Source organism: Triticum urartu, chromosome 7A (assembly GCF_056163025.1).
Source record: "Triticum urartu cultivar PI428250 chromosome 7A, HENAU_Tu73, whole genome shotgun sequence".
NCBI lineage: Eukaryota > Viridiplantae > Streptophyta > Magnoliopsida > Poales > Poaceae > Triticum > Triticum urartu.
This window is the reverse complement of record NC_141879.1, coordinates 91,762,886-91,884,663: the sequence shown is the minus strand read 5'-3', so window position 1 is coordinate 91,884,663 and position 121,778 is coordinate 91,762,886. Positions and strand designations below refer to the sequence as shown.

General features: G+C 45.0%; 7 protein-coding genes and 2 pseudogenes across 8 annotated transcripts; 8 read left to right on the top strand and 1 right to left on the bottom strand.

Annotated features, from left to right (window-relative positions):
* The first annotated feature begins 10,975 nt into the window (after positions 1 to 10,975).
* LOC125518388 (uncharacterized) lies at positions 10,976 to 12,566 on the top strand. Of its 2 annotated transcripts, none has more exons than XM_087535269.1 (3): positions 10,976 to 11,506; positions 11,683 to 11,977; positions 12,526 to 12,566. In XM_087535269.1, exons 1-3 carry the CDS (start codon positions 10,976 to 10,978, stop codon positions 12,564 to 12,566), a joined length of 867 nt encoding a protein of 288 aa, XP_087391395.1. The 2 variants fall into 2 exon arrangements, with proteins under 2 accessions (XP_087391395.1, XP_087391394.1); XM_087535268.1 differs by having other exon boundaries at positions 10,976 to 11,512.
* A 6,688-nt stretch (positions 12,567 to 19,254) lies between these two features.
* On the top strand, positions 19,255 to 22,507 carry LOC147958159 (uncharacterized). The gene is made up of 3 exons (XM_087531978.1): positions 19,255 to 20,708; positions 21,783 to 22,405; positions 22,504 to 22,507. Exons 1-3 carry the CDS (start codon positions 19,335 to 19,337, stop codon positions 22,505 to 22,507), a joined length of 2,001 nt encoding a protein of 666 aa, XP_087388104.1. The 5' UTR covers positions 19,255 to 19,334.
* A 1,442-nt stretch (positions 22,508 to 23,949) lies between these two features.
* Positions 23,950 to 25,162, bottom strand: LOC147958158 (uncharacterized). Its single transcript, XM_087533575.1, has 3 exons — positions 25,100 to 25,162; positions 24,833 to 24,979; positions 23,950 to 24,474 (listed from the first exon to the last, which is right to left on the bottom strand). The coding sequence occupies exons 1-3, from the start codon at positions 25,160 to 25,162 to the stop codon at positions 23,950 to 23,952; spliced, it is 735 nt and encodes a 244-aa protein (XP_087389701.1).
* Positions 25,163 to 29,652: 4,490 nt separating this feature from the next.
* On the top strand, positions 29,653 to 30,650 carry LOC147958157 (uncharacterized). Its single transcript, XM_087537576.1, has one exon. The coding sequence runs from the start codon at positions 29,957 to 29,959 to the stop codon at positions 30,533 to 30,535; it is 579 nt and encodes a 192-aa protein (XP_087393702.1). The 5' UTR covers positions 29,653 to 29,956; the 3' UTR covers positions 30,536 to 30,650.
* Positions 30,651 to 36,055: 5,405 nt separating this feature from the next.
* On the top strand, positions 36,056 to 38,710 carry LOC147958156 (uncharacterized). Its single transcript, XM_087531977.1, has 3 exons — positions 36,056 to 36,579; positions 36,747 to 36,883; positions 38,611 to 38,710. The coding sequence occupies exons 1-3, from the start codon at positions 36,112 to 36,114 to the stop codon at positions 38,708 to 38,710; spliced, it is 705 nt and encodes a 234-aa protein (XP_087388103.1). The 5' UTR covers positions 36,056 to 36,111.
* Positions 38,711 to 40,976: 2,266 nt separating this feature from the next.
* LOC125531647 (uncharacterized) lies at positions 40,977 to 42,916 on the top strand. Its single transcript, XM_048695973.2, has 3 exons — positions 40,977 to 41,540; positions 41,771 to 42,053; positions 42,669 to 42,916. Exons 1-3 carry the CDS (start codon positions 41,055 to 41,057, stop codon positions 42,704 to 42,706), a joined length of 807 nt encoding a protein of 268 aa, XP_048551930.2. The 5' UTR covers positions 40,977 to 41,054; the 3' UTR covers positions 42,707 to 42,916.
* Positions 42,917 to 52,585: 9,669 nt separating this feature from the next.
* Positions 52,586 to 53,091, top strand: LOC147958155 (uncharacterized; annotated as a pseudogene).
* A 178-nt stretch (positions 53,092 to 53,269) lies between these two features.
* Positions 53,270 to 54,689, top strand: LOC125518666 (uncharacterized). Its single transcript, XM_048683491.2, has 2 exons — positions 53,270 to 53,535; positions 54,649 to 54,689. Exons 1-2 carry the CDS (start codon positions 53,271 to 53,273, stop codon positions 54,687 to 54,689), a joined length of 306 nt encoding a protein of 101 aa, XP_048539448.2. The 5' UTR covers position 53,270.
* A 7,217-nt stretch (positions 54,690 to 61,906) lies between these two features.
* LOC147958154 (uncharacterized) lies at positions 61,907 to 63,346 on the top strand (annotated as a pseudogene).
* The last annotated feature ends 58,432 nt before the right edge of the window (positions 63,347 to 121,778 follow it).

The following is a 121,778-nucleotide window of genomic DNA, read 5'->3' as shown; positions in this document are numbered from 1 at the left end:
CTTGTCAAAGGACTTTAACCATTAATTATCAGAAGAACTAATGCACATTTAAACACCCTGAATCCGGAAGAAGTAATACAACACTACATAGTACCTCTGTAGTTTCCATGCCAAACTTTGGGTGATATCAAACCATTAGAAAGCATGATCATGAGAACAACATCAGTTTGAAAGATATTGTAACCCCTCCTGGTAACAAATATTCATCTACTCATTTGTAGATACCTAGGAGTAACAAGACTGCACTTGCCAATAATGTTTTATTTATGCTTCCCAAGGACCAACTCCTAAACTGAACACAAAAAACTATGTGCACATCTGCAAGTTGTAGAAGGAAAAGGTGCAACACTAAAAAAACTATCAAACTAACAGATCCATTAATCAATTATGGACTTCTTACATGTTACATCTATCATTAGTGGCCAGAAAGAATAGTAATTAATGTTTCATATTGTTGCATGAATCCAAACTCACTGGAAAATTCACTAATTGAGCCTAGCTACTTAAAGAAAGAATCTCTAGGCGGATGCTTAGTTGAGACTAGTATCCTCTAAAATGCATCTAAATGCAAGCTCAGAGATTTGAACATTTGGAAAACCCTAGCTACTTAATTCTCCAACCCCCTTTCCTTGTCCAAATTTCTCCAAGCCCCAACCCTAGAACACATCAGAAGGAAATAAAGATGGGGAAGAGGGGGAAGCGGCTCGGGTGCTCACTTGGGAGGTTGAGGGCGACTCGGGGCAGCCGGAGCTAGTCGAGGCGGCGCGAATTCGGCGTCGAGCGGTGGCGGTCCTCCTGGGCAGGCCGCGCGGTCGAGGGCGTCGAGCGATGGCGGTCCTCCTGGGCGTCCGAGCTCGTCCAGGTCCTCGTAGTCGAAGAGGAAGACGGCGGCGGTCCTCCTGGGCAGGCCGCGCGGTGTTGGACGGCGAGCACGTCGAGGGCGCAGGCGGGGCTGTGGGGGGAGGGGGCGCTTGGGCGGGAGGACGTCGAGGACACTCGGCTCGGGGACGGCGAGGGAGGCGGCGCTCGGCTCGGGGACGTCGAGGGAGGCCGCGAGGGAGGCGGCGCTCGGCTCGAGGACGGCGAAGGAGGCGAGGGGGACGGCGAGGGGGACGGCGAACACGGGGGGCAGCGGGTGAGATCGATGAGGCAGGGGGAGAGATTAGAGAGATTGGGGATTTAGTGTGGGGGGGAAGCTTTCTAATGGCGCACCACCCCCTCGTGTGCCATAAGTACGACTATTCTAATGGCGCACCACCCCTCGGTGCGCCATTAGAATTTTGTTTTAATCTAGCCCACTAGCCCTATCTACAACCTAACCCTATCTACAATAGAACCCACCCACTAGCCCGACTGGTCAGCACGCAGCACACACACCAGGAGGTCCTAGGTTTGATTCCCAGGCTCCCCAATATTTTTTTATGCATTTTAAATGCTGTTTTTTATATTTATTTGTGTTTAAATATGTTCAAACTTGTTTAAATCATAACAGTAATATTTTTTTATAAAAATAGTAATAATTTTTTTAAATATGTTCAAATTTGTTACTTGAAAATATCATCGGCGGCGGCGGTGGAGCGGGGGAGGGTGCGGGGGGTGCCCGTTGGCGGCGGTGGAGCGGGGGAGGGTGCGGGGGGCCGGGTGCTCGTCGGCGGCGGTGGAGCGGGGGAGGGTTGCGGTGGGTCGTCGGCGGCGGTGGAGCTAGCGGGGGAGGGTGCGGGTGGGATCGAGATGAAGGGGGATCGAGATCGAGATGGAGGGGGAATCGAGATCGAGATGGAGGGGGATCGAGATCAAGTGTCCTCATGAATTCAAAAAGTGCCCATGAAATTTAAAAATATTCATGATATCAAAAAGTGCCCATGAAATACAATCGAGAAATGAAGACTATGATTTAAATACAATCGATCTTAGCTAGCTATCTGTTCACAATCTTCTTGCCCTTCTTTTTCGCAAATGGAGTTCTTCTGTGGAACGGACGTCCTTTAGGTAGGGTGGTCCTGCTTCTTCTTGTGGTGTGTGCTGCTACTTCATCGTCGTCGTCATGTTCGATCTTCGAGTCGCCGTACTTGTCGAAGTCTGGCTCATTGGCTACTCCATCCATTCCGATGATCTTCCTTTTTCCTCTCCTCACGACAACACGACTGGGCTTTGACGGGTCGGTAATGAAGAAGCATTGGTCCACTTGGGAAGCCAGTACCCATGGCTCATTTTTCGCGGTGACGTTTGCGCCCGCGGTCTTGGATTTGGCTTCGGGTATAACCATGGTGGTGAAATACCGGTCTTCTTTTAGGACGCTCTTGGCCCATCTAACACGGAACATCGGGACCTTCTCTCCAGCGTAGCTCAACTCCCAGATCTCCTCGATCCTTCCGTAGTATCTGTCCTTGTCGTTGCCGATGTAGGATTCCATCGTTACCCCAGAGTTTTGATAACCATCGCTCTTCATGTCCTTGTTCTCGGTGTAGAATGTGTAGCCGTTGATATCGTACGCCTCATAGGTCATCAGGTTGTGCTCGGTGCCCTGTGACAAGGCGAATATGAGTTTTTCTTCCGTGGAAGAATCCTCATGTAAAGGGTACGACAGAAGCTTCTGCTTGAACCAACGCGTGAAACATGAGTTGTGCTCTTTGATTATATCTCCGTCCGTCCTCTGTTGGCCTTGGTCATTGTATGTCTTCTCAATAAAGGTTTTGTGCTCTACCACCCATGGATCGACCACGTCTATGTGTTGTAGCGCGACTAGGTTTGCTCTTTCAAAGTCGGCGAGTCGACCCTCGAAGTCGACATGCATTTCGCGGCGACCCTCACGGTGACCCCATCCAGCGAGCCTGCCGAGGTGCCTGTTGACGGGCAGACCAACGGGGTTCTCGATGCCTAGATAATTCGTGCAGTAGGAGATGCACTCTTCGGTCAGAAAGCCCCTGGCTATACTTCCCTCTGGACGTGACATTCATCCTTTGGAACGGCATCATGCTGTGCAGGAACGTTGGCCCGAGTTGGATGATATCCTCCACGATATGGACCAGCAGATGCACCATAACGTCGAAGAATGCGGGCGGGAAGTACATCTCAAGCTCGCATAGTATCACCACGATCTCTTCCTGTATCCTTCTGAGTTGCCTCACGCCAATCGACTTCCGAGAGATGACGTCGAAAAAGTTGCATAGGCCAAATAGCGTTTCACGGACATGCGCGTCCATGATCCCACGGATTGCAACTGGAAGTATCTGCGTCATCAGCACGTGACAGTCGTGAGACTTCATCCCGCTGAACTTCTGCTTCGCTGGGTCTAGGTATCTGCTTATCTTCCGCGTGTAACCGTAAGGAAGTTTTACTCCTAGGAGGCAGGTGAAAAACTGCTCAATCTCCTCCTGACTTAGAGTGAAGCATGCGGGAGGGTAGTCATTTCCGGTCTTCTTGGCCTTTTTGCCTTTGCGACGACTTTCTATGTCCTGCTTCGCCTCATCATCATCATCATCATCATTAGCGTGAAGCTCCTGCCTGATGCCCATTGATTTCAAGTCTGCCCTTGCTTTCGGCCCATCTTTGGTCCTCTCTGGCATGTTGAGCAGGGTACCAAGCAGACTCTCGCACACGTTCTTCGTGATATGCATGACATCAAGGCTGTGAGGCACACGGTGGATCTTCCAGTACGGCAAGTCGCAGAAAACAAACCTCGTTTTCCATACCTTCAACAGCGGCTCTGGTGCCTTTCGCTTCTTTCCCGGCTCTGGTGCCTTTTGCTTCTTTCCCGGCAGTGGGCAGTCTTTCCAATTTTTCAACAGCTCGTCTATTTCCTCGCCGCTCCTCGTACACGGGCGTTTTCGGGGTTCGGTTTCACCATCGAACAGATCCTTGCGTTTCCTCCACGGGTCATCGTCGCGAAGCCACCTTCGATGTCCCATGAACACGGTTTTCGAAGACCTGGGATCTCTATCTAGCTGGCGATACGTTGTGTCATCCATGCACCTTACGCATCGAGAAAATCCGTGGACTACCTGCCCCGCGAGATATCCGTAACCGAGATAGTCGTGCACCGTCGTGAGCAGTGCGGCTCTCATAGGGAAATATTCTTTCTCTGCGGCGTCCCACGTATTGGCTGGCGTTTTCCACAGCGTGTCTAGCTCCTCCTTCAGCAGCCCCAGATACAGATTGATGTCGTTCCCTGGTTGTTTCGGCCCTTCAATTAGCATACTCATGTGAATGTACTTCCTCTTCATGCACAACCAGGGGGAAGGTTGTACATCCACACAAACACAGGCCAGGTGCTATGTGTGCTTCTCTGGCTGCCAAACGGATTGACTCCATCGGTGCTCGCGCCCAGCACGATGTTCCTTGGATCCTTCCCAAATTCTGGGTATTCGAAGTTCAACGCTTGCCACTGGCTCGCATCCTTAGGGTGACTCAGCATCTTGTCTTTTTTATTTATCTCCGGATCATTTCCGTTATCTTCCCGCTTCTTCTCCTCCCTATCCGCGTGCCAACGCAGGAGCTTTGCTACCTTAGGGTCCGCAAAATACCGCTGCAGACGAGGAGTGATCGGAAAGTACCACACCGATTTTCGAGGAGCTTTCTTCCTCTTCTTGTATCGAGTGACGCCGCACACCGGACATATGGTAGACTCCGCGTGCTCGTCCCGATAAATGATACAATTGTTCATGCACACATGGTATTTTACATGCGGTAAATCCAGAGGACACACGATTTTCTTCGCCTCCTCGAAACTGGTTGGGCACTTGTTCCCCTTGGAAAGACGTTCGTGCCAGAATGACATGTTCTCGTCGAAGCATGCGTCGGTCATTTTGTGTTTTACCTTCATCTCCAGAGCCATGAGCGTTACTTTCAGGCGGGTATCCTCGGGCCTGCATCCTTCATACAATGGAGTAACCGCGTCTATCTCCAGTTGATCCAGCTTGGCTTTCTCTCGGGCGGCAACTCTTGCGTTATCCGTCTGCTTGAGAAGTAGCTCTTGAATATGAGGGTCCTGCACCCAGCCTCCATCGTCGTCTGCTCTGGCATCTTCATCTTCATGATCATGCCCTTCGTCTTGATCTTCCTCATCATCATGTATGACATCTTCTACATGATGACTATGTACAGCATCACCGTCCTGATCATGTCCTGGAGATTCTTCGTCTTCTCGCCCGCCCACGCCGCAGTGGTACTTGTCTTGTTACCCTTCCTCATTTCTTGCCCGGCCCCCATGGACGACTTCATAGTCATCTTCATCACCTTGCCACCGATAGCCATCCATGAAACCACGCAAGAGCAGGTGGTCCCGCACCTGCCCGGAATCCGGGTCCGCAATAAGGCTCTTCAGCTTGCATCTTCGACACGGACATCTTATCTCCGTCTCGTTCTTTTGAAGCATCTCGGCCTTCGCGGAGCTCAAAAACCTATTCACGGTGCGTTCAGTCATCGTGCGGACCATGGTCTCCTGCGGGGTAGAGCAAAACGATATTTTAGAACCAAGAAAAAAATTGGCATGACCTTCCCTAAAAATAGGACCAAAAAGAATGCATAGTGCCAAAATTCTCGCCGAAACGGAAATGAATCAAAACATTCCGGCAAAATATTGGCAACTATCGCATTTCAAATACCGGTACCTTCAAACACAAACATATATGCAACACCACAAACACATGCAACACCACAAACACATGCAACACCACAAACATACATAGATCTAGCTAGACCACAAAAAGTGCATGTGCACGTTGTTGGAGCGAGCTAGGGAGAAAAAAAGTAGATCTACATCATGAAGATAGCTTTCCCCTTACTTACCTATCAAAAAAAGGTAATTTCACCACTTAATTTTGATGAATCTATGGTGGAAATGAGGTGAGGAGGAGGAGATGGCCGAAAGCTTGGAGAAGGAGGTGGAGGGAATGAAGTGGGGAAAGTGAGTGGGTAGGTGTGGGGCTGTCCAAAATATCTTGTTGGGGTCCCAGGTTACTAATGGCGCACCTGCAGGTGGTGCGCCATTAGTAGTTTTGCAAAAAAGTAAAAATAAATAAATATATATACTAATGGCGCACCGGATAATAGTGCGCCATTACTAGTTTAAACTAGTAATGGCGCACTGTGAAACGATGCGCCATTAGTAGTTTTGCAAAAAAAAGAATAATTTTTTTTACAGTAATGGCGCACTGTCTGCTTGGTGCGCCATTACTACTTAGAACTAGTAATGGCGCACTTCGACCTGATGCGCCATTAGTATGTATGGAAAAATGGAAAAATAATAATTTAATACTAGTGGCGCATCCTGTTTCTGGTGCGCCATTAGTGTCTTCCACACTAATGGCGCATCACCAACGGGTGCGTCATTAGTATATAGTAGTGGCGCACTGCTTCCATGGTGCGCCATTAGTATCAATCCTATCTATAGCCCTTTTCTTAGTAGTGGGGTGAAGCACAACAAAACTACCTATCTAGGCAAGTTTAAATGAGGCCGGAAACAATGAACAACAATTCCAGAAACTCCTCGTGAGCATATATTAGGCTTTGTACTGTTCTGCCCTAAACCATATTTTAGAGTTGTTAAACATGCAAGATGAATGCACCATGTTAAACTAGGCATTTTTCTACCCCATTTATATATAAAGTTTATTAAGTTTGGAGCTACGGTTATTAAGTTATGAATTAAAGCATTTTAACATGACAATAAAGCAAATAAATGCAAACATCATTTTAAACATTTTAAACATGCGTGAAAGTTGGAGATTATGAATCTAGACACAATTCTAAGCATCTTTCATATATAATTTATTTTAAAAAGATGCACCATTTGTGAGTTATTAAATGCGTGAAACAGGAGGGTTTTTCTATAAAAACTGATGTCTCTGGAATATTGGCAAAATTCGCAGGACCAGGAAAAAACCTAGCGGGCCGAATCTGGCCGGCCCAAAAGTGCACAGGGAGCGGGGGCTGCTCACCAGGCCTCATGGGCCGGTCGGTGGAGGTGTAAGGTAGGCAGAGCCAGCTGGGCCGAGGCGAGGCCGGCCCAGGCGCGCGCGGATCTGGCGGTTGACTCGATTGAGTCAACGTGGTCGAGCGGGAGCTGGCGCTGGTCGGCGTTCTGAAGGAAAACGGTAGCGGCGGGTTCAGGGCGACGCAGGAACGGACAAGGGCGGTGCAGGGCCGGGTCGGCGCGGTGGCACAGGACTTGGGGGCGCCGGCGGCAGGGATGGAAGCAGGGGCGCGCCGCGGGCGGCTGGACGAAGCGTGCGAGGAGGCAGGCGCTCGTGCCCGACCTCGCGAAGCAGGACGACGGCGGCGGACTTGGCGCGGAGGCTGAAGATGGCGGGGTTGAGGAGGAGCCCGGGCGCCATGGACGCCATGTGAGGGAGCTCGGGGAAGCAGCTGCAACGGGAGGCGGTGACGAGGTCCTGGCGACGACGGAAGGGAGCTCCTGCAAACCACCCATGGCGAGTCAGGGACAAAGAGAAAGAGAAAAGGGAGTGAGAGAGGAACAGAATAAGAAGGGGAGAAGCGGCGGGGTCGAGCTTTTGCTGCGGGGGCGGCGGAGCTTGCTGTCGACGGCGGGAGGCAGCATGGATGCAAAATCAGCGGTGGCTGGTCTCGAAGAAGAGGGACGACGGCCATGGTCCTGTTGCTTCCGCTCGCGGGATGGTGAAGGCGAGGGAGATCTGGCGCGAGGGCCTTGCTCCTTTGGGCGATGGATGGCAGAGGAACGGAATCGAGAGGAGGCTTGGGGCTACGGGAGAGCAAGGAGGATCTCCTCCCTTGGATCGTGCGCGCGAGGCAGGGCGCTCTGGCTCGGCAGAGCGAAGGGATCGAGGGAAGGATTGGGTTGGTTGGTGGATGGATCGAACAGATCCCGAGGAAGAAGGTAGGTAGGTGGCGGCGGGCAGGGGATGGATAGGACATTGCTCCTAAATTTTAGGGTTAGGGTCTAGTTATATAGCAGGTAGATTAGTTTAGGGGCTACTCGGACCCTCCGATCATAATTAGACGGTCCGAGATGAATATGTTAGGTAGCCCAATAAACAAAACAGAGATGTTTTGCAGACGTTTAGAGATGATCCAGATCCAACGGTGCCAACTGCCCGGGTCAGGTACGGGAAGTTTCGGACACGCAGGCGAGGGGGTTTGTGCACTGAGCAAAGAGGGGTTTTCGGAGCCTCCGATCGCGACCAATGGATTCGATCAATAGGGGAATAGGTAGGCCTACGTGGGCTGGTTGTGACTGTGTAGAAGGCCGAGGGCTGCGGGACAGAAGAGAGAGAGAGACCCGGCAGCAGTTTCCGGAGACCAAAAACGTCCGACCATAGACCGACTATACTGCCGCTATAGTTAAACGTTGGGGCGTCAAACGGACTCCGAATGCGATGAAACTTGGCAGGCGGCCTACCTACAACATAACAACACCGCATGCCAACTTTCAACCCATTCCGAGAACATTTTCCGGCCACTTATAAAATAATATCTCGGACGTGCCGCGGACGCTTGCAAGTGTGTCTGGGCTCAAAACGGACAACAGACGGAACTGGGGGAACCCGGACAAATGCAAGTTTCGAAAACATACAGATGCAATGCGGATGATGACATGGCAAGATGCAACACGCAGGCGAATGACATGGCAACGACGGCGAATAACTGGAAGACACCTGACGCATCGGTCTCGGGGCGTTGCATTAGCCTCACGCCACGAGGACAACGTAGAAAGGATACTTAAACTTGACATTAAAAACACATAATCTACATGCAAAACAATCATCCGGAGTTCCTCGGCTCCATGTGTCAGAATAGTCATGGAGATGAGGGCACCAACGCGACACCAGGGCCGGCCCATAGGCCGGGGCAACGGGGCGACCGCCCTGGGCCTCTGGGAGGTAGGGGCCCCAACCCACGTAGTAGTATATTATACAGGAAGGCCCAAGCCCACCACGTAGCTAGCACTCACGGGCTGAAAGAATCGATAGCTAGTTTAGCTACGCTGCTGCAGCGCTCCATCGATCTCCTTCGGTCTCGTCTCCAGTTTCCTCGCCCCCTCGGCTCCTCCCCAAATTCTCCAATCCCAAAGAACAGTGCCGCCGCTCCGGTGCATTTCCAAATTCGAGGCGCCGCTCCGTGCATCCATTAATGGAGACCAACAATGCTATTCCTCTCCCCAATCATCTCTCTTTGCATCCTCAACGTTCCACATCTGATTGCAGACTCTTGAGGCATCACCGCATCAGAGATGGTACGTCTACCTCCTTCCCCTAATCAAGTACTCTTTTGATTCAGTGTTAAATAGCCTGGCACTCCGCCTCTGATTGCTCCATCTGACATCTCCAATTCTTCTCTTCCTAGTTCTTACTCTATTGGCCTGTTCTTCAAAGCTTCATTGGATCCATGCACAAAAACAAAACAAAAAAGCTTCATTGGATCCAGGGATTAGAAGGGGAGACGGGGAATGAGTGTTGTAGCCTTGCAGATCTGGGAAGCTACATCCACAATTCGACATCAAGTCATATGCCTATATTCAGGTGCTTTTCTCCTTGTATTGACTGTTTTTCTATAATTTTTTGGTGATATGTCTTCTGAAAAATGTTTATCAGTGAGAAAAGAAAGTGAAAGAAAAACAGTATATTATTGCTACTTTATGCATTGCGAAAGAAAATTTGGATGAAATAAATACTGATGTGGTTGTTGACGACTTTTCTTCCAGAAGTGCTAGGAGAAATAACAAGATCTGCATGTGTTTTTTTCACCTCCCTTGCGGTTTTAGTTCAAAGTCCAGCAATCTATGCTTGTATTTACTAAATTGCTTTGGACATACAATATATTCTGAATTTTTATTTGTACACAAGGGTCTCATTTTGTCGTCCCGCCCCAGGGCCCCGAATATGTATGGACCGGCCCTGCGCGACACATAGAACATGAAGTGGTGATCAATTTCCCTGTTTTTCTCTCTTTTCTCCAATGGTGGTTAAGGTCCCCCTCGCTATACAAGACAACTTGTATGCTTTGATGCGCATGAAACTAGCGTTTATTTTTATGAAACATGATATATATGAGAACATTGTTTTTAGTAAAGCATGAAAGGAGAGCTTTTTTATTGAGCATAGAAAAACATGACTTTTTTTTCTAGAAGCATAGCATTTTTTAGCTTTTTTAGACAAAGCATCTTTTTGCTTTTTTTTAGATAAGAAACTTTTTTTAGCTTATATAGTAGTATAAGATGAGAAATATAGCATTTTCTTTTTTAGAATCACATAGCAGTTTTTTTAAGGCTATCACATAGCAATTTGTTTTTTTTGAGACATCCTCGCCAGGCTTTATTTAAATTATCACAATATTTACAGGGATAAAATTCAAATCTCCGGGGAGACCTAACCAGACACGGCGGCCTAACCCGAACGAAAGTGCATGCCTAGCGAGATTGTGAGCCTCGAAATTTGAGCTCCTAAATTCATGGACAAAATTACAAGCAATAAAAGCATTCGATCTCTCTATGATTTCATGTACGATTGCCGCATGATAATCAGACGCCACTTGTATCTTATGCACATATAAATCCTTCGCGAGCGCCAGCGCCTCTTTTACCGCCAATGCTTCCAATGCAACAGGATCAAATATGTGTTGGAAAGTAAGAGAAGAGGCACCCAGGAAAGTGCCAGCCACATCCCTACATATTACTTCAACTGCACCAAATTTGCACTTGAAACAGCGGCATCAACATTAAAGTTCACGTGATCCAGTGACGGAGGTCTAGTTATATAGCAATTTGTTGTGGACATTAGACGTGCGGATCTAACTTACGCGGCCCAAGGAAGATAGTATACTTTTTCGGCCGCGGCCCGCAAGCCCACCTACGGCGACGGCTTGAAATACTCTGCCTTGGCGCCCGAACGTAACCGCCACAACCAACAGCTTTCGCTTCTCATCTTCTCCGCCTCGCCAGAGCCCCAAGAAACCAAGAACCCATCCTCCCCACCTCTCCACCGCGCAGCGCCCGCGGCAGATGGAGCATCTCCAGGACGGCCACTACGTGCGGCTGCGGAGCCGCGTGCACGGCACGTACCTGCACGCTGACGAGGACGGGCATGGCGTCTCCCTCCACCACCGCCGGGATTCCATGAACGCGGCTTGGGCGGTGCACTTGTACCACCAGGGCAATGCCGACGCCCTGGCCCAGCACATGCTTCTCTACAGCGCCGCCTACGGCCGCTACCTCGTCGCCACGAACGCGCCGGCGCCGCTGGGCCACCGCGGGCGCCGCGTCGAGCAGCGCAACTACGATGATCAAGAGGAGGAGGCCATCAGGTGGGAGGCCGTAGCCGTCGGGGCCGACTCCGGGAACGACGTCCTGCTCCGCAACGTCGCCGGCCGCCACCTCCGCAACGGCGCCTGGCGCTACCTCCGCGCCAACGGCAGGTACATCCGCACCGGCGCCAGCGTCGACGCCTTCGACAACTTCAGCACGAAGATGCACTGGGTGGTGGAGCCCATCCCCGCCAGGGCCGCCATGCCTCTCCTTCGACGTCCGAATAGGGTCAGGGTGAGTCCGCCAGGCCCGCTTCTTGATTCTTGTCGAATTTGCGCGACTTGGGTTCTTGTCAAATCGTGTTAATTCCATTCGCCTTGGAGCAATTCGTGGCAAATTTGCGCTTCGTGTTTGATTTGATCTCCTGGGTGGCATCATGATGTTTCTTTGCGACTCAACTGCAGCTTCCCTTCACCCGAAGAGTCATCACCGTGTTGCCGATGCCGTCGCGGGTGATCGTGTACGTGCGGGCGGGCGCCGACGGGAGCCGCATCGCCCGCGGCGCCTTCGTGTTCGAGGGGAGGTCTGTGTTCGACCTGAGGAAAACGCTGATCCGCCGCCTGGAGGCCACCATGGGCGTCTCCGACGTCGCCATGTGCGTCGAAGCGGGTACTTTCGGGCGCCCTACCCCACTCGTCGTCGACCTGCCCCGCAGCCGCCAGAACCTCCACATCCTCGTCTTCCCCGTCGGGACGCCAGGTGAACCCTCCGTCTCCCTACTGATCACCCTTTGCAAGATGTTGCCATGATCTTTTGGGTTCTACTATTTTAATGGAGTACTGTCTGCCTCGTGTTGGAAAACAGTGTACTGAATTTGTTACAGTCTGAAAAACAGTTCACTGAAACTTAGCTGGTCTTCTTCAGTTAGGACTTTGCAATTGCTTGAACTGTTGTATTTGCACTGTGTCTGTTGGATTAATCTGCTCCATGTGTAGTCTGAAGCTTAGCTGGTTGCTAGATGTTCACACTCTAGGAACTTGAAAGAAAATTGTAATTCAGAAAGAAAATTGTAATCAGTTCAGTCTTATGAGTTGAGCTTCACGTAGAAAATACTGATTTCTATATGATTTAGAAAATTGTAATTCAGAAAGAAAATTCAGGCTGTATCCCACAACACTGCATGGAAATTAGTTTCTACATTGCCTTCAGGTTTTGTACATTAACTGTCTTCTTGATCTTGTTATTGACTCTGTTTTAGCAATATGATGACCTTACCTCCTCACCGTTCCTTGTACATTCTATTTCAGCCCACGCAGGGGTGCGGTACCCGGATGTCGATGCAGTGTAGAGAAAGACCAGAGCAGGAGTCCTGACCGTCGCTTCACACTTCACTTGTTCAGAGTGTCGCCGTCATGAATCCAAAACTTTTTGCAGTGAGATAGGGGTTCGGCAAAACCCAGAAGTTGTTGTGTTTGTACTTGCTAAACTTGGTCCGTTCCCCGGACAATGTAGGAAACCTATTTGCTGTTCTCAAATTCAGAAATTAACTGCTGGAACAACGATGCGGTGACATTAGTCTGTAGTGGTTGCACTCTTATTCCGGCCACTTAAAGTTTCAGTTCTACCTATAGCAGAGCATGTTGGCACTTAAAGTTTCAGTCCAAACTATAGCAGAGAATGAATTTGTGTTTTCACATTCAGAGTGAGTTCAACCAAGGACGGCTTCCCTGTCTTGGTTATGTGCAAACTTTTTGCAGGCCGAAGCCTGAGAAGGTTTTTTTTTTTTACTTTAGGGGGGAACTGAGAATAGTTTTTTTTAGCAACTTCTGAATAGTTTGCAGTACAGTATGTGGCCTACTGCTACTTTTTTGAGATAAACAGCGTAGCTTTATTAGATATCAAGGTTCAGAAGAATACATAAATGATCTGGAGGCGCTAGGAGCCACAAATGATGCCATTTTAGCTAACCTGTGCAGCTCTCCATTACTGCTATGTTGTTCATGGCTAAAAGAGCAAGCCTGAAACGAATCTCTAAGAGATCTAATATCTCTAAAAATCATACAACAAACTCCATAATTCTTGGCCGACTCGATCTCCCTTATGACTCTCATACAGTCAGAAAATTTTTGAAGCTTTTCAAGTTGGAGATCTTGGCCCAGTGCTAATGCTTCTCTGCAGGCATAAGCTTCCAAGGTTTAAGGTTGGGTGATCCCTTCAAATACTACTGCAGAAGCACCACGGAAACACCCCTGATCATCTCGCACACCACCCCAACAGCCCCCTTGTTGGCAGATTTTGCAACAGCTGCATCAGCATTCAGTTTCATGTGAGACTATACCTGGCCATGGGTTACCCGGCCCGGTCGGCCCGAGCCGACCCGGCCAGACCCGGTGTTGCCCGTGGGCCGGGCCTGGGCCTGAGTTTTGAGATGGCTACCACCTGCTCCAGGCAGCCTCGTGAAGGTGATCACGAGATGGGCTGGCCCAGGCACACACGCGAGGCCTACAGCTGGGCTTTTCATTTTCATTTTTTCATTTTTCATTTTTCTCGCTCATTTTCTCTTTCTTTTTATCTTATTTTCTTTTACCTTTTTTTCGTTTTTATTTACTTTCTTCTTTTTTTCGTGAACATTTTTAAAAATCATGACCTTTTTTTGTTCATCAAACTGATTTTTAAAAAATCATCGATTTCAAAAAATGTTCATCATATATTAAAACTTGTTCATCCGATTCAAAATTTAAAACCACGAACATTGTTTTACACATTCTCAAATGTTTTTGGAAGTCATAAATACTTTTTGAATTCACAAATATTTTTTGAAATCATGAACAGTTTTCCAATTTGGGAACATTTTTACAAGTCATGAACATTTTTTGGAATCCTGAACATTCTTTTCAGAATTGCTAATTTTTTAAATTTACAAACATTTTTTCAAATTCACAAACAATTTTTCAAACCCACTATCATTATTTGCATTTACATACATGTTTTTTGAATTCACGAACTTTTTGAGTATGTGTACATTTTAAAATTTGAGAACATTTTCTCAAATACGTGAACGTTTTTATAGATCCGGCTACATTTTTTTCCCAATTCGCTTCTTGAAATTTGGAACTTTCTTTTATCCTTTTTAAAAAAAGATGAAGAAAAAAAAAGGAAAACAAGGGCGCCCTGCCTCGCAGTGGGCCGGCCCCAAAGTGCTAACGTGGGAGGCGAGGGTACGTGATTGCTCGCTATCTGCCGACCCACGCGGGAAATAGGAGCCCCCCTAGCTCTTGCACACTAAATTAAGTTCACTTTGCCTCAATAAATAAATAAATAAATAAATAAAGTTCACTTTATTTACTACCGTATTTACCATTCATCTTGTATTTGCATTCCTTAATAAATTATCAAGCACCTATGAGTGACGAAGAATACATGTTACACAGACAATGCATGCCGATAATAAGGAATGCACAACCTAAAGACCACCCATCACACCCTATTTTATTACATTTTTGTACTCCATACTGTATTCTCGACTTCTCATTATGTCAATCCTTCTACGAAGGATCAAATATTGCATGAAATGTATCAGAAATGCAAATTGTCAAGTTTAAACTCATTGACAAAGAATATATGATGAACACAAATATTTCAGCCACTCGTAAATGATTTAACAGACATTGAACTCAAGACGAATGAAACCGGCAGAACATTGCTTCATATTGCAAGTGTTTAGAGGTAAACTGCCATTCACAAATCGTCATATATGAAGAATATTATCTTCCTTTTCAAAAGATGAAGAATATTACCTTACAAATCATCATGTGAACTAAGCACAACTTATTTCCCATGCGGGACAAGGTATTTCTCCTCTAGACATATCAAATGAAGAAAATCAAGTATTTAGAAGATAGTTTACTTATCTGTTAGTGGTGCAACATAAATCAGGAAAACTCTCTAGTTATTAATGCGAATGTACATGTATTTAGCATTTTTACTAGCATACTCCATATGATTTTTTTCCGACAAAGATATACATCGAGTGAGTTAACAGAAATGTTATACGATATACGCATGCATGAGTTAACACATAATAACAACACAAGATTAGTGCACAATGCGTATCTCTTGGAAATTTGTGATCAATAGAGAAAGGGGAAATGTATCCAATAAGGCATGTCTATTATATATGGAAGGCACACGTGAATATTTGGTAAAGAAATGTTATCCAATAATATGGCATCATATTATATATGGAACTCTGGAAGCCAAGTCATATATAGAAGAAAGATAAACAACTTAATAAATTTCCCTTAAACATGTTGAAAAATGAAAAGAGAGGATAAGAATTCATTTAAATATTCCTTTTTATATAAACAAGGACAATGCATGTGCGTTGCAACGGGATATACATATCTGCCCATGATTTACCTTATATTTATCCTTTGTAAACAAATGTTTATCAAATCCTGCTCGTGATTTACCCTATATTTTGATGAGAAGTTTGATAAGTAAACTTTCTTTTTTGTGGTTGAGTCTGGTAAGTAAATTAGAGTCAAATTTGTTTGAAAATTAAGTAAATTAAGATGATCAATTATCATATGGGGGATGTTGGACGAAGGGCTGATGGCAAAGTGAAACATGAAACATTACATTATCCAGTGCGTTGCAACGGGATATAAATATTTTAGTACGTTAACTTATGATTTATCTGCCATATTAATGTGATTGTGGAAATAAAGATTTATCAAATCATGTTCATGATTTACCTTATATTTTGATAAGAAATTAGTAAATTAAAGCGGAATTGGTTCAAAAGTTAAGTAATTAATGTGATTGATTATCATACGTGGATGTTTTAAGAAAGGTGTGGTGGAGAAAAGTGAAACATGAAACCTTACGGTTTTTTTAAGTAAGAAAAAGAAGTAAGATAAGATAAGAGATAGAGAAAGAAGATGTAGATATGGGAGACAGGTTTTTCTACCATGCACAGGAGATACCGTGCATGGCATCATCATTAACTCAATTATGAGCACATGGACTCCACCCTATCCCCTAAATAAAGATTCTTTCTCTCTCCTCAATCCATCCATGGATTTTAAGCTGTCTCTTACATATTTGATTCATTATCTTTTTACATATTTGTGTTATAAGATCTTTTCAACAAGACTAACCATGTATATTATTTGAACATTTTTGAAACATGAATTTTAAAACTTCATAAAACTACAAAAACTATGATTGTTAGACCTTTTTTGTGAATTTGCACAATTATTTTCCGTTGTTATTAATAAACTTACTAATGTGTGCAAGAAGAGAACATTCTTATATATCCACACGAAAACCATCATCTAATATTCTGTACATGCATGTTCCATTGTGTTTCGTAAACTCAAAATTCAAAACATATTAAATATTGAACTTGTTTCAAAGATATCATCGAAAGAAAGACATGTGTTCATACAGACTATTTACCCTGTATTTATTTTAAAGTATATGGTTGTTTAAAGTTTAGATTTAAAATAAAATCCACGTCACATACTGGTGTCTAGGAGAGAGAACTAGTAGGTGCAGCCTTGCTCCATAAAGTTGTCAGATGGATTTTAATATGAGAATGAATACATGGCATGAGTGAATCTCGAACAAGATGGACGGTTTAGCCATGCACTGGACATCTCGTGAATGGTAGAATCACTTTTCTCGTAGATATAGAGCCCTCTGTGTTAATATGTAAGACCTTTTTTTGACACGGTTAAAATGCAAAAAAAGACATGTTATACAGGGAGGGGGGTGGATAAAAAAAAAAGTTTCCGAACATCTATAAACTTCCTCTTCCGTACGGAAAACAATTACGAGTAGGTAGGATGGATTAGAAGAGGAGGAAAAGCAAAACCCTAACCTACCCGACTGCCATTCGTCTTCGCGTTGCCGCCGTGAGGAGGACCATGCATGTTGCCTCGCCGGACGAGTGGAGGAACTGGGCGTCGTTGCCCGGCGACGTCCTATGCATCATCCTCAGCAAACTCCCGCAGACCGACATCCTCAGCGGCGCAGGGCTCGCGTGCTCGCCCTGGCGGCGGCTAGCCAAGGATGAGGCCCTGCTGTGACGGCACATTGACCTACGTCCCGATCCGCGGGACGAAGAGCACGAAGAGTACTGCGCGTGGGACGAACTGCCACTGCCGGCAGGATGGAAGGCCATGGCGTGCGCCGCGGTGGAGCGCAGCGCCGGCCGGTGCGAGTCATTCAGCGGCCACGTCGACGCCGATGTCCTACGTCCTAGTCTACCTCGCCAACAGGCACGTACATACTCCGGAGTCCTGACCAACTTTCATCTAGGATGTTGCATCGACTCTAATTACATTATAATTGACTATCTCTCTCCTAATCACCTGCAGGGCGCCGTTGCTGAGGAACCTCTGTCACAGGCGAGTTATTTACCCAAAACCACCACATTATGGGCTAGGGTAACAGATCAGTACCACATTTCAGGCAGGTCACACAAAACCACCAACAATGGGTCTAATTTGTAACGCGGAGCACTGACGCTGCGTTTTAGCCCCGAAAACAGCGAATCCGACAGGTTGGTCCCGCATGTCGGGCTAACGTGACGCGTGTTGACGGACGCCGTTAGACGGCGAGAGACGGCCGTTTCGGCGCGCCCGTCTACGAGGTCAAGCCGTTCCCTTCCCCCGCTCGATTCAATCCAGTCGATTCAGTCCTTCCTCGCTCCGCTCCGATGGCGACCAGCTCCGGCGGCGACGACGCACACGGAGTCGACGGAAGCGGCGACGCCGCACTCAGCGGCGAGGGCCTTGGTACTACTTCAGGGCAGAAGCTGTTGCGCTCGCAATGCGGGGTCATCGACCCCCACACCGATGGCGGCTGCGACCTAGATCCAGAGTCTGCCGCGGCGGCGGGCCTGTGCCGGAGCATGGTACCGAGGAAGCAGCTTCGCAGATTGGTCCCGCGGATGTGCTCCCATTCGTCCCATCTTCAGCTAGGTAATCTGAATCTTTCAAAATCTGTTCTTACTGCAGGATCATTTGGCCATGTTTATCGACTACAGGATCATCCCATCGTCACCGGGCTTCAATCTTTCCTCCTTACTGCAGCATCTGTTTTAAACATTGATTTGTTAGTCATTTAGAAGTGATTGTAGTCCTGAATTTTTGTCGACTATCACATCTTTAGTTAGGGTTCAGTTATCTTAGTAGTACTGTATGGTTCTGAATTTTTGGAGAAAATCACACTGTAGTTTTCATTTATGGTATTGCTACACTACACTGCATTGTAATGCTTTACACTGCATTGTAACCAGTCTGAGCTATATTAGGCTTGTAGATATTGTCTTATTAATATATGTCTATTTTAGGCCTGAATTGCTTACACTGCATTGTCATGTTACTGTAATTTAAAATTTTGCTTACACTGATAGTAATGTTAGTACTGATTTGCCAGTTACTATAATTTAAAATAGTTCATTATAATTGTCAGATATAATGGTCAGTTATGTTAATACAATTGACTTGTTAATATTCATTTGTATGTCTATTTTAGGCCTGAAGATTTATGGTCAATCTATTTCCAGTTTCCTGGAGAGAAGTATGCTCTTGTTAAGATGTCTGAAAGAGAAATCACTTATGGTAGTTTGGTCAATGTAATGGTCAGCAATGGATACTGTAAGGATGACAGTCTTTGCTACTTGAAAGATGAAAATATAGGGCTGCAAGGTGTTTGTGTGATTAAAGGCAACATTGAAGTAATTCACATGCTGAGACAATTTGAGAGCACCTAGACATTGTCACTGACAGTTAGAAAGGGAAAGGTAGTTATTAAACCAGCAGTTGGAGAAGATCAACATGCACAGCAAATAGAAGAAGAGGCACCTGTTGTTTTTGCTGTTGCTGAATCAGGTGTTGTGCACAAAACAGTTCCTCCTAACTGTCAGTTACATCTTGGGACACAGGAAAGTGTAAATTTTTTGCCACTCACATCAGTTCCTCCTAACTATCAGTTCCATTTTGGGACACAGCGTAACACTGAAGTAAGTGTCAATTATGCTGATTTTCAGTTTGATTCAGATGAGGAGGACAATGCAGTTAGTGAGGAAGCAATTCCTGTAGGCATGGACACTGATGAGGAGGACAATGCAGTTAGTGAGGAAGGTTCAAGCAGTGATGAAGATTTTGTAGTTGATGTTGACCACTTAGATGCAGGAGAAGAAGAAGATGACTCAGATTCAGTGCATTATGTAGAAGAACAAATTGCAAATAGGAGGACAGAGGAACCTGAGCTAGATGAAACTCTTTCTGAAATAAAGAGGAAGAGAGCTGAATATATGTCAAGTACACACTGTGAGGGGGACACAGATCCTGAAGATATATATGACATGGAGGAGGAAGAAGATGATGAGGAGGCCCAAGAGATTCCAGTTCCTGAGCCTGTTAAGAAGAAGGCAAAGAGGCCAGGTCCTACTAGTAGGTCCCACTCTAGTGCTGGTCCAAGCATTAATCCTGATTGGTTTCCATCTTCAGAAGAGGAAGATACAGACTTTGAAGCAGATGATGATGGAAATGAACCAATGTCCTTTGTTATCAGCTCTGGCAGAAGGAGTAGGGCTAAGAAAAGACCACCTAGGGTCTGGTATGATGAGGACAGGATGCATCCAGAACAGCAATTCCAGCTAAAGCTATGTTTCAAAGATGTTTACCAATTCAGAGAGGCCCTAGTCAATTTGCATGTGAAACAACTTAGAAGGTATAAATACCACAGAAACTGCAGCGATAGGGTAATTGTTTGCTGTGAAGGAGATGGTTGTCAGTTCTACATGGTAGCAGCACAGATAACAAATGAGCCCACTTTCTGCATTAAGAAGATGAGGTTGGAGCACACATGTCCCACCCAGTCTGAGAAAACTAGGATTAGTTCAAGGTGGCTTGGCAACAAAATGCTTGAGACCATCAGATCAGATCCCAACACTACTGTACCTGCTATTGTTGACAAGGCAAAGAGGCAATTTGGGCTTGAGATTCCTAGGATGATGGCATGGAGGGCTAAGAAGAAAGCAAAAGAGATTGTGCTTGGTGATCACAAGAAGCAATATAAGAGGCTGAGAGACTATTTGGAGACTGTGAAGCTTACAAATCCTGGATCTAGGTGCATTGTCACTACTGTTAGTGGAACCAGAGAAAATCCTACTGCTGGACCAAGGTTCCATGGTCTATTTTTCAGTTTGAATGCATGTTGTGAGGGCTTCTTGAATGGATGTAGGCCATTCATAGGTCTAGATGGCTGCTTCATCAAATTGACTAGTGGTGCACAGATACTAGCAGCTACTGGAAGGGATGCAAACAACAATATGTACCCCATTGCCTTTGGAGTGGTTGGAGTTGAAGATACAGTTAACTGGTCCTGGTTCTTGACACAGCTAAAGTATGCTCTAGGGGGAAGTGAAGAGGGCAAGTTTGGAAAGTACACATTCATGTCTGATAGACAGAAGGTTAGTTCATTTGCTTGTTCATTTAGTTGTTCATTTAGTTCATTTACTTGTTCATTTACATGTTCATTTAGTTCATTTACTTGTTCATGACTAGTTGGTAGGTGTCGAGTCGTAACCCTTCTTGTCGACACTTAGGCATAGATAGCCTAGGGTTACCCATGTGGTATCAAAGAACATATCCATCATCAAAGTGATGCCATCATGACTAGTTGGTAGGTGTCGAGTCGTAACCCTTCTTGTCGACACTTAGGCATAGATAGCCTAGGGTGACCCATGTGGTATCAAAGAACATATCCATCATCAAAGTGATGCCATCAGGACTAGTTGGTAGGTGTCGAGTCGTAACCCTTCTTGTCGACACTTAGGCATAGATAGCCTAGGGTGACCCATGTGGTATCATATAACATATCCATCATCAAAGTGATGCCATCATGACTAGTTGGTAGGTGTCGAGTCGTAACCCTTCTTGTCGACACTTAGGCATAGATAGCCTAGGGTGACCCATGTGGTATCATATAACATATGCATCATCAAAGTGATGCCATCATGACTAGTTGGTAGGTGTCGAGTCGTAACCCTTCTTGTCGACACTTAGGCATAGATAGCCTAGGGTGACCCATGTGGTATCATATAACATATCCATCATCAAAGTGATGCCATCATGGCTAGTTGGTAGGTGTCGAGTCGTAACCCTTCTTGTCGACACTTAGGCATAGATAGCCTAGGGTGACTAGGGTGACCCATATAAAATCATTTAAAATCTAATTAACTCATATAAAATCATTTAAAATCATATTAACTCATATAAAATCATATAAAATCATATAAAATCATATTAACTCATATAAAATCATTTAAAATCATATTAACTCATATAAAATCATATTAACCCATATCAAATCATATTAAATCATTTAAAATCATATTAACTCATATAAAATCATATTAACCCATATTAACTCATATAAAATCATTTTAAATCATATAAAATCATATTAACTCATATAAAATCATATAAAATCATATTAACTCATATAAAATCATATAAAATCATTTCAATTCACTTTCATGCAGGGTCTACTCAATGCAGTGACAGCAGTATTCCCAAACTGCCATCATAGGTACTGTTTGAGGCACATCTATGCAAACTTCCAGAGAGCAGGATTTGGAGGAGAGGATTTGAAGAGATGCATGGATGCAGCTGCCTATGCTTACACTGAACATGACTTCAATTTGGCCATGGAAAGCATGAAGGCTGAGTGCACTGCTGCTTGGGAGTGGATGTCAAGAATTCCTACTAAAGCTTGGTCTAGGCATGCAATGGACACTAATTGCAAAACTGATTTAGTGGTGAATAACTTAAGTGAAGTTTTTAATAAGTACATTCTAGATGTAAGGAGCAAGCCAATTGTCACAATGATCAATGGGATCAAGGACAAGTTGCTAGTGAGGTTCCACCAGAAGAGAGAGGGTGGAAAATGTGCTAGATGGGAGATTGCACCAACCTATGCAGAGAAGTTGGAGATGAACAAGAAGTATGCAAGGGATTGCAAAGCACTCATAGCTGGCCAAGGACTTTTCCAAGTCACTAGTGGAGACAAGACCTATGGTGTTGACACAAACATACAGACATGTGGGTGCAAGAAATGGGACATCACTGGAGTTCCTTGCAAACATGCTTGTTCTGCCATCTATAGGTCTAAACAGCTGCCAGAGGATCATATCAATGTGTTTTTCAAGAAATCTATGTACTTGGAGGCATATAAGCCAGTGATTTACCCTGTTCCTGGTCCAGATAGCTGGGTGAAAACTCCAACACCTAACATTGAACCACCACAGTTCAAAGATGACAAGAAGGGGCCAGCAGAAGAGAAAAGGAAAAAAAAGGAAAGTTTGAGCCACCTCAAGCAAAGCAGACATCTAGGATGGCTACTATAACATGTGGGAACTGCAAGCTGCAAGGACACAAGTACACAAGTTGTCCAAAGCCATTGAGGCCTGATCTGCAAATCAGGAAGAACAAGCACATGGTATTTTCATTTTTAAATCACTTGAATGTTCATTTCTATTGACTGATCATTATAAAGTTGTTTAATTTTTTGATTACAGGCAAACAGGACTGTACCAGAATGGCACCATGGTGCAGCTTCATCAGCTACTGGAAGTGCTAGGGGTGCACCATCATCATCTACTACAAACTCCTCTCCTGCTGCTACTGGAAGGGGAGCAAGGTATGCTACTACTCCTGCTGCTGCTGGAAGGGGAGCAAGGTCTGCTACTACTCCTGCTGCTGCTGGAAGGGGAGCAAGGTCTGCTACTACTCCTGCTGCTGGAAGGGGTGCTAGTTCTTCTCCTACTGCTGCTGGTAGAGGTGCAAGATCTTCCACTGCTGTTGGAAGGGGTGCAAAAAGGTTCAAGCCTCCAAGAAGTTCTGCAGAAGTTTCTACTAGCCAGCCTGCAGGTAGTAGGCCAAAGAGGACAAAGCACATGAGCAAGAGGATGGAGGGGTACTTCTATGCCAGTGGAAACTACTAAATGCTCAAATTTGAAGTCTGTGTGTGCTAAATCAGGCATTACATCACTTTATTTATGACATTATGAACCTATGTATGGCACTCAGAACCTATGTTTGTTAAAACCTATGTATGGAGTTGTGAACCTATGTATGGCACTTTGAAGTTATCTATGTTTATCTCCTGCTGTTAAAATTCTGTGCAAATAGATGTTCTGTGCAAATATATGTTGTGTGCAAAATAAATTTTGAGCAAAAAAGATCTGTGCAATATATGTTCTGTGCAAATATATGTTGTGTGCAAAATAAATTTTGAGCAAAAAAGATCTGTGCAATATATGTTCTGTGCAAATATATGTTGTGTGCAAAATAAATTTTGAGCAAAAAAGATCTGTGCAATATATGTTCTGTGCAAATATATGTTGTGTGCAAAATAAATTTTGAGCAAAAAAGATCTGTGCAATATATGTTCTGTGCAAATAGTATGGACAACTACAACCATTTCATTTGATACAAACAAAATACATTAATAAGTAGGCCATTGATCCAAGGATACATTGATAATAAGTAGAACATTAATTAGTTCTTGGGAGTACACAACACAAGTCTTCGGAGTATACAACACAAGTCTTGGACATAAAGATACATAAAGCATCACAGCTTTGGAAGTGCATAAGAGCACATTCATATCAACTACAGTGCTACCCTAAACCACACCACAATACATACTTAAAAATCATCACATATGTCCTTCAACTTCTTGATCTTGTCCTTGTACCCATGTTTCTGTTTGAGCAGATCTGCAATCATGTACTCCAGTTTTTTCTTCTCTTGTTTTAGTTGGTCCCTCTCTGTCACAACTTGGTCTCTCTCTGCCACTAGCTGGTCCCTCTCTTTCTCTGCCTTTGCCCTAAGTACCTGATGAAGATTGGTACAACCATGGTCTGCCAGCTTCTTCTTCTCCATCTCCTCTTTGAGATCACTTAGAGCCAACCTAACATTGCCCAGCTCTGTGATAGCATCCTCCTTGTCAGCAACCATTTTTGCAAAGTCCAGTTTGAAAAACCTCAGATCTTCCTCCATCTTCCTCTTTTCTCCAACTAGTTTGTAATTTCTTTCACCAAGCTCAACATTTTCTTTCAGCCTGTCATCGATTTCTTTGTTATACATGCTCCACAATTCAGTGAGGGTGAACTGCATAGCCACTGACCACTCTGGGTCTATCCACTCCAGATAATTGCACTTTAGTTCTGCCTACAATTAAATAAATATGTTCTCAATAAGAAATTGTATGAAATGTGCACAAATTCTATAATACTCTGTACACTCTCTACTTTGTTCTATCCATTGAATTGTAGTTCAGTTATATCCACTGAATTTTAGTTTAGTTCTATCCACTGAATTATATTCTATGCATCAATTGGTGCCTAAATCAAATATTACCTCACTCTTAATTAATAGATATATTGTCAAAATTGTATGCACAAATTATGGGCAGAACCAATTATAAAAGCATATATAATTTTTTCCATCTATAAGATTGTATATGCATAGATTATGGGCAACAACTATTACATCAACAGAAGCAACAGAAGCAACAGAAGCAACATACCTTCTCCTCAGCACACGCAAGAAAACGTCTGCCTGTGTCCACGGATTCAAATGCAACAAGCCTGACGCAAGGTGCTTGATGCAGACAACGAGACGACAGGTCGTGAGCAATGCCACTCCATTCATAGCAAGAGATAGTCCTAGGAAGCTAACCAGCACACAAATTGCACAAATCAGCGGCCTGGTAAAAAAATCCCCAAATGATGAACCCTAACCCTAGCGGGATGAACCCTAATCCGTGGGGGAGGCGAGAGGCGAACACGCATACCTGGCTAGTGACTTCTTCGCCGTCCGAAGAAGAGCTCGAGGACTGGTCGCTCCAAGAAACCATGGCGGAGCGGCGAAAGGCGGCGAGTCGACAGTGGCGGCGCCGGCGGTGGTCGGGGTCGAGAGAGAGGACAGAGAGAGTGAGGAAATGGCTGGTCTGGTTCGAACACCGACCGGTACGGGCCACTTGAACGGGCGCGCCGAAACGGCCGTCTCTCGCTGTCTAACGGCGTCCGTCAACAAGCGCCACGTCAGCCCGACAGGCGGGACCCACCTGTCGGATTCGCTGTTTTCTGGGCTAAAACGCAGCGTCAGTGCTCCGCGTTACAGATTAGCCCCATTGTTGATGGTTTTGTGTGCCCTGCCTCAATTGTGGTACTGATCTGTTACCCTAGCCCATAATGTGGTGGTTGCTGGTAAATAGCTCGTCACAGGCTGGCCTTACATCGATGACGGAAAACTTATCATGGGCGGGGGCTCGTGTTCTGGCGGCCGGCACGGCGCTTCTCCGCGCTTGCTGCGGGTGCTCGGCGGCGGCTTGGCGGGGGTGTTGGCTGCGGAGGTGGGCGGCCTGGAGGTGCGGGGCGTCTCAGATCGGTCGCGGCGCCGGCATGCTCTCCTCTGCCCCGGATCTGGACGGGGGGCCTGGCCCAAGGCGCGCGGCGGGCTGGTCACGGCTCCTTCGGTCTCTCGTGCGGCATGAGGTGTCGGCCGATGCAGGTTCTGCTGCCCGATGGCTGATGTCTCGGGGCTTCATGCCCAGTTCCGCCCAGATCTCGCTGTCTCTGGCGGCTCTGCTCGTTTGTGAAGGTCAGGACGAGGTGGCGGTGGCTGTTCAGGAACGAAGTGCTTGGCCGAGGTGGGTTGCAGTGGGTGGTGGTGGTGCTGGAGATGTACTGGCGGTGGGCTGTGGTGAGGATTGCCGCTCGGTTGCTGTTGGCTCTGGTGCTCTCTTCCGGTCGTGTCGAGGCGTCCTGGCCCAGGACCACCCATATCTTGCGTCCTTGCTGGCTCGGGTCGACCATGACGAGCAGTAAGGCGATGTGGTGGTTGCTGCCCGGCAGCGTGGTGGCGGCTCGCTGCCGGGAGCACGGCTGGGCATGGCAGGAGGGTGGAGGTTGGCGGATGGTGAATGTGGTGGACTGGCTGGTTTGGTCAGTGGTGTGGGAGACGATGCCGGGCGAAAGTCTGTCTCTGGCTACGGTCGGAGCCAGCAGCGACGGCGTCCGTGGGCGTCGCTGCCTTTTTGAAGGCGCTGCTGTGGTGATGCTCTCCTCTCCCTTACCGTCCCTAGCTCCATGGAAAACCTTAGATCCGTGCTCTTGCGGATCGGATGATGGCGGCGGCTTGCGTCATGTCCCTCTTGGGGGCATCATTTTGGAGCAGGGATCAGCCAGAGTGACTCGTGTGTGGTTGATGGTGGTGTTCTGTACGGGTTCGGCGGCGGTGCCTTTGTGTCGTCCCTGTTGCTGTGCAAGCTCAAGACCCTCCCATGGCTGCCGTTTTGTTGCGGTGAGCTTCGTGCTCTTGGTGTTGTCTCGGTTCTTCTTTGCTCAATGACGCGCAAGATGCCTCCCCAACCTGCTAATCGTCCCAAATTCACTGGCGGAGCTCCCAGTCAAGGTTCGTGTTTGGTACTCGTTGATTGTGGTGCTCCTGTGTTGCGCCGTGGGTTTGGTATGCACGCCGGTGCGGTGCGTTAGGTTGCTCGCAAGTCTTGGTATTGGGATCCCTCGATGAAACCCCACAACTACTTGTGTCTTTCGTGGTGATGGTCCTCTTAGTCTGCTAGGTATGTCCTGCCTTATGTTGAGTGTCTTGTTCTTCTCTTTTCTTGTAACCTTGTTACTTGTATGGTTTTCGGCCCGGTTTTCCTATAAACGAGTCAGCTTGTTTAGGTTTTCGATCCGGTTTCCCTTATAAATTGGATCACTCTCCTAGCATAATGGCCACTTTGAGTAATATATTCAGACGGAGGGACTCCTCCCCGATGATTCTCAAAAAAAAAAAGATACAGCTACTGAACGCCTTCCTCGACCATTGCCCACGCCTTGAGCTGCTGGATGTCACTAAATGTTGGCCCACGTTCAGGGACTGGGAAGAGCCTATCAACACGAGAATACAGAACTGCGCCATCAAAGACCTCCGGCTGCCAGACAAGTGATGCATTGCCTCCAGAAACACAGTAGTTTATTAGTACTGTCACCGCAAATATTACTTCAGTTTTATCATACAGGTCCTTCTGCACGCTTGTGTCAAACTGCAATTGTTTTGAGTATAGGTATACGTACTAAATACTGTGGGGGAAATGTCTCTGAACTGGACACCCAAACTTGGAGCTTGAAAACCCCAGTCAGGTTCAACCATCCCAGTTTCGTAGAGAAGATACTGATTTCTAATTGATTACCTATTCGAGCAATGTGCGTACACAATTCAGGATGTATCCCAGCGCTAAATGAAAGCTAATTTCCTCCCCCATCTGTCCTATAATATTACATGTTAATACATTAATTACATCGTTTTCGGATTTTGTACATCTGCTGTCTTCTTTATCTTGCTAGTTATTATTGGGTATGAGAATTTTTGAAGGTGAGTAAAGGGCAAGAAACCAAAGGCTCTAACTACTTTCTGAAGGTATGTCGAGTTTTATTTCAGTCGAGTACTGAACTGCTTGTGCAGTAGTTGTATAATGGAACCACTAGGTGTGCATAGTGGGGCGCGCTTCAAACCCTATCATCCGGTCGGACGACTCGGTCAATGTCAAAGAAACCCGACCTAGACGGACGTCTCAGACTGGTTTCAAACGCTCAGGTCGACCAAAATCCCTAATATCCAGCCCAAATATAGGGCCAATATGGAGAGGCACGGCCACACGGGTGCATCTGCCATGTCAAACCCGGCCCACGCCGGTTCATCCAACCCCAATATAATCGTCCTCATCCGCTCCCCACACCAGACCCTAGCCACTTCACTCCACTCCACTTTGTCCCCCAAGCTCCCGTCCGGCGATCTCCGGAATTCCCGTCATGGCGGGCAGCAGACCTGACTCCATCCAGTCCGGATCCGTTGACTGGTGTGCAGGGGCGGAACACGTTCAGCCCTGCAGGGCCGTGCCCCCCCCCCCCCCAGCCTTGGTAAAAGACATTTTAGAGCCTGCTTAGATTAGGGAAAATAGAGCCTTTGCCCCCCCCCCCCCAAACATGCATAATTTGTGTTTGCCCCCCTGAAGATTTGTTCTAGCTAGCTCTGCCACTGCTGGTGTGTTGTCCCGTGCGGGAGAGGAGGCACTGGTCGTCTGCATTGCACTCCGTCACTCTTGGGAGGACTGTGCTCGATCGACGGTGGGATTTGTTCGGCACGAGTCCATTGCCTCAGTGCATCGGGCGCTCGGATCCTCAGGGGTTGGATCATCGCGGTCCTCTTGAGACACTTCCAAACTCCCTTTCCACTGGCCCGCCGGAGTATGAGTGCTACCGGGACCAGTGTGCCTACCGTGAGAAGGAGAGGATGAGGGTGCGGTGGGCAGTGGTGGTGGTCCTGATGAAGCCGCCCCGACCTATAGATCGTCACCGATGGCCACAGACTAGGTGTTGTGCTAACTCTCCAAGGCCTACACGGCGGCCGTCGGCAGTCTTAGGATCGTGTCCCCACGGTTCACCGGGACTAGCTGGGGATGCAGGTGTTGATGCCTCCTACTGTGGAGGTGTGGACCCAGATCCAGAGACTGATGTCGGGCTATGAGTGGATGCATGCCTTCTACTCTCCCTGCTATGGTTGGTCTGTCGTGAGGTGGTCGGGTGGTGATGTCTTGGGGCAGGGATGCCGGGGTGGCGACCCCGGATGGTGGTCCCCATGGTTGGTTCTCCGGCGGGCCTCATGACAGCGGTGGTGGCTTACCCTTTTGGTCGTGTGGGCGGCAAGGGGTAGCGGTTGGTGGCTCGGTCACGTTTCATCTCATTGGCATAGGCGTCGCCAAGATCTAGATCTGAGAGTTGGAACTCGACACGCATGGTCTGGCTTCATCGTGATGGCACGGGTGAACTGCCGAGCGAAAGCTCCGCGCTTTGGCGCCGATGATGACTACGCCCACAGGCGCCGCTATATTCTTGAAGACGTCGTTGTGGTTCTCTTCTTCGTGCCGAGGCTCCGGGCGAAGACCCATGTCCGCCTCGGACTCGGCAACGGCGATGCTCGGCGCCGTTCACCCTCTTGAGGGCGTTGTCGTGGAGACTAGGTGTGACTCTGACTTCCTGTGTTCTCTTTCGGTAGTGTAATCACGCTCCCGTTATCCCAGGATCTGCTGTGTTAGAGGGCTACCTCTTCATTTTATATCATTCGGCCGTGTACTTTGTTTATTGCTTTATCTATAACGCGAGCCTGTTTCGAAAGGATGGTCGTTATTCAGCAGCGAGGATCGGATGCAACGTTGCTCATATTGAGTCCGACTCTAGTTTTGCGGTGCAGACTATGCAAAAACAGGAACATTATCTCGGCGGGAGGTTGCAACAATCATAGAATGCAATCAGTTGGTTTGTGATTTTGCGAAGGGTCTCGTTCTCTCATTCCTTTCGTGAAGCAAACTTAGTAGCTTGTCGCTTAGCTGGACACTTCCTATAGTACATCTTCTGATTTTTTTTTGAAAAAGTTCTATCCCGATTTTGTTTCTCAACCTCTTGTAAATGACATGTCTATCGTTCTAGAAATAAAGCCTTATATTGATCTTAAAAAAAACACTCCTGCCCTTGCCCTACTCGTCGTATAGCTCCAGTTGCATGCCTCCCGTGCGCGGCGCCGTCGTCCTTCGAAGATTTAGAACCCGCGCGCAGATCAACTCAGATCGAGCAATCACGTCCTAGTCATGACAGAGATCTCGCCCCTCCATAGGGTAATCGACGCCGGCCGGTGGGACGCCGAGCGCCTCCTCGGCCGCCTCATAACCGTCGTCCACGCCGCCTTCCTCGACACCGGCTTCGTGTCCCACCCACACGCCGTCCCCCCGACGTCCGGCCGGGTTCCGAGGCTGGTGGGCGCGACGGCCTCGACGCTCTCGCTCCGGTACGCCGCGCCGGGCCTGCGGGACGCGGTCGTGCTGAGGATGAGCGCGCACGGGATGCGAATCGTCTTCTACGTGCGCGTCAGATCCGACCAAGGCCGAGGGCCAGGCCTGCACTGGGCGTGCGTGGACGCGCGCGTCGCGGCGCCGCTCCTGTCCGGCGGCCTGGACGACACCGCGCGGGCGCTGGCCAACCATGGCGCCTGCGGCCGCGGGCTGGCCGCGCTCTGGAGGGAGGTCACCGGGAAGCTGTGCCGGGGTGCGCTCGTCGACCTGCGCCGTGCGAATGCCTTCGTGCTGCTCCCCGGCGACATCATGCTGGAAATCCTGGCGAGGCTCGTTGACGGTCTGGACCCCTTGAGGATGGCGAGCACCTGCGCCTAGCTGAGGCGCCTCGTCGCCGACCACGACCGCGAGCTCTGGAAGCACAGGCTGCCCTCGGCGTGTGGGGATGACTCGATGAGTTGGATGGAGAGGTGGTGCTGCTGCTGCAAACATACACGGTCTGCGAAAGGAATTGGTTTGTCCAGTATGAAAGATGATTATCGTAAATATTTGGAGGGGCTACATGAGTCAATAATGACTCAGTTGTACCTACGCAATTCTCAGCCCACCAACACTTCACGTTTGTAGCCCTCCCTTGTCTACGTGTGTTCTTTGCTTCTGCTTGTTTTTCTTTTTGAGATAGCTTACTGCTTGAGCCATGTGGCCATGGGTTTTCCTTTTGCTTGTGGTTACCCAACTCAATTTGGCTATTTTTTTAATAGCACATTTTTTATTAATTTTTAGAAATATTACGCCGATTTTTTTTTTCAAAAATAATACATAGTCAATCATCTGGTGGCTCACTGGATCCAATCGACCAAGAGTAGGCCGATTAGTACCCTATCGGCTAACAGCAGGCAGATTGGGCTCCTGCCCACTCCTGTCGGCTAACTGTTGGCCGACTGAAACTAATTGGTTTTGGCTTATAGTAGGCCGACTATAACTAATTGGCTTCAGGTGCATGCCCCATTTTCTCAGGCCTAAGTTTCTTGCTTGTGGGCACTAAGGTGAGTAAGCATTATAGTGTAGTCTCGTATTCTCGCTGAGATATGTTTAAATCCGGATATCCTACTCTTGATGAAGGAAACATACAACTTAAAAGGATATCAGAATTTGGACATATCTTGATGAGAATACGGGACTACACTGCAATGCTTATCCAGATATCCTTTTAATTAAGTTGCATGTTTCTTCTCGTAGTCTCGTACTTTTGACGAAGGAAACATACAACTTAAAAGGATATAAGAATTTGGATATATCTTGGCGAGAATACGAGACTACACTACAATGTCTACCCACCTTAGTGTGCCCAGAAGCGGGAAACTTAGACCTGAGAAAATGGGGCATGCATCTCCTGTAAGCCAATTAGTTCCAGTCAGCCTAATGTAAGCTAATTAGTTACAGTCGGCCAACAGGATACTGACCGGCCTACTGTAAGTCAACTAGTTCCAGTCGACCAATAGTTAGCCGATAGGATACTAATCGGCCTACTCTTGGCCGACTAGTTGGCAACCAGATGGCCGACTATGTATTATTTTTGAAAAAAAAATTGACGTAATATTTATAAAAATTAATTAAAAATGTATTATTTTTTTAAAAAAATAGCGTCAATTTGGGGTTGGAGATTCCAGAAATCGCCGCCAGCTATAGTCTAATTTTATGCAAGATCATAGTTGAAAAAGAAAATTCCCATAGCCACCAGTGCATTTCCTTGTGAATTGGCACACACTTGAATTTAGATTCTCTTATAAACCAAATCAGATTCAAACATTTTTTGAAGAATCCTGTGCTTTTTCTGATTCCTATGAATCAAGCATCCAAATCCATCAAATCAAAGAAGGCCTTAAATGGTGGGCGCACGAAGAGGAGCTCAAAACTTATCTGGGATCCCCTCCCATTTGGAGCAACTCTAGCCGATCCCCTAAAACCGGTTAGAGGAGTAAACATCTGATTTTAGTCCTCTGACCAGGACCTAGCCGAATCTGTATAAGCTATAGGGTGAGTATAAATTTTACTCCACCACTTATCCGACGAAAAGATACTCCACCCTTTGGTCTCGAAGTAAAACTCCCCACACCTCCTTTGGTTGGTCCGGTTACACAACGCCGATGCCCGCCCGAACTTTGCGTGACGTGAGATGTCTCTGGTCGATCCGCCGCCGCCCGCCGCCAGGGGTGGTGAGTGCGGCGGCGACAACGACTTGGGAGGACCGAGAGGCCACCAACGAGTCGTACATGGACGACCTCCGCTGCCAGTACCTGAGCTAGTGGAGGCGGAGCACAAGTTGTACGAGGAGCGAGCGGCTGGCGGGGCAAACAACATCGTCCCCTCAAGCAAAGAGGAGGACTATTGTGGTGGCAACGACGGTGGTAGAGGAGCCGGAAACGACGGTGGTAGAGGAGGCGACAACGACGACGGCTTCGACATCTAAGAGTGGCGAAGAACCTTCCCGGACTGCAATGACGATAGCACAGGGCTTGATCTCATGGGTGGTGGCATCTCCAGGGTGGATTGGCTGTCTCTCGCAAAGTCAGATAGATTTAAGTTTTAGTTTATGTATAAATTCAAGTTTTAGTATCGGTTTAAACTAGACTATGTTTCGGCGGATGGTAATGTAAATTACGTGTCGAATTTCGGTTTAGAAGTTTGTTTAAATCGAATCTATGTTTATCTGATCCAAATTTGATTTTTACACCACTAAATTTAAGGGATGCTAGAACCGACCAAAACTTAGTAGAGTAAATATACTCCATTAAGATTTACCCAGCTGGATACTCCTCTATTTTTAAGGAATTAGCTAGAGTTGCTCTTGCTTCACAAAAACAGCGGTGGGGAGAAGCAGGCTAGACCCTTCCCCAAGCTTCTCACGTTTGCACACGGGTGGCCGCAAGAACGGTTCGTGCAGATCACTTTTCGAAACGGAGACAAAAGCTTAGATCATCAATGTTGCAGGTGTAGCATGGATGAAGCTGATATTCATTTGTTCTTCTCTTGTCACTTCGTGCTTGCATGTGTGCTTTGCTTCTCCGTTTAGGACTACGTGTTCAAAGGCTCATTTAGCAAGGAATAGAGGAAATGGAAAGTGCAATTAATCATTTTTTTAGTGAAAGGAATCTCAATTAATCACATGATGAACATCTACAGAGCTGAGTACTCTGTAGCCATAACCTTCAATATTCTCTGCTCTATGTGGAAGGCATGAAATGGCCTTCTTTTCAACAGGAAACAATGTACTCCCTTGCAGGTTCTATATGCAATGGTTGTTCTTAATGCTGACAACGTACACAAACATCGGATAGAAGAATAAAGTTGAGATACAAGACAAATAAATGTAACTAAGACTGCTATGATCATCTCTTCTTTGGCAAATGAAGGATTACTAAAGGGCCTAATAATTTATACATCTGCTTTGTTCTGTTCTTTTTCAAGTTGAAAGAGTAAAGCGATCCTTGGAGTTTTCATGCAGTGCCACAACGGTGACACCAAGCTTGCCTTCTTAGTAGGAGTTAATTGTTCATTGGTATCACGATTGGGACAGTCTCAACGGATTGGTACCACATTTCAAAAAATTTACAAGGCAATATCAAGTCTGGGACGTGCAGCTACAAATCGAACTAAACTCCATATAAACACGTATTGACGGGGAAACTAACCGGTGGGGCCTGCCTGCCAGGGGCCGACTTGGCGTGTTCTTTCGCAAAAAAAAGTTACTTTATATGTAATCATGCAAATGCCCTTGTTTACGAAAAAAAAGGCTGACTTGTTTTTTCATTTGCAAGTTTCTGTAAAACAACCTGTGCCCCCGCCAGGATTTGAACCTGCGACGCACAGCATGAGGACGCGCGAGCTTATATGGCTTTATAATCTAAACTTTAGACACGTCTGGGCCTTTTTTGACTGTTTCACCTTTTCTGTATGTGTTCTTTTTTTCGGATTTCTTTTATTTATTTTCATATTTTGGGTTTTTCTTTTTAAATTTTTGCATTTATTTTTATACAGGTTTTGTAACAAACGGTGTATGTATTTTCAATACTATGGACATATTTTTAATTTACACTGAATTTTTATTATGCGATATTTTTTGTAAATGCACACTGACCATTATTGTATAATATATGTCAAACAATTTTGTTATATACATTGAACATTTTTTAACATACAATGATCTTTTTTAATTATGTGATGACCATTTTTTAAATACACGGTGAAGTTTTTTAATATACATGGAACTTTTTGTATATATTATGCGATATTTTTCAAAAATACACACTGAACATTATTGCATAAATCCACACTGAACATTATTGTATAATATACGATGAAATTCTTTGTTATATATGTTGTACATTTTTTACTTTACATTTTCTTTTTTAATTATATAATTAATTTAAAAAAATTATGTAGTTTTTTAATATTTATTGAACATTTCTTATATTATGTGATATTTTTTGAAAATACACACTGAATATTACTGTAGAAATACACACCAAACATTATTGTATAATATACGATGAACCATTTTCTTATATACATTGATCATTTTTTAATATACAATGATCTTTTTAATTGTATGATAAACATTTTTTAAATATACGATGAAGCTTATGAATATATATTGAAGTTATTTTATATTATGTGATATTTTTGGAAATACACACTGAACATTATTGTATAAATACACACTGAACATATATTGCATAAATGTGCACTGAACATTACTGTATAATATATGATGAACATTTTTTATATACATTGAACATTTTTTAATATACAATGATCTTTTTATTTATATGATAAACATTTTTTAGATATACGATGAAGTTTATGAATATATATTGAACTTATTTTATATTATGCGATATTTATGTAAGTACACACTGAACATTATTGTGTAAAAACACACTGAACATTATTGTATAAATGTACACTGAACATTACTGTATAGTATATGATGAACATTTTTGTTATGTACATTGAACATTTTTTAATATACAATGATCTGAAAAAATATCGCATAACAAAAATTTCATTGTAAATTAAAAATATGTTGACAGTATTGAAAAAACACACACCATTTATTACAAAACCTATATTAAAAAAGAAAAATGCAAAAATTAAAGAAAGGAAGACCCTAAGAATACCCAAGATCTGAAAAAATATAAAAGATATCCAAAACAAAGAAACACATACGAAGAAACAGAACAGTTGAAAAAGGCCACGGCGTGTCTAATGTGGGCTATAACAACACGAAAGCCTCTACTTGGAGACATGCATTTTTGTAGCATATTGGCCGTGCCCCAAACTTCATACTAACTTGTAAATTGTTTTTAAAGTGGTACCAATTCGTTGAAACTGTCCTAATTGTGGTACCGGCGTGCAATTAACTCACTTAATGGAGGCAACTTCTATGATGGCTACCAGCCCTCAGTATCCACAAGCAGGATCGACGCTCCATGGCCCAAAGCGAGAGGGCAGCTCGTCGACGTGCAATGCTATGATTTCCAGTGGTTTCCAAAGAAGATACGATTTCATGTTTAGTCAGCAATCTCAATTGCTTCTCAGTGAGGTATGACTACTCTTATACTCTTGTTATTTTTTTATCTTCTTTGCAAGAGAGTTTTCTCATCATTTTGTATCAAATTCGGCGAAGTTTGATTGACTACTCCTATACTCTTGTTGTGGGGGCGAAAGCCTGTTTTGGGAAGGAAACAAGTCATGTGCAGGAGGCTCAGGAGCGTGGGCTGTACCGAGAAAAATCGCCCACAGGCCCATGCCCATACGGCGAGGCGTATGGACCTTCCTTGAAATACTCCCCCGCCTTGGCTCCCGAACGTAACCGTCGCAACCAACAGCTTTCGCTTCTCGCCGGAGCTCCAAGAAACCGTCATCCCCACCTCCACCAGCGCCGTCGACAGATGGAGCAGTTCCAGGACAGCCACCACGTGCGGCTGCGGAGCCGCGAGCACGGCATGTACATGCACGCCGACAAGGACGGCCGTGGCGTCTCCCTCCGCCGGCCCCGGGCGTCGATGAACGCGGCGTGGGCGGTGCACCTGTACCAAGACGATGACGATGTCCAGTACGTGCTCCTCAACAGCGCCGCCTATGACGGCTACCTGGCGGCCATGGACGCACCGGCGCCGGTAGGCCACCGCGGGCGCCGCGTCGAGCAGCGCGACTACGAGGAATGGGAGGAGGAGGCCGTCAGGTGGCGGCCCGTCAGGCTCGTGCCCGGGGACTACATCCTGCTCCGCCACGCCAGCGGCCGCTTCCTCCGCGCCAACGGGAAGTACCTCCCCTGGAACAACAGCGCCAGCGTCGACGACTTCGACACCGTCAGCACGATGACGCACTGGGTCGTGGAGCCAATCCCCGCCAGGGAGGTGAGCCCGCTTCTTGATTCTTCCCGATTTTTCGCGAATTTGGGAGCAATTCATGGTTCTGTTCTTGGCATCTTGCAAAATTTGCGTTTCTTGGGAGCAGTTCTTGGGTTGCCATCTCTGTTTCTTGACGTCTTCCATCTCTGTTCGCAACTTCGCGTTTCTTGCAGCCTGACAACGAGACTCAACTGCAGCTCCCCCTCGCCGGAGGCCTCGACGTCCTGTTGCCGCGGCGGTGGATCGTGTACGCCTCGGCGGGCGCCGATGGGGGCCCCTTCTTCTGGGCTGCGTTGGGGTTCAAGGGGAGGTCTGTGTTCCGCCTGAGGAGCGAGCTGGCCCAGCGAGATAGGCATCGGCATGGGCGATCTCGTCATGTGCCGATGTGCGTCCAGGCGGGCACTAACGGGCGGCCTAGGATGGCAATGGGTACCCATTACCCATGTACCCTGCGGTAAAAACCCTATTAAGGCAAGGATATGGGTCAAAAAAATATTCATAAATACATAAATAGAAAAATTTCATATCCATCAGGTATAGTGGGTACGGGTATGGTTTAGTACAACCCATACCCATATACCCATGTACCCACATATATTCTAACAAATAGGCCTTATATATTATTTATTCAGAAATCAAACATATTTTATGTACATAAATCCCACAGCCCAAAAAAGACCTCATCATGGATTCATGTTAGGCCGCTGCACCACAATAGCTAGCCCATAAAGGAGTATGTGTTGCTGTCATGGCGTGTTGTTGTTTATAAATTATTATTATAAGTTGTTGTTCATGACTATGTAATGCTCAAATTGATGTGTTGCAAATCTGGGTAATTTTACCCGCGGGTACCCATTTACCCTGATGGGTGACGGGTATAAGAAAAAATTGTACCATCCACGAGTATGGATATGGGTGATGGCTAAGGTTTGGGATGACGGGTAAGGGTATGGGGTGGCTCCACCCGTACCCAAACCCTGCGGGTGCCATCCCTAGGGCGGCCTACCCCACTCGTGGTCAACCTACCCCGTGGCACGCGGACCCTTTACATCGTCGTCCTCATGGCCGGGGAGCCAGCCCCAGGTGAGAGGCCTACTCATCTCCATGTCCCAAAAACAGTTTACTGAAACTGCTGCTACTCCGGTTCAGTTAAGACTTGGGAGTTTGTCTGAACTGTTGTGTTTCATATAATTAGAAGTAGTTGAATGCTAGAAAGTGGCCTGAAGCTGATTAGTTGTTGGGAGAAAAAAATTATAAACACATATTCACACTCAGCCTTTATTTGGAAATTATTGGTTTAGATGAATCCAGTTCTTCAATTTAACCTACACGTCGTTAGTAGGAAACTTCAGAACTTGAAAACCCAAATCTGGTTCAGTCATCCTAGTTTAGCTTTACAGAGAAGACACTGATTTCAAATTGTTTTCAGTAAGGTGTGAACAAAATTCAGGATGTATCCCACGGCACTACTTGAAAGCTAGCTTCTTGCAATATATTGTTTTCAGGTTTTGTACATCAGCTGTACATATAGCAAAGTTCTGAGATTTTAGTCTTGAACTTGTTTTGCATGTTGGTGGATACTATTTTGTGGATGGCCATGCTTATGCTGTAAGTAGAAGTTAAATGGAAATAATGTTCAGATTTCTTCAGAGAAACACTAAATGTTTACAAAACGTGATCTGAAGCTAGTTGGTTATTGGTGAGAAAATCATTACATAAGGCAAATATTCACACTAAACCTTGATACAGAAATTATTGGTTTCATATGGTCCTTGATACATATAACTTAGTTTCCCATTTGGTACTATTTGCCGCTAGTAGAAACTTTGGAACTTATAAACCCTAATCGGTCAGATACGATTTCTGTTTGATTTAGCATATTGTAAATGTTTTGAACCAAATTCAGGTTGTATACTACAGTATTTCCTAAAAGCTAGTTTCTGCACATTATATTGTTGTTTTTCAGGTTTTGTGCATAAGCAGTCTTCTTCGTTAGCTCTGCAAAACAGTGATACTTAAGTTATTAATCTTTTCCAGTGGTTGTATTACCTGTGATACCCGGATGCCTGACTTCCTCACTTTCTGTTCTAATTCAGCCAACGTCGAGCTGCGGTACCCGGATGTTGGTGCAGAGTAGAAAAGGATAAGAGCAGGACTCCCTACCGTCGCCCTGTCACTGTCATTCCACCTCTTCAGAAGTGTCGCTGCCTCGGACATGATGACATGAGAACTCAGAACTGCATTTTGCATTGAGATATAGGTTTAGGAAAACCCCAGCAGCTCTGGTGATTCTGCTAGCTGAAATTGATTCATTCTCCTGACAGGAGGAACCTGTCTGCTTTCTTTTAGGTGTCAGCAATGACGGGTGTAGTGGTTCTTGCAGTTAATTGAGCGCTCGACTTTAGCTGTGCGTTTTCAGGTTTGAATTTTGACAGAGTTCTGAACATGCATTTTACATTTGGTTTAGGCTGTTGTAAAAAAAATTGAATAACATGTGAACAAAATTGTATCCCACGACACCGTACGAATACTAGTTTCTGAAAATTACATTGTTCTCACGCCCTTTAGAGTCTCTCGCTACTCTTCTTGTAATTGACGGAGAAAATTACACATTTGGTCCTCGAATTTGCTGGCACCTAACACAACCATATTCCAGCACCCCTTATAGGAGTAATCTGTACCACTACATAATGTATCCGTTTTGAATGGACCTAAATCATCAATCTTGATCGTTGGTATCCTCAATCTAACTGTTGAGAGCGGTGGGATTCGCATGAACAGTACTTATCAGCTAGCTGTCCTCGATGTGTTATGGAACCATCACGTCGTCTTTACCAGAAAAAGGTAAAGGTGCATGCCTCCGAGGCAAGCAGAAGATGTGTTGGGTGGCTTGTAGATTGTTCTAGAAAGAGAATGAGAGAGAAGAAAACCGGTTATCTTTCTTTTTTTTTAACTTTTGTCACCAATCAATAGGAAGTACACTTTTCTAAAGTACACTTTTCTAATATTTCTTTTTTTTACAACAATAATAATCCAATCCCGTCTACATTCAAATGTAGACCATATTGTTTTGCATTTCTTTTCGCGGTGTAGCCTAATGCTTTTCTCCTTATATATAGGAACAAACCTCACCAAAGGAACATTAACATCAAGGTAGACCCGAGCCCTCAAAATTTTCGAAGGATTGATTATTCCCTCGTTGATAATCACCGTTATGGGTGGCTCCCCTACCTTTCTCAAAACCTTCTATGCGAGTTCCTTCTTTCTCATGAGACCATCCAACACACCATGAATTCTTGCCAAGATCGGAATCTTATCCAGTTTATAATCCTCCACATTGCTAGAACCATCATACTCTTGCATCACTACAACTGCATCTCGAAACAACCATGGGCCTCCATCTATCACCCATTTCCAATCCGTCCGACAACTAAGCTGAAAAATGAATAAATTTGCTCCCATGCTCTTGAAGGTAATTTGTCGTGTAGACGCCTACACAGTGCACAACATGTTAAACATTGTAGCGCGACTAAACATTCTAGTTGTATGGACCATGAAGATTGTCGGCCACCTAACCTCATTGATCAGAGTCTCCAACTTTTCATAATCAAGGTCCATTTCTTCTTCACCATGCAGATTGAGTCCTTCAAAACGGCCTTCCAGAGAAGGTTCCAATCCCAAATTGCGTTCCTCCTTATCTAGTTCCGACTGACCCCATCCTCTTAGATCCATCTCCCTCCCTAGTCCACACTACTGACTGGTTGCACCCTGACAGGTACTTCGTTCTCTATTTCCTCTACCCTCTACGCCAGTTCTCCATCTATCTTCCCTCCAAGTCTTTCCCAACAACCGCGGGTGGATCCGTCATGCAACCTTGCGCCTTAAGGCCCCTACCTGACTAGACTCCTGTCCCCCCAATAGATCGCCGGTGGAACATGAGGAAATTTGTGGACTTCGGCATGATCGCTGAAGGATGGGTAAACCCTAGAAAACTAGCAAGAAACTATTTCGCTTTTTCTTACCTTAACTTTTTTTTTGAGGCAAACATTCTTTATTACTTAGCCGTCACAGTTACAAGGACGAAGTTAAGTTCCCCAGGTAGCCCTAGCCAAACATGGCGGCCGGCCCCTAGAGCTAATGCATGTTTTTTAGCTTAACCTTTTTTTAGGGGGGCTTTTTAGCTCTTTTTTGAAGGGGGGGGGGGGCTTTTTTTAGCTTAACTAAGAAACAGAGAAGTGTTCTCGGCCTCCCTTTTTTGGCACGGCCCACAAGCCCACGTAGTGCCGACACCTGAGCACGGCGACGGCGTCAGGCCAGCTTTGAAATACTCCGGCTTGGCGCCCAACGTAACCGTCTCAACCAACAGCTCCCGCTTCTTGGCTTCCCATCTTCTCTTCGTCGCCGGAGCGCCAAGAAACCAAGAACCCACCATCCCCACCTCTCCACCGCGCGCCTCTGCTCTCCAGCGTCACCGGCGACCGATGGAGCTGTTCCAGGACGGCCAGCGCGTGCGGCTGCGGAGCCGCGCGCGTGGGACGTACCTGCACGCCGACGATGATGGGCTTGGCGTCTCCCTCCGCCGGCTCCGCGCGTCGATGAACGTGGCTTGGACGGTGCACTTCTATCAGGGCCGGTACCTACTCTTCCAGAGCGCCGCCTACGGTGGCTACCTCGCCGCCACGGCCGCGCCGGCGCGGCGCGGCCACCGCGGGCGCCGCGTCGAGCAGCGCAACTACTTTCACTCGGAGGTGGATCTAATGCTTTGGCAGGCCGTCTACATGGAGAACCTCTTCCTCAACCACATGAACGGCGGCAACCTCCGCGCCAACGGGAGGTACCGCCGCTGGAACAACGGCGTCAGCGTCGACCACATCGACGACATCAACAACATCAGCACGATGATGCACTGGGTCGTGGAGGTCATCCCCGCCAGGGAGATCATGCCTCGCCTTCCACGTCCGTCTCCGGTGAGTCCGCCATGTCTGCTTCTTGATTCTTCCCGAATTTGAGCGAATTGGGTTCTTGAATATCGTTAACATGCATCGGAATATGACCACAGAGATAGCAAATCGTGTTAATCTGGCTCCGTTCTTGCCAAATTTGCGCTTTCTTTGGCTTCCTCATCTGAAGTTCGTATCTGTTCTTGGTTTCTTTGGCTTCTTTGATTTGATGATGGTTCTTTGCGACTCAACTGCAGCTTCCCAACCTCGTGATGCGGCCGCGGATGATCATGTACGTGTGGCCGAACATCCACGGGGGCCTCATCACCCACGGCACGTTCGTGTTCGGGGGGAGGTCCGTGTTCCGCCTGAGGAGCGAGCTGGCTAGGCGGCTGGGCGACCTCGCAATCATGGACTTGGAGGTCGCCGACCTCGTCATGTGCTTGCCCACGCATGATGGCCAGCTTATTCCACTGGTAGTCGATCTGCCCCGCAGCGGCGAGACCCTCCACATCGTCGTCGTCATCGTCGGGTCGCCTGGTGAGAGCCCCTCCATATCCTACTCTTCTTCACTTGTCCGGATATTATGGGTTTCATGTCAGTTGAGTGCTAATCTGAAAACAGTGTTCGAAACTAGTAGTCTGAAATACAGTTTGCTGAAACTTTTGCTGCTAATCTGTTTCAGTTAGTCTGAACTCTGAACTGCTGTAAGTTGCTCAATCAGATCAGTAGGTGTTCAACACGCACGACATTATGCTAGAAGGTTGTCTCAAGCTAGTTGTTTGTTGTCAAAAAATCATTATTTCATAAGTCAAAAAATCCACACTGAACTTTGATAAGCTGAAACTACTGGCTTTGATGTCACTGTTCTTTGATTCAGATGGTTTAGTTCTTCGATTGGAAAACTTCTGAACTTGAATCAGTTCGGCCTGCCTAGTTCAGCTTCACAGAAAAGATAATGATTTCTGTTTTTTTAGCCTATTGTAACTGTTTCGAGTAACGTGTGTACCAAATTCAGGTTCTATCCCACAACACATTACATTGTTTTGAGGTTTTGTACATCAGCTTTCTTTTCTAGTATCTTCTTATTTAAACTTGTTGTGGTACCTGTGACACCTGATGCCTAACTGCTTAACACCTTTTCTGCCAACTCAGCCTACATGGCGCTGCAGTACGCGGATGTCGATGCATAGCAGAGAGATACCAGAGCCAGGACACCTAGAAGTCTCCTTCATGTCCACCTCGCCGGAAGTGTCACCACGGCATTAGAACTCAGTTCCTTTAGTTGAAATATGGGTTCATGAAAACCCAGCTTGGTTCGTTGAAATATGGGTTCAGGAAACTTGTATGCGTTAGCATCACCATTCTGTACTTCCGAAACTGTTTGAACAATGATGCGGTGACACTAGTCTGTAATAATGTGTTGACAATGGCCACTATTTCAACGTTGCTAGCTGCATTCTCTTAGCTGCAGTGAGTTGGGCACTTGAGTTATTCTGCTGAAAGTTTCAGTCCATCAGCAGAAGATGAATTGTGTGCTTTCACTAAGACCAGAGTTCTGAACATGGTGAGGTTAATGTGTCCGGACACGAGTTGCTGCATTTTGATGCGCCCGTGGCTTATTTGATTCAGCCTATGGCAGTGTTCTTGGCAGGCCCTTAGGTGCCTCTCAATATTTTTTTTCTCTCTGTAAATTTCCATAGGGCAATTTTTGCCACTTCAGCAAGAAAGGCCAATCCACGCGGGTGTCGCCAAATGCATTTGCACATCTTATGGTAAATATCATAATTTCTCTCTCGCCCTACTCTACTCACAGATTACAACACGACACCCCTAGTTGGTAGTACTTGGTAGACAGTGACAGTTGCAATCGCTGTCGCCCATTGCGGCCTTGATTGTGTTGAGAAGGTGAGCTATGCTGGGATGGGCATTGTCGAAGATTACCCTGGCGTATGACATGCTTGTATGGTGAACCAAGCTGGAAGAATAAGCAAGAGGAAATGAACCATGCTGCTACACAGATCGACACATACGCATGAAAAAACATTTTGAGAACCAACAGAAGATGATACCCCTAACTGCGATGCAAACGCATACATCAAGCATCAACATAAAAGTACTAGTACAACCTGGAGCAACGTTAACTTAAGCTGGATTACGAGCATCTAACTAGTACCATCTGACACTTGACATTACCAAAAGATGCCACCGTTTTAGATAGTTCTATGCTCACACAAAGATCATCAACCTAATTGATGGATGGTGCTACTAGTCTTTGCACATGTTCATACAAAAGGACCAACCAACCTGCTTAACCCTTTTTTTTGATCGGTCTTGGACTGCAGCGACGCCTTGAGGATCTCCAGACCCTGCAAAATTCAGAGGAAATGCAACTTATGGCAGTGTTCTTGGCAGGCCCTTAGGTGCCTCTCAAATTCACCTAAATTTTACCCACAAAAAAATCGCCTAAATTTGCTATTTTTTCTGTTAAGTTCGGGTCTGATGGTCTGAACTTTTGGTCAACCCAACACTGGGACTGACAAGGGGGCCATGCCCTTAACCCTCGGCTGCTAACTCTCTTTTCTCCATGGTACCCCAGTCCCCAGTAGGCAATGGCGGAGCCAGGAATTAAAGATTAGAGGGGGGGGGGGGGGGGGGGGGCAAATGACACAAACTTTTAAACTACACTAATGCATGTATTATTCTCTAATTTCTGCACTGTTCATTGCTATATTAGTACCAAATCAGTGGCCCCTGCTGGTCACCCCCCTGTCTCCGCCACTGCCGGTAGGCCTCTTGAGCATTTTTTGAAAAGATGATTACCTGGGCACCCCTATATAGGGCTGGGCGTTCGGTTAATATGGTTATTAGGGTTCGGTTTATTCGGTTTTCTATAATTTCGGTTTTAGAGAAATGGCAACCGAAATAATGACATAGAAATTTGGAACCGAACCATATTAACCAAAATATATCGGTTCGGTTTATTTGGTTAACCGGAAAACCGAAATGTGTTCACCAATCAGAGCCACCATTTATATGAGCAGCTATTTGCATTACACAAAATACAAATAATAATAACAAGAGCTAGCAACCTTAACAGAAAATATGAATATATGATAGTCAAAATGTCACATCATTGGCTGCAATGAAAGACACAACTTTGATATATATGTATAAAATGGATAGTGAATAAATTCTCTCGTACGGAAATATATCAAATAGTCTCACTTATGTAGCAGCAAAAGCAAATAGCATAATTCTTATTTTCTCCAGCAGAGAATTTGGAATTAAGAGGCTGTTGGGCCGAAGGACAAATGGGCTGCTCTCAGCCGTTCACAGGTCACAACCACAATCACGTACGGGTACGGCCGTATGGGCGTACGACCATCATAAAAAACAACGGTTTCTTCGGTGATTTTGGTTTGTGGCCGCAGGAAACCAAAGTTGCGCCGAACACCGAATAGAAAACGAAATTGGCACCAAACCAAAAAAACATATACCGAATAAACACATAAATCGGTTAAATTGGTTTGGTTTGGTTTGGTTTTTCGGTTTTCGGTGTTAGTGTGCCCACCCCTATCCCTATATCTTGCCTTCAGCGAGTACAGCTTTCCAACTCGCTGAAGGGGCGAGTGAGCTGGGCATCCCACGAGCGCAGGAAACCACAGCCTCTTTTTCTGTCTTTTTTAACGTTTTCTGCTTTTATTTTTTGCTTTATTTTTGTACTTTGATTTATACTTTAAAATAAGACAATATATATAGGGTCGCGCTATTCGTCACCCTGGGTGAGGAATAGTTATTCTTCATCCCCTCTCTATTTTGACGTCAATGCACCGTATTTTTTGGTTTCATAAATTTTATCTTATTTCATACATAAAAAGAGAACATAAGAAAATATATACTCACCGTAAAAAATATTTTATGTTACATAAAGTTACAAACATAAAAACATACATAAAATACGATATTTTTGGTCTTATAATCTATTTTTTTTGTTTTCTTATACCAAATTTTATGTAGTAAATCAATATAAATGTAACTATTTGTATTCCAAACGTAATTTATTTATGAAGCGATCGTAAGATTACCTCGGGTGAAGAATAACTTATTCTGCAACCTGGATGATGAATAGTATTACTATAGTATAAAACACACTCTACACATTTTTTTTGAAAAATATTGAACAACTATTTAAAAATATTGAACAAATATTTAAAAAATGTTAATCAAGCATTTGGAAAATGTTAAATATGTATAGAAAAAATGTTGACCATAGATAAGAAAAATGATAAATTTTTTGACCATGTATATATTTTTTTAATCAGGCACTAGATAAAATATTGAACAAGTATTCGAAAAATGTTAATCAAGAATTTAAAAAATGTTAAATATGTGTAAAAATTGTTGAGTATGTATTCAAAATATGTTAACATTGTATTTGAATTTTTTTAATCAATGGTATGAAAAGTAAAATAAAAATGTGTATAGAAAAAAATGTTGGACATGTATTTAATGAATGTTATTTTGCATTAGAAAATGTTAAACATGTATTAGAAAAATGTTCTTGACATATACGAAAAATGTAGAATAAAAATCAAAAGAGATAAAGAAAAACCAAGAACGAACAAAAACTGATAAAAACAAAGAAAGACACAAAGAAAAAGCAAATGAAAAAAGCAAAAAATGAAAAATGAGAAGGAAAAAAAGAAAAGAAACAGAAAATGAAAAAAAAGGTATCTCCTCCCAAAACCGAGTTGTGCACCCATCTCCAATAATAAAGTTACCCCTATTAAAGAAGGCTACCTTAATTCTCATTAAACTTTTCCAAAGGGTGAATCATTTGGTTGTGCCGTTACCTGAGATAAGGTCTTGGAATGTAGGTACCTGTTTTGCAATAACTGTATCCATAACCCCTACTCCTTAGAGGAAAACCGATAGAGCCACTTCTAAGCAGGCACTTATTCTTAACCTCCAGGTTTTCATTACCCAATCCCCCTTTGTCTTTGGGCGTACACAAAATATCCCACTTAGCCAGCCTGTATTTTGCTCTATTCTCATCACTTTGCCAAAAGAACCACGATCTATAGAAGTCTAATTCTTTCAGTCCCCATGCTGGTATTTCAAACAATGAGAGCATAAACATAGGCATATTTGTAAGCACCGAGTTTATAAGAATCAACATAACCCCATAAGACATAGGCTTTCCCTTCCAATAGCTAGGCTTTTTTTTAATCAATCATCAATACATTTCCATTCTTTGTTCATTAATTTTCGGCAGTGAACTGGGATCCCTTGATAACTAAACGTGAGAGATCAATCTCACAACCAAATAATTTCCTGTAATTATTTTGTTCACCTTTGGCGCGTCCAAAAAAGAATAATTCACTTTTGTGGGAGTTTATTTTAAGATCGGACAGTTGTTCAAAAAGACACAAAAATAATGTCATATTTCTTGCCTTAGGCATATCATGTTTCATGAAAATTATAGTATCATCAGCATATTGTAGGATAGAGACACCCCCATCCATAAAATGTGGGATCACCCCTCCCCACCCTACCTGAATGTCCTCTTTGGATCCACAAATTAGGATTGGTAGCATGTTTCCAACAATGTTGAACGGGATATGGGACAATGGGATCTCCCTTGCAACAATCCCTTCTACGTCTAGTAATAATCACCAACATCATCATTTACCTTGACACCAACATAGCCTCCTTGTACATAGGTTTCAACCTAGTTCCTCCAAGCAGTATCGAAACCATTCATCCACAGAGCTTGCTACAGCAAGCCTTATCAATCAAAATACACTTTGAAGATGACTTTGTCAAGTTTCTTGAAATGACTTTCATGTAAAGTTTCATGCAAAACCATAACACTCTCTAGTATGTATCGTCCTGGCATGAAAGCACTCCGAGTCAACTTAACCACAGAGCGCAATCTGAGTTAGATGATTCGTACCCACCTTGATAAAAATCTTAAAACTAACATTCGACGGGCAAATGGGCCTGAACTGCTCAATTCTAACTGCCACTTCGTTCTTAACCAACAAAGTAATAGTCCCAAAGTTAAGCTTGAACAATTAAAGTAGGGCATTTAAAAGATCGTCGAAAATGGGCACCAAGTTTCCCTTAATAACCCCCCAACATCTCCGATAGAATTCCGCCAAGAATCCGTACGCACCAGGCACCTTATTATTCTTCATCTGCATAATCCTCGGAAACCTCCTTTTTCGTGAAAGGAGCATTGCACCTCATTCTCTTCCGCACATAATTGTGGGATATCCCCATTCGTGCCCTCATTTAGGGAAACAAGATTCTCTGTCGGAGCACCAGAGAGCTTTTTATAGAAGTTCAAAATGTACATTTTAAGATTTTTGTGACCTACTATTGTATCTTCATCCTATTCAAGTTGGATAATTCTATTTTTCTGTACTTTCCTTTCGCAATTAGATGGAAAAACGGAGTGTTATTATCTACTTGTATGACTTCTCAGACCTTTATGTCATACAACAATATCTATGCCATCGGGACACCGGCCCAAAATATATACGAAGTCTTTATTGTATAGGATGCACATCTACTTGACATTGAAACACAAAATCTACACGTCAATCGATCATCCGTGGAAATCCTGCCTGTGTCAGAAGCATTACAAGGACAAGGGCACAAATGAAAAAAATTAAGAAGAAATGGCATTCGATTTCTCATGGTGTCCGGCTTGTGATACAACTTGTACAACTTCGTTTATCTGTATATATAGCTTGTAACATTGATGCTTGTGAGACAACGTTTTTTGATAGAGCATGATTTAAGAGATTTGTTTTTTTAGTAAAGCATGACACGTGGACTTTTGGAATATGGCACCATGCGAGGACCATATCCTCTCCGTGTGTTCTTATTTGAGATCTGTATTAATATAGTGTTTTTCCTCCATATGTGACAAATACAAGCTATACTTCAGTGAATACGGGCGTCCTGACAAATACAAGCTATACTTCGTCACTAGACCATGATGGTGCGCGTTGCCGCACCCATCAATTTTGGCAGTAGAATGGCTGGAATTTGTATATACATATGAAGACATTAAACATATAAATGATATGATCACCCCTAAAAGTTTATGAACATATTCTAAATTGAAACTCTTGTTTTATAAATGATATAATTTCCCTCAAAGTTCAAGAATGTATTCTAAATTGAAAAATAAAACAACTCGGAGCAACAATCTCTGAAACTTTCAGGCAAGTACAACCATCAACTCGTAGCTAAAATTGCACAAGACCATACCTACTAAGAGGGTGTTTGTTTCCAGGGACTTATTGGTTTAGGGACTTAAAAAAGTCCCTGTAAGTCCCATCTAAACCAAACAGGAGGGACGGATTTAAAGTGGGCATTTGGGACTTATGAAATAAGATTCTCAAGGAGGGACTTATAGGGACTTATAGTTGTAATATGGTCTTTTAGTCCATGTTAAGTCTCAGGAACCAAACAGATAAGGACTTTTTAAGGACTTGAGACTTATAAGTTGGGACTAAAAAAAGTCCTAGGACTTATGAATCAAACAGGGTTTAAGAAGCCAAACGGGAGAGTAGAAACAAAGAAACTTCTGCGATTGTAACAAACAGTGGGTAGTTATTAGTTCACCTGCATATTTTGTTGCAAGGAAAATCATAGTAACCACCCGCGTAATGAAAGTTATTCTTCCTAGAGTATGAAATTTTGTGTATCTCTATCTTGTGTAAGTTACTGCATTTAAGACCTCATCAGCGGGAATGTGATGTATGACAATATTTCCTGCTCCCATCATCAACGCCTCATAGCAAATAGGGGTACAACAAATAGCAGTTTGGGAGAACATCCGCAAACAGTTCTATTTATAATCAATGCATGTATCACCCAAGTAGCAGTATAAATATATACACTGTGCTCAAGATTTTACGAAAAATGTAATAAGGAATAAATGAGTTGAACTGATTGCAATCCAATGAGGAATCATCAAAAATCTCTTAAATAACTTCTCCCAAGCAGAAGATTTTTGTACTCGCCTTTGGCTCACGTTGTAACAACTCCAATGCTATTTGCTTCTCTGCCAACAAAAAAAATTGTAATTATAACAACAAATTAGCAAGAGTACTTGGTACTGCTATCACTACAGAATTGATTACCTACATTGAGTATACAATTTTATGATACATACATAAGGAATGTGGAAAAGATTCAGTGTGATATTACAAAAATCCACGTCAGTAATATATCTTGTGACACAAACACGCATCATATATATTTTCTTTTGTAAAGTGCAAACTTTGGTATTCCCGTCGAGCATTATATCACAGGTCCTCAAAGCCTCATCTCGCTCACGTTGTTTCCCTTGTAGGCAACAACACCTGTGAAGAAGCAAGCTCTTCTTCTGCTTTAGGAATGAGAAGATACTTGTGGAAGGCCAAAAGTAAGATCTTATGTCTTCTAGCCGAACCAGTGTCTACATTCACGTTCAAGATCTTGTTGATTATTATATACATTTGGAACAAATGGGCATCAAATGCGAAAATTAAATTTACCTTCAAGGGATCTTTCAAAAAATATTTACCTTCAAGGACACCTTTGTACTCTTCATTTAGAAGGAAATGTGGCCAGATGCATCATGCAGTACTCTAGACCTGATCTTAATTTTCCCTGTTTCCTGTATCTAATGCGAGCCAATGATTTTCCTCAATGTGTTATACTGTGTATTTAGGAACGAAATTATCAGGGAACTTTATTGTTGTAAGTAATCTGTGGAATACATCAACACACAATATCATGGCATGAATGATACACATACATATCAATAATTCTCACTGTGGATTGCCAGAGAAAGAACACTTAGTTACATGGATAGTAAAGCATGAAGAGACAGGGCATGGCTGCCCGTGAAGAAATTACCAGGCATGCAATTGTCATATGAAGAACAATCCAAACAAGATATGAGAACGAACCATCCGAATTAGCCTGCAGAACTGATAGACCAGAAGCAAGATGTACACTGCTTGTACAAAATTAAGATTGAAAATAAATCAACAGAATTGTTAGGTTGAAGATGGAATTGTAGGGAAAATTCTACAGTAAGGTCGAAGATGGAGGGGCTACTTTAGTCAATAACCATAGGTGCTCAAGGTGTTACGGCCGGAGGAAGAAGGGGAACATGAGACATGAGAGCGTGAGGGATATATCCTATGGTTATGAGACATGAGAGCGTGAGGGTTATTGACTAAAGTTACCATAGGCGAATGAACTCAAGTACGTGTAGGTTTTTGAAATAGTAACTGCATCCATTAATCGGCACCGGCAAGTGGCGCGCATTACCTGCCATAAATGAGTAATAGGAACTGATGCTTTGGTGGCTTAATTACGGCGGATCGACTTCAATCGCCACTCAATGCCTGCAGCGCTACTTCTCCCTTCTGCACCTGCTGCCAATGCGTCCATCGCTTCTCTCCTGCATCGATTGGCAAGGTCCGCACCACGTCGTTCGCCTCGCTCCGCGTAGGTCGGTCGTACACCCTTACATTTTTTGAGTAAATCGTACACCCGTACATGTGCTGGATCGGATCGAGGCTCGATCGCGAGAAGAGGAAGGTGGAGGGAGGATTGTTCGGTGGGCTTCATACAAGAACGAGGGCCCAATTAACTGCAGGTCTTCAATTTTGTTGCGGGAGTAGCTTCCCAGTCCGGTAGCGAGAATTAGTGCACATGAGTTTGATTGGATGGCCGAAAATGCCTAAAACTGAAAGATCCGATGGCCAAGAGTGCTAATGGTCTGAGATGGCTGGAAAAGCGCTCAGTTTTAATATATCTAAATAGCTAACAAATGCTACCAATGTGTTTGTTGTATTGCGGACCTCTATGGCTATATCAATGTGTGGACACCACTCAATTTTATGGCACTTGTGATTAGGTGATGAGGCCTCCATTAATGTGCCGCTCATCAATATAGGCGGATGAATAAATGTAATACTAACACAAAAATATTAATGCATAATGACTGTTCTATTGTAAACTGGATGGTATACTGTAATACTCATATGCTAATTAGTCCTAATTATTACTCCCTCCATTCACAAATATAAAGATGTTTTAGATATTTCACTATAAACTACATATAGATTAAAATGAGTGAACAAACACACCAAAAGGTGTCTATATGCATCCGATTCTGAAAAAGTTGGAACATCTTATATTTGCAAAAGGAGGGAGTAGTTTAGCTAATAACTGACACATTGATTAAACACACCTTTCATGTGATTAGGGCAGCTGTACAGTACTCATACATAGAACATCAGCTAATTACACAAAAGTTAGTTGCAACCATGACAAACTTGCTCCCATATATTTTGGTAACTAAATGTAGCTTGTAGATATTTTCATATCGTAAAGTTCAGTTAGAAATATGTGGAGTTGATTTTGACGTCTCTAGTTTATTAAAAAATGGGAACAGTAATTCCTGGTTAACATCCAAAGGATGATTATGAAGCTGAGATCAAAACCAAAGCCATGAAAAACTCTGTATTCTTGATAAGCCGTGTACATTTATTTCTTATAATTTTTTTGCGCGAAACATAGAGCTCTTGAAGATCTGAGGTCCCCACACCTCTCAACGCCAAGATGACAGCCGGAGGCGAGGGACCTTAGTTTCTCAAACAGCGGCGGCGGCGGAGACCATAGTACGACACAATCGAGATATTGATGTAGGTATACATAGTCCTCCGCATTGTTGTTTTTCTTTTCAGGGATTGTGGACGATTAGATTTTTTTTTTGTGGTGATTGTGGACGATTAGATTGTTTATTTTAGGGGTTGTGGGCAGTTAGTTGGGCTGGATCAAACTTGCGCGGGCATCGGGACCTATGTCCAACGGCCCACCTAGTGCCGAAAGCTGAGCCTTGAAATAATCTGGTCTTGGCGCCCAACGCAACCGTCTCAACCAACAGCTCTCGCTTCTTCTCTTCTCCGCCTCGCCGCAGCGCCAAGAAACCAACGGAAGAACTCACCTCTCCTTCCCCCGCGCGCCTCTGCTCTCCATCTTCACCGGTGACAGATGGATCAGTTCCATCACGGACAGCACGTGCGGCTGCGCAGCCGCGTGCACGGCACGTACCTGCACGCCGACGAGGACGGACATGGCGTCAACCTCCGCGTCCGCCGGGAGTCTATGAACGCGGCTTGGGCGGTGCACCGGCACCCGGGAGAGGACGGACAGTTCCTGCTCCTCCACAGCGCTGCCTACGGCCACTACCTCGCCGCCACGGACGGACCGGCGCCGCCCGGCCACCACGGGCTCCGCGTCGAGCAGCGCGACTACGACCATCCTGAGGTGGAGCCACTCGTTTGGCAGGCCATCCTGTCAGAATCCTAGGAAGAGGTCTACCTCCGCAACGTCGACGGCGCCTGCCTCCGCGCCAACGGGAGGTTCCGGAACACCGGCGCCACCGTCGACTTCGTCCACGACCTTGACAACATCAGCAGGAAGATGCTCTGGGTCGTGGAGCAAATCCCCGCCAGGGAGGTCATGCCTCCCCTTCCACGTCCGATTGGGATGAGCCCGCCACGCCCGTTCCTTGATTCTTCCCCAATTTGATGAATTGGGTCTTGGATTTTCTTTCATTCGCATGCTCTGTTCTTGCCAAATTTGCGCTGCTTCTTGGTTGCGACCATGGTTTCTTTGGCTTCTTTGATTTGGCGATGGTTCTTTGCGACTCAACTGCAGTTTCGCCACCCCATGTTGCGGTCGCGGATGATCATGTACATGTGGCGGAACATCCTCGGGGGCCTCATCACCCGCGGCTCGTTCGTGTTCAGGGGGAGGTCCGTGTTCCGCCTGAGGAATCAGCTGGTCAGGCTGCTGCGCCCCATGGTAGACTTGGACGACTCCGAGCTCGTCATGGGCCTCCCCACACGTGATGGCCGGATGTTTCCACTCGTCGTCGACCTGCCCAGCAGCGGCCATACCCTCCACATCTTCGTCGTCATCGTCGGGACGCCTGGTGAGAAACCTTCCTACTCTTCTCCTTTGGCAAGAAACTCATATTCGCAGTAGTCTTGAACTACTAGTCTGAATTCTGAAAAAGCAGTTTACTGAAACCGGTGTAGTCTGAAACTTTTGATAATCTGTTTCAGCCTTTCGGTTAGTAGTTAAGACATGGAAATTGTCAGTACAAGTTGCTGAATTAAATCAGTAGGTGGTCAACAGGCATGACATTGTGCCGGCTGGGTTTATGGAAATAGTCTGTACTGCAGTACGATTATAGACATCAGTAAATTGTATTTATGGACAGATGCTAGAATGTTGCTGAATGAATGTGTGCCGGGGCGGGGGGGGGGGGGTAGTGTAAAAGTTTGGGTATTCGAAACTACTAGTCTGAAAAACAGTTTATGTGGTCTGAAACTTTTCCTAATGTGTTTCAGACTTTCAGTAAAAGTTGTTGAATCAAATCAGTTCTTTGAATGCTATTATGGACAGATTTAAAATCCACACTAAACCTTGATATGTGAACTATTCGTTTTGATGCTACTGTGCTTTAATACGATATATGCCGCTAGTGGAAGACTTTGGAATTTGAAAACCCAAATCAGTTCAGTCTGCCTAGTTCAGCTTCACATAGGTTCCTATTTTCTAGCCTACTGTACTTGTTCCGAACTTTTGATAATCTGTTTCAGACTTTCAGTTAGGAGTTAAGACATGGAAATAGTATGAACTGCTGTTGGATTAAATAAGTACGTGGTTAATAGGCACAACATTGTGCCTGTTGGGTTTATGGACAGATGCTAGAAGATTGTCTGAAGATAGTTGTTTGCTAGGGGTGGGGAATCATTTCATAAGTAAAAAGTCCATACTGAACCTTGATACGTAAACCAATGGTTTTGATGGTACTTTGGAACTTGAAAATCAAAATCAGTTCAGTCTGCCTAGTTCAGCTTCATATAGAAGATAATGATTCCTGTTTTTTAGTCTACTGTAATTGTTTTTTAGCCCACAGCACTTTACATTGTTTTGAGGTTTTGTACATCAGCTTTCTTTTTTATCTTCTTATTTAAAACTGTAGCAGTACCTGTGACACATAATGCCTAACAATTTAACTATTTTCCTGCTAATTCAGCCCACGCGGCGCTGCGGTACGCGGATGTCAATGCAGAGTAGAGAGATACCCCTAGAAGTCGCCTTCCTGTCCACCTCTTCAGAAGTGTCGCCGCCTCGGACACGACGACATTAGAACCCAGTTCCTTTCATAGAGATATGGGTTCAGGAAAACCCAGCAGTTCATGTGTTCCTGCTACTTAAACTTGGTTTGTTCTCCTGACAGTAGGAAACCTATTTGCTTTGCCATCACGGTTCTAAAATTCTGAAACTGTTTGTACAATGGTGCAGTGGCATTGGTCTGTATTGCGTTGACAATGGCTACTACTTAATTGTTGTTAGCCGCATTTCTCTTAAATGCAGTGAGTTGAGCACTTGAGTTTTGTTATTCCGCTTAAAGTTTTTTTATTCTCTTAAATGAATTTGTGTTTTCATGGAGACCGGAGTTCTGAACATGGTGAGGTTAATGCACCCATACACGACTTGCTGCATTTTGCTGCGTGCGTGGTGTATTTGATTGCATTTTACTTGCTTGCGTGTTAGCCTATGGTAGTTTTTTTGAACAAAAATTCAGGTTGTATCCCAGGTTACGTGCGTGTTAGAATGCTAGTTAGAATGCTAGTTTCTGCACAGTACATTGTTCATGAGCATGACAACAACTTCAGACATTTTATGCTTCCTTCTCGGTTTCTGTGTCTTTCCCTCTCTGTCTCTGTCTCTCTTGTTTCAGTATTGACTACTGAAACGTTTGAAGGTCAGTAAAAATGTATCTTTTGCTTCTTCTTTTTTCTTTATTGTGGGATTGCAGTATGTAGAGTACGAGGATGGTAGTCTGCGGCCAAGATACTCATGGCATGTAAAGTTGACCCAAATACTTCAACTCCATATTTTAGGTAGAGTAAAATAAGACTTGACTCTGCAATCTTATGGAGTACTAATAGACTCTTCATCCCTTTTTTTGCGGGTTTGACTCTTCACCTGTTAGATTCACATAATCTTCTATGCTGTCCATATACCCATCTGATTTTGCAGTTGATGTCAATTCACCCATCAATCTCATTAAACTACTCCAAGTCATCAACCTGCCACAAAGTGGTACTCACTTCTGTTCGTCAATTACCGATGATCAAGGAATGAGATACTCCCTCCGTCCGAAAAAGCTTGTCCCAAGCTTGTCCCTCAAATGGATCTATCTAGCACTAAGTTGGTGTTAGATATGTCCATTTGAGGGACAAGCTTTTTCGGACGGAGGGAGTACATTGGAAGGTCCGACACTATCTCAGAATGTGTGAAGCAGAGGAAAACAAAATCATTATCAAGCAGGAAAAATAAAGAAATGAAATGAATAAAAGAGCACTTCAGATATTTCACAACCACCTCTCTCTGTTCCGAATCTACAACTAACTTGTTAGCCAAATCTCTAACTAACTTGTTAGGTAGAGTAAAATTTTGGCCACGGACATTTTTTGAAAAAACACTGCGTAATTTGAAATTTCTACGAAAAATCAGAAAATATGAACAAAAATTTGAAACCAATTTATTTTGAATTTCCGCGAACATTTTTGGTAATTTGTGTAGAAAAAATTTGAATACAGGATAATTTTCTAAATTCCAAATAAATTGTGTAGCACGAACATTATTTGAAAATGCGGAATTGTCGAAATCACAAAAACATGGTATAGTGCCTTGGAATGGTGATACAATGCCCTAGAAACCATTTGGTCCATTTGAACGATATCGAAAAAGGTACTTTGAGACGGAACCTTTCGCCCAACCTGAACGCCATACGCGGACTTTTTTCCATTTAAATTCGTGACCATTTTATTATATTCGCAAACTTTGTTTTCAAATTAATGAACTTTTTTCCATATCCAGAAACTATTTTAAACTTTTATAAACGAGTTATAAAATCCTGTAATTTTTTCAAATATATAAACATACCTTTTCAAAATTAATGAACTTTTTTCAAACCAGCGAATATTTGGGCCGGCCCAACAAGCACCCGACGGAACCGATGTCGTCCCTAGTTGGGCAAGGCCTGAGCGTATTTTTTCTATTTTTTCGTTAATTTCATTTTTAAGCATTATTATTCATTTTAAAACCTGTTTTAAAATTTGAAATATTTTTGAATAATCAAAATGTTATTGTTTTCAAATATTTTTTTCAAACTATAAAAATGTTTTGGAATTGGAATTTCAAAACATGTTCCCATTTTTTATTCTTTTTCATAAATTTAATAGATGCTCAGAAATTTTGAAAGTGGCCGATTTTTTTATGTGGGCATGTTTCTATTAGTACGAACATTTTTTCTATTTAATAGATGTCCAAAAAATTAATTATAATGATGTGATTATTTTTCTATTTAAACGAACAATTTTCGACATATCTGTACAAATTTTCTAAAATTTGAATATTTGTCTTTATGAACAAAATATAAAAAGGAACAGTTTTTGAAATTTTAAACAAAATTTTATAAACGTGAGAATTTTACGAAAAAGAAAAAACAAATACTGAAAAAAGAAAAAAAAACGAATAGAAAAACAAAAAAGAATAGTGATAAAACGACCGGTTCAACAATGGACCGGCCCAGCCGTGAACTGAAGTAGAAGAAAACAAAAAAAAATAGTAAATATACACAAGCATTAGGATGTCTTAGTTTGTTAGTGTGGTCCTCCTTAGACCAAGAGGTCTTGAGTTTGATTCACGCCTGCACTATTTTTTGAAGTTTGATAAAAAAAAGTGGATACGATGCCTTGTCCGTCTCACATATACAGATGGGTATATGGGTTGATGAAATAACCATACTGCCCTTATACGATTTGTGTGTGTGTTGGGGGGAGGGGGGTGTACCGAAACAGGCCTCTAAGTATATTTGGTTTAGCGTATTGTAAATCTTCTCAATAAATGGTGAAAAAAAATTCAGGTTTTATCCCATAACATTATAAGAATACTAGATTCTGCTAATTACATTAATCTGACTTTTGCTTAACAAAATTATGAGATTTTTTATCTGCTGCAATAGTTGTGTAACAACTTTTGGTAAGAACTTGGGCCAGCATCTTTTGCTTGGTCTTGTTTTTCCCTCACATGTTTTGCTTTGCATGGAACAGATTAACTGCAATTGAGTAGAAGTTTAGGGCATGGACCATTAAACCGCCCGCAACCATCCAGACCGAGCGCCTGGACGCAATTGCCATCCAACGCGATACCCCATCGGTCCAAAGACCGGCCCGGTTGTCTGTTTCCCACAAACCAGATAAAAACTAGAGGGGGCTTTGCGGGTGTCCGTATCGCACCCACACAAATCTGACAACCCAGTCCCACCCGAAAACCTCCTCGTCCGAAAATCCCACGGCGCGAAATGGTCGCCGCGCATTCATGCCGGTCAACGTTGCTCCAGAGCGGACGCGACTCCACGACTTTAATGCCGGCCAAAGCGACACGGCTGGACGAGTGGTCACCGCCGCTTCAGTGCCGACGCGACGACCAATAAGCCTATTTTGGCTGTTGTGCCGCATTGAAACCGGCTTCCCGTTTGTTCGCCTGACCATGCCTATTCAAGCAGGCCTCCAGCGTCGTCCACACCGCACCATACCTCTCCTTTTTCCTCACCACTCCTAGACTCTCCGACCCTCTCCGCATGGGCGCCGTCCAGACCATCATGTCCACACCATGTCTCTCACGCCCGAAAGTCAATGGGGCTGACACGCTTGCCAAGCATAGATTACTAGTGGCGTCTAGCCATTGCAAGGACGCAATACTTTGATCATTAGTGGCGTGCGGTATATGGCAAGCACCACTAGTACTTTCCGGCTGGAGGGCTTCCTAGATGTGTCTTACTAGCGGTGTTAGCCAGGGCCGCACGTTGCTAATACGTTGTCATCAGCGTCATGCCCGTTTTTTCTGGATGATTTTGGTAGTTCGCCAGGTTACCGGCGGCGTTCGGATTTCATCACACGCTGTTAGTAAGAAAATCCTATAAGGAATTCATTCACTCTACAAGAGCAATGCTATGACGAATATTATCTGGCTTTCTCAAGATGATGTGTTTATGAGGAATAGCTTCAAAGTGTGTAGCTGATGACTCCATGCACAACAATGGCTAACGATCCAAGGAATTTGCCATGCTCATCTCGGCACACAACCGCACCGCTGATCCCCCAACACTTGGTCGGCTGGTCTGGCTACACCTGCATCAACGTGGATTTTTGGAAAACCAGTTGGTGGTGCAACCTAGCATGTAGTGGCCACTGTTCCTGAGAAAGTACTTCAATGACAATGATGGAGAAGAGCCACTGCTTGGGGCTGGGCTACAGTTTTTTTTAGAATCTACAGTGTTGTCTTTTGGACGACTCCGTGCGGATCTCACTTGCTGCGGCCCACAAGCCCACCTAGTGACGGAAACCGAGCACGGCGACGGTTTCTCACCTTGAACTTCGGCCACGCACCGTTCGTGTTCAGGGGGAGGTCCGTATTCCGCCTGAGGAACGAGCTGGCCAGGCGGCTGGCTGCCGTCGTGGACGTCCCCAACCTCGTCATGTGCTTCCGCACACGTGATGGTCGGCTTTTTCCACTCCTCGTCGACCTCCTGCCCACCAGCGGCCCGCTCTTCCACATCGTCGTCGTCATGCCCGGGACGCCAGGTAAGATCGAGGCCCTCAACTTCCTACTCTTCTCCTCATATTTGCAGTTGAGTCAGCGCTAATCGGCTTGTGCTTGGAAAACAGTGTTCGAGACTTGGAAAACAGTGCTAGTCTGAAGAGCAGTTTACTGAAATTTTTGCTAAATTATTTTCAGTTAGGACTTGGAAATAGTCTGAACTATTGTAGGATTATAGGCATCAGTAAGAGTTGCTGTATTTATCAGCCTGAACCTAGTTGTTTGTTGGGGGGAAATCATTTCATAAGTCAAAGATTCACACTGATCCTTGATATGGAAACTACTGGTTTTGATGCTACCGTTCTTTGATTCAGATCATTCAGTTCTTTAGTGTAATGCTATATGCCGCTAGTGGTAAAATCTGGAACCTCAAAACCGAAATCAGTTCAGCTTAACAGAGAATACACTGTTTTATGTTTCTTAGCCTACTGTAATTGTTTCAAATAAATAATTAGTGGACAAAATCCGGGCTGTATTATAGTGTTTCGAGGTTTTGTACATCAGCTTTCTTCTTGATCTGCTTAACTATTTTTCTGCTAATTCAGCCCATGCCGAGCTGCGGTACCTGGATGTCGATGCATAGCAGAGAGATACCAGAGCCATGACCCCTAGAAGTCGCCTTACTGCTCACATCTTTAGAAGTGTTGCTCCCTCAGACACGACGACATGAGAACCCACCCAGTTTATTTCGTTGAGATATGGGTTCAGGAAAACCCAGCAGTTGTTGTGTTTCTGCTAGCAAGGTTGTCAGAATCGCGATTCTATTATACGATTCTACGACTTTACGACCCAAACTAACCCCTCTGATTCTACGATTTTACTTCATAGAGTCTACGCTTCTACGATTCTGATAGTGAAGATTCTATGATTTGCGATCCTACCATCGGGGTTCCGATTCGATTCAAAATCGCGATTCTGACAACCTTGTCTGCTAGCTTAACTTGGTCCGTTCTCCTGGAAATATATGAACCTATTTGCGTTGGCATCACCGTTCTGAAATTCCGAAACTGTTTGAACAATGGTGCGGTGACATTAGTCTGTAAATGCCTTGACAATGTTGCTAGGTACATTTCTTGCAGTGAGTTTTGTTATTCTGTACTCTTCTTCATCAATGAAAATCAGCACCCTGCTGCTTTTTTGTCAAAAAATAAATGTATCCGGACACGAGTTGCTGCATTTTGCTGCGCACGTTGTAAAAGTATCCCACAATGCTGTAAGAAGCACATTACATTGTTCTTTTACGTCTGCATGACAACTTCAGACATTTCGCCTTTTCTTTTTAGGGTCAACCGGTCAAGAGTGCAATATATGGAAACCGGATTATCGGGGGGGAGGCCCGGGTTACAATCAGTATTACAAATGGTAGAAATAAGCGGAGGCACACTCGCTGGCAGGGAAAAAAAACTGCCAACGCAGCCAGCTAATGAGCTACACGGTTGCAGTCTCTACTTACTTTCCTTTTTTTTTAGAAAGCGAATATATTAATATCACGAAGATATCAATTACACCCTGCCTCTGTATCAACAAGATGTCCAACGACATCATGGATACACCGGGATTACAAGTGGTTCTTCAAAAGCAATGCCTCCAAGAAGAAAACAATGAACAACCGTTGTCGTTGCCCGATCGAAGATCTTGGGTTTTCATGCTGGAGAAAGTCCGAGTTCACCAAAAGCAATGCCTTCAACAAGGTGTTTCCAGGTACAACAAATAAAGGCCAGACGTTGGGTTTTCACCCTGAGAATCAAGACTTGGTACTCAAGATGTTGGGAAACATAGTAGAAAAAAAAACGCGTATACGCACACCCAAGATCAATATGAAGATGCATAATAGGTCGGGATCATGATCGTTACCGTCACCGAGTTGCAGCGGAACAAGATCGTGTTGGTGTAGATCGTACTTGGAGTCCTTCAAACCATCGATGAATGATCCCGCGAACCGCTCGCGAACAGTCCCTCGAACCAGTGGCGGATGTATAGGGTGGCCAGGGTGGGCTGCGGCCCACCCTGAGATTATGAGACAGGCCATATACATATACATTCTAAATGGGCCAGAAAAAAATAGCCCAATAAACAGACCGTCCATATCTAAATTGCGGCCAATTCCCCGACGCCCACTGCTCCCTCGCACCTGCTCGACCCCGATAGCCGCCTCCGCGCCTCGCCTCGCCGTTCCTCGCCGTCGTTCGCGCTCGGCGCCCCTGCCACCGCCTAGCCGTCGAGGAAGCCCCCAGCTCTCGCCTCTTCTCCAGCCCGCCCGCCCGGCCCTCGATCCAGGCGCATCTCCCTGCACGCGCGGCGAGCCCTGTCCCAGCACGCGGCTGCGCCTTGGCCCTGCCGGAGTCCGGTTGCCTGCGCCCCTGCTGCAGCTCGTCGGGCGGCTGCCTGGCGGCCCTACCCTCGCCCCCTCCAAATCCAGCTGCGGTGAGGTACTGAAAACACGTACCCCAAATTCATGATTTACCCCAAATTTATGATTTAGGGTTTGCTTTTTTGCACTATGTTCTGCCTCAATTAGCTTTATGGATAGGAAGCAGTACTGATAGAAAGTAGTATTCTTGCAGATTTGTTGAAGAATGAAGAGGGCAGCAGACATTGTTTCTCTTTTTCAAAGAGAAGCTATGAAGATAGGGAATAAGAAGAAGGCAGATAATATGTCGGATGTAGCTGAAGAGCAGACCCGCGAAGTTGTGTGTATGCCGGTTGTGATCGAAGAGCAAATTGAAGAACCAACATTGTCTATGTCAAATGTGACCATAGAGCAAACTGAGGACGTGTCACCGCCATCACCACCGGTTTATGATTTTAGTCATCTTAAACATGATCCCGGGGACAGGCTACCCATTGCAAGTTATCCTATTAATGATCAAGATGCAGTTCGAAGAGCATATATCCTTAAAAATCCATTCAAACTTTATGCACATGACTTTTAAAAAAAGAACAATTGGGATCAGAGAACGTTCATTCAATCCTTTGTGGCTTCATAATCATAGTTGGCTTGAATATAGTATCAAGAAGGAATCTGCATTTTGCTTTGTATGTTACTTGTTCAAAGAGAAAAAACTAGTGGTAAGGGAACTAATGCATTTACTGATGGTGGTTGGAGTAATTGGAATAGAGAGGATGCTCTTCTTAAGCATGTTGGTTGCGTATCAAGTGTGCATAATGCAGCTCAAGAGAGATATAACTTATTTGTGAATCCTCATGCAGCAATTGATGATCTTTTTGTCAAGGTGAACAGTGAGGATCTACATCTTTACAAGATGAGGTTGAAGTATTCACTTAGATTCTTGCAGTTTCTTCTTCATCAAGGATTGACATTTCATGGGCATGATGAAAGTGAACAGTCTAGCAATAGAGAAAACTTCCTTGAGCTATTGAAGTGGCTTGCAGCAAATAGTGAGGAGGCAAATAAGTATGTTTTGAAGAATGCACCAGGTAACTGCCAATTGACATCTCATCAGATACAACATCAGATTATTCAATGTTGTGCACAACTTACTAGAAAGAAAATTATTGATGAGCTTGGTGATGAGCACTATGCTATTCTAGCCGATGAGTCTAGTGATGTATCACATAAAGAACAACTAGCTTTATGCTTGTGTTTTGTTGATAAAGTAGGGAGGCCGTCTGAGCACTTTCTTGGAGTTGTTCATGTAAGTGACACTACTTCATTGTCACTTAAGGAAGCAATTGAAACTTTACTTATTGATCATGGTTTGACTATAACACAAATTCGTGGGCAAGGATATAATGGGGCTAGTAATATGAGAGGAGAAATTAAAGGATTGAAAACATTGATCATGAAAGAGCCACCTTCTGCCTATTATATTCATTGTTTTGCACATCAGCTCCAGCTAGTTCTTGTTGTTGTTGCCAAGGGAAATGATGATTGTGTGTGGTTTTTTGATTGTGTGTGGGGCCTTGGAAATCTTGTTAATCTCTCGGTTAAGCTTGTCCAAACAGGGAGACATATAGTTCATCATTTGGGTGTACTTGCTTTTAAAATTGGTATTGATTCTCCCGGTGGCAACGCCAAATGTTCAGAGAGCATTTTCTAAAGGAAATATGCCCTAGAGGCAATAATAAAGTTGTTATTTATATTTCCTTATATCATGATAAATGTGTATTATTCATGCTAGAATTTTATTAACCGGAAACTTAGTACATGTGTGAATACATAGACAAACAAAGTGTCACTAGTTTGCCTCTACTTAACTAGCTCGCTGAATCAATGATGGTTATGTTTCCTAACCATAGACATGAGTTTTCATTTGATTAACAGGATCACATCATTAGAGAATGATGTGATTGACGTGACCCATCTGTTAGCTTAGCACGATGATCGTTTAGTTTGTTGCTATTGCTTTCTCCATAACTATACATGTTCCTATGACTATGAGATCATGCAACTCCCGAATACTGGAGGAACACTTTGTGTGCTACCAAACGTCAGAACATAACTGGGTGATTATAAAGGTGCTCTACAGGTGTCTTTGATGGTGTTTGTTGAGTTGGCATGGATCAAGATTAGGATTTGTCACTCCGATTGCCAGAGAGGTATCTCTGGGCCCTCTCGGTAATGTACATCACTATAAGCCTTGCAAGAAATGTAGCTAATGAGTTAGTTACGGGATGTAGCATTACGAAACGAGTAAAGAGACTTGCCGGTAACGAGATTGAACTACGTATTGAGATACCGACGATCGAATCTCGGGCAAGTAACATACCGATGACAAAGGGAACAACGTATATCGTTATGCGGTTTGACCGATAAAGATCTTTGTAGAATATGTAGGAACCAATATGAGCATCCATTTTCCGCTATTGGTTATTGACCGGAGACATGTCTCGGTCATGTCTACATAGTTCTCGAACTCGTAGGGTCCGCACGCTTAACGTTCGGTGACGATCGGCATTATGAGTTTATGTGTTTTAATGTACCGAAGGTAGTTCCGAGTCCCGGATTTGATCACGGACATGACTAGGAGTCTCGGAATGGTCGAGACGTAAAGATCGATATATTGGAATCCTACGTTTGGACATCGGAATGGTTCCGAGTGGTTCGGGCATTTTTCCGGAGTACCGGGAGGTTATCAGAACCCCCCGGGGAGTATATGGGTCTTAGTGGAATAGAGGAGAGGGAAGGAAAAAGAGGGAGGCGCCCCCCAAGCCCAATACGAATTGGGAGGGGAGGGGGCCCTTTCCTTCCTCCCTCTCTCCTCCTTCTTTCCTCTCCTACTCCTACTTGGAAGGGGGGGGGGAATCCTACTCCCGGAGGGAGTAGGACTCCCCTAGGGCGCGCCATAGAGAGGGCCGGCCCTCCCCCTCCTCCACTCCTTTATATACGGGGGAGGGGGCATCCCATGGACATACAAGTTGATCATTGATCTTTTAGCCGTGTGCGGTGCCCCCTCCACCATAATCCACCTCGGTTATATCGTAGCGGTGCTTAGGCGAAGCCCTGTTCCGGTAGCAACATCATCACCGTCATCACGCCGTCGTGCTGACGAAACTCTCCTCAAAGCTCTACTGGATCGTGAGTTAGCGGGACATCACCGAGCCGAACGTGTGCAGATCGCGGAGGTGACGTACCTTCGGTGCTAGATCGGTCGATCATGAAGACGTATGACTACATCAACCGCGTTGTCATAACACTTCCGATTAAGGTCTATGAGGGTACGTAGACGATACTCTCCCCTCTCTTTGCTATGCATCACCTTTATCTTGCGTGTACGTAGGATTTTTTTTGAAATTACTGCGTTCCCCAACAGTGGCATCTGAGCCAGTTCTATGCATAGATGTTATATGCACGAGTAGACCACAAAGGAGTTGTGGGTGTAGGTATATACATATTGCTTGCCGTCACTAGTTGATTCCTGATTCAGTGGCATTGTTGGATGAAGCGGCCCAGACCGACATTACGCGTACGCTTACGCGAGACTGGTTCTACCGGCGTGCTTCTCACACAGGTGGCTACTAGGTGTCTGTTTCTCCAGCTTTAGTTGAATCGGATTCAATGAACAGGGTTCTTTCTGAAGATCAAAAAGCAATCACTATACCACGTTGTGGTTTTTGATGCGTAGGTAAGAACGGTTCTTGCTCAACGCGTAGCAGCCACGTAAAACTTGCAACAACAAAGTAGAGGACGTCTAACTTGTTTTTACAGGGCATGTTGTGATGTGATATGGTCAAGACATGATGCTAAATTGTATTGTATGAGATGATCATGTTTTGTAACACAGTTATCCACAACTGGCAGGAGCCATATGGTTGTCTCTTTTTTGTATGAAATGCAATCGCCATGCAATTGATTTACTTTATCACTAAGTGGTAGCGATAGTTGTAGAAGCAATAGTTGGCGAGACGACAATGATGCTTTAGTAGAGATCAAGGTGTCAAGCCGGTGACAATGGTGATCATGACAGTGCTTTGGAGATGGAGATCAAAGGCACAAGATGATGATGGCCATATCATATCAATTATATTGATTGCATGTGATGTTTATCCTTTATGCATCTTATTTTGCTTAGTTCGGTGGTAGCATTATAAGATGATCTCTCACTAAATTTCAAGGTATAACTGTTCTCCCTGAGTATGCACCATTGCTACAGTTCGTCGTGCCGAGACACCATGTGATGATCGGGTGTGATAAGCTCTACGTTCACATACAACGGGTGCAAGCTAGTTTTGCACACGCGGAATACTCGGGTTAAACTTGACGAGCCTAGCATATGCAGATATGGCCTCAGAACACTGGAGACCGAAAGGTCGAGCGTGAATCATATAGTAGATATGATCTACATAGTGATGTTCACCATTGAAAACTACTCCATCTCACGTGATGATCGGACATGGTTTAGTTGATATGGATCATGTGATCACTTAGATGATTAGAGAGATGTCTATCTAAGTGGAAGTTCTTAAGTAATTTGATTAACTGAACTTTAATTTATCATGAACTTAGTACCTGGTAGTATTTTGCATGTCTATGTTGTTGTAGATAGATGGCCTGTGCTGTTGTTCCGTTGAATTTTAATGCGTTCCTAGAGAAAGCTAAGTTGAAAGATGATGGTAGCAACTACACGGACTGGGTCCGTAACTTCAGGATTATCCTCATTGCTGCACAGAAGAATTACGTCCTGGAAGCACCGCTAGGTGACAAACCCGCTGCAGGAGCAATGCCAGATGTTATGAACACCTGACAGAGCAAAGCTGATGACTACTCGATAGTTCAGTGTGCCATGCTTTACAGCTTAGAACCGGGACCTCAACGACATTTTGAACGTCATGGAGCATATGAGATGTTCCAGGAGTTGAAGTTAATATTTCAAGCAAATGCCCCGATTGAGAGATATGAAGTCTCCGATAAGTTCTACAGCTGCAAGATGGAGGAGAATAGTTCTGTTAGTGAACATATACTCAGAATGTCTGGGTACCACAACCACTTGACTCAACTGGGGGTTAATCTTCCTGATGATAGTGTCATTGACAGAGTTCTTCAATCACTGCCACCAAGCTACAAGAGCTTCATGATGAACTATAATATGCAAGGGATGGATAAGACGATTCCTGAGCTCTTCGCAATGCTAAAGGCTGCGGAGGTAGAAATTAAGAAGGAGCATGATACGTCTCCAACGTATCTATAATTTTTGATTGCTCCATGCTATATTATCTACTGTTTTGGACATTATTGGGCTTTATTATCCACTTTTATATTATTTTTGGGACTAACCTATTAACCGGAGGCCCAGCCCAGAATTGCTGTTCTTTTGCCTATTTTAGGGTTTCGAAGAAAAGGAATATCAAATGGAGTCCAAACGGAATGAAACCTTCGGGAACGTGATTTTCTCACTGAACATGATCCACGAGGCTTGGACCCTACGTCAAGAAATAAAGGAGGATGCCACGAGGTAGGGGGGCACGCCTACCCCCCCAGGCGCGCCCTCCACCCTCGTGGGCCCCCTGTTGCTCCACCGACGTACTCCTTCCTCCTATATATACCTACGTACCCCCAAACAATCAGAGACGGAGCCAAAACCCTAATTCCACCGCCGTAACTTTCTGTATCCACGAGATCCCATCTTGGGGCCTGTTCCGGAGCTCCGCCGGAGGGGGCATCCATCACGGAGGGCTTCTACATCAACACCATCGCCTCTCCGATGAAGTGTGAGTAGTTCACCTCAGACCTTCGGGTCCATAGTTATTAGCTAGATGGCTTCTTCTCTCTTTTTGGATCTCAATACAATGTTCTCCCCTCTCTTGTGGAGATCTATTCGATGTAATCTTCTTTTTGTGGTGTGTTTGTTGAGACCGATGAATTGTGGGTTTATGATCAAGATTATCTATGAACAATATTTGAATCTTCTCTAAATTCTTTTATGTATGATTGGTTATCTTTGGAAGTCTCTTCGAATTATCAGTTTGGTTTGGCCTACTAGATTGATCTTTCTTGCAATGGGAGAAGTGCTTAGCTTTGGGTTCAATCTTGCGGTGTCCTTTCCCAATGATAGTAGGGGCAGCAAGGCACATATTGTATTGTTACCATTGAGGATAAAAATATGGGGTTTTTATCATATTATTATTGCATGAATTTATCCCTCTAAATCATGTCATCTTGCTTAAGGCGTTACTCTATTTTCATGAACTTAATACTCTAGATGCATGCTGGATAGCGGTCGACGAGTGGAGTAATAGTAGTAGATGCAGGCAGGAGTCGGTCTACTTGTCTCGGACGTGATGCCTATATACATGATCATACCTAGATATTCTCATAACTATGCTCAATTCTGTCAATTGCTCAACAATAATTCGTTCACCCACCGTAAACTGCTTATGCTCTTGAGAGAAGCCACTAGTGAAACCTATGGCCCCCGGGTCTCACTACAAAAAAATACACTTCCGTGATGATACGTGTTTGTCACAGTAGGTCGCGTTTTTTTGTCATGCATGTACATCCATGATAAATTTATGACAGAATCAAGATAGTCATACCTGTGCTGTCGTAGAAGTGTTCGATGACATTACCAAAATTATCATCACGGAAGTGTCCACTTCCATGACGATAAATCGCGCGTCACAGAAGTGCTTTTGTCAAGGGTGACCGACATGTGGCATCCACCGTAACGGAACGCCGTTAAGCTATTGGGTCGGGTTTTGGATCCGATAACCTGTTAACAGCCCCGACCAATGGGGATTTTCCACGTGTAAAATCATCGTTGGCTACAGGAGACATGTGTCAGGTCCGCGTTGGCACAGGTGTCACTCATCCAATGGGCGAGACGCGCCTATGATATGTTGACACATGGACCAGCCCATCAAGTTTAAATGGGCCGGCCCAACTGAAGGCCCACAAGATTTTGCGGACCATAATGGGCCGGCCCAGCTAAAGGCCCATGAGATTTTGCGAACCATAATGGGCTGGCCCAGCTAAAGGCCCACAAGATTTTGCGGGCCATAATGGGCCGGCCCAGGTAAAGGCCCACAAGATTTTTGTGTGCCATAATGGGCCGACCCAGTAAAGGCCCACAAGATTCTTGTGGATCATAATGGGCCGGCCCAGTTGTAGGCCCACAAGATTTTGAGGACCCTAGTAGGCCGGCCCATTAACTGGCTGCCATGTTTTGGGCCAAATGTCGGCCCATATTTGATTCAGTCTATTAATGGCCTGCCACGCTCCGGGCCTAATAGTGGCCCATATGAGATCCGGCCTGTTAAAAGCCTACCATGTTCTGGGCCAAATTACGGCCCAGATCAGGTCTGACCCTTTAAGAGGCTTTGGGCTCAATTATGGCCCATATCAGATTCGGCCCGTCAACTGGACACTATGCTTTTGGGCCCACTTGCTAAAGCCCCACTTAGTAATTCAGCCTGATATTAGTTTTGGCCTGTTAAGGGCCCGTTTAACATTTCGACCCTATATTAATTTCGGCCTGTTAAAAGCCCGTCATATAGTTGGGCCTAACTATGGCCCGGTTTGCATCCGGCCTGCTCGCAGCCGATATCTGATTGGGCCAAACAAGGACCGAGACAATTTTGGCCTGTTAAAAGCCCGTGATTTGATTCACACAATCATGGTCCGGGGTTCATTTCGGGCTGCTGCCGGCCTGTGAGCTATTCGGCATGTTTTAGGCCCAGCCTACATCGTGATTTCATGACGACCCGATTATGTACCGTAATTTTACGGTTTGGCCGGTTTACTGCGAAGACAAGATATATATATATATATACAGTAAAATAACTGCAGCATCGTGAATAAGAAAAAAACCTAGACTATACAATAAAGAAATTACGGCATATTACATCCACTGGGCATCAAAGTTCGCCACTATGATAATAAAGCACAAGCAGACAGCAGATTACATACACTGGGCATCAAAGATCGCAACCAGTGCAAATAAACACGCTGACAAAATAATATACAAAACCGACAACACTTCAATAGAGTTCAAGAAAGGTTAGCCCTGCTGGGGAGCTGCAGTGCAAGCAGCTGAGCAAGATGATGAGACTGCGCTTGTTCAACACTTATATCTTCCTCACTCTGAAAGATAAACAAGCAGACAAATGACATGTTTTGCACATAAAAGTATCAGTGCTGACAATTCATCACATTTTTTACTGACGAATAAAGTGACATAGTTTAAAATTGCATTAACACAATATGGTATTGTTCAGGTCAAGACATGACAGGAAATGACATTGTGAAGGAGTTGGCAGCTTCACGACATCACTGGTTTACAGAGCAAGAACTCATAAGTATCAATGGTTAGTGTGCTGTCAATTTATACCATTTCAGATTGGCAAATAAAGAGACGGTTTAAATAATAGTAGAATGACATGACATTGTTCATAGTTAAGACATTGCAGAATATGACATTGTGCTGTAGTGGGTAGGTTCACCACACCACTGGATTACGGATGAAGAACAGAAGCATACATGCAGTGCAAAAGAAGATCACTTGCTCTATATAGTTTAATTTACATGGTATGAAGAAGGAACTTGGTTGTACAACTGAAAACTTAAATTGAGAAAGGACAAACTTTTGTTTATGAACTACATAATAAACTTTAAACAAGCAATTTGATGCAAACACCAAAAATAAACAGCTGTTGCAGTCATGCCTAACGAAATATATACAACAAAGTTTGAAGGCTTGAGATGGACAAACTTACATTATTGGTGAAGACAGGCTCTATAAAGGCCTTGTCTATGCTGATGGGGGGGGGGGCAATTCAAAAAGTTTACCACAGAATCTTCTTCAAAAGCATTGCCTTTATTCTACATTTTGTTAAGAGTAAATATAGATGTGATAATATACGAAAAAATGGAGAATATTTAAGATAAGATGAAAAGTGATGCTACATAACCAAGTAGCTATAAATGTAAGTGCATCGATACAGGCAAAAGGTACAACCAAGAGCAACGCACAGCTAAACTTCTTCAGTACCAACCTTATGGTAAGAGTAAATATAGATCTGATGTGTAGAAAATGGAGGGCAAAGGAAAATAAGCTGCAGAGTGATGGTACATGAACAACTACCTGTCATTATAAGTACACTGATAAAGGACATCATGTACTTACAAGAACAATGCAGAGCTAAAAAACATTGGCATTGGATATATTCTATACTAATGTAACCATTCATACAGATCAGATAATTTGGAGCGAACAATTGATAAGAAAGCTATCATGCATACTGCTGTCACATAATGAACCAGGTATGTATGCAAGTACAGTGATACAGGACAACAGGTACTAACAAGAGCAAAGCAGCGGGCAGCATATTTGCGATATCCTGTCGTTCTTGTCAAACCGAAATTCTTCTTCGAGCAGATTTCCTGCAAAAAGATCCGTAAGGCACATGCGAAAAAGTAGAAGTTCAAATTGTCATGTGATTTCATAGACAATACCTCATCCTGGGAATGAGACCAGTGCATAACAAGGTTTTTCCATTCAATGTATTCTAAATTTAGCACAGGAGACTTCACCGGAAATTCGTTTATAGACTTGCCATCAAAATGTGATTTCCTCAGGTAACACCGATACTGCTGCAATGCTTCCTTGAAAAGCACAAGCAAGCTTTGCTCGTCATGACTATCCAGATTGACCCTCGCCTAGTTACAACAATGTAATGTAAATCATTGATGTGTTCAATCAGCAGAAAACAGGAAAATAATAACCATGAATAATAGCACTTACACGTAAGTTGGACAGGAAGATGTGAAAATGGTGTTTGTCTTCGCAATAATCTTCCCATGATGGGAATATATGCACGTAGTCCCTAACAACATTGAAAGAATTTTCTTTTAAACTGGGAATAAATGGAATGGGGTTCCAATCTGCAGGAATTGGCCGTCTCTGCAGTTGGGATAGGTCTTCGGCCGGTGGACTTGCTGTACTTTTTGCTAGAGTGGGATTTTTATGTGGTACAGCTGGTGCTATGGCAAATGAAATCGGTATACCTTTTGCTGGAGTGCAGGTCCTGTGTGGTCGGGCTAGTGGTGTGGCCAGTGAAGTATGGGTACAGTCTGCTGGAGTCGGTCCTATGTTTTGTGTCACTGGTTGTACAGCCAATATAAGTGGGGTGCTGTCTGATTTCTCCGGCACCACCATGTTTTTCAAGGACTTTGCTGATGCTCCTTCAGGTTCGGCAATCACCCTCTTCCTTTTTGATGTCTGATGCACAAGAACAACATTTGAGTGGAAAAACATGGTATGATGATAGATGGAATATGTATTGATAATGGATGGGCATGACATCTCGACATATATGATGAGTAAACTAAGCAGATGGCGGTGCAACAAAGTAGAAGAAATGCAAGACAACATATGCAAGATACCCACAATCAATAAAACATTGCCAAATTAGAACAGACACCTTGATGGGTGAACATGACAGGCCATCTGCCTTTGACTCCTCGAGGTTAGAATAGTCATTAGGATCATATTCTGAACAAGAATCAACAGGTGGGGAGCGTATGAGTTTCATTGCATCCAGAATGGCACTCAATGCCTTTGTGCCAATTTTGTAAGTCACTGCAGTGTTTAGCTTCAAGAGTGGACTGCTGCTAGTGCGACACAAAGCAACTACATAGATCATAGTGTGGATATAACGGGAAAATCTTAAGCATCAGAGTAAAATCAGCAAAGTGGAACTTGCTGGAATATATGTGCTAGTATTGCCGGTACGGCTAGAAAGGCTTCGGATACCAGCTCTCTTCAAGTGAAGGTGCGGTACTATTAATATCAGTGTAACTCTCAAAGGAGACACATCTCCCCGCATTTCCTTGCTATTCTTATAGGATTCAAGTGGGCAGACCACTACAAATCCTATTCCTATGTTTACAAGATCCTACGAATCAAAGAGGCTCAAAGTGTCCATCACAACCGACCGTATAGACCTCTATACTGCAAATGTCCCTGCTCATCTTCAGTACAAGGAACATACTGTACTACTATCATACTCCCTCCATTCCAAAATATAAGTCTTGGTAGAGATTTCCACTATGGATCACATACAGATGTATCCAGATACATTTTAGAGTGTAGATTCACTCATTTTGCTCCATATGTAGTCCATGGTGGAATCTATACAAAGACTTGTATTTAGGAACATAGAGAGTACATATTAAAGAAGAACGGAAGAGGAACATGGTAAAGAAGAGCAAGCAGATTTTGGATAATAAAATGTTGGTTGCGTAGTGCCCACACATGATGAACCAGAGCGCATTAAGAATGCAACTCCCAGCTGTCTCTCGACCATTTCAGGCGGTTGGATGAAGATCCTATGTCTCCTAACCCTTCTTCTTCATGGTCTCTGATTCTTCCCATACAGAACAACGCATGGGCCGCCAGCTGGACCACCGGCCCCCACCGCCTGTGTTCCTCCGCCACCCCACCCCCGCCCCAACCCCCACCTGCATCAAGTTTTCTTCGTTCGGCGAGGCCCCACAACCACCCGAGCCCCTTCGATCGCACCGGCGAACTCCGGCGAGCTCTGAAAAATCGACTGACCCAATTTTGAAATTTAGTCTACTGTGATTTAACTAGTGTGGAATATAAAAGGGGAAAACCATAAGCATTGGTAGTATAGTGTTGAGCGTGCCATGGCGGATCTGAAGGTGCAAACCGGATAAAGGAAACTTCGCAACCAAGACAAGAAATCAGAGTAAAGCAGTGGCGATCTATTTTCTTGCTGCGATAAATAAGTTGAGCAGATACGAAAGAGTATCGCCACTGGTGCGGCGCCGTGTACGCATCTGCTGAGAATTTGACGGTGCTACGGTAGCGATGGCTGTCGGTGGCGTGGAAGCAGATCTAGGAGGGTAGACGATGGCGGCGGGGCGCGGTGGACGAGACCGTCGTAGGAGCGGCGCCGGAAAGGTGGACGACGACGGGGATGAAGCGAGAGGACGGGATGCAAGGATCCCGGTCCGAAGCCGTGGATGAGAGAGGTTGATCTCTTGTAATGGACAGCAGCGTCGGGGTATCAGCTCCGGCATGGTGGAGGAGGACGGCGGTGGATGGGGTGGCGGATGGCGGCGGACAGAGGAGGGTGGGATGGAGAGGGTGTTTTGGCGCCCACGGAGTACGAATGGGGAAAAGGGAGGTAGAGAGGAAGGGGGGAACCATGTATTCAGGGTGCGCTTGTCTCAAATGCAAGGAAATTTACAAACTTAGCCCCCGTTTCAAATTTCTACTACATCACAGCAACATTAGTCGGTTGGGGATAGGACGATAATCTTGCATACACCGAATATTTGCCGACGAGAGTTTGTTTTTGGCGCCCACCGTGTATGAATATGAATTGGGGAGGGAGTCGATTTCGGCCGAGGACACACTGTGTTTTGGTGCCCACCGTGTATGAATCCGGGTGAGAGGCGGTTACGTCATGTTTGGGGTGTAATTACAAACCTACCCCTATCGAAACCTATAGAAATCCAGCAGATAGGCTTTGCGTGGCAGGGATAGGCAGTAGTGATTTCCATCTCGCAGATTTTGGTTTCGGGCGGTTACTGCGACTTTCCCTGCTTGGTTCAAATTTTGCAGAGTGCACGTTTACCGTGCCAACTCAATTCGAATCCCGTTTGTATTCTATTTTTTTCGGGCGGGATCCATTTTCAATTGGAATTACATTCTATATACATCATTTTTTATATATACTTTCAAAAGCACAACACCATTTATACATAAATATGGTTTACAAATGGCATGACCTCAGATTCATAAGGTTGTATCCGTTGTTGGAAATATGAGCAATTTACCAAATGATTTTATTAATAGAAATATTAGAGAAAGCATGACTAATATAACATGGATAAAAGTAGTCATGCGATCTGACAGAGAGAAGGTAAATAACATCTTCATATATGAACTGCAACCAGACATGTCTAAAGCAGATAGTAGAACAAGTTGCATAGATAGCGTAGAACCTAACACATGTAGGACAGACACTAGAGCAAAGAACTGCGAGAGAACTTCTAACAGAAAGAGCAAGAACACGTACGGGACAACAGCAGCAGTAGCACTGGACTTGGGGTCGGTGTCATCGCCAGCCATGTCGTCGAGAAGGTCGTCAATGTCAGGGATGAAGTCGTCGTCGGGGAAGTAGTCGTCGGAGTCCGGGGCGTCCGTGACGAAGAAGTCAGTAGTCACGCTGAGCGGTCCCCGAAAACCTTATCACCCTTCTCCCTTACAAGACTCAAAAGGTGCGGTTTCGGAGGCCTACTATCCCGACCCGCGGTGCACACCGCAAGCAGGGATGGGGGAACGTAGCAGCAGCGCAGTGCTCAGGAACTTGTGGCGAGAGGAAGAAGAGGTTCTGGTGCGTCTCTCTGGGAGGAGCGACCTCCCTTTTATAGGCGCAAGAGAAGGAGGCGAGAGGGCAGCGACGGGAGGTGAAACGAAGAGACGGAGATGAAGCGAACAGCCAGCAGCAGAAGGGCTGCACCGTTCGCATTCAAACTCCACTTTCGCAAAAATCTTTTCGGCTTCCGTGTGACCTTTCGTATACCCGTAGTGCGTGGCAAAAATTTAGACATCGGCTCGGCTCATTCCCGCAACCCGCAGCATGGCGCGGCGCGTCGTGACGAGGCGTGGCGTGGCGTGGCGTGGCGGGGCGGGCGGCGGAGGAGGAGCGGGCGTGGATGTCCTTCTTGTTCTCATGCTCATACTAGTGGGGAAAGAACCTCCCTTATAAAGAGGTCCAACTCCCTCTAAACTAGCAATGTGGGACTAAACTTTAGTTCCACCTCTTGCCTTGCACGAATGGGCTACGCGGGCCTCTAGGATTTATTAAGAATTTCTGAAACTGCTATTGGGCTAGGCCCAAAGTAGACAAAATTCCAGCAATCCCCCACCAGATCCTAGAGGCACACAAAAATTGCCTTTGGTTCCAAAACACTGTTTTATATACCGGTACTGCAGTGGAGACTGTTAAGTTGAAATTCCACCTAGAACTCTACGCTACACTAGTAAGCAACTTGAACAGTGGACTGGGCCTTGAACTGCAAGTTTTCTGCGAATCTAGCTTCACATAAAGCCTTGACCGATACGTGGCTACCGTGGGTCTTCCCCACAGGTGGAGCTTATGCGTCATACTCCGTGACCTTTCATGAGTTTACTAGAGAGAACCCTACTGTCATAGATTGCGACGTTTGACAATCAGACTCATATAGGTGTGTTCTTCAAAAGATGTTTTGCAGGACAACATCTCTGCTTAAATGAGCCACTTAGAACACATTAAGATATACATCAACCTGCCATGCAGATTAGGAGAGTATTGCATCTTCATAGGGTGGTATTGTGAATAGTAAGGATACTCTCCTCTCAGTTGACCAACAGCTTGTCTTCCACATCTAATTCACGGGATCTCCGAACACAAAGAATAGGTTACCACTGTGAACAACTCATATTGTGGGTCTCATACCCATCTCCCTCGATGCATTATCTATCACATTATGTGAAAGACCCTTAGTAAAAGGATCTGCCAGATTTTTAGACGTTTGGATATAATCCAATGCAATAACTCCGAAGTTTTTCATTTTTCTGACAGACTTTAACCTTCTCTGAACGTGTCTTGATGACTTCATGTTATCCTTTGAGCTGCACACTTTCGTGATCACAGGTTGATTGTCACAGTTCATAAGGATACCCGGTACAGGTTTCTCAACAACCGACAAGTCATTCAAGAGCCGACGAAGCCAATCTGCTTTGACTGTAGCTGTATCTAGTGCTATGAGTTCTGCTTCCATTGTTGACCTCGTTAAGATGGTCTTCTTGCAAGATTTCCAAGAAACAGCGCCACCTCCATGAGTGAATACATATCCGCTCGTGCCCTTTATCTCATCAGCATCTGAGATCCAGTTTGAGTCACTATACCCTTCAAGCACCTTTGGGTGCCTGGTGTAGTGAATTCCATAATTTGCAGTGCCTTTCAAATAACGCAAAACTCTATCTAGAGCTTTCCAATGCACATCTCCTGGTTTTGAGACAAACCGACTCAGTTTGCTAACAACAAAAGAGATGTCAGGTCTTGTAGCACTGGCTAAGTACATAAGCAAGCCAATAATCTGAGAATATTTCAATTGATCTCTAGCAATTCTTCGATTCTTTCGAAGTAACACACTTGCATCATAAGGTGTTGGAGAGGGCTTGTAGTCACTACAGCCAAAGCGACTCAAGATCTTTTCCACATAGTGAGATTGAAGCAATGTAATCCCACCATCATCGTCTCTCAACAACTTGATGTTCAGAATGAAATCAGCCACTCCTAAATCCTTCATCTCAAAACAGCGAGATAGGAAATTCTTGACCTCCTTAATAACATTCAGATTTGTTCCGAAAATCAGTATGTCATCAACATACAATCAAAGGATAACTCCCTCGCCCCCACCATGGCGATAGTACACACATTTGTCAGCTTCGTTCACAACAAAGCCTGCAGCTGTTAAAGTTCTTTCAAACTTCTCATGCCACTGTTTGGGTGCTTGCTTGAGTCCATACAAAGACTTCAGCAACTTGCACACTTTTCCTTCCTGACCATCTAGTACAAACCCATCTGGTTGTTCCATATAAATTTCCTCGTCCAACTCTCCATTTAGGAAAGCATTCTTAACATCCATTTGATTAATGAGAAGACCATGCGAGGCAGCTAGTGAAAGTAGAACTCGAATAGTGGTCAGTCGAGCCATAGGTGAGTAAGTATCAAAGAAGTCTTCACCTTCCTTTTGGGTATAACCCTTAGCCACGAGACGAGCCTTGTACTTTTCAATAGTACCATCAGGCCTAAGATTATTCTTGAATACCCATTTGCATCCTATAGGTTTGCACCCATAAGGACGATCAGTTATCTCCCAAGTTTCATTCGCCAAGATGGAATCCATCTCGCTACGAACTGCTTCCTTCCAATAGTCAGCATCTTCAGATGCATAGGCATCTGAAATAGAACTGGGAGTGTCATCTATGAGATACACAAGAAAATCATCACCAAAAGACTTTGCAGTCCTCTGTCTCTTGCTCCTAGTAGGAACTTCATTGTTCACCTCCACAGGACTTTCAAAGTGTTCCATCGAAATAGCAGGTTTGGTAATTATAACTGGTTCCTGATTCGATGAACCAGGCATCTCCTGATTAGATGAGGTAGCCATATCCTTCATGGGAAAGATATCTTCAAAGAAAGTTGCATCATTCGACTCCATGATCGTACCGACATGCATGTTAGGTACCTCAGATTTTACAACCAAGAATCTATATCCAATGCTATGAAAAGCATATCCCAAGAAAACACAATCCACAGTCTTTGGTCCAAGCTTCCGCTTCTTTGGAATTGGAACATTGACTTTCGCCAAACAACCCCATGTTCGCAGATAAGAGAGTTTTAACCTTTTCTTCTCCCATTCCTTGAATGGAGTTATCTCTTTGTTCTTTGTGGGAACTCGGTTTAGGACATGACATGCCGTCAATATCTGTTGGGTTTCGTAGTAATTTCAAAAATTTTCCTACGCACACTCAAGATCATGGTGATGCATAGCAATGAGAGGGGAGAGTGTTGTCTACGTACCCTCGTAGACCGAAATGGAAGCGTTGACACAACGTAGAGGAAGTAGTCGTACGTCTTCCCGATCCGACCGATCCAAGCACCATTACTCCGGCACCTCCGAGTTCTTAGCACACGTACAGCTCGATGACGCTCCCCGGGCTCCGATCCAGCAAAGCTTCGGGGATGACTTCCGTCAGCACAACGGCGTGGTGATGATGATGATGTTCTACCGACGCAGGGCTTCGCCTAAGCACTGCAACGATATGACCGAGGTGGAATATGGTGGAGGGGGGCACCGCACACGGCTAAGGAACGATCATGAAGATCAACTTGTGTGTCCTAGGGTGCCCCCTGCCCCCGTATATAAAGGAGCAAGGGGGGAGGCTGGCTGGCCCTATGGGGCACGCCAAAGGGAGGGGGAGTCCTCCTCCTAGTGGGAGTAGGACTCCCCTTTCCTAGTCCAACTAGGAAGGAAGAGGGGGAAGGAAAGAGAGGGAGAGGGAGAGGGAAAGAGGGGCCGCGCCCCCCCTCCCTAGTCCAATTCGGACTCCCCATGGGGGGGGCACCACCTCCTGGGCTGCTGCCCTCTCTCTCCCCTCAGGCCCAATAAGGCCCATTACTTCCCCGGGGGGTTCCGGTAACCCCTCCAGCACTCCGGTTTTATCCAAAATCACCCGGAACACTTCCGGTGTCCGAATATAGTCATCCAATATATCGATCGTTATGTCTCGATCATTTCGAGACTCCTCGTCATGTCCGTGATCACATCCGGGACTCCGAACTAACTTCGGTACATCAAAATGCATAAACTCATAATAACTGTCATCGTAACGTTTAGCGTGCGGACCCTACGGTTCGAGAACAATGTAGACATGACTGAGACAAATCTCCGGTCAATAACCAATAGCGGGACCTGGATGCCCATATTGGCTCCTACATATTCTACGAAGATCTTTTATCGGTCAGACCGCATAACAACATACGTTGTTCCCTTTGTCATCGGTATGTTACTTGCCCGAGATTCGATCGTCGGTATCCAATACCTAGTTCAATCTCGTTACCAGCAAGTCTCTTTACTCGTTCCGTAATACATCATCTCGCAACTAACTCATTAGTTGTAATGCTTGCAAGGTTTATGTGATGTGCATTACCGAGAGGGCCCAGAGATACCTCTCCGACGATCGGAGTGACAAATCCTAATCTCGAAATACATCAACCCAACATGTACCTTTGGAGACACCTGTAGAGAACCTTTATAATCACCCAGTTACGTTGTGACGTTTGGTAGCACACAAAGTGTTCCTCCGGCACACGGGGGTTACATAATCTCATAGTCATAGGAACATGTATAAGTTATGAAGAAAGCAATAACAACATACTAAACGATCGGGTGCTAAGCTAATGGAATGGGTCATGTCAATCAGATCATTCAAATAATGATGTGACCTCGTTAATCAAATAACAACTCTTTGCTCATGGTTAGGAAACATAACCATCTTTGATTAACGAGCTAGTCAAGTAGAGGCATACTAGTGACACTCTGTTTGTTTATGTATTCACACATGTATTATGTTTCCGGTTAATACAATTCTAGCATGAATAATAAACATTTATCATGATATAAGGAAAAAATAATAACTTTATTATTGCCTCTAGGGCATATTTCCTTTAGTCTCCCACTTGCACTAGAGTCAATAATCTAGATTACACAGTAATGATTCTAACACCCATGGAGCCTCGGTGCTGATCATGTTTTGCTCGTGGAAGAGGCTTAGTAAACGGGTCTGCAACATTCAGATCCGTATGTATCTTGCAAATCTCTATGTCTCCCACCTGGACTAGATCCCGGATGGAATTGAAGCATCTCTTGATGTGCTTGGTTCTCTTGTGAAATCTGGATTCCTTTGCCAAGGCAATTGCACCAGTATTGTCACAAAAGATTTTCATTGGACCCGATGCACTAGGTATGACACCTAGATCAGATATGAACTCCTTCATCCAGACTCCTTCATTTGCTTCTTCCGAAGCAGCTATGTACTCCGCTTCACATGTAGATCCCGCCACAACGCTTTGTTTAGAACTGCACCAACTGACAGCTCCACTGTTTAATGTAAACATGTATCCGGTTTGCGATTTAGAATCGTCCGGATCAGTGTCAAAGCTTGCATCAACGTAACCGTTTACGATGAGCTCTTTGTCACCTCCATATACGAGAAACATATCCTTAGTCCTTTTCAGGTACTTCAGGATGTTCTTGACCGCTGTCCAGTGATCCACTCCTGGATTACTTTGGTACCTCCCTGCTAAACTTATAGCAAGGCACACATCAGGTCTGGTACACAACATTGCATACATGATAGAGCCTATAGCTGAAGCATAGGGAACATCTTTCATTTTCTCTCTATCTTCTGCAGTGGTCGGGCATTGAGTCTGACTCAACTTCACACCTTGTAACACAGGCAAGAACCCTTTCTTTGCTTGATCCATTTTGAACTTTTTCAAAATCTTGTCAAGGTATGTGCTTTGTGAAAGTCCAATTAAGCGTCTTGATCCTATATCTATAGATCTTTATTCCTAATATGTAAGCAGCTTCACCAAGGTCTTTCATTGAAAAACTCTTATTCAAGTATCCCTTTATGCTATTCAGAAATTCTATATCATTTCCAATCAGTAATATGTCATCCACATATAATATCAGAAATGCTACAGAGCTCCCACTCACTTTCTTGTAAATACAGGCTTCTCCGAAAGTCTGTATAAAACCAAATGCTTTGATCACACTATCAAAGCGTTTATTCCAACTCCGAGAGGCTTGCACCAGTCCATAAATGGATCGCTGGAGCTTGCACACTTTGTTAGCTCCCTTTGGATCGACAAAACCTTCCGGTTGCATCATATACAACTCTTCTTCCAGAAATCCATTCAGGAATGCAGTTTTGACATCCATCTGCCAAATTTCATAATCATAAAATGCGGCAATTGCTAACATGATTCGGACAGACTTAAGCATCGCTACGGGTGAGAAGGACTCATCATAGTCAATCCCTTGAACTTGTCGAAAACCTTTTGCGACAAGTCAAGCTTTGTAGACAGTAACATTACCGTCAGCGTCAGTATTCTTCTTGAAGATCCATTTATTCTCAATTGCTTGCCGACCATCGGGCAAGTCAACCAAAGTCCACACTTTGTTCTCATACATGGATCCCATCTCAGATTTCATGGCTTCAAGCCATTTTGCGGAATCTAGGCTCACCATCGCTTCTTCATAGTTCGTAGGTTCATCATGATCTAGTAGCATGATTTCCAGAATAGGATTACCGTACCACTCTGGTGCGGACCTTACTCTGGTTGATCTACAAGGTTCAGTAGTATCTTGTTCTGAAGTTTCATGATCATTATCATTAGCTTCCTCACTAATCGGTGTAGGTGTCGCAGAAACAGGTTTCTGTGATGTACTACTTTCCAATAAGGGAGCAGGTACAGTTACCTCGTCAAGTTCTACTTTCCTCCCACTCACTTCTTTCGAGAGAAACTCCTTCTCTAGAAAGGATCCATTCTTAGCAACGAATGTCTTGCCTTCGGATCTGTGATAGAGGTGTACCCAACAGTCTCCTTTGGGTATCCTATGAAGACACATTTCTCCGATTTGGGTTCGAGCTTATCAGGTTGAAGCTTTTTCACATAAGCATCGCAGCCCCAAACTTTAAGAAACGACAACTTTGGTTTCTTGCCAAACCATAGTTCATAAGGCATCGTCTCAACGGATTTTGATGGTGCCCTATTTAACGTGAATGCGGCCGTCTCTAAAGCATAACCCCAAAACGATAGCGGTAAATCTGTAAGAGACCACTACAGGAATCAGCTACTTTGCCGTCTGCCACGGCGGATGGCAAAGGCATGAACGGCGGACGGCAAAGGCCTTTGCCGTCAGCCGCGAACGGCAAAAGGCTCCGGCAAAGTAGGCTTCGGTAAACAGCTACTTTGCCGTCTGCTACTGATGGCAAAGTCTTTGCCGTCCGCCGCAGACGGCAAAGAGAGCGCGGCAGACGACAAAGAAGGTGGACATCAATAATTGCGCTGTCAGTCCGTTAAGTGGCTAACGGCAGGCCTTTGCCGTCCGCCACTAACGGCAAACTTTCTAGTGTCTTTGCCGTCCGCCGTATGATGTCATCTACACGTCACTACATGGCAGGTTCTTTGCCGTCTGCCACTGATGGCAAAGTCTTTGCCGTCTGCCACTGTAGGCAAACTGACCAAACGGGTCAGCTCCCAGGAAGCACAGCTGGATGCCACGTGCCTTCTTTGCCGTCCGCGGCAGATGGCAAAGAGCCTGTTGCCGTCGGTGGCAGACGGCAAAGAGCCTGCATATCGGCTCTTTTATCTGTTTTTTATTAAATCCAACAATTTTCATCACAAATATAGATGACATATATAGATATATTTCAAAAGGCCATTACAGAGCAAACATATAAGATATCCAACACATAACTTCATCATCCAACCATATATATTACATGCATAGTTCCATCATACATAACAAGTTCAACATAGAGGCATCCAACCATATATATTACAATAGTTTCATCCAACGATACATGCATAGTTCAACGATACAAAAGAAACAGAGAAAGGGATAAGGAGCACTCCATCTATGCAAGCTTTCGTCAAGTGAATGAACTCTGCAAAATGAAAAATAAGAAAGTTAGAACAAGAAGAGTAGAACAAGAAGAAGAGTAGAACAAGAAGAAGACTAGAACAAGAAGAGTAGAACAAGAAGAAGACTAGAACAAGAAGAGTATGTCATTTATGAGCTAACTTACGTGAAATGGATCATATATGAGCTAACTAAGTTGAAATGGGTCGTTTATGAGCTAGCTAAGGTGAAATGGATCATTTATGAGCTAACTTAGTTGAAATGGGTCGTTTATGAGCTAACTAAGGTCAAATGGATCGTTTTTCAGGTAACTAAGGTGAAATGGATCTTTTTTAGCTAACTTAGATGAAATGGATCATTTATGAGCTAACTTAGTTGAAATGGATCGTTTTTGAGCTAACTTAGGTGAAATGGATCATTTATGAGCTAATTTAGTTGAAATGGATCTTTTTGAGCTAACTTAGGTGAAATGGATCATTTAAGAGCTAATTTAGGTGAAATGGATCGTTTTTTAGGTAACCTAGGTGAAATGGATCGTTTATGAGCTAAATTAGTTGAAATGGATCGTTTATGAGATAACCTAGGTAAGATTGGTCATTTTGGAGTTAACCTAGGTGAAATGGGTCATTTTAAAGCTAACGTAGGTAAAATGGATCATTTAGGAGCTAATCTAGGTAAAATGGGTCATTTTTGAGCTAACTTGGATGAACTGGATATCATTTATAAGCTAACCTAGGTAAAATGGGTCATTTTAGAGCTAACTTAGGTAAAATGGATCGTCTATAAGCTAACTAAGCTAATTATGCAATTTTTGACATAAGTAAGCTAAGTACAGATCATTTTAGAGCTAACTTAGGTAAAATGGATGGTTTTGGAGGTCAGTAAGCTTATTAAGTCATTTTGGAGGTGAAGAAGCTAAGTCTAGGTCATTATGGTAAGCATTGGAGGAAATAAAGCTAAGTCTAGGTCTTTATGCATGTGTTAAGCAAAACACTAGATAAACTTACCAAGATGAACTGAGCCTTTGGGTAGAAAGCGTCCAAATACTGTCATAATTGCGTCATAGCATTCTCTGCCCAAGTTGAACTGAGCCTTCAGAGCCATTACTTGTGAGATGGCATCCAACTGACAAAGCTCAGTGTGCTCGTGGAGCAGACGTTTTGAAGACTCCATCATTTCATTGAAGGCCTTTGCAGACTCCTCCATCTCCTCGTCCGAATCCCGAGCATCATCATAGCCTTGCACCATGTTTTCCATCCCGGTACCATGCTCGTCGGTGCGACGACGATCCACCTCAGCTCGGTCACGTTGGGCAGACTCACCATGAAATGTCCACACCATATAATCGGGCGTAAAACCACTCTTCTGTAGGTGTTTGCCCATTTCAGCCTCTGTCTTCTTTTCCCAATTGCCGCACCGGAAACAGGGGCACCAGGTTTTCTTTTGGCCATTTGCAAATGCGGCTTGCACAAACCCCTTAGTTTTTGTGAACCATTCAGCGCTCCATTTGTTCTGACCAGTGTGACCGGTATACATCCAAGCACGGTCACTCATCTTGACTTTCAGAGCTACTGGACACACAACAATTATATATGTAATTCACCATGTATATATTCATCAGTTGATTTACTTTGTCAATTTTATTACGTCCATGCAACCTACACTCTAATAGGTAATGATAGGTCCTAATCCCACCCGTGTATGTGTAGATTGGGTTTATTTTCCCATGCTATGCTCCGGATTCGACGCAAAATTTCGGCAGCACCTCCCCGCTGTTCTCCTGATACACGTCTCTGCAATAAACAGAGAGGATGTGTACCCGGAGAACAACAGGGGAGGCACTGACGAAATATATGCGTCGGATCCGGAGCAAAGCATATGGAAAAACGAACCCAATCTACACATACTCGGGCTGTCCATGGATAGCGTTGGACAATTCGAAAGAATCAAGGTTATAAATATGCAAATGCATGCATATTTATAACTATGACGCTTTCGAACGGGAGACACATATTGGTTACGCATACTGATGATTCAAGACATATATATAGCTAGCTATCAAGTTTCATCGGAATAGATCAAATAATTAATGGGGGAGGAGGACTTGTCATTTGTGCTCACCCACGAACGAAGGGGCAGAGCTCGTCAAACGCACGGCGAGGTCGTCGAACACCAAACCTCGCAGCGATTAAACAACTGCACATTTAAAACTACACGATCAACACAATTATATATGATGTTTTTCATAACAAAATCGAAAAATATATGACCTAACTAATAATTCACAAATATATGACCCCGTCGGCCTCTGGAAGGCCAAAGAACACCTTTTCGGGAGGTGTCGGTGGTCGGGGTGTCCTGTCGGTGTCGGGGTGCCGTGTCGGGGTCGGGGTGCTGTTTCGGGGTCGGGGGGTCGGGGTGTCGTGTCGATGTCGGGGTAGTGCCGTGTCGGTGTCGGGGTGTGGTGTCGGGTCAGGCTCGGGGTCGGGGTGTCGGGTCAGGCTCAGGGGGTCGGGGTGTCGGGGTCAGGGTCGGGGTGTCGGGTCAGGCTTGGGGGGTCGGGGTGTCGGGGTCGGGGTCGGGGTGTCGGGGTCGGGGTCAGGGTCAGGGTGTCGGGGTCGGGGTGTCGGGGTCGGGGTCTCGGGGTCGGGGTCGGGGTCTCGGGGTCGGGGTCGGGGTCTCGGGGTCGGGGTGTCGTGTCGGGGTGCCGGGTCGGGGTCTGGGTACCGTGTCGGGTCGGGGTCGGGGTGTTGGGGTCGGGGTCGGGGTGTCGGGTCAGGCTTGGGGGGTCGGGGTGTCGGGGTCGCGGTCGGGGTGTCGGGGTCGGGGTCGGGGTCGGAGTCGGGGTGTCGGGGTCGGGGTCTCGGGGTCGGGGTGTCGTGTCAGGGTGCCGGGTCGGGGTCAGGGTACCGTGTCGGGTCGGGTTTTTTTTTCCTTTTCTTCTTCTTCCTCCTTTTCCTTTTCTTCCTTTTTTCCTCCTCCTCCTCCTCCTTCTTCTTCTTCTTCCTCCTTTCCTTTTTCCTCTTCTTCTTCTCCTCCTCTCCTTTTTTTCCTTCTTCTTCTTCTTCTTCTTCTTCTTCTTCCTCCTTTCCTTTTTCCTCTTCTTCTTCTCCTCCTCTCCTGTTTTTTTCTTCTTCTTCTTCCTCTTCTTCTTTTTTCTTCTCCTCCTCCTCTTCTTCTTCCTCCTTTCCTTTTTCCTCTTCTTCTTCTCCTCCTCTCCTGTTTTTTTCTTCTTCTTCTTCTTTTTCTTTCCTAAAACTAAACTAAACCTAAAACTAAACCTAAATCTAATCTAAACATAAACCTAAAACTAAAAAAACAGAAAAAAAGGAAAAAACTAAATCTAAACCTAAAACTAATCTAAGACTAAACCTAAACCTAAAACTAAAACTGAAACTAAATCTAAACTAAACATAAACCTAAAACTAAAAAAATAGAAAAAAGGAAAAACAGAGGAGGGGTAGAGCTCACCTGGGACGGTGGAGGAGGTGGCCGGTGGAGGAGGGGGGCGGGGCGGCCTGGGGCGGCGGCGCCAGGCCCAGGGCGGTGGGGCGTGGGGGGGGCGGGGGGCCGGGGCGCGGCGGCAGTGGCGACGAGGCGGGGGGCCGGTGGAGGAGGGGGGGGCGGGGCGGCGGCAGTGGCGACGAGGCGGGGGGCCGGTGGAAGAGGGGGGGCGGGGCGGCGGCGCCGGGCCCGGGGCGGTGGGGCGCGGGGGGGGGGGGGGGGGGGGCGGGGCGCGGCGGCGGCGAGTGGTGGTGGCGGCGGCGCGCGTATGGGAGCAGCTGGGGAGAGAAACAGAGAGAGAGGGCGCGGGGTGGGGGGCGCGCCGTTAGATATGTCAAATCTTTGCCGTCCGCCCCCCTTTGCCGTCCGCTTATTTGCTCTTTGCCATCTGCTAGCAGACGACAAAGAGGGGGCCCGTTAAGTTTTTTTTTAAGCAGCTCGTCAGTGGGGCCCCTTCCTCTTTGCCGTCTTCTAGCCGACGGCAAAGAATCTTTGCCGTCAGCTAGCAGACGGCAAAGAACTGGCTGATGGCAAACTTGGTCTTTGCCATCAGTCAGTTCTTTGCCGTCTGCTTTTTGGAAGCTGATGGCAAAGAGCTTCTTTGCCGTCCGCTAGCGGACGGCAAAGAACTGGCAGATGGCAAACTAGCTGATTCCAGTAGTGGACATCATAGATCGCACCATATCAAGTAAAGTACGATTACGATGTTCGGACACACCATTACGCTGTGGTGTTCCGGGTGGCGTGAGTTGCGAAACTATTCCGCATTGTTTCAAATGCACACCAAACTCGTAACTCAAATATTCTCCTCCACGATCAGATCGTAGAAACTTTATTTTCTTGTTACGATGATTTTCAACTTCACTCTGAAATTCTTTGAACTTTTCAAATGTTTCAGACTTGTGTTTCATTAAGTAGATATACCCATATCTGCTTAAGTCATCTGTGAAGGTGAGAAAATAACGATATCCGCCACGAGCCTCAATATTCATCGGACCACATACATCTGTATGTATGATTTCCAACAAATCTGTTGCTCTCTCCATAGTACTAGAGAACGGTGTTTTAGTCATCTTGCCTATAAGGCACGGTTCGCAAGTACCAAGTGATTCATAATCAAGTGGTTCCAAAAGTCCATCAGTATGGAGTTTCTTCATGCGCTTTATGCCGATATGACCTAAACGGCAGTGCCACAAATAAGTTGCACTATCATTATCAACTCTGCATCTTTTGGCTTCAACATTATGAATATGTGTGTTACTACTATCGAGATTCATAAAAAATAGACCACTCTTCAAAGGTGCATGACCATAAAAGATATTACTCATATAAATAGAACAACCATTATTCTTTGATTTAAATGAATAACTGTCTCGCATCAAACAAGATCCAGATATAATGTTCATGCTCAACGCTGGCACCAAATAACAATTATTTAGGTCTAATACTAATCTCGAAGGTAGATGTAGAGGTAGCGTGCCGACTGCGATCACATCGACTTTGGAACCATTTCCCACGCGCATCGTCACCTCGTCCTTTGCCAGTGTTCGCTTAATCCGTAGTCCCTGTTTCGAGTTGCAAATATTAGCAACAGAACCAGTATCAAATACCCAGGTGCTATTGCGAGCTCTAGTAAGGTACACATCAATAACATGTATATCACATATACCTTTGTTCACCTTGCCATCCTTCTTATCCGCCAAATACTTGGGGCAGTTCCGCTTCCAGTGTCCAGTCTGCTTGCAGTAGAAGCACTCAGTTTCAGGCTTAGGTCCAGACTTGGGTTTCTTCTCTTGAGCAGCAACTTGCTTGCTGTTCTTCTTGAAGTTCCCCTTCTTCTTCCCTTTGCCCTTTTTCTTGAAACTAGTGGTCTTGTTGACCATCAACACTTGATGCTCCTTCTTGATTTCTACCTCCGCAGCTTTCAGCATTGCGAAGAGCTCAGGAATAGTCTTATTCATCCCTTGCATATTATAGTTCATCACGAAGCTCTTGTAGCTTGGTGGCAGTGATTGGAGAATTCTGTCAATGACGTAATCATCTGGAAGATTAACTCCCAATTGAATCAAGTGATTATTATACCCAGACATTTGAGTATATGCTCACTGACAGAACTGTTCTCCTCCATCTTGCAGCTATAGAACTTATTGGAGACTTCATATCTCTCAATCCGGGCATTTGCTTGAAATATTAACTTCAACTCCTGGAACATCTCATATGCTCCATGACGTTCAAAACGTCATTGAAGTCCCGATTCTAAGCCGTAAAGCATGGCACACTGAACTATCGAGTAGTCATCAGCTTTGCTCTACCAGACGTTCATAACATCTGGTGTTGCTCCAGCAGCAGGCCTGGCACCCAGCGGTGCTTCCAAGACGTAATTCTTCTGTGCAGCAATGAGGATAATCCTCAAGTTACGGACCCAGTCCATGTAATTGCTACCATCATCTTTCAACTTTGCTTTCTCAAGGAACGCATTAAAATTCAACGGAACAACAGCACGGGCCATCTATCTACAATCAAACATACATAAGCAAGATACTATCAGGTACTAAGTTCATGATAAATTTAAGTTCAATTAATCATATTACTTAAGAACTCCCACTTAGATAGACATCCCTCTAATCCTCTAAGTGATCACGTGATCCAAATCAACTAAACCATAACCGATCATCACGTGAAATGGATTAGTTTTCAATGGTGAACATCATTATGTTGATCATATCTACTATATGATTCACGCTCGACCTTTCGGTCTTCGTGTTCCGAGGCCATATCTGCATATGCTAGGCTCGTCAAGTTTAACCTGAGTATTCCGCGTGTGCAAAACTGGCTTGCACCCGTTGTAGATGGACGTAGAGCTTATCACACCCGATCATCACGTGGTGTCTGGGCACGACGAACTTTGGCAACGGTGCATACTCAGGGAGAACACTTCTTGATAATTTAGTGAGAGATCATCTTATAATGCTACCGTCAATCAAAGCAAGATAAGATGCATAAAAGATAAACATCACATGCAATCAATATAAGTGATATGATATGGCCATCATCATCTTGTGCCTGTGATCTCCATCTCTGAAGCACCGTCATGATCACCATCGTCACCGGCGCGACACCTTGATCTCCATCGTAGCATCGTTGTCGTCTCGCCAATCTTATGCTTCCATGACTATCGCTACCGCTTAGTGATAAAGTAAAGCATTACAGCGCGATTGCATTGCATACAATAAAGCGACAACCATATGGCTCCTGCCAGTTGCCGATAACTCGGTTACAAAACATGATCATCTCGTACAATAAAATTCAGCATCATGCCTTGACCATATCACATTACAACATGCCCTGCAAAAACAAGTTAGACGTCCTCTACTTTGTTGTTGCAAGTTTTACGTGGCTGCTACGGGCTTAAGCAAGAACCAATCTCACCTACGCATCAAAACCACAACGATAGTTTGTCAAACAGACTCCGTTTTAACCTTCGCAAGGACCGGGCGTAGCCACACTCGGTTCAACTAAAGTTGGAGAAGCTGTCACCCGCAAGCCACCTATGTGCAAAGCACGTCGGGAGAACTGGTCTCGCGTAAGCGTACGCGTAATGTCGGTCCGGGCCGCTTCGTCCAACAATACCGCCGAACCAAAGTATGACATGCTGGTAAGCAGTATGACTTATATCGCCCACAACTCACTTGTGTTCTACTCGTGCATATAACATCAACATATAAAACCTAGGCTCGGATGCCACTCTTGGGTTTCGTAGTAATTTCAAAAAATTTCCTACGCACACTCAAGATCATGGTGATGCATAGCAACGAGAGGGGAGAGTGTTGTCTACGTACCCTCGTAGACCGAAACGAAAGCATTGACACAACGTAGAGGAAGTAGTCGTACATCTTCCCGATCCGACCGATCCAAGCACCGTTACTCCGGCACCTCCGAGTTCTTAGCACACATACAGCTCGATGACGCTCCACGGGCTCCGATCCAGCAAAGCTTCGGGGATGAGTTCCGTCAGCACAACGGCATGGTGACGATGATGATGTTCTACCGACGCAGGGCTTCGCCTAAGCACTGCAACGATATGACCGAGGTGGATTATGGTGGAGGGGGGCACCGCACACGGCTAAGGAACGATCACGAAGATCAACTTGTGTGTCCTAGGGTGCCCCCCTGCCCCCGTATATAAAGGAGCAAGGGGGGGAGGCCGGCCGGCCCTATGGGGCGTGCCAAAGGGAGGGGGAGTCCTCCTCCAAGTGGGAGTAGGACTCCCCTTTCCTAGTCCTGTTGGAAATATGCCCTAGAGGCAATAATAAATTGATTATTATTATATTTCCTTGTTCATGATAATCGTTTATTATCCATGCTATAATTGTATTGATAGGAAACTCAGATACATGTGTGGATACATAGACAACACCATGTCCCTAGTAAGCCTCTAGTTGACTAGCTCGTTGATCAATAGATGGTTACGGTTTCCTGACCATGGACATTGGATGTCATTGATAACGGGATCACATCATTAGGAGAATGATGTGATGGACAAGACCCAATCCTAAGCATAGCACTAGATCGTGTAGTTCGTATGCTAAAGCTTTTCTAATGTCAAGTATCGTTTCCTTAGACCATGAGATTGTGCAACTCCCGGATACCGTAGGAATGCTTTGGGTGTACCAAACGTCACAACGTAACTGGGTGACTATAAAGGTGCACTACAGGTATCTCCGAAAGTGTCTGTTGGGTTGGCACGAATCGAGACTGGGATTTGTCACTCCGTGTAAGCGGAGAGGTATCTCTGGGCCCACTCGGTAGGACATCATCATAATGTGCACAGTGTGATCAAGGAGTTGATCACGGGATGATGTGTTACGGAACGAGTAAAGAGACTTGCCGGTAACGAGATTGAACAAGGTATCGGGATACCGACGATCGAATCTCGGGCAAGTATAATACCGCTAGACAAAGGGAATTGTATACAGGATTGATTAAGTCCTTGACATCGTGGTTCATCCGATGAGATCATCGTGGAACATGTGGGAGCCAACATGTGTATCCAGATCCCGCTGTTGGTTATTGACCGGAGAACGTCTCGGTCATGTCTGCATGTCTCCCGAACCCGTAGGGTCTACACACTTAAGGTTCGATGACGCTAGGGTTGTAAAGGAAGTTTGTATGTGGTTACCGAATGTTTTCCGGAGTCCCGGATGAGATCTCGGACGTCACGAGGAGTTCCGGAATGGTCCGGAGGTAAAGATTTATATATAGGAATTCCTATTTCGGCCATCGGGACGAGTTTCGGGGTCATCGGTATTGTACCAGGACCACCGGAAGGGTCCCGGGGGCCCACCGGGTGGGGCCACCTATCCCGGAGGGTCCCATGGGCTGAATTGGGAAGGGATCCAGCCCAAAGTGGGCTGGGGCGCCACTTCCCCCTAGGGACCATGCGCCTAGGGTGGGGGGGAACCCTAAGGAAGAGTCCCAAGGGGGTAAGGCACCTCCTAGGTGCCTTGGGGGGGAGGGAAACCTCCCTTGGCCGCCACCCCCCTAGGAGATTGGATCTCCTAGGGCCGGCGCCCCCCCTTGGCCCTCCTATATATAGTGGGGGAAGGAGGGTTCTTTCATCCAGGCCTTTGGTTGCCTCCTTCTCCCTTCTCCAACACCTCCTCCTCTCCCGTGGTGCTTGGCGAAGCCCTGCAGGATTGCCACGCTCCTCCACCACCACCATGCCGTTGTGCTGCTGCTGGATGGAGTCTTCCTCAACCTCTCCCTCTCTCCTTGCTGGATCAAGGCGTGGGAGACGTCACCGGGCTGTACGTGTGTTGAACGCGGAGGTGCCGTCCGTTCGGCACTTGGTCATCGGTGATTTGGATCACGACGAGTACGACTCCATCAACCCCGTTCTCTTGAACGCTTCCTCTTAGCGATCTACAAGGGTATGTAGATGCACTCTCCTTCACCTCGTTGCTGGTCTCTCCATAGATAGATCTTGGTGACACGTAGGAAAATTTTGAATTTCTGCTACGTCCCCCAACAGTGGCATCATGAGCTAGGTCTATGCGTAGTTACTATGCTCGAGTAGAACACAAAGTAGTTGTGGGCGTTGATTTTGGTCAATATGCTTACCGTTACTAGTCCAATCTTGATTCGGCGGCATTGTGGGATGAAGCGGCCCGGACCAACCTTACACGTACTCTTACGTGAGACCGGTTCCACCGACAAACATGCACTAGTTGCATAAGGTGGCTGGCGGGTGTCTGTCTCTCCCACTTTAGTCGGATCGGATTCGATGAAAAGGGTCCTTATGAAGGGTAAATAGCAATTGGCATATCACGTTGTGGTTTTGCGTAGGTAAGAAACGTTCTTGCTAGAAACCCATAGCAGCCATGTAAAACATGCAAACAACAATTAGAGGACGTCTAACTTGTTTTTGCAGGGTATGCTATGTGATGTGATATGGCCAAAAGGATGTGATGAATGATATATGTGATGTATGAGATTGATCATGTTCTTGTAATAGGAATCACGACTTGCATGTCGATGAGTATGACAACCGGCAGGAGCCATAGGAGTTGTCTTTATTTATTTATGACCTGCGTGTCAACATAAACGTCATGTAATTACTTTACTTTATTGCTAACCGTTAGCTGTAGTAGTAGAAGTAATAGATGACGTGACAACTTCAAGAAGACACGATGATGGAGATCATGGTGTCATGCCGGTGACGATGATGATCATGGAGCCCCGAAGATGGAGATCAAAAGGAGCAATATGATATTGGCCATATCATGTCACTATTTGATTGCATGTGATGTTTATCATGTTTATACATCTTATTTGCTTAGAACGACGGTAGTAAATAAGATGATCCCTTACAACAATTTCAAGAAGTGTTCTCCCCTAACTGTGCACCGTTGCTAAAGTTCGTCGTTTCGAAGCACCACGTGATGATCGGGTGTGATAGATCCTTACGTTCACATACAACGGGTGTAAGACAGTTTTACACATGCAAAACACTTAGGATTAACTTGACGAGCCTAGCATGTACAGACATGGCCTCGGAACACAGAGACCGAAAGGTCGAGCATGAGTCGTATAGAAGATATGATCAACATGAAGATGTTCACGGACGTTGGCTAGTCCGTCTCACGTGATGATCGGACACGGCCTAGTTGACTCGGATCATGTAATCACTTAGATGACTAGAGGGATGTCTATCTGAGTGGGAGTTCATAAGATGAACTTAATTATCCTGAACATAGTCAAAAGGTCTTCGCAAATTATGTCGTAGCTCGCGCTTCAGTTCTACTGTTTAGATATGATCCTAGAGAAAATTTAGTTGAAAGTTGATAGTAGCAATTATGCAGACTAGGTCCGTAAACTGAGGATTGTCCTCATTGCTTCATAGAAGGCTTATGTCCTTAATGCACCGCTCAGTGTGCTGAACCTCGAACGTTGTCTGTGGATGTTGCGAACATCTGACATACACGTTTTGATGACTACATGATAGTTCAGTGCGTAATGCTAAATGGTTTAGAATTGAGGAACCAAAGATGTTTTTGAAACGTCGCGAAACATATGAGATGTTTCGAGGGCTAAAATTGGGATTTCAGGCTCGTGCCCACGTCAAGAGGTATAAGACCTCCGACGATTTTCTTAGCCTGCAAACTAAGGGAGAAAAGCTCAATTGTTGAGCTTGTGCTCAGATTGTCTGAGTACAACAATCATTTGAATCGAGTGGGAGTTGATCTTCCAGATGAGATAGTGATGTTTCTCCGAAGTCATTACCACCAAGCTGCTAGAGCTTCGCGATGAACTATAATGTATCAGGGACATATATGATGATCCTTGAGATATTCGCGATGTTTGACACCACGAAAGTAGAAATCAAGAAGGAGCATGAATTGTTGATGGTTGGTGAAACCACTAGTTTCAAGAAGGGCAAGGGCAAGAAGGGATACTTCATGAAACGGCAAATCAGCTGCTGCTCTAGTGAAGAAACCCAAGGTTGAACCCAAACCCGAGACTAAGTGCTTCTATAATAAGGGGAACAGCCACTGGAGCAGAATTACCCTAGATACTTGGTAGATTAGAAGGCTGGCAAGGTCGATGGAAGTATATTGGATATACATTGTGTTGATGTGTACTTTACTAGTACTCCTAGTAGCACCAGGGTATTAGATACCGGTTCAGTTGCTAAGTGTTAGTAACTCGAAATAAAAGCTACGGATTAAACGGAGACTAGCTAAAGGTGAGCTGACGATATGTGTTGGAAGTGTTTCCAATGTTGATATGATCAAGCATCGCACGCTCCCTCTACCATCAAGATTGGAGTTAAACCTGAATAATTGTTATTTGGTGTTTGCGTTGAGCATAGACATGATTGGATTATGTCTATCGCAGTACGGTTATTCATTTAAGGAGAATAATGGTTACTCTGTTTATTTGAATAATACCTTCAATGGTCTTGCACCTAAAATGAATGGTTCATTGAATCTCGATCGTAGTGATACACATGTTCATGCCAAAAGATAGTAATGATAGTACCACCTACTTGTGGCACTGCCACGTAAGTCATATCGGTATAAAACGCATGAAGAAGCTCCATGTTGATGGATCTTTGGGCTCACTCGTTTTTGAAAGGATTGAGGCATGCGAACCATGTCTATTGGTGTATATGCATGAAGAAACTCCATGCAAATGGACCGTTTGAACTCACTTGATTTTGAATCACTTGAGACATGCAAATCATACCACATGGGCAAGATGACTGAAAGCCTCGTTTTCAGTAAAATGGAACTAGAAAGCAACTAATACATTTTGATGTGTGCAATCCAATGAGTGCTGAGGCATGTAGTGGATATCGTTATGTTCTTACTTCACAGATGATTTGAGTAGATGTTGAGTACATTTACTTGATAAATCATGAGTCTGAATTATTGAAAGGTTCAAGTAATTTCAGGGTGAAGTTGAAAGATCGTCGTGACAAGAGGATAAAATATCTATGATATGATCATAGAGATGAATATCTGAATTACGAGTGTGGCACAGAATTAAGACATTGTTGAAATTGTTTCACAACTAATACAGCCTGGAACACCATAGTGTGATGGTGTGTCCGAACATCATAATTGCACCCTATTGGATATGATGCATACCATGATGTCTCTTATCGAATTACCACGATAGTTTATGGGTTAGGCATTGAAGACAACCACATTCACTTTAAATAGGGCACCACGTAATTCCGATGAGATGACACCGTATGAACTATGGTTTAGAGAAACCTAAGCTGTCATTTCTTAAAAAGTTTGGGGCTGCGACGCTTATGTGAAAAAGTTTCAGGCTGATAAGCTTGAACCCAAAGCGGATAAATGCATCTTCATAGGACACCCAAAAACAGTTGGGTATACCTCCTGTCTCAGATCTGAAAGCAATAAAGGATTGTTTCTAGAATCGGGTCCTTACTCGAGGAAAAGTTTCTCTCGAAAGAATTGAGTGGGAGGGTGGTGGAGACTTGATGAGGTTATTGAACCGTTACTTCAACTAGTGTATAGCAGGGCACAAAGAGTTGTTCCTGTGGCACCTACACCAATTGAAGTGGAAGCTTATGATATTGATCATAAGACTTCGGATCAAGTCACTCCCAAACCTCGTAGGATGACAAGGATACATACTACTTCAGAGTGGTACGTAATCCTGTCTTGGAAGTCATGTTGCTAGACAACAATGAACCTACAAGCTATGGAGAAGCGATGGTGGGCCCAGATTCCGATAAATGGCTCGAGGCCATATAATCCGAGAGAGGATCCATATATGAAAACAAAGTGTAGACTTTGGAAGAACTACGTGATGGTCGTAAGGCTATTAGGTACAGATGGATTTTAAAAGGAAGACGGATAATGATGGTAAATGTCACCATTAAGAAAGCTCGACTTATCGTTAAGATGTTTTCCGACAAGTTCAAGGAGTTGACTACGATGAGACTTTCTCACCCGTAGCGATGCTAAGAGTCTGCTGGAATTATATTAGTGATTACTGCATTATTTATGAAATCTTGCAGATAGGATGTCAAAACATTGTTTCCTCAACTATTTTCTTGAGGAAAGGTTGTATGTGATACAACCGGAAGGTTTTGTCAATCCTGAAAGATGCTAATAAGTATGCAAAGCTCCAGCAATCCTTCTGAGGACTGGAGTAAGCATCTCGGAGTTGGAATGTATGCTTTGATGAGATAATCAAAGATTTTTGGGTTTATACAAAGTTTATGAGAAACTTGTATTTCCAAATTAGTGAGTGGGAGCACTATAGAATTTCTGATGAATATATGTTGTCGACATATCATAGATCAGAAATGACGTAGAATTTCTGGAAAGCATATAGGGTTATTTGAAAAGTGTTTTTCAATGGAAAACCTGGATTAAGCTACTTGAACATTGAGCATCAAGATCTATAAGGATAGATCGAAACGCTTAATGGTACTTTCAAGTGAGCACATACCTTGACATGATCTTGAAGGTGTTCAAGATGGATCAGTCAAAGAAGGAGTTCTTTCCTGAGTTGTAAGGTATGAAGTTGAGACTTAAAGCTCGACCACGGCAGAAGAAAGAGGAAGGACGAAGGTCGTCCCCTATGCTTTTGTCATAGGCTCTATACGGTATGCCATGCTGAGTACCGCACCTGAAGTGTGCCTTGCCATGAGTCAGTCAAGGGGTACAAGAGTGATCCAAGAATGGATCACAGGACAGCGGTCAAAGTTATCCTTAGTAACTAGTGGACTAAGGAATTTTCTCGATTATGGAGGTGGTAAAAGAGTTCGTCGTAAAGGGTTACGTCGATGCAAGCTTAACACCTATCCGGATAGCTCTGAGTAGAGATACCAGATACGTATAATGGAGCAACAATTTAGAATAGCTCCAAGTAGAACAGTTATTTGGAATAGCTCCAAATAGAACGTGGTAGCTACATCTAGGAGATGACATAGAGATTTGTAAAGCACACACGGATCTGAAAGGTTCAGACCCGTTGACTAAAACCTCTCTCACAAGCAACATGATCAAACCCAGAACTCATTGAGTGTTAATCACATAGTGATGTGAACTAGATTATTGACTCTAGTAAACTCTTTGGATGTTGGTCACATGGCGATGTGACCCGTGAGTGTTAATCACATAGCGATGTGAACTAGATTATTGACTCTAGTGCAAGTGGGAGACTGTTGGAAATATGCCCTAGAGGCAATAATAAATTGATTATTATTATATTTCCTTGTTCCTGATAATCGTTTGTTATCCATGCTATAATTGTATTGATAGGAAACTCAGATACATGTGTGGATACATAGACAACACCATGTCCCTAGTAAGCCTATAGTTGACTAGCTCGTTGATCAATAGATGGTTACGGTTTCCTGACCATGGACATTGGATGTCATTGATAACGGGATCACATCATTAGGAGAATGATGTGATGGACAAGACCCAATCCTAAGCATAGCACTAGATCGTGTAGTTCATATGCTAAAGCTTTTCTAATGTCAAGTATCGTTTCCTTAGACCATGAGATTGTGCAACTCCCGGATACCGTAGGAATGCTTTGGGTGTACCAAACGTCACAACGTAACTGGGTGACTATAAAGGTGCACTACAGGTATCTCCGAAAGTGTCTGTTGGGTTGGCACGAATCGAGACTGGGATTTGTCACTCCGTGTAAGCGGAGAGGTATCTCTGGGCCAACTCGGTAGGACATCATCATAATGTGCACAGTGTGATCAAGGAGTTGATCACGGGATGATGTGTTACGGAACGAGTAAAGAGACTTGCCAGTAACGAGATTGAACAAGGTATCGGGATACCGACGATCGAATCTCGGGCAAGTATAATACCGCTAGACAAAGGGAATTGTATACGGGATTGATTAAGTCCTTGACATCGTGGTTCATCCGATGAGATCATCATGGAACATGTGGGAGCCAACATGGGTATCCAGATCCCGCTGTTGGTTATTGACCGGAGAACGTCTCGGTCATGTCTGCATGTCTCCCGAACCCGTAGGGTCTACACACTTAAGGTTCGATGACGCTAGGGTTGTAAAGGAAGTTTGTATGTGGTTACCGAATGTTGTTCGGAGTCCCGGATGAGATCTCGGACGTCACGAGGAGTTCCGGAATGGTCCGGAGGTAAAGATTTATATATAGGAATTCCTATTTCGGCCATCGGGACGAGTTTCGGGGTCATCGGTATTGTACCAGGACCACCGGAAGGGTCCCGGGGGCCCACCGGGTGGGGCCACCTATCCCGGAGGGTCCCATGGGCTGAATTGGGAAGGGATCCAGCCCAAAGTGGGCTGGGGCGCCACTTCCCCCTAGGGCCCATGCGCCTAGGGTGGGGGGGAACCCTAAGGAAGAGTCCCAAGGGGGTAAGGCACCTCCTAGGTGCCTTGGGGGGGGGGGGGAGGGAAACCTCCCTTGGCCGCCACCCCGCTAGGAGATTGGATCTCCTAGGGCCGGCGCCCCCCCTTGGCCCTCCTATATATAGTGGGGGAAGGAGGGCTCTTTCATCCAGACCTTTGGTAGCCTCCTTCTCCCTTCTCCAACACCTCCTCCTCTCCCGTGGTGCTTGGCGAAGCCCTGCAGGATTGCCACGCTCCTCCACCACCACCATGCCGTTGTGCTGCTGCTGGATGGAGTCTTTCTCAACCTCTCCCTCTCTCCTTGCTGGATCAAGGCATGGGAGACGTCACCGGGCTGTACGTGTGTTGAACGCGGAGGTGCCGTCCGTTCGGCACTTGGTCCTCGGTGATTTGGATCACGACGAGTACGACTCCATCAACCCCGTTCTCTTGAACGCTTCCGCTTAGCGATCTACAAGGGTATGTAGATGCACTCTCCTTCACCTCGTTGCTGGTCTCTCCATAGATAGATCTTGGTGACACGTAGGAAAATTTTGAATTTCTGCTACGTTCCCCAACAAGTCCAACTAGGAAGGAAGTGGGGGAAGGAAAGAGAGGGAGAGGGAGAGGGAAAGAGGGGCCGCGCCCCCCTCCCTAGTCCAATTTGGACTCCCCATGGGGGGGGGCCACCTCCTGGGCTGCTGCTCTCTCTCTCCCCTCAGGCCCAATAAGGCCCATTACTTCCCCGGGGGGTTCCGGTAACCCCTCCGGCACTCCGGTTTTATCCGAAATCACCCGGAACACTTCCGGTGTCCGAATATAGTCATCCAATATATCGATCTTTATGTCTCGATCATTTCGAGACTCCTCGTCATGTCCGTGATCACATCCGGGACTCCGAACTAACTTCGGTACATCAAAATGCATAAACTCATAATAACTGTCATCGCAACGTTAAGCGTGCGGACCCTACGGTTCGAGAACAATGTAGACATGACTGAGACAAATCTCCGGTCAATAACCAATAGCGGGACCTGGATGCCCATATTGGCTCCTACATATTCTACGAAGATCTTTTATCAGTCAGACCGCATAACAACATACGTTGTTCCCTTTGTCATCGGTATGTTACTTGCCCGAGATTCGATCGTCGGTATCCAATACCTAGTTCAATCTCGTTACCGGCAAGTCTCTTTACTCGTTCCGTAATACATCATCTCGCAACTAACTCATTAGTTGTAATGCTTGCAAGGCTTATGTGATGTGCATTACCGAGAGGGCCCAGAGATACCTCTCCGACGATCGGAGTGACAAATCCTAATCTCGAAATACATCAACCCAACATGTACCTTTGGAGACACCTGTAGAGCACCTTTATAATCACCCAGTTACGTTGTGACGTTTGGTAGCACACAAAGTGTTCCTCTGGCACACGGGAGTTACATAATCTCATAGTCATAGGAACATGTATAAGTTATGAAGAAAGCAATAGCAACATACTAAACGATCGGGTGCTAAGCTAATGGAATGGGTCATGTCAATCAGATCATTCAACTAATGATGTGACCTCGTTAATCAAATAACAACTCTTTGTTCATGGTTAGGAAACATAACCATCTTTGATTAACGAGCTAGTCGAGTAGAGGCATACTAGTGACACTCTGTTTGTTTATGTATTCACACATGTATTATGTTTCCGGTTAATACAATTCTAGCATGAATAATAAACATTTATCATGATATAAGGAAATAAATAATAACTTTATTATTGCCTCTAGGGCATATTTCCTTCAATATCGCCTCCCCCCACCATGCCTTGGAGAGACCCGATGTGTCTAACATGGCGTTAACCAAATCAGTTAGAGTACGGTTCTTTCTTTCGGCCACCCCATTTGACTGAGGTGAGTAGGGAGGCGTCCTCTCATGGATTATAGAATGTTCCACACAAAAAGCATCAAATTCATTGGAAAAATACTCTCCACCACAGTCGGACCTAATCCTCTTGATTCTTCGATCAAGTTGGTTTTCCACTTCAGCTTTATAGATCTTGAAAAAGTTCAAAGCCTCATCCTTAGATTTCAGAAGATACACATGGTAGTATCTAGTGGAGTCATCAATTAACGTCATGAAATATTTCTTTCCACCTTTTGTCAAAACACCATTCATTTCACAAAGATCTGAATGTCTGAGCTCTAGTGGTGCAAGATTTCTCGTTTCCGCAGTCGTGTGTGACTTACGAGGTTGCTTAGCTTGCACACAAACTTGACACTTAGATCCCTTGACAGTGGTGAAACTAGGGATTAACTTCAACTTCGCTAGTCGCTACATGCAACCGAAGTTAACATGACAAAGACGTGAATGCCATACATTTGATTCACTATTGTTGCAAACATGATTAACAACTTTATTGCAAATGTCTGATAAGGATAAACGAAACAGGCCTCCTGACTCATAGCCTTTACCAACAAAGGTTCTATACTTGGATATTACAAATTTATTCGACTCAAAGACAAGCTTGTAGCCATCTCTACACAGAAGAGATCCGCTAACAAGATTTTTATTGACGGAGGGGAAATATTGCACGTTCTTCAGCCGCACGATCTTCCCCGAAGTAAACTTCAGATCGACCGTGCCAACACCACGAACAGAAGCACTTGAACCGTTGCCCATCAGCACGGTTGAAGTCCCTGCGGTCTGATAAGACGAAAACATGGAAATATCACCGCATACATGCACATTAGCACCTGTGTCAATCAACCAATCAGGAGAATGACAAACTGAAAGAATAGTGGGAAATGTACCATACCCAGCATCCTTCATGTCAATGTCTCCAATGACAACATTAGCGGTCTTGCCGCCTTTCCCAGGATGACGCTTGTCATAGCGAGTAGGGCAACTAGGAGCCCAATGATCAGGATCTCCACACACATGACAAACACCTTTCTTCTTGTCATTCTTCTTCTTGAAGTTCTTGTGCTGGACAGCCTTGTTCTTCCCAACAAACTTTGCTTTACCATCAAACTTGCCCTTGTTCTTGAACTTTTGGGGCTGGAAGTTCTACTTCTGTACCACATTGGCACTAGATCCTCCCTCAATACCTCGAGCACGTGTGTCCTTTGCTCTCTCCTTTTCTTCCACATCAAGAGTGCCAATGAGATCCGGAATGGAAAACTCCTGCCTCTTATGCTTCAGTAAGGTAGCAAAGTTCCTCCATGAAGGAGGAAGCTTAGTGATGATACCTCCGGCAACAAACTTGTCCGGTAGCATACAATTGAAGTGCTCAAGTTCTCTAGAAAATGACTGTATCTCATGAGCTTGCTCAACCACGGAGCGCTCTTCAGTCATCCTGTAATCATAGAATTGATCCATGATGTACAACTCAGTGCCTGCATCCGAGACCCCAAACTTGGTCTTGAGTGCGTCCCACATATCTTTTCCATTATCAATTGACGCATAAGCATCAACTATGTTCTCACCAAGAACACTCAAGAGAGCAGCCTTAAACAGAGTATCCATTTTCTGAAAAGCTTGTTCCTGTTGGGCATCAAGCTCCCCTTTAGGCTTGCCAAGCGTGGCATCATAGCAACTCATAGTTTGAAACCATAAGACTGCTCTCACGCGCCACCTCTTATAGTGGATACCCTCAAACATAGGAGGTCTCATGGAAGCAGCAAAACCACTTGGGGTAAATTGCCTATAATAAGGTTTTTGGATTGTTGGAAATATGAGCAATTTACCAAATGATTTGATTAATAGAAATATTAGAGAGAGCATGACTAATATAACATGGATAAAAGTAGTCATGCGATCTAACAGAGAGAAGGTAAATAACTTCTTCATATATGAACTGCAACCAAACATGTCTAAAGCAGATAGTAGAACAGGTTGCATAGATAGCGTAGAACCTAACATATGTAGGACAGCCACTAGAGCAAAGAACTGCGAGAGAACTTCTAACAGAAAGAGCAAGAACACGTACGGGACAGCAGCAGCAGTAGCACTGGACTTGGGGTCGGTGTCGTCGCCAGCCATGTCGTCGAGAAGGTTGTAAACGTCGGGGAAGAAGTCGTCGTCGGGGAAGTAGTCGTCGGAGTCCGGGGCGTCCGTGACGAAGAAGTCAGTAGTCGCGCTGAGCGGTCCCCAAAAACTTATCACCCTTCTCCCGTACAAGACTCAAAAGGTGCCGTTTCGGAGGCCTACTGTCCTGACCCGCGGTGCACGCCACAAGCAGGGATGGGGAAGAACGTAGCAGCAGCGCAATGCTCAGGAACTTGTGGCGAGAGGAAGAATAGGTTCTGGTGCGTCTCTCTGGGAGGAGTGACCTCCCTTTTATAGGCGCAAGAGAAGGAGGCGAGAGGGCAGCGACGGGAGGTGAAACGAAGAGACGGAGATGAAGCGAACAGCCAGCACCGTGTGACCTTTCGTATACCCGTAGTGCGTGGCAAAAATTTAGACATCGGCTCGGCTCATTCCCGCAACCCGCGGCACGGTGCATCGTGATGAGGCGTGGCATGGCGAGGCAGGCGGCGGAGGAGGAGCGCGCGTGGATGTCCCTCTTGTTCTCATGCTCATACTAGTGGGGAAAGAACCTCCCTTATAAAGAGGTCGAACTCCCTCTAAACTAGCAATGTGGGACTAAACTTTAGTTCCACCTCTTGCCTTGCACGAATGGGCTGCGCGGGCCTCTAGGATTTATTAAGAATTTCTGAAACTGCTATTGGGCTAGGCCCAAAGTAGACAAAATTCTAGCATCCATCAATTTGGATTTTCAAATATTTGAAACCACTTTATGTTGAAATCCAATGTATGCATTCCTCTCTAACTGTCTCCAATTAATGTGTGTTTCATGCGGGTTTTTTTTACTTCTCAAACATGTATAATGTGTTTGACACACACAACATATAGTGTAATCCCGTTTAGACATTAATTGCATATAAACCATGCATTGTTTGTAATTGAAGAATCTATGGATCATCAATATTGATAAACTATATAACATTACATGTGTGCCCAAATTCAAATGAATATGCATGTTTGATACACCAATTTGCGTTATGATATTATCAATGTCATGATCTCCAGTTTAAATATTTGAATCCCCTTTAATCCAGATATTCGTCTCATATAGCTATCACTCATGCTTATATAGGACTATCTCTCTGGACCTATACGCGTTCATCGTCTCTCAGGTATCTCTTGTGCTACCTGTATGTCGACAATGATCTTTTATCTTTGTAACACACTGACGGTACTCTCTCCCTCGACCTTCATCACTCTATCTCTCTCTAAGTATAACTCGCTCCCTACTATGTGTCTCTAACTATGATTCTCCATGTGGAATCTCTTTATCTCACACAAACACAAAAATTTGTCTCCCGGGGTCTCATTTCTCTCTACTATTCCCATGTGTGCCACTCGCACACCCCTCATACAGAGATATCTTTCGCTCCTTAGATATGGGAACCTACAACTCTTCCTCTTCAATATCTATTTCTCACACACAAACACAAACTCTGTCTCCTAGGGTCTCATATTTCTCCATTGTTCTCTTGTATGTCGCTCACACACACCCTCTGTCCCTAGAGATATCTTGCGTTCCCTCGTATGTCTCTCTATCTATCACTCTCGTTGTGAAATATCTTTCTCTCTCGCAGACACAAAACTCCGTCTCTCTGGATCTCATTTCTCTTTGATATCTGTTTGTATGTGACTCACATGCACCCTCTCTCTATCTCTCTCACACCCACACACATAACCCAGCCTTCTGATCCACTCGACTCCTATCTCTAATGCACACTAACTAGCATCTTTATCTTTCTATTTATCTGTTTCTCCATCAACCTTCTTTCTCTCCCTCACTCTTGATTCCTATCACGCACACTACATATGTTTCTCTCTACATGAAGTCAAGTGCCCTCTCACACACATATATAACTTCACCCTTTGAACCACCCGACGGTCATCTCCAACACCCAAACTAGCGGATGTCCCTCTAGCTAGCATCTCCATCTCTGTATCTATCTGTAGTTTCTCCGTCAACATTTCTTTCTCGCACGGAGTCTTGCTTCCTATCACCCACACTATATATATGTCTCTCCATACATATGCATTTATAGGTTGGTCTCTTTTGCACAATCGTTGCGCCTCACTCCCTCTGCTCGCCATAGATGCATGCTCCAGCCCACACCACTATCTCTTAAAGACAAAAACACATGCTCAATTGTCGGGCCTTCTTCCCTGCATTCTCGCATGCATGCATATTGTCATACCGATCCGTCTCTCCCATGTCGTTGATCTTATTACTCATGTCTTCTTTCTTTTATCTCGATCATGCGCGCGCGCACACACACACACACATCCCACGTATACATGTATACCTCTCACACATGCACGTTCAAGGTCTCTATGTCTCCATACGTGGTTAATTACCCTCAATCCTAACGCCACATCGAATCGTTCTCCTCTTTTGTGCACATAACTTCCGCCTGGATGGGTAAAACACACACTCACACTTAACAATCTCCTTCTAGCTACCCCCCGCCTCTCACTCTTCCCCTATATCCCCGAAACCAATAAGACCGTCCCTTTGTTTAATACCCGCCTACATGCACCATCAATATATAGTAGACTTCCTCGGTGTCTCTTGAACAAACACGTTCTCTCGATGTCGACTCCTCTCACGCGCACACACCTTCTCTTCCCTCTCTACGGGCATTTTCTCTCTCGCACCCCATGTAACATCCCAAAATTCTAAATTTTGGAATGTTATGATAAATAGATAGATTTGATTGATTGTTTGATTGATTGACTGAAAGTGAGTGAAATTCAAAGCTATTTGGAAGTTAAAAGAGAGGGAATAAAAGGACTTTCCCAAACATTCATTTGCATTTTGATCTCCATGAATTCAAATTCTTTTCAACACAAAACCCTAGAGAGAAGATGACATGACCTCTTCCATTTAAATTAAATGAAAAGGGTTTTTGAAAATATTTGAATTTCATTTGAAAATATTTCAAATTCGTGAACTTCAAGCAACTCAATGATTTTCATGAGAGAAGAGAAAATGACTTCTTCAAAATATATGAAATATGAGTTGGAAGTTAAAAGGATCAAATTCAAAGTCCTTTTGGATTTTTTTTCAATTTAGAGTTATTTGAGTTTTATTCAAATTATTTTCTCCAAAAACAAAATACATGGAAAATAGGGTAACATGATTCCCTACAATAGAAAATTGGAGAAAAATTAATTAGAAATTATTTTGGTATTTTTAAAATGATTTTTACTGGATTTTAGTAGGGTAGAAGCACTCCTTGCTTTATTTGGATTTGTGTGTATTTTATTTGACTCTAGGAAAATGTTCATGTTGTAGAAAATCTTTTTCTGAAAAATTTGATATATTATATGCCTATATAGTATTTTTTTATTTTGTTTTGTTTGTCTGGAAAGTCTTTATTTTTTTTAAAAACTTCTTTTTCTCCGAACCGGGCCAACTGGGCTGAAGCCCAGCCAACCGCCCAGCTTCACCTTTCCCCGACCTCCCGTAGGAGACCGAGTCCCGCACGCGCCGCCGCCTCGGTGTCCGAGCCGTTCCCGCCACGGACTCCTCCTCGCCACCTCTCCCCTTGACCCCTCCTCCATGCCACCTGTCGCCCCCTCCGCTTATTTAAGCCGCCGCCCAACCCCGCCTCTCTCTCTGCTCTGTCGCGCCGCTCCTCGCTTTCCGCCACCGCCGCATCTCGCGCGCGCTGCGCCGCCGCCACACCTCCCGCAGCACGCCGCCTCCCCTCGCCGCTCGCCTGTGCCACCGCTCCCCGCTGTCGCGCCGCGCCCTGCTGCTGCTAGCTGTGACACCACAATCGCCGGAGATCGCCGGAAACCGCCACCGTTGCCAAAAACTGATCCACCGCCCCGGTCCACCTGACCCGCCGGCTTTCTTCGAAACCGTCACGAACCGGTAAAACCACCACCCGTTTTTTCCGTTTTTTTGATTAGGTTTTTCTTCTAAAAAACCGATCGGTATCCTCTAAATAGCGAACGTTTTCTGTTTAAGCCTTTGTAGTGGACGAATTCGTCACTTATGTTTCTATAGCGGACGTTCGTTGGTTAAGTTTTTCTTTTTCCTGTTTTATTTAGGATAGGGACCTCTTCATAATTAAAGTTTTACCGAATAGTCCCTGTTTTTCAAACGGTCATAACTTTTACACCGTTTGTCCAAATTCAACGAAACCAACGCCCACTTCTTCGTTATGATCCCCTCTAACCAGTAATCCAACTCAAACATGTTTTTGAAAAGTTTAAATTTTGAATTAGATCAGATTTGAATTCAAACTTCGTTTGATCATAACTTGAGTTTCGTAGCTCCGTTTGAGTTGATTCTTTTTGCAAATCGAAGCTCTTGACCTAAAATTTCTGATAAGGCCAAATTCACATAATTTTGGTACTGTTAGAAGTTGTTTTATGTTGCAAGAGCTATTTGCTTGGTTTTGATGTTTTCCGAATCGACTTTTTCGATCTTTCTGGTCTTTTGAGTGATTGCTTATGTGTGGTTACTACTGCTTGATTACGATAGATTGACCGGAGTGCGACGAGTAGAGCTATCAAGATTTTTGAGTGCGAATCATCTTCATCAACATTGCAGGCAAGTTCACACTTTGATCATATCCCTTTTCATACCTAGTTTTTATGCATTAGTCTCAACCCTCAAACATTGCATGAGTAGGAATGATAACATGTGGGTATTGGGAAGTAGTTGATGAGGTAGGAACCTATTGCCATGCATTCAAACCTTGGGAGTTACTTTTACATTATGCTTATAGTGCCATGCTATGCTCGTAGACATGGATTGGGTTTTGAGAGTATTCATGACAGATGTGAGATTGTTAATTAATGGTTTAGTTAAGGTGGCAACTTAAACACACATCTGGGTGGATTGAGGTACCTGGGTATTCCAGGATTGCCTGTCTAGGCACCTGGGTAGACCAGGATTGCCTGTTTTTTTATGGACCGCCACCCAGGCTCAAAGGGATCATGAGATTTTTCATACTAGAAACTTCCGTGTGCAGCCACAAGCTATTATGGGCTCTAGGATAGTTGATTCAGTCTTGCGAACTCTTACAGGGTAGACTAGCAGATGGGGGAAAGTAGGTGTAACGGTCTATCCATGGTAAGGTGCTAGCGCTTCTGAAAGACTATGTCTCGGTCATCCGTCTTCTCAAACACCATGTAGTGAGAGAAACCAAACGGAGGCGATCGAGTCTTGTGGGAAAAAGTGCGCAAACCTCTGCAGAGTGTATAAACTAATCATGATTAGCCGTGTCCCCGGTTATGGACATCTTGAGTATCTTAAGTTGTTGGGTTTAATGATGATATTTAATTGGGATTGAGAATGCTGTCAACCATTCTCAATGTTCAACAACCACCATGATAGTTAAATAAAATTTATTCCTTTGCAGTAGGGAAAAATTGGCTTTTCGCAAAAACATTATAACCCCAGAGCCTTTCCACCAGCAAAATATGCATGTAGTGATAGCCTTTATTCATCATTATCCTCTGGTGTGAATTTGCCAGTACATTCAATGTACTGACCCTTTGTGGCTGCAACGTCTCATGTTGCAGGATATCTTACGACGAGTAAGTGATACGTTAGGGTTACGATTTCTACACTCAACTTTGCCATTGGTGTTGATGGGAATCCACAACCTTGTTACTTCCGCTCTCTTGGATTGAGGTAATAGTATCTTACGTTATTTTATACATGTGATTTACCTCTGTTATAAATCCTCGAGTACTGTGTGTGTCAGCATACCGATCCAGGGATGACACTTAAGCACAGAGACTTGATCCATTCGGATCGGGTTGCTACACCCCATCATTGGTGGCCTCTGCCATACACATCACCTCTCTATGATGAAGCCATGCACACTTAAATTACATCCGCCATAGAGGACCCTGCGACACACACACACACGCACGCGCGCACACACACACACACGCACGCATGCACCCCCCACACACACTAAGACTCCATCTCTCTCTCTCTCTCACACACACAAACACACACACACACGCATGCACGCACCCCCCACACACACTAAGACTGCATCTCTCTCTCTCACACACACACAAACGAAGACTCCATCTCTCTCTCTCCTCTCTCTCTCTCACACACACACACACCCACACACTAAGACTCCATCTCCCACACACATGCTCTAGGCGGAGCATTTGTTCCTACCACCCTTCATCCAACCTTACCCGTATGATAAACAATCACCTTTATTTACTTACATAACATGGACAAATTCCACTTTACTTTAGTAGTCAGCAAACTTATCATCTGTACCCTTATGAAAAAATGAGTTGGCGGTGATGGTGTGCCTGCCATCTTGTAATACAGACTGTATGATCTATATCCGAGGATAGAAAGCAAACTATGATAATTTTACAAAAGATACCCGCACCTCTCTCCACATCATTATCTCCCGCAACCTCATTGCTCAGCAACTAAAAAAGGAACAAGTCTCTGGAACAATCTAGCATGCATGGTGGCCGCTGCCGCCTGCCGGCGCCGTCCATCCCCATGCCTCCGCCCATTCCGACCACCAGTCACCACCACGCTCCACTCCTCCTCGCCTTATCTCTCATCTTTCATTTTTTCGATGACATTCTCGAGATACCAGTTTTCCGATAAAATTCTCGAGATATCATTAGTTTTTACACATGGGATTACTCCTGCATGGGTCAATCACAACAGGTGTTTTGTAAAAAAAATGCATATTGATGTTCCGTGCAATGCACGAGAGTCTTGCTTGTAACTATATAACGCAAATCACGAGCAGGAAGTGACATTTTTTTGACACAACCATGTTAACATGGCCACATAAATCACTAGCTAAAGTAAATACCATTATACTTATATCCCGATGCAAAAGGTTGAGTACATGTCCGAAGAGTAGAGTCGCACACACGCACTCTGTCTCTCAGAATCTCTCTCTCACACACACACACCAGTTACGTGACGCCCACTTAAGCAGACACATATGTTACAATTTGTGCACCCACAGGTACATGTGATACTGCGCATTTATTTAAGACGGAAGGAGAACCTAAATAGTAGCTACATTCATTCCCCTCCCGCCGCCTCTTCTCTGGTCGCCGTCGCCCGGTAGCCATGGGCTGGCCGAATGTAACAACATACGCCATACTCCCGCCGGAGCGGCGCTTTAATATGGAAGTTTTAGTGGTCATGCATGCATCTTTTTGTGCTAGCACTCCTATATAAGGGTTGACCGGTCGCTTCCCACGGACGTGCGCGGGTGGTGGAAGAGGAAGGAGAAGGGAAGCGGGCTGTGGAGTAACGTTTTTTACCACAATTTCTTAGGAAACTGAGTGCAATAATTGAGTAGTTTTGCAAACTACTAGTACTACACCTGAAACGGTTCAAAACCTATACTCCCTTGCCAGCGCGCGCTTCCCGCGTGAAACGATCAGCGTCGCCCTGGAGCGTCAGTGCCGCATTAATGCCCGGCCAGAGCGGAGGCGACCTCTCACTGGCGCCGGCTTTGAAGTGGCGCGGCGGCCGAGAGAGCGCCGCTTCCTGGTGCACGCGACTGCTCCGCGTCGAGACTGGCCATTGGCCCTGTTTGGATCCATGGGTTAGAGTTAGTTTGAGCTAGTTGGGGCTCAAATAGCCCTAAAGTATCCAAGCATGATGGTTTAAATTGGAGCAAATTGCACCGAACCCACCAAAAAAAACTATCCCACCCAAGAGGTGCTAACTGGAGATAGTTCTCATTGGGACCACTGAAAAATCACTTTTCTCTCTCCATGAAGTGCAGTTATTGTCAATCTAACCCTGTCACCCAAACACCTCTTTGGCTACAGTTAGTTCAGGGTTAGTCATGAGTTAGTCTAACCTCTAGCTAAGTTAGAGTATCAAACAGGAGCAGTATAGGACATGCAAGTTGCTCAAAGCATACAGGCAAATTCGTACGTGAAAGGATTTTTTTCATTTTGAAAACGGAACGTGAAAGGAATTTTTTTAGAATGCTCTTGGCATGTTGCTAACATGTGATAGTTAACCGACCTCAATAGACGGCAGAAACGCCAGCCCGCCGCACTTTGATAGAGACGAGGATGGAGAAGCAATACAGGCTGCTGTATTACTAGAGATAGGTGTCACACGGAAGCCAAGAAATATGGTGATAGCGCGGGTTAGCCATGTACTAGTATGATGTAACTACAATGGGCTGCCGTGTTTCGTACTCTTCCAGTCCACTGTGGAGATGATTGGTTAATTTTATATCGCTAAATAATATTAAATATTATGAGTGCAGACGCTCCACCACGAGGTTCCTTGCTCCTTCTCGGTCGTCCGGAATCTATGTTCTTCCACTCTATTTTTTACGTGAGCTTTGTTCATCCTTTTGCCAACACGCGAGACATCTAGCATCAAGGTGCACGTGTTATGCAAGGATCATTCCATCTATATGAAGAACACGTGGGACTGGAACTACGAGACGGACATGTACCCAGGAGTGGACATACGAACCTGAGTAATGTAGCGCAGTAAGTGAAGTAGAAAGGCACAAATGGTATGAACATGCGTGGCATATAGGGTGTGTTTGGTTGCGTTCTCGTCCCAGCATAGTTGTTCCCTCTTCATGCATGCTCAACTCAACACCCCTCTTCATGCATGCTCTCTTCATGCATGCTTCTAGTGTATTTGTGCTAAACTAGTGTGGAATCATGCACCCTCCATACACTCTACCAAACACCCAAAAGTAGGTCGAGAAGGGAACTCTTGGGCGGCATTTGTCTCTTACTACGTACTACCACTAAATGTTGTACGTGCAATGCACGGTGATGTTATGGAGTACGTTCCTAAGTACTTTACTACTACTATATTAGTTGGAGGCACATATTAACTTTTATATTTGTTTACGTGTATGCCCCGAGACCTTCGAACTAGACGTGTCTTTCTCTCCAGGTCGCACTTTGTATCATTCATACCACTAAGTACTACTACGTGTGGTCTCCGACCCAGAAGTGGAAGAAGTGGAGACTCTCTACCACGCTGTTTTTTTTACGCTGGGATCTACCATGCTGTTCATGTCCCACTCCTTTCGCTGACGTGTGGGACATCCAGCATGTGCCGTGTTTGGCACCCTTCGTCGTAAGAGTTGAAACACTAGCATTTACCAGAAATAAAAAATAATTATAAATCGGCAGTGATACTATTTTTTTGCGAACCAATCAGCAGTGATACTATACCACGCGGTTTCCTTGCTCCTCGATATCGGAAAGAATACTTCCGTTCGCCAACATGTGGGACGTCGACCATCCTGGTCCACTTGCCATGCACGCAGAACTCCAAGGGAGAGTCACCCAGGTCGTCGCGCCACAGTAACAATGACTAATGAGCCGTCAAATCACAGGCCCACTTCCCACTTTGAAGTTGCTTGGACGAAGGAACCATCATGACTTCGTTGAATTCCGCTTCTTGAGACTAGCCACAATGGAGAGTAACACACACTAGTAACATACACATATCCCTAGACTATGTTACTATCTTTCATAGTGGGTAGTAACATAAGTATGGTAACATGCAAAGCCTCATTTATTAGGTTATGGACTCATATTGCATTGGTACATGTGATGTTACAGTAACTAGCTAAGTTACTCGAACTACCTCTCTCCTCATTAACTCATTGCAACATAAGAAAATTTGTTGAGTTGGACTCGATGTTACTGCTGAAGTTACTCCCACTGTGGCTAGTCTGAAGAAAACTACTGTACCAGCAGTACTGCTAGCTACAGTAGTTACTCCAACAGAGGCCTCCTTTCGTTCATAGGATAGGAATATGAAAATCATAGGAAGTGAGATGACATGCATCTCAATTCCTATAGAGAAACAGATGCCATTTGATGCTTAGGATAGGAATTTTTCCATTTAGTCTAGGCCAATGTACTGGTAATTTGCTCTAAAAACTACAGTAGTAACTAGTAGTATTGGTACATGCTCGTACTCAGACACAGACACACACACACACACACACTAACTACTGGTACTACTACTTCTCACATGCTGGCCAGACGCCATCGTTCTCCTTCCCGGCTTTGTCGGCGACACCCCATCGTGCTTGGATCTCCGCTGACCTGTCCGCAGCAGCGCGTGCGTCCTTTTATTTCTTGCGGCGGCGGGCCTCTCTTTTCTTGAGTGCTTTCTGACTTTTCCGCTCCCTCTGTGCGGCTTTGGCCGCCTCTTGCTCTACCGCCCATTCGGCCTTGGCATCTTCAAATTCCTCCCACATAGTCGTGAGGTCGCAAGCGGCGATGAGCTCGGCACGGCGGGATGCCATCGCTTCCCTACCATTTTGTGTGCGGTCGTGGGCGGCGAGGAACTCGACGCGGCGGGATGCCATCGCTGCCTTACTGGTTAGTGTGCGACACGGTGGCATGACCGACACTTGGTGAGAGCTCTGGGGTGGAGTGGCCGGACAATTGTATAGTGCATTGGTTTGTCAAGAGCTCAAGGACAGAAGACGAAGCAAATTTGGATTGTCCTTCAATCCTGGTCATTTATTACCGAGTAAAATGCATTGGCGGTCATCGAACTTGTCTTGATAGCTCACTTTGATCATTGTATACGAGATATGGTGATTATACGGTTACTGGCTCAGCGTATAGCTTCGTATTTGTCTGGTTGACCAGCAAAACAGTCCTCATGCGCCTCATCAACTCATGTTCTTTATCTATCTACGCGGGCCTACCTGTCAATGGAGAAAGAAATACTGTAAAAACCAAAATTCTGCGTATGTGGGGAATCAAACCACGGACTCATCGCTGCAACGCACCCTCATCAGCCAAATGAAAATGAAATACTTCATGTCAGACACTCACGCTCACGCTGTCAAAGCATGCTAATGCATGCACGTCGCCCTCTAAATCAAAGTCCTGCTCATGGCGCAACGCAAACGGCGAGCCCATCACCTGCGTGCCCCAGCGGTGCCTGACATTACTGTTTAGACGTTTGATGGAGGCCTACGCGAACGCCGAGCATGTATTCACCTGGCTCAACACCAACGGTCATACTCGGACCGCCTTGCTCATGTATATCGTCCATCACAACGACAATCTATAAAACAGCCTAAGCTAGAGAGGGTACTATGGTAGTATGGTACGGAGTATGTACTATCATGAGCGACCGATCTTAGTGCCATTGCACACCGAAACCCCTTCCATCGCTAGCGTGCGCTTCCCGCCTGAAACGGTCACCATCTCTCCAGAATGTCAATGCCGCATTCACCGAACTTAACTGCAGGTGCAATTGGTGTGTCACTGACATGCGGGCCAGATGCTCATTGGGCCCACATGTCAATAACCCAAACGCATCTACAGTTAAGTCACTGAAGCAGCATCCTCATTCACGCCCAACGAACCTACTCCGGCGCCAGTTTTCCATCCGTCTGCCGCGGCTCATTGCCATTCGCCCGCTATATTAACTTGAGCCCCAGCTCCCAGCCATAGCCAAAGACCCACACTTATTCTCCTCCGGTCCCTTCCTTCTGTCGACACCACTTCAACCATGGCCTCCTGGCGCTCCGAAGCTCTCTTGGACGTACTGTCACAGGAGCAAACGAGGGACATCGGCGGCTCCCCTCCGGGCGCGCTCCAAATCTCTCTTCGACGTACTGTCGCAGGAGCAAACGAAGGAGATCGCCGGCACCCCCCTGGCCGCCCTCTGCCGCACGACCACGAAGCCGGCGCGCGTGCGCGGGCGCAGCCGGCAGTGAGGAAGAGTAGTACACGGTAGGTTGCCGCCGCTCTGGTCCTGGGAAGGCCACCGCTACTCCACTCAGTCGACGCCAAGCTTGGTGGGGTAAACATCGGCGGCCGATTAGCCGCTTGAAGGCGACGTGGAGGCAGAAATTTTCAGAACCTTGTGCTCCGAAGGAGGAGGTTATCGAGGCGGATGAGGAGGAGGCAAAGGCAATGGCCGGTTTTCTTGGGTTCATGGCCGGACATGGTGGTCGGGCGCTGGCGATCGTTTAGATTAGGTTTACATTAGGTTTTAGTATGGTTTGTGCGAAATATGTAATGAATTTCGTCCAGTTTGTAGGAAAAGTTTTCGAAATGTAATGAATTTCATCCGGTTAATTTGAAATTTTCTTTGTTTGCACGAATTTCGTCCGATTAGTTCATATAGTTGTCAAAAGGTATGTGGGCAGCATCGGATGGCATCCATCAGTGTCCTGGGACAGATGCTGGTGTAAATTTGTGGGACAACGCTTGCGATGCCCTAACTATCATGCTATAATCGCTAACAATCCTCCATTATTTGGCAGGGAACAATTATCCCTCGATCAAAATCAGATACCCGGTGTTTCGCACTCCTCCCGCATAAGAGTGTTATCTCTTGCTTACATAAAAATGGAGCAAGTGCACAGCACTGTAGCATGTCATATCACTCGAACTAGCCCGCCTAACGAGCGGGAAAGCACCGCCCTCATTATTTTGTTCTGGATTTCTATCGATCGATCGCGCGAAAATGTTACGCTTCGCAAGTTCTAAAGGAAAAGGCGGCACACTTACAACTCGTACGCGTCGCAACCCCGACAGTCCGGCTCGCACGCCGCTCACCAGAGGGGACACGCGTTGTCTTGCAATTTCACTGACATGTGGGACCGTAATTGAATAAACCGTCGATAGCTGAAATCTAATCGCTCGGCGGGCGTCGGCTGAGAATAGAGAAACGGGGGAGGGAGAATAGATCGCCCGCCCGCCGCGCACGGACTCCAAGAAATATATGGTGATAATGTGAGGTGGGCCATGCTAGAGTCTGGACCGCTTCTGGAGCCCGCTCTCACCGCCCTGGCCCCTCAAGACGCCAGCTGCCCGCCGCATGCATGCATAGCAAGTAGTACTCCTTATGTGGAGGAGAGAGAGGCATTGACAAAGTCAAGGAGTGGGCTCTGCAAGAGCCCGTATCTACACGTGCTCCTAGGTATAAAAAAATAATTCTAAAAAAAGGCATAAAAACAATTGTGTCTTAAAAAGAAAGGTAAAAAACATTTGAGAGGAAATAGATAGAGAGAAAGTGAGAAAAAGTTGTAACCTGGGCATTACATGAGGAAGGAGGGAGTGGTGCACATGCCAAGTTCACTAGGCTGCCGTGTTTCACACTCCTACGTCGTAACAGTGGAGACAATAGCTTTCATCAAAAATAAACAATGAATACTCGTTGCTCGTCCTCTATATCGGAAAGAATAATTTCATTCGCCGACATGTGGGACGTCGACCATCCTGGTCCACCTGCCATGCACAAAATTATACTGGTCTACCCCGGTCGTATCACAGGCCCAACCTTTCCCACTTTAAGTTGTTCGGACGAAGGAACCATCATGACTTTTTTGAATTCCGCTTCTTCAAGAAAACTTACTGTACCCGCAATACTGCTACCACACGCGAAGACTGGACGGCACTGTACCACGTCATATCACTGAAACCAACTAGGCCAAACTAGCCCGCCTAGGTCATCTATTTTGGAACAGAGGGAGTACGTCTCTGCACTGCTATGATTTTGTGTTGCACGTTCTCTGTACCTTTGCTACGATTTTCCTACCCTATGAACCAAATGAGGCCTGAATGTATGTCGACTATTGTCTGATCGATCGATAAGCCTACAATTTTAGGAGCTAGGGCTATTGGTCGATCGACGAGGGATAAGTATAAGCGTACCACGAGCTCATCAACCCCAACGTTTCTCTTCGGTGAGTGTTTTGCAAGTACTATAGCTCGCACAGTAGCTAGCCTACTAACACCAAGAATCATCAAACAAGCCCTGCTGATATGATAAACAGTTCAAACTTACATCTAAGCATGCCATATATTACATCAAAAGCTGGTGAGGATACATCTGTTTCCATAACTCAGAGAGGGTTCGCATGATTCATTGCATGATTCACTATTAAACAAAAGTAGCAAGATCCGCCCACACAAGACAGTGCACTAGCCCTAAGATGGTTTGATAACACGCATCATTCTGGTAATTAAACACAGGGCAATGCAAACTACCCTGAAGGATTAGCACGACCAACTATTTCTTGTCATCGATCTCTCAGGCAATGACCACAGCACGGACAACGGCATGTGAATCGATTTCTGGGGCGATGTCCACAGGACTGACTGCGACATCGGAATCGATCTCTGGGGCGATGTCCATAGGATGGACAACGGCATCGGAATCGATCTCTGGGGCGATGCCAACAGGATGGGCCACGACATCGGAATCATCAAGGAGGTCCACCGGCACTTGCACAACCCTAACATATTAGCAAGCACATTGCAAATAATCAAAAACCACAACTATGGTAATAAGCCATTATTTTTACCTTGTGCAGCTCACCGGGGGATATCATCCCTCCGGGGGCCATCTCCTCGTCCTTGATGGGGGCCATCACCTTGCCAGGGGAATACTACTTCTCAACGACGACTATCTCCTCAAACTCGGTCTTGAGCCTCACATAGGTGGCAATCAGAGTTCCTGGGGTAGGCACGGTGGGGCCCTTGCTATTCTTCCAACTTTCTTTGAGGAGTTCGTCTGCCAACGTCCTCAACTCTTTGGCCAGTGCTTGTTTCTTGGAGTTCTTCGTCTCCATGGGTTGGCCCGCCAACATGGTCAACTCGTTGGTCGGTGCTCGCTTCCTGGAGATCGCTGTCTCCAGTGGGTTGTCCGCCGGCAACTCTTTGCCTAGTGCTCCAGGATCCATCAAAGAACTGACAAACAAAAAGCAATCAAAAGGAAACCACAATCGCAATGAAAACAGGAAAAGGATAGGATGTGAGAATCGGTCGGTGCTTCGCAAAAAGAAGATTCTTGGAATGAAAATATAGCAGCATAACTGATTTTCCCACCTTTCCTTCGTTGGTACAGAAGAAAAATGGCAGAAGTGAGTAGCCTGGAGTGAGGTTTTCTTCAAGAAAGGGAAGAAAGGGCTTGAACGAGTGTTCCAGTGAAATGATGGTTGCTTCGTCCAGTCCAACTTGGAGGCCACCTTACCACTGTTGGTAAAGGTGTGGGTTTTGTGATATGACGGGTCATGACGGCCACACCGGGGTGACAGGTGAGTCTCGACTGTAGCACCTCGCTGTGATTTGGTGGATGGCACGCGGGCCCGAATGCTTTAAAATGTCCCTCATGTAGACAGAGCGGCTAGTCATATAGGAGTGCTCAATATTGTGCACCGCGACCAAGGCGGAGAGGAAAACGAGAGAACTACGTAATTAATGCATGAGTTTAATTAGGGTAGTTTTGTAAAGTAGGAGATACATTCCTCCAATCGCAAAATGCCTTGGTTCATGAGATTTGAGCCCTATAAACCGGAAGGGAGGGAGTACTGCACACGGTGTAGTCTAGTCACTTGTTGAAATCTCTAGAAAGGCAAATACTCCTTTCCGGTTTACCGGGCTATACTACTCCCTCCGTCTAGGTGTGTAAGTCATCTTACGAAAACCAAATAGTCCCAAAACACTTAGGCGCGGTGCATTAACTTCTACCATGTTTCTTGTTTCTTGACATATCAACCAATAAGAGATGAGAGGTGTGCATGCTTTTAATGACTTGCAATGGCTAGTTCATTGCATGCAATGCTATTAATTAGCAAATAAACATTGGTGACCCCAGGAGGAAATGGTGCTAAGGGTGTGGACCTATGCAGAATGAGTATCAACCAATGGGTAATGGAGTTTAATTGTTAAACAATAGCAATTTTGTCTCATGCAAGAGCCTGGCTAGTACTCCAAGGAACCGTACCACGCGAGCGTTCGCAACTGCCACGTTCGGGTTGCGCATGGCTCTTTGCCTCTTCGAGAAGACGAACAATGATGTTACTCCTACTTCTGCAATATCGAATCCACTGCTACATGTCCGTCCACCTCGTGCGGGAGGGATAGCATGTAGCAAAAGCTTCTACTTACTGCTCCTTCCTTTTCGTCTATGACAGGTGGGCCCAACAGGTGGTTGGTGATAACCCACAAGTATAGGGGATCGCAACAGCTTTCGAGGGTAGAGTATTCAACCCAAATTTATTGATTCGACACAAGGGGAGCCAAAGAATATTCTCAAGTATTAGCAGCTGAGTTGTCAATTCAACCACACCTGGAAACTTAGTATCTGCAGCAGAGTGTTTAGCAGCAAAGTAATACAATAGTGGTGGTAACGGTAACAAAAGAGTAATGAAAGCAAAGTAATATTTTTGGTATTATGTAGTGATTGTAACAATAGCAACGGTAAAGTAAATAAGCGTAAACCAGTATATGGAAAGCTCGTAGGCATCGGATCAGTGATGGATAATTATGCCGGATGTGGTTCATTATGTAACAATCATAACATAGGGTGACACAGAACTAGCTCCAATTCATCAATGTAATGTAGGCATGTATTCCGTATATAGTCATACGTGCTTATGGAGAAGAACTTGCATGACATCTTTTGTCCTACCCTCCCGTGGCAGCGGGGTCCTAATGGAAACTAAGGGATATTAAGGCCTCCTTTTAATAGAGAACCAGAACAAAGCATTAGCACATAGTGAATACATGAACTCCTCAAACTACGGTCATCACCGGTAAGCATCTCGATTATTGTCACTTCGGGGTTAACGGATCATAACACATAATAGGTGACTATAGACTTGCAATATAGGATCAAGAACTCTCATATATTGATGAAAACATAATAGGTTCAGGTCTGAAATCATGGCACTCAGGCCCTAGTGACAAGCATTAAGCATAGCAAAGTCATAGCAACATCAATCGCAGAACATAGTGGATACTAGGGATCAAACCCTAACAAAACTAACTCGATTACATGGTAAATCTCATCCAACCCATCACCGTCTAGCAAGCCTATGATGAAATTACTCACGCACGGCGGTGAGCATCATGAAATTGGTGATGGAGGATGGTTGATGATGATGACAGCGACGAATCCCCCTCTCTGGAGCCCCGAACGGACTCCAGATCAGCCATCCCGAGAGGTTTTAGGGCTTGGCGGTGGCTCCGTATCATAAAACACGATGAAATCTTCTCTCCTATTTTTTTCTCCATGAAAGCAGATATATAGAGTTGGAGTTGGAGTCGGGAGGTCTCCAGGGGGCCTACGAGGTAGGGGGCGCGCCCTAGGGGGGGGGTGCCCCCCACCCTCGTGGACAGGGTGTGGGCCCCCTGGTCTTCATCTTTGGCGAGTATTTTTTATTATTTATTGTAAGATATTCCGTGGAGTTTCAGGTCATTCCGAGAACTTTTGTTTTCTGCACATAAAACAACATCATGGCAATTCTGCTGAAAACAACGTCAGTCCGGGTTAGTTCCATTCAAATCATACAAGTTAGAGTCCAAAACAAGCGCAAAAGTGTTTGGAAAAGTAGATACGATGGAGACGTATCAGTTGGCCCTCCTGTCATGCAGCCAAAGGCAGGTGCAGTTAAGGCACCGGAGCTCAGTCCGCGAGGGAGAGGGCGTTGTAGTAATCAAATTTCTTGGTCTTTTACGAGTTGACGCGACACATCAAAGCACTGCACTCGATATAAGTCTTTTTACACATTTCAAATGGGCTACTTCGTATGTAGGAGTAGACATATTCTGCTTCGTATGTAGTCACTTGTTGCAATCTCTAAAAAGACTTATATTTGGAAACGGAGGGAGTACAACGCATGCATGCATGCCGTGACTTTCCTTTTGATACTTACATGTGTTGATTTGATGCACCTTGCCAAATTTTGACTATAAATTTAACTAACCAAATTTTCATGCATGTCACAAAAAATTACGGGGCTGTTTGGATTGTGACTATGTTTGTCTTATGTTGCCACATTATTTTTCCCACACTTGCCACACTTGCCTAACCTAAGTTTCTCAAATTGTTAGACACACTTTGGCTTGCCTAAGGGAATCTTGCCACAATTTTTGTGTCTGTGACATGTGGGGTTCACTGCTAATAAAAAAATTCTTGTCTTAGGTGTGGCCAATAAAAAAGACTTATATTTAGGAATGGAGGGAGTAGAAAATATAAATAATAATGCATGTTGGGGCAACCCACGTTTCCGCTAATTCTAGCCGTGGGCTTGTTCACAATTTTTACGAGGGGGTGGTTGTTCATTTAATGGAGGGACTTGTAGTACCAGACTTGAACAATACAAAGTGCGACCTGGCACACCGTAACACCACTTGGAACAAGCGGGTAGCTATCTCAAAAAACAATCAACAACTAAAAAAAACCGTGACCTGGCATGCAGTAGTACACAATTTTAAACGATTGTTTTGATGGAGTGAAAAAGGAAAACTACCCCACTACGTATATATAGGTTGGAGCCTTCGCGCTTGCTTGCTAGGGTTGCTCTATTCACACACTCTCATCCTCTCCAGATCTAAACAAGATAGGGGTAGTAACATTGTCTTTCTCCCTTCAAAAACACTGGCTTTCTATCCTCACCACTGGTTACAGATCCGGACATATCCCCCTCTGCTGGTGAAGGGGAGGAGGGGCAGTGTTTAGGCCGTCGTCGACAGCGAGGGAGGAGACCCACTGCCAGCCGCACCGTTATCTCTGGCTGAGCGCTGGCGTGGGAGGTCCTCCGATCCCTTCGTCGTTTCCTGTGGGCGGATCCGGCCTCCCGCCCCCCACCTATCCACATCCCGCTGACCTTCAGGTATATCTTCGTTCGAAATCGCCTTAGCTCTACTTCCCCAGCTCGCTATGTCGCTGCATGTGCATCATTTTCTACCTCTCAGCCCCTCTCGATCGGGCGAATCAACCTGTGGTTGAGTTGGTTAGGTGGACAGTGGTATCCCCAACCCACCAGGGTTCAAATCCTGGTGCTTGCATTATTCCTGGATTTATTTCAGGATTTCCA

Bases quoted from the DNA above. Each gene is read 5' to 3' on its own strand.
- LOC125518388 (XM_087535268.1), top strand. From the start codon at position 10,976: ATGGAGCATCTCCAGGACGGCCACTACGTGCGGCTGCGGAGCCGCGTG. The intron at 11,513-11,682 runs GTGAGTCCGCCA...ACTCAACTGCAG, and splicing joins GACGTCCGAATAGGGTCAGG to CTTCCCTTCACCCGAAGAGT. The intron at 11,978-12,525 runs GTGAACCCTCCG...ATTCTATTTCAG, and splicing joins CTTCCCCGTCGGGACGCCAG to CCCACGCAGGGGTGCGGTAC.
- LOC147958159 (XM_087531978.1), top strand. From the start codon at position 19,335: ATGGACACTGATGAGGAGGACAATGCAGTTAGTGAGGAAGGTTCAAGC. The intron at 20,709-21,782 runs GTTAGTTCATTT...ACTTTCATGCAG, and splicing joins TCATGTCTGATAGACAGAAG to GGTCTACTCAATGCAGTGAC.
- LOC125518666 (XM_048683491.2), top strand. From the start codon at position 53,271: ATGTTGCGGTCGCGGATGATCATGTACATGTGGCGGAACATCCTCGGG. The intron at 53,536-54,648 runs GTGAGAAACCTT...CTGCTAATTCAG, and splicing joins CGTCATCGTCGGGACGCCTG to CCCACGCGGCGCTGCGGTAC.
- LOC147958156 (XM_087531977.1), top strand. From the start codon at position 36,112: ATGGAGCAGTTCCAGGACAGCCACCACGTGCGGCTGCGGAGCCGCGAG. The intron at 36,580-36,746 runs GTGAGCCCGCTT...CGTTTCTTGCAG, and splicing joins AGCCAATCCCCGCCAGGGAG to CCTGACAACGAGACTCAACT. The intron at 36,884-38,610 runs GTCTGTGTTCCG...AATCTTTTCCAG, and splicing joins GCGTTGGGGTTCAAGGGGAG to TGGTTGTATTACCTGTGATA.
- LOC125531647 (XM_048695973.2), top strand. From the start codon at position 41,055: ATGGAGCTGTTCCAGGACGGCCAGCGCGTGCGGCTGCGGAGCCGCGCG. The intron at 41,541-41,770 runs GTGAGTCCGCCA...ACTCAACTGCAG, and splicing joins GCCTTCCACGTCCGTCTCCG to CTTCCCAACCTCGTGATGCG. The intron at 42,054-42,668 runs GTGAGAGCCCCT...CTGCCAACTCAG, and splicing joins CGTCATCGTCGGGTCGCCTG to CCTACATGGCGCTGCAGTAC.
- LOC147958157 (XM_087537576.1), top strand. From the start codon at position 29,957: ATGACAGAGATCTCGCCCCTCCATAGGGTAATCGACGCCGGCCGGTGG.
- LOC147958158 (XM_087533575.1), bottom strand. From the start codon at position 25,162: ATGGTTTCTTGGAGCGACCAGTCCTCGAGCTCTTCTTCGGACGGCGAA. The intron at 24,980-25,099 runs GTATGCGTGTTC...TGTGCTGGTTAG, and splicing joins GCGAAGAAGTCACTAGCCAG to CTTCCTAGGACTATCTCTTG. The intron at 24,475-24,832 runs GTATGTTGCTTC...ATTTAATTGTAG, and splicing joins TTGCGTGTGCTGAGGAGAAG to GCAGAACTAAAGTGCAATTA.